Below are 116230 nucleotides of genomic sequence, written 5' to 3' on the forward strand. Positions count from 1 at the left end.
CTCTGGTCAACTGAAGGGAGTGATAGTTGCTCTCCATTTTAAAGCAGATGACAATGAAAAATGCCTACAAATCATTTTCAAACAACTTTTGAGAAATTTGAAATTGCAAATAAGGTGATAATATGGAACTGAATTATCTTTGGTGCACAGAGTAAGATTAGCATAAAATACAATATGAAGCATCTGTAAATAATTAGATTTATTGGAAAATATTTGTGTCATACAATTAGTTGATATTATGTTGAATTGATTACTTTTTACAAGGACATGCCACTGACTGTATTATGTTAAGCTGATGATATCATATGTAGTGCTGTATTCTATCAAACTTAGAATTTATATTTTATACTTTGATAGGTTTAATAAAATCATTTTTTTTTACAAAAAAGAAAATTGTATGAACTTTAATTCATGAAATGATTCCTTGTTTTCTCCTTCCTGCTTCCCCTTCTGTCACTACCACCCCAAAGAGCCCTACATCAAAAATTGTGGCACTGGAATGGAATGGAAAAAATCAGCCTCAGTTGTGCAAGCAGAAATTAGAAGTTGCATAGGATTTGATCCTGGCTAAATACAAATGAAAATACAAAATTTCCTTAAAAGAGTTCCACAATTACTTCCTCTGCAAGCAATTAAATATGCTTTATGTATTCTATTTCCCAAGAAGCCATTTTGACATGGACCAGATGATATGGGCTGGCAGGAGCTACAAAGTCCTAATCCTCAAGAACTGTGGAAACTGTGTTAATTTCACTGGTGCAAGAGGCAGAGGTTGGTGGAGCACTCTTGTCATTGGTGACAGCCCTGCCACCCACAATTTCTTCTGTATTTCTGGCAGGCTTCAACAAAATAATATAACATTTGGGCACAAATATGCACCCTAGCAAACCAAAGCTGGAGGCCAGAATTGCAAATATCTCCACAGCTACTTTGAATTTTCCTCTTGTGCTTAAATAAGCAGGAACAAAAGATATCCAGACAATGAAGAAAACCAGCATTCCAAATGTAACAAACTTGGCCTCATTGAAGTTATTGGGAAGCTTCCGGGCCACAAAAGCCGTGAGAAAGCACTGGATGGCGAGAAACACGTCAAACCCAAACATAATGCACAAGTACATTATTGAACCCTCATTGCATTCATAAATAATTTTCAGGGTTGTGAACTGGGTGTTTTTAAACATACTGGGAGGGTTAAAATAAAGGTAAGCAGTACAGATGCCCACTTCAGCTAGAACAGAGACAACTACCACCACTTTTTGGAAAATTGGCCCAACTGACATCCGGGCTTTCTCAGCCACTTTTGAATTTCTGGCCAAATGAGTCAGAAAGAGCATCACTGTCTTTCCTAAAACACAAGACAGGCAAACAGAAAAAGCCAAGGCCAAGGACACTTGGCGAGATTGGCATGACCAATCTTCTGGCTTCCCCACAAACAGAACAGAAGTCAACAAAGTTGCGACGAGAGAAAACTGGATGAGGAAGCTGAGCTCACGGTCATTAGCTTTCACCAGAGGCGTTTTCCTGAACTTGACGTAGACTCCGGTCACAGACAGAATGACACATGCGCCAAATACAGAGAGGGCAATCAATGTCATTCCTAAAGCTTCTCCATAAGCCAAGAATTCCACTTCCTTATGATCACATTTGCTTCTCTGAATATTGGACCAATAATCTTCGGGACATGCTGTACATTCCCTTGCGTCTGGAGAAGAAACCACAACAATTGTACTTGGAAAATGCTACAGGGTTACTTTTATGCCAAAGCTTTAAAAGGTGAACTCAGTCCTGGATATATAAAATATCTTTCCCCAAGCATTCTCCAATCGAGTTGGACTACTGCCCTGATTACTGCCTAACCATGTAGTGTTCTACAGCTGGCACTTGTCAGAACACATATGGAGGCACCAAATTGAAGAAAGACATTATGAAGAAAATTTAAAAGTACTTTGAATAATTGCATAGCCTATTTCCATCATTACAGATACCTATGCATCAATGATTAAATAGACATTTTTCAGAACACAGCATTTTCAGGCAGACCTGAAGGTCAGTATTACTATTGTTCTAAAAATTAAACACAGTTCAGATTAGGGATAATCATCATGAGTAGCCAGAATCCAGCATAATTTATATCTACAATAACTCTGGATTCCTAATTAAAGATGTTAAAGATTAAAGTTATTAAAAGATTGAACAACCATTTGACTGAAATGATATAAGGCAGTGATGGCTAACCTTTTTGCCATCACATGCCAAAAGTGGGGGGGGGAGCACAGGGGGGTGTCACACACATGCATGCCCACACCCATAATTCTATGCGCCCCACCCCTGGGCATGCGCACAACCCTCCTCCCGCTCCCCCAGCTTTTGGCACATGAGGCAGAGTGGGCCTGGTAGGCCTGTTTTTCACCCTTCTTAGCTCCAGAGGCTTTCTAGGAGCCTGGGGAATGTGAAAACGGCCTTCCCCACCCCCCAGAGGCCCTTCAGAGGCTGGAAACAGCCTGTTTGCTGACTTCTGGGCAAATGGGCCATTTCCAGCCTCTGGAGGGCCTCCAGAGGGCCTCCAGGGGAGTGGGGAAGGCTGTTTTCACCTTTCCCAGGCTCCTAGAAAGGCTCTGGAGCCTGGGGAGAGCAAAAAATGGGCCTTCCATCCCACCGGAAGTTGGCAAATGGGCTATTTCCGGCCTCCAAAAGACCTCTTGGAGGGACTGTTTTCGCCCTCCCCAGGCTCCTAGAAAGGCTCTGGAGCCTGGGAAGAGGGAAAAATGGGCCTTCCCCCACAGGCCCTCTGGAGGTAGGAAACAGCCTGTTTTCCTACTTCTGGTGAGCCCAGAAAGTTGGCCGGCCTGCACATGCATGCCGGAGCTGAGCTTGTGTGCCCACTGATATGGCTCTGCGTTCCACCTGTGGCATGCATGCCGTAGGTTTGCCATCACAGATATAGGGTCTCCTGCTTGAGCAGGGGTTGGACTAGAAGACCTCCAAAGTCCCTTGTGGCTCTATTATTCTGTTATGTTGTAATATCCTAGATTATAGAATTGAAAATATAAGGTCTTCTGCTTGAGCAATAATTCAATAATACATAGTGACAAAGTTCTGGGGTGAGGTTTTGATAACAGTTAACAATACAATTGCAACTTTAATTATTTCCGTAATTAATGTGAGGCATTTTGATGAATTCAGGGGCATATTTTAAAATATCAGGGGCATATTCTAAAGTATTAATTTAAATAGTTTCAAAATTATTTTGTCCTGAGTGCCACAAAATAAATCTGTTTACCTCAAAATGATGCCTCCTACAGGCAACCTTCACATTGTCCAAACACAAGAATATTAGGAAAGGAGTCTCCTTATCAATCTAATTGTTAAATTAATACTTTTTACTTCATGTGTATTCAGTTAATTACAGCATTTCATTTATTCCTATTATGGATTTCCTACATTTTTAGAAAGTGTACGACTTACTAAAAGTAAGTTGTATATTAAAAAAAATAATGTAGTAATTAAATGTGGTCTTAAAATATGCCTGACACATTTCATTCTTGCCAAAATGTTTATTTATTTGCTATTTTCTCACAAAAATCCAATGAGACATTCATCTGATATTTTATCTTGTTTATCAATAAACTTTCTCCATTTATTATCCTACCTACTTTCTTTCCCTATTCTTTTAGGATAGATTTTATGGTATGACTATCTACATCTGATTTAGTTAAAATAGAACGGAATTCAACAGAAAAAGAAACCAGAAAAATAATAGCATTCTAGCAAAATTATGTGTTGAGTAAGGACAATATTGTTGTTTTAGCTGATATGATTCTAGATCAGCAATGGGCCATCTTTGGTAGCCTAGGGCTAGATGGACAATTTTGTTTTGGCTGAGTCATAAAGTATATGATGCATATCATCATGTGGTCAAGAATACACTATAGGAGGGAGTTGGGTGTATGCCTATTTTAGGATTTATATTTAAAAACATTTTAAGATTAGACTATAATAATCCTTAAACATTCAGTTCTGACCTTAATGAGAAGGAAATTTCAACTTTAGTTTTGAAGTCAGACCTGTTTTGAAGGTTGAAGCAGATTGAAACAGGATAGTCCAAAGGTCACAACATTTTTCCTTGAAATGTTTTGCAAATATCTAACACATACTACATTTTCATGTGTTTTCTACTTCAAACTACTATGAAACCAAGTTTCAGTTTTCAGCAATCACAATCAGATCCCCAAGAACATTTTTCCTGTGTCTATGGCTGGATTGCTTCCTATTAATTTAAGTGATAAGTGTTCATACCTGTGTGATTACTGAACTGTCCTTCTGCACACCGTATACAATCGTAACAGCATGAAGGTTTCCCTTGCAAGATCCCCTTTCGGTACCCAGGTTGGCAATTATTATTGCATGCTGAGCGTGGTCGCTGAAAGCATAGAAGAGGCATTATATTTCTTATAAAATAAAGATGTCTTTGAACCTGAAATAAAATCCACTTTTTGGCTAGAGAATTATGGCTCCATCTATATCTCAAGTAGGACCTTAAGAGTCTCTCATCAATACTATGATCTCAGAAGTTGTATAATATGCAAATATGGAAATCTGCAGCCAACGAGGACTTGAAACAACAGTATGTGCAGCATGGAACTAAAAAGTCAATACTGATAAGTCTGTTTTCTAATGGAACAACATGCTAGTAAGAGTGATGACAGGACATCTCTGACAAAATAAGGCGTTGTTATTGTTAATAGTAACAATGGGAGGGAAGAAATGAGGAATCTGATTAGAACTATAGAATTAGGTCTGAAATAACTATTTTCATTATCATCTTTTCGACTTGCTTACTTGGGTAATGGTAACGACTTTTCTATAACTGCATTATTTCTGCCATGATGCTCATAAAACTCTGCCCTTATATCTTTACTAGCTGGATGCCCGTGCTTCGCTATGAAACTATGTGTATAAATTGACACTTAAAGCCTGAAAAGTAATGTAGAATGTGTAACTCCGTAGCATCAGAGTGTGTTAATATAAGGCAACTGGCAGTTGGAACAGAGGGGGAGGGGGAGTAGACTGTCCCAGCCTGCAGGTCTGATGAGTCATGTGCTGGCCACACCCATGTCCTGTTTAGCAAAGAGGCAGCATCAGAGCGTGTTCATATACGGCAACTGGCAGTTGGAACCAAGTTCTTTTCAGGTGGGGAGGGGGGAGTAGAATGTCTAGCTCCTTAGCATCAGATCATGTTAATATAAGGCATCTGGCAGTTGGGACAGAGTTCCTTTCTGGAGGGGAGGGAGAATAGAACATCTAACTGCTTAGCATCAGAGTGTGTGAATATAATACTGTATATGAAATACTAATGATCTGATGGTCATTTCGAAAAATCCTTTCTTAGTGAGCACCTAGAAGCCAAGAGGAACATACATGCCAAATTTCAAGTTTGTAGGCTTTACAGTTCTGGAGATTTTGTGATGAGTGAGTGGTATTTGGCATATATATAGATATATAGGTTATCCCTCTGGGCCAGTGGTGGGTTGCTCCCAGTTCGGCCGGGTTCGGCCAAGCTGGTAGTGGTGACAATGTGATCGTGTGCACAAAGTGAACCGGTAGTAACACTGGTTGGAACCCACCACTGCTCTGGATATTAGTAACACTTTTGCATGGGAACTTAGGCTTTTCTTGAATCCAAGCAGGGTGAGTGACCATCAACTTCAGTTACCCAGTGCATTGATCCAAGTAATGGATCTTTCTTTCAGAAATTAATATTTTTATACAACTTTTGCTTCTGAAGCATCTTTGTATTAAAGAGCGATTACGGTACCTACCCAGTATAAAGTTTGCCCATGGTCGCTATGACATGAGATAACACACATTTGAGATATGTGTTGTCTATGAGTTGGGCAAATATGTGATTTTGACATTCACATGTATGAGTGCAAGATATCAAAATTTCAATTTTAATTATAGATTAAAGTTTCCAAATTTGAATACTCAATAAAAACCACAAACATGAAGCACCAGTACACAGAACAATATCTCAAATGTAGAAGTTTACAGTAGAACATTAAACTACAAATAGATCTGCAAAATTATTCACTTACTGATCGTTCTGGGTTGTTCCAAAATATTGAATCATTAAATATATGAAATTCTTTATTGTCTGCAGTTGTCTGGTTAAAAGTTCCAACTTTCACAAAGTTAATTGCTCCAGTTTCATTCATCTGCCAATTTAGAATGTCATATGGTGTATAGACATCCCCACTGACATCAATATGTACTTTCTCATCAAGAACTGTAAAATTCATCTTTTGTTTCATGTAGTACATTAACTGTGAACCAATAGGAAAAAATTACAACACAATACAATACAATACAATAGAGTCAGTGGTGAAATTCAAAATTTTTCCCTACTGGTTCTGTGGGCATAGCTTGGTGAGCGTTGCTTGGTTGGGGGGGGGGGGTCATGTGACTGGGTGGGCATGGCCAACTCGACATCACTCACCTCACTTCACCTGGCCCCTCCCCTCCCAGCCACTCTTTGTCACAAATGGCAGGAAAATGGGGAGGGGAATTTTCCTGCCTACCATTCTTCCCTCAGTCTGAGCTGAGCTTCAGAAATGGATGACAAGCAGGAAAATCCCCCCTCCCCATTTTCCTGCCTTTCACGCAAACTGCTCCATTCTGACCCTTCAGCGTTGCAATCCTGGGATATGCTAAAGGTTCGGAATGGAGCCTTTTTCACAATACAATACAAACAATACAGATAGCTGTAATACTGCTAGATTTTTTTTAAATGATGGTCCACAAATGTCAACTGGTATTCAACAGTTTATACATTTTGTGCAAATTAAATAGAGTAATTGAATCCAGCCATTGAAAAGGTTAATTTAAAGTACTCAATTTAAAAATGCTAACATAGTATGTAAAAACCTGAATGGTTATTTGACATATAAAGAAACATGTGAACCTTCCTTCCATGGAGATTAGAAGCTCTATTTTATGGGCTACCACTTTATCTCTAATTGTGTCCTCTTTGAAAGATGAGTTTTAACAATTGTTATTTATTTCTTGATTTGTTTGGTTGCTCAGTTTCTCCAGTCACTGTGTAGTCATTCATATTATACCATGGCCCACCGCCTGAGGAAAGAGATTTTCATACTTTTTTTTAAAAGGGCAGTAGGGCCAAGGGTAGGTGAATCTCAAGAGGAATGTTGTTTCAGAAGACACAACAAAAAAGACATGCCTCCTGGGTTGCAAAGATGATAACATTTAACAGATAGGACCCAAAGAATGCCAAATCTATTGAATCATATTGGGTGGGTAGACACACCTTAGGGTTAGATTATCATACAGATATCCAAACCCTTATACTAATACAGTTTGTGTAGCAATGATTTTATATGGCAATACCAAACAGGACCATCATTACATGTTACTGCATTCAAAGACAGACCCATGTAGAACATGTATGTGAGGTTCTGACCAGTTCTGGAGAACCGGTAGCGGAAATTTTGAGTAGTTCGGAGAACCGGTAGTAAAAATTCTGATTGGCCCCGCCCCCATCTATTCTCTGCCTCCCAAGTCCCAGCTGATAGGAAGGAAATGGGGATTTTGCAGTAACCTTCCTCTGCCACATCCACCAAACCATGCCATACCCACCAAGCCACACTCACCGAACCAGTAGTAAAAATTTTTGAAACTCACCACTGGATAAAAGGGTATGTCCCTAGAAGGATACTGTTTTAAGATTACCCTTGAAAAATGTTTTCTTAAAAAAACATCTTAAAACATCTTTAAAAAAAAACAGTGGATAGATTGCTCAATAGTACTTATACAGAGAGATCTGAATCAGTTGAGCAATTGTTTATAGGCACAATTTAGGATGTTAAATCATTAAACAGCTTAAGACCTTACTATCTGAAGACCTCCTTTTCCATTATGAACTGTCCAGTTGCTTTGATCTGCAGAAAAGCCACTTAGAAGATCCTTCCACTGTGATTGAAAGGACTGAAATTTACATCATGTTACAATTTCTAAGAAACTTTTATAAAATGATCTACGGTTGGTATATGACACCAGAAAAATTTCATAGGATACTTCAAATTTATGTTGGGAGCATAGAACACATGAAGGGGCATTTTATCATTCATCATATCAAACATGCTAGAAAGTTCAAATACATACACTAATATTAAGAAATTTAAAAACTGATATTCAACTGAAACTAGAGCTTTTCTTGCTGGATTAAAGGACAAACAACAAGAAAAGATTTATGGATAACTGTTTTTGTATATGGCAAGATTAACATAGCAAGATTATTACACATACAAGAAGACTCTGAAATATCTACAATGAAAAATGGCTGGTGAAGTTGACAGAATTTGCATAGATGGCAAAACTGACTTGTTTAGGTTTTGAAAGGACAGTATCTATATTTGTCAGTGACTGAAACCCTTTATGGACTTTTTGCTGAAGACAGAAAAGTGTACTTGGGATTTTTGCCTTTGATGATTAAAAAGGGTAGATTTTGGAAAGAGGGGAGCTATGATGTAAACATAGAGAGAGAGGATAAAATATGAATGCATTTATGCCGATCAGTTAAGGTGTTTACTGCAGGGGAAGACCCAGGTCACATTCAGCAGAAAGCAACTGTGTTCCTATGAAAAACTCATCTATCCTTTCAGCATAATCTCTCCTGTAAGTCTACATTTTACTATGGGAAAAAAAAAAGTCAATCTTATAGATTCATGAAGTAGTATTTACTAGTGTTTCATCTTTCTGAATAATATTTTAAAAGAAAGCTTTATATATTGCTTGAATAAATATACATCAAGCAGCCAGAAATAATATCAGAAATAGAATATCAGCTGGGCAGAATATAGATGACAAGAGGGAACAACATGAAGAGCTATCCCTCCCCCAGAATAGAATAGGAGCAAAATGTAGTTAGATGCGAAAAAGTCTGGCACTAAGTCCTTGTTTTGTTGTTGTTTCAGGTCCATCTTGGCAGTCTGCAACACAAGAATACTGGCAAGAAGCTGAAATTACTTCTTGTTTCATTATGAAAATGTCCTGGAGCAATTGATCGATAGCCTTGGATACCACTCCAATGGAAATATGTTCAAGGGACAGCTCTGTGTGATTTCAAGCAACTGTTCATCATGATCTTCTAAACAGAGTTTAAAGTAACTCCTTATAGCAATAACCTAAATCAGGGGTCTTCAACCTTGGCAACTTTGAGACTTGTGGACTTCAACTCCCAGAATTCCTCAGCCAGATTAGATATAAATAAAGACAGATGGGTCTTTATTCTGTCTTTTATTTTTCTGGAGTTATTTAAATCAGGGGTCTCCAACCTTGGCAACTTTAAGACTTGTGGACTTCAACTCTCAGAATTCTGGGAGTTGAAGTCCACAAGTCTTAAAGTTGCCAAGGTTGGAGACCCCTGACCTAAATCACTTTTTCTCAACCTTAGCAACTTTATGGACTTAAAGTCCATACATCTTAAAATTCTCAATGTTGAAAAGCATTGATCTAAACAGACTGTAAAGTATGAGGGTGGAGGTTCATTCTCCAAGCTTGTGGGTTGGTTTCTGAATATTTTGTTACCAGGCTAACATCTTCAGCAGAATTTAGGGAATGTCAGTGTCAGTGTTGTACTACTTATAAGGTTTCATGTGGTCAGTAGGTCTTGTGATGGGAGGGTCACATCAGGTGAAGGTCTTGTAATGGTCTTGTGATGGGTCTTGTGATGAGTCAGGTGTAGGTCACATCAGGTGAGGATCTTGTGATGGGTCTTGTGATCACGGCCGGATTTTCCTATAGGCTAACTAGGCTTCAGCCTAGGGCCTCAAGATCAAGAGGGGCCTACATTCAAATTGTTAGCAAAATTAAAATTACACTTTCACTATAGGTGAAAGGGCCTCATAAGTGGAATAGCCTAGGGCCTCTTTTCATCTAAATCCGGCCCTGCTTGTGATGGGGAAGTTACGTCAGGGGAGAGTCATTGGGAGGAGAGGTGCTGGTTGGGGAGATTGTGTGGGTTGGTTGAGAGACAGTACCATTGCTGGTTGGTTGTGTGATTGATTTAAATTCTCAGGATCTTCTGGCCACATGAAGCAAAAGACAAATTCAGAGACATGTTCTAATATGTAGTAAAAAGGAAAGGTGTGTACCCATACGAACCCCAGTTTTTGCTGAAGATTTTAATAACATTTTCTTTTGACTTTCAGCACCTTCTAAGATAGTCAGGAGAGGGCCTTTTTTATTATTATTGTGGTGACTTGGCTCTGAAATTGCTTCAGAGATGTTCAGCTGGTCTCTTACTACCACCTTTTGAGATAATCAATTTTATCTAGGCACGGTATTTCAAGATCTGGAATCATTGCACCTTGTAATGACACATTTTATTTGTTCACAGTGGCATCCACAGCTGCTGCAATGTTTGTCAGAATAACAAAAGCCACATTGTGCTACAAGCTCCATCCTTTTTGAGGGTACATGCAACTTCATGATGTGTAGAAAAGGAATGGAGTTTGCATTAGGACACCAAAATTATGTTTTATTATGGTCTCCCGCCCCCTTTGTTTTCCATCTCCAGAAGAAAACAAACTATTCTTTTTATGACATTGAGTAAAGAACCAGCTGAAAAACAGGAGAATTTTTCTACACAACACGAAAACGTTTACCATTTGTGGGATCTGTAGTTATTATTCCCAAATTTATACATACCTGCCAGGGTTCAAACTCATCTATGGTAGCACATTTCGGCCCAGAAATAAAGGGTCCGGTCTCATTGGTACACATGCGCAATTGGTCGAGGCCATAAGCAACAGCATAAACTGCTTTGTAGACGTTATACGTTATTCTAAGTTCCGAAACATCCAAATATGTATTGTTAAGGTCTTCAAGTTTCTCCTTTCCAGTGCATAATTTAGTTGAGGAAAAATCGACAATGTTCTCGTGACCAGTTACATTTTTCCGGTTGTCTGTATTATATGATATGTTGACACCAGGCCAGGTGCAGTTGAATGCTGACTGCCAAAATTCGATTGTCATATCATTGGAATCCTTATTTGGGTCTACTTCTAGAAGAAATTCCCGGAAGCCTGGAATTTCACCCCTTCGTATCCCAAAGCCAATTGCCCCACCAAGAAGTGGAAAATATTCAGGTTTAGCAATTAAGGCTGAAGTGACCCATGCCTCACTTGCTATCCAAGTTTTGCTAGTGATATTACTAATCATAAGCTCTTCAACTAGTGGATGGAAGTCAATATCAGAAGAGTAAACCACAATGACCGTAGCGTTGGTTTCTTTTACAATGTTAACAACTGCTTTGATCTTCTCCCTGTTATATATTTTAGGAATTGTTTCCGAGAAGGCGATGCAGGTATAGAGGTTCTCAACAGCTTCTTTAAAAGCTTTGACACCATATTTCCCATAATCATCATCGGCAGCAATAGTTCCAATCCATCTCCAACCAAAATGGTGAATTAAATTAGCCATCCCCTGTGACTGTACCTTATCGCTTGGAATGGTGCGGAGATAGGTTGGGAACTGATATTTATCAGACAGAAGTGAGGAAGAGGAAGCATAACCAACCTAAGAAAGGAATAAAGAGAAAGAACAAACAGATCACATAAACTGTCATGTGTGATCTTAAGGACTAGGAGTTCTTGAGCTAGATTCCTAGCACATTTGATTCTATCAACCCATCTGCCATGGAAAGACTTCCTTGCTGGTTTTCTAGAAAGGGCAATTTTTCTAGAAATCCTTATCTTAGGAATTAGTTCAGCATTTCCACTGAAAAGTTTCAGGTGAAAAGTGCAGGAAATTTGACACTTTGCCTGAGTTCCTGGAGAAACAATATAGTCTAAATCAGGGGAGGGCTGCTGGGGGTTCGCAGGGGTTTGGGAGAAACTAGCTAAGATTCTGTGCAGTTTGAAGAACTCCCAAATCTAAGGTGACCAGATTTTAACATTGGTAAAGAGGGACACCATTGACCGGAGGGGGGGAGGGGGGGTTCTAATTTTTTTTTTACTACCGGTTCTGTGGGCGTTGTTTATTTTGTGGGCATGGCTTGGAGGTCATGTGACTGGGTGGCCGTGGCTAGCTGGTCAGGTGGCCATGGCTATGTGTATACTATAGGGACTACTCAGAGGGCTGAAAAAAGGCATTTCTGACAGGTCCTCGCACTTTTGACTGGTCCTCACACTTATGACCATCCTCACATTTATGCCCATGCAGTATTCTTAACAACCATGTCACTCATTTCACAACTGCTTCTCTTCACCATGGTGATAAGATAGGGCAAAAAACATAAAATGTGAGGACAGTCATAAATTCGAGGACTGGTCAAAAGTGCGAGGACCAGTCAAAAATAACTTTTTCAGCCCTCTGAGTAGTCCATGTGCACAAAAGGACTACCCAGAGGGCTGAAAAAAGTGATTTCTGACAAGTCCTCGCACTTTTGACCGGTCTTCGCACTTATGACTGGTCATCATTTATGCCCATTGTAGCATTCTTAACAACCGTGTCACTCATTTCACAACTGCTTCTCTTCACCATGGTGACAAGATTGGGGAAAAAACATAAAATGTGAGGACAGTCGTAAGTTCGAGGACTGGTCAAAAGTGCGAGGACCAATCAAAAATAACTTTTTCAGCCCTCTGAGTAGTCCATGTGCATAAAAGGATACAGCAATAGAGAGGGATGAAGGAAGGGAAGGGAAATTAGAGTAGGAGGGAGGGTAAGAGAGGGAGGAAGAGAGGAGGAGAAGGAGAAAGGAAGAGGAAGTAGGGAGGAGAAGAAGAGGGGGAGGAAGAGAAAGTAAGAAGGAAAGAAAAGAGGGAGGTGGTAGGTTTGAGGAGAAAGATTGCTGTACAATAAAAAAGATGAAAGGGAAGAAAACCAACCCCAAACAAATATAAAGATATTAAGATAAAGAATGAATTGTTAAACTTTAAAGAATAAAAGAGAACAAATATGAATAAATAGCAATAATTAGAAACACACATACAAACATACAATGTATTTTCTTTGAACAGAGTATTTGGCCAGTTCACAAATTTAAACAGTGTTTAGTCATTTCAATTAAATTTACAATTTCTATATTTCCTTTTTGCCATATTTATTCCTCATCTATTTTTGTAAAAAACCAATATTGCCCTTCATCCTCATCTCTAATCTTAATCAAATTCAATTTTTCCCTTCTATTCTATATTATACCCCTTCCCATTGTCATATATTTTTATATCCATCCTCACATTGGTTAATTATGTAATTATGTAATACAGTTGTTAATACAAATTCAACATTTTAATATAAATCAATTAGTTATGTAACTATCTTTTTTGTATAATAATCAATATGAACATGAATATTCCAATTATTTCCATGCAATCCAATTTCTTACAAATTAATTAATTATATTTACCAATAATAATAAACCAAATAATTTCCCCCATATATTCCTCCAAACCACAACTTAACCATTTCTGCTTTCAACACAATATACAATTAATAGTATCTCAATTGTTACAATTCCCTAGTTAAATAGAGCTTTTTTTCTTTTGTGTTTTAAAATCTTGAACCTCCTCTTTTGCCCTAAATTTCCCATTGTTTGCAGTTTTGCACCTACCTTTTTTGGTAATGAAAGAGAAAAAGAAAAAGAAATCTCTCTCTGCTTCATTTTGTCACGTTGCAGCAAAGACCCTGCTTTACTTTCAGTTTCGCTTTTTCAGCATAGCTAGGGGAAAAAAACATCTGCTCCAGCAATTTACCTCTTTGCAGCTAGCTAGCCCTCTGCAAAACAGCTGAGAGCAAATCAGCTGAGAGTCGGGAGGCTGATCAAATCAACTTACGGTAATTAACCTATGCTGAAGCTAAAAGGGGCTGTTTTTTCTATTTTTACAGGCACCAGTCTACTTATTTGTTTTCTTTTAACACTGATCAGCTGCAGGGCGGCCCTTTGAAGCCCCGCGGCAAGAATTTAAACAGTTTTTTTCCCTCTAGCCATCAGCTGGGACTCAGCAATAGATTGGGAGTGGGTGGGGTAAGCAAACAGGGACCAGCAATCCAACAGAGGCAGAGGGTGAGGGTGAGTGAAAATCGTATATTCCCTTCCCGTTCTCCCACTGTTCCCTAGCTTGTCCTGCGTTCTTTCCAAAAATCAACTTTTTTAAAATGCCGCAAAATGCGGGACAAATGCTAAAAATTGAGACTGTCCCGCCAAAAGCGGGACGTCTGGTCACCATACCCAAATCCCACTCCTAGCTGGCCCCACCTACCCTGTTCGCCGCTACCAGGAGTCCCCACATGGCCCGTTTTGGATGCAGGTAAGTGCAGGGTGCGCATGGAGGCTCGGGGAGGGTGAAAAACGGGCCTACTGGAAGTTCAGGAAGATCGGAAATGGGCCCGTTTCTGGCTCCAGAGGGCCTACGGAGCCTGGGGAGGCCATTTTCGCCCTCCCAGGGGCTCAAGGAAAACCTCCGGAGCCTGGGGAGGGCAAAAAACACCCCCCCAAATACCATGGTGCAGGAGGCCGACTAGGCCATGCCCACCATGGCCACATTCACCCAGCAACCAGGCAGAGAACCCCTTGCTAAAATTTTTGAAGCCCACCCCTGGTCTAAATGGACAAAGTGGAGCTGCAAGTCTGCTTCTTAGATTGTTTTCCTATGCTTTGTTAAGAAGGCCAGCAAATATTATATCAGAGAGTGCAGGGGCAGGGTATAGATAAATCAGCATCCATTTAAGTGAGGCATGCATGCACGCCACTCGTGCAAATGGAGCTGTGCACGCTTGCCAGCCATTCATGTGGACCCATCCCCTCTCCTCCTCCCCCCACCCCACCAGTCTGCAAAGCCGGAAACATTGGGGAACTCTGTTTTAAGGGACTGGCAAGATGTCAGTCTGTTTCTCTCCTTAAAATCCCTTCAAATGCAAAAAGCAATCTAACATTTGGTGCCATATTTAGTGGTAGCACAAAAGTAATTCTGCATTTTTAAAAGCTCTTTGTAACAATTTGATGGCAATTTCTGGAGGGCACTCAAGATTCCCATGGCAAAATGCTGCCTGGAGGCCTAAGTTTGAGCACCTACACTCTGGACAATGGACTTTTTCCACCATTCTTGACCTGGCAATGAAATAAACTGTCATGAAATTTGCTGCCTCGCTGAGGATTCCTATTCTATTTCTAATGTCACTCCCATAGAAGAGAATATATGTAACTCAGGGCTGAACTGAGAAACCACTCTCTGAGCTTGGTTGTTTGCTTGCAGATGTCTCGTTACCCAACTAGGGAACATCATCAGTGCTGTTAAGCATGGTGTTTTCTCCCTGTTAAACCTGTCTTTCTTACTAAGGCAAGATGATGGCAACATCATGGAGAACATGAGAGTAAAATATGTTACCAGGACATACTTGCACCATAGTTAGTTATAAGTGGGGGAAAAGTTTTGGTAGCATTCACATATAGATATATGTGAATTATATCAGATATAATAGCAGTGCCTATTAGATCTTAGTCTGATTTTGCCTTATTACTATCTCCTTTGCATTATTATTATTATTATTATTATTATTATTATTATTATTATTATTTAATTTTTAGTGAGATTCACAGCCTTTGAGGCTGGTTAATAGCTCAGCAGCTCGAGTCCTAACCAAGGACCTAGGAACTGTTAAGATATCGTCGGAGGATGTAAGCTGTTCTGAGTAAGGTGGTTTTTGTAGAGTCAAAATAATAATAATAATAATAATAATAATAATAATAATAATAATAATAATAATAATAATATTATTATTATTATTATTATTATTATTATTATTATTATTATTATCTTGTAGAAGATAAAACATCTGAATTAACAAATGCTATTGGTTCTGAACTATTTAGACCAACCTTGGACTAATTATGGGAGAGCATTATGGAACTGAAGTGGGATCCTTGTAGCTGTTCTAATATATAAAATATTCCATTTTCCATGGAAATCTAATCACTTTCAAATTGTTCATAAAGTGAAAATGTCTGGGCTGGTGTTGGAGAAGAATGATTCTAGCTATGATTCCACTGCTTCCCTACCAGACGCATCCTCCTGACAAATGGGATTTATTGTACCTGAGGGAAGTAGTAAAGCCCAAGGATTCTTGAGGAAGCAATGGAAAGAGTTGATCCACCGGCTCCAATAATTGCGGCTAAAGGAGCACCGGTACTGCATCGGAAGACAGGAGTGGTTTCATTTTGACCGGTGAGGAATGCCAAAGAATTCTCCACTGTCTTGGACATTGTAAAGCATGTGTCATAGATTTGATAGCCGAGAGTTATGTTTGGTAGAATATCTTTTCTTTTATTAATATCGTTGATGGCATGTATCATGGCTTTGACCCAACGGTAACCTCGAAAATTAAACCTGCAGAGTAAAAAGAAGTTGAATGCATGCAATCATGTCAGTATGTTAAGACAAAATGACACCTTCCATATTTATCACATGTTATTCAAATAAACAAGTATATTGTTTAAGAAGACTCCTCTTTATAGCTCATACATTGAGTAATTCACAACTTGTAGATACTACGTGGCTACTCTCCTGAGGTCTTTTGAAGATTCCATGGGGTTTGAGAGGGTTAATGAGAGAAATAGATGCCTTAATATTTTGTTCCTCACTCTTGTGTGAAGATACAAGCTCTATATAATTCAGGTAAGAGAGAGCAGAACCCCATAGTTCTATGGAACCCCTCAACTCATCTTGTCATTGCACACCTTATCATGCTAATTGGCACAAAATTGTGAATGTAGTTTCCCACCAGTCTGTTGTGGAAAAAGGCAGAAATAAGCATATATCCCCAAAAAAGCTTAACACAATTCAAAAACTGCCCCCCCCAAGTAGTGGAATTCAAACATTTTTACTACTGGTTCTGTGGGCGTGGCGTGGCTTGGTGGGCATGGCAGGAGAAGGATAGTGCAAAATCCCCATTCCCATCCCACTCCAGGGGAAGGATATTGCAAAATCCCCATTCCCTCCCCATTCTGGGGCCAGCTAGAAGTGGTATTTGCCGGTTCTCCAAACTACTCAAAATTTCCACTACCGGTTCTCCAGAACCTGCTGAATTTCACCCTCGCCACCCCCCCAGCCCCCAAACAATAGGGGGAAAAATCAGTGATCTTGGTTTGCTAGCTTATCTTTACAATTTGTGGAACCCCAGTGATAATCCAAGCTGTCAAACCATTTAGAATTTTGGTCACATCTGAGATTGTTATTGTTGTAATTGTTATTAGTGTATATCAGAGACCCAAAACAGTAATTATATAAAGTTTTATATCACATCATGTTTTATATTTGCATTCTAACATAATTGACCTTACGTCTTGCTGTTCTACTTTTCTCATCAGAAATCTTATGCTGATGTGACAGACCACATCCAAGAATAGAATAGTTTCTTGGATGTAATACCAGAGATTTTTGTCACATAATGGAAATAAAATTGTCCAATGTACCAAAACACGTTTACTGGCTCATAAACAAATAATACAGCCCAAGAATATCCTGCATTCTTCCCTCAAAAGGAAGAAAAACACAAAATATACCTCTCTTTACAAATGTATTTGAGAATAAGGATGCCCAAATTCCTGACTATGTAAATGTGTTTACAATTTTGAAACTTGGGATGTACTTTTAAAAGATGTACATTAGAGCAAGGTATATATAATAAATATAATACATAATAACATAATATTCTTAATATAAAATTATATTTATAATATATATTGTAAATATAAAATAACAGGAGAAGGAAGGAATAATAAATATGTTCACCGCCTTATTTGTAAAAATAATAAAGGTGGGATTTTAAAAATCTAAATAACTAAATTAGTTTATGTATATCTGTGAGCGATTTAGATGATGCATTATTTAGAATCGTAACAAATATAAATTTTCTAGTATTTTTTTAAAAAAACAAATTCAGAAAAACCTGTAACTCTGACATTGCAACACTGAAACAATGCAGATTGTGTCCAGCATGCTCACTTTCAGAATTGTGTTATCTTTGGGAGTGTGTGGGGGGGATGGGGGGGGCGGGGAGAGCAAGAAAATATAAATGGGAATTGATCATGATGATGAAGAAGATAATGAAGATGATCTAGCTATAGTTATTGTGGGCCATGCTCCTCTCTTGGAAGGCACCTGCTATCTGAAGAGCCATCTAGTCCAAGTTCAATTTAAATTACATTAAAAAAAAGAGAGAGAGCAGGGGAAGCTTTAAGCTGCCCATCAACAGGAAAAATAGTAAAAACTGCAGATAAAGAAACAAGCCTTCTGGTTGTCCCAAAGATGCTTTTCCAAGATGCAACTGGACTTTCTGGGTTTTTTTTTGAAGACATTTCGCTTCTCATCCAGTGGTGGGTTTCAAATTTTTTTACTACCGGTTCTGTGGGTGTGGCTTGGTGGGCGTGGCTTGGTGGGCATGGCAGGGGAAGGATACTGCAAAATCTCCATTCCCTCCCCACTCCTGGGGAAGGATATTGTAAAAACTCCATTCCCACCCCACTCCAGAGAAAGGATACTGCAAAATCCCCATTCCCTCCACATTCTGGGGCCAGCCAGAGGTGGTTTTTGCTGGTTCTCCGAACTACTCAAAATTTCCGCTACCGGTTCTCCAGAGCCTGTCAGAACCTGCTGAATAGCACCCCTGTTCTCATCCAAAAATCTTCTCCAGTTGCCTCTTGGAAAAGCACCTTTGGGACAACCATGACCTGGATGACTGAGAATCTCCATAGACATAAGCCTTCTGATCATAATTTTACTTTGTATGAAGAGATGTCTTCAGTTTTATTTAATGTGATTATAATAAATGCTACAATTGTATCTCTGCATATAAATTAGCATGCAAAGATGCTTAAACAGAATGGGTGAGGTTGGGGAAAAAAGTGGCCTTCTTACAAGAAATGTGGCAAGGTTTTTCACCTCTAATGTCATATCAACTGTTAGCATGTGCGTTGTCTTTCTTCCTCTAACCTCCCACAGCATGAAAACTCGGGAAGGTAATTAATCCTACCGAAGATTATGGTTTCTTTCTAATTAAGGAAAACACAAAGGAAATTTAGCTGTGTTGTTGCTCTTTGTGCTCTCATTATGAAGTTTTCAGGTCAGGCTCACAAGGAGTGAGGAATGTTTTTCTACTCTTGACGTGAGAACCCCCAGCATTTCCCACATTAAGTCACATTATCAAAACCACAGTCAACTTTTAAATTTATGTTGGGGTGCATTGCCAGAAATGTCTATGGCTTTGATGGAAGAAAGGGCCAAAAATGGGACAGAAAATAATTATCATCATAAACATCATCACTATTATTTCCCCAATCACCTCCTCGCTATGACTATCATTAGGAGATGTTTCATATGCCTATATTGTACCATGGATATTTAAAATCTCTGCTTGTATGCTACCATTAGTTTAATGGAATTGGTGACATATAAATTAAGCACTAGTACTGTTGCTAATAATGCTATTCTTGTCATCATCATCAGAGCCAGTGAGGTGTAAAGATAAAGGTGTCAGGGTTCCAAGTAACAGCCCATATGAAATCATAACTCCAAGGCAGGGTTCCTCAAAGCATACATTTCCAAAGTTTCCAAATCCAAAGTTCTTCCTCACATTACACACCACCATCACATGCCCCAATCAAGTCTCTCTCCCCATCCTGGTGCCTCCCATCCAAGCCCCTCCAGGTGTTGGTGAGAGTGTCCTTGGTTCCCAGAAGAAAGAATGTTATTTTGGCTACATATTCCCCTCAGCTATTTCTATTCCTCACTCCAGTCAGCTTCGCTGTGGCAACCCTGAAAATGCTCAAAGATGGGTTGAGATAAGATACTTTGAGGCCTAGGAGATCCTGAGCTCCTGGAGCAGGGGAGATATAAACTGGATATATAAATAAACATTGTAAACAAACAAACATTGCTAATAGAATTGCCATCACTGCATCATCCTGCCTAGGGGTGGGTTCTACTTACCGTTACTACTGGTTTGCAACCGGGCCGCATGCGCGCTCTTCTGCGCAAGCGCAGAAGCATTTTGATGACGTCAGGGTCAGTGGCGGAGCCTCCTGCCAGTTTTACTACCAGTTCTATAGAATCGGTGTGAACCGGGGGCAACCCACCACTGATCCTGCCCATTTCTACCACAAAGGGCTAGGAACCAGTGGTTAAGATTTTAGCCTAGAAAACAGGAGACTACGAGTCCTTAGGTATGAAAGCTGGCTGGGTTATTTTATAAAGTAATAAAGGTGTGTGCGCGGGGAGCTAATAAATAAACATCCTGCCTATACTCGTAACTCACAATTCCATAAATTTTGATTAAGAGAAAAAGTAGTAAAAACTGCTCGTGAATGTCGTCCTACTTTTGGAGGCTCAACTACACTTGTAAGGAGAGGCAAATATTCAGAATCTTTACCATGAAATATCTTTGACACATCATATAAATGAATAAATTTAGCTAGAAGCAATAAGTAACCATAAACTTTTGGGAATTAATTTGTCATCTGATAATTTTTTTATATGTTACAATAAGACTGGAAAATGCAGATTGTGACACAATTTGAAACCCAAATGTTTTGAAATGGTTTCTAACTGTATGATAATTAGAATGAATTTGAAGCTTTCAAAATATTAATGATCTGGATAATCTGTTTTAGAACACACATACAGGTAGTCCTCGATTTATGGCCACAATTAGGTCCAGAATTTCCATGGCTAAGCATGGCAGTTGTTAAATGAATCACATGGTCATTAAGCAAATCTAGCTTTCCCTCCTTGATTTTGCTTGTTAGAAGTCAGTTGGGAAGTCACAATTGGCAATCGCTTGGAACGCGACCCTGGAATGCTGTAAATACATGTTGGTTGCCAAGCAACTGAATTTTGATCATGTGACTGGAGATTCTGTGATGGTCATGAGTGCAAGGACTGGTTGTAAGTCTCTTTTTTTCAGTGCTGTTGTAACTTTGAATGGTCACTAAACAAATGGTTGTAAGTTGAGGATTGCCTGCGGTATCTTCTTTCATACACACAATATCAGAAATGAATTGGGACTCATTTTCCTCCCTAGCCTTTTTTTTTGGTTGGGGGGGGGGAAGGAAAAGGATCAGAGGAACTGGGCAAATGATAACATCATACATACTGTAGATCAGAGGTGGTATTCAGCAGGTTCTGACCAGTTCTGGAGAACCGGTAGCGGAAATTATGAGTAGTTCGGAGAACTAGTAAATACCACCTCTGACTGGCCCCACCTCCATCTATTTTCTGCCTCCCGAGTCCCAGCTGATTGGGAGGAAATGGGGATTTTGCAGTAACCTTCCCCTGCCACGCCCAGCAAGCCATGCCACACCCACCAAGCCACGCCCACAGAACTGGTAGTATAAATTTTTGAATCCCACCACTGCTGTAGATGCCCAACTTTCCTGTAGCTTCTTTCCAATATAGGTTGCGCATGTATGTTTATTCTCTCTGAGATGATCAACCCCACTACTAATATCTGCACTGCCTTCTGTATTTTGTTTGAATAAATCAATCTGCTTCCTTCCATGCCGTTCCAAATGTCTAAATGTTTGCTGGCTTAGAAAAGTTGTGATGACTGCAGAGTTAGACTGTGTGGCAATCAGGCCTCGCAATTAGTGCTTTTGCTGATGCCCATCAATTTGGAGAAGTATCCCAACCAAACATTCTCAAGTAGTATAGGTAAAAGCCTATACCGGCTGAGCTCTTGCTTGGAAATTAAAGCACGGGGAAGTCTTAAGTGTCATTTCAAAGTTTCATTCAAACTGTCCAGTTCTGAACAATACACATATTTGTTGCTGTTCACTGACAGACAGAAAAAAAGAAAGAAAGTTATAAACAAGTCTCTGGCAATTATTCACCAATCAGAATATAACATGAATATAGTTCTGTCTTTTAATCTTTTTCATAAGTAAAATATTGCAACCGCAGTTCAAGTTCAATCAAAGAACTCCAAAGTAAATAAAGAGTAAATAAGTAAACAAATAGTAAATCTATTGCCAGTATTATCTCAGTGGAAAGGCTCACACACCCACACAGAGATTTTTTTTTTTTTCCTGGAGAATGTATGTGTCTGCCAATATATTTCAACATGTGATATTCTTTCCAGCCAGATTATTAACACAATTATTTGTGGATTGCCTGCTATCCTGCATTTCTCAGGATAGCACAAACTGAAAAAATTCTGAGCAGGGAGGGGAAAGAGGAAATCACATTTCCATCTTTAATCATAGAAACTTTGGGCAGTGGTGGAAAATGAAATTCAAATTTGGGGATGCTGTTAAAAAAGTAGAGTGAGTTTTTTAAAAATCACCAATACAATCATTTTAGTATTATGTTGTAATGCTTCCATTGATGTTTTCTTAGGACAGGGGTCTGCCAGCTTAAACACTCAAAGAGCCATTTGGACCCATTTCCCACAGAAAAGAAAACACCGGGAGCCACAAAACCTGGGTGGGCGTGGCCAACTCAACATCACTCACTTGACCCCTAGCCACGCCTACCCAGCTGGTCATTAGGGCAGACAACTGGTTGTTAAAAAACACAGGGAACCACAAAACCTTTTTGACATCTCTCCCCCCCTCCCTCCCTCCCTCCCCCCCTCTCTCTGTATCTCTTGTGTCTCTGCCCCGACTGCTTCTCCGTCTCCCGCTGTCACCTTAACCTTCTCAAGCCAGGCAAGGAGAGACTGGGAGGGGAGGGTGAGGGGCGGGGCCAGCCAGTGGTGGGATCACCCAACAAGTAGCCACAGCAGAGGGCCCAAAGAGCCGCATGCGGCTCCGAAGCCGCAGGTTGCTGACACCCATCCTAGGGCATTTTCACCCCACAAATTCCCACAAACACCTCCAGCCTTGCAAAAATTTCCTCACCTCTACTTCAAATAAAATGAACAAATTACCGTGGTACAAGTTACACAAGCCCAGCTCATATTTTCAATGCAGATGGCTGACTTAAGCTAAAAATCCTGAGCTGATATGTAAAATACCATCATTTTTATATGTAAAAGCCACTGTGAACCACTAAGGTGAATAAGCAGCAATTTGGACCTTCTGAAAGGTGGAACATTTCTATGACTGTGGCATTGGAGGGATGGAGATTTATATTTTGTTCAGTTCTAAGCAGGAAGTATTAGGAACAGGTGAATATCTAATGATGGAAATGAGATAACTCTTAATCCAGGACCTGGAAAATAGGGCGAGGTAAGAGATAAAACATCTCCCCGCTCGTTCCTCACAGTAGTGATGCAAATTCCCCATGTCACCCCCTTCCCCAATTTCCAAAAAACTAAAGTAGAGTCCATAAAAAGATAGCCAACACCATAAAACTACACAGGTCAAGAATTGATCCTGAAAAATGTGAAATTCTCATCTGGAGGTAAAAACTAGATGCTGTAATTATATGAAGTCATGTAATTACTGAATTGCATAAATAATTTTGAACAGTAACTTGCAGGCCGGGAGTGTGACTGGTTTTGAGAAAAATCTTAATACGTTGTTTTTTTACCAGTTCTGTTGTGGAATAAACTCCTTGACCACCTGCTCTTTGCCTGGAGAAGAAATTGTGCATAGAGCATGTAAAAGCCATGCTGAACTAAGGATACTCTCAATAGTGAACATTAGGAGTGCAAAATTCAATCTTTAGTTTACCATCATTTTTACAAAAGAGTTTAACAATTTATCAGTATGATGATCTCTAATGCTAAACAAGATATTAATCAAGCAAGAAAAGATAAGTTGAGGAATTGCAATTTGACAAAGAAATGGTTCTTTAACTTCACCCTTGAGAAAGCATCTCCTAGATATTTGGACAGTGCTACTCTTCCGAGATTTTGGAAAACTCTTAAAACCAGTGGTGAAATCCAAATTTTTTTACTACCGGTTCTGTGGGCATGGCTTGGTGGGTGTGGCAGGGGAAGGATACTGCAAAATCTCCATTCCCACCCCACTCTGGGGCCAGCCAGAGGTGGTATTTGCTGGTTCTCCAAACTACTCAAAATTTCCGCTACCGGTTCTCCGAACTGCTCAAAATTTTGGCTACTGGTTCTCCAGAACCTGTCAGAACCTGCTGGTTTTCACCCCTCTTAAAACCAAATTCTGTTTCTAGGCTTATGTGGATGTCACTCATTGGTTAAGCTTCTGTTTTACTTCTCTCTCTCTCTCTCTCTCTCTCTTTTTTTTTTTTTTGTATCATCCGTTGTTCTACTTGTTGTAGTCTGGACAGCCTGTGTTTGTGGGTTTTAATTATTTACTTCTTATGGATTGTGTAAGCCATCCAGAATTTTCTACAGTAGGCACCTATATTGAATAAATGAAATGAGATCTTATTACTATGCCCTAATTTGTAACCTACTTTTGGAAAAAAAGGAAAAAGAAGTGTCCCCAAACAGTCAAAGCTGATCTAGATTATTTACACTGGTTCAAATCCATGTATATTAATGTTGTGGAAACAGACTAATCTTTGTTCCCCTTAATGAATAACATGCTTGGTTCTCTCAATCAAAGTAGACAACATGGAGTCCTCCATTTTTTTTTCCAATTCCTATTTGTCATTGTCATTTCTCAAGGATGTTATAAATATTTTAACAGCTACCCTACTTTCTGTGACTGCAAACACTGCATCTTGAGAAGTTTTCACAGAAAATCAGTGGCCCTAATATTATACTTACATTCCAAGTAAGCCAGGTATAAAGTTGATTTTATTATGTGATGAACATTTTAATTTAGAAATCAGCAAGACAGTACAAGGCAAAGAGAAAAATGTTGACTTTGGAAATGGTAATTCAGTACCAGAGGAGAGAAAGCTAGGGATGAATACCATTGGTCCCAATCAACATAATTTTTGCTTACTCTATCCTGTGATTAGCTAACAGTTCCAGCTGCTAGAAACTCCAAAAGACAATCACAGTTAAGATAAACTACGCCTGGTTCTGGGAAGTTTTTCTTTGGATTCCGGTTTACTTGAATAAGCAAAGGCTAGTAGCCAAGCACTATGAAAGTTGGGCTTACAACGTATGGTCTTCCTCTAGCCATATACGTGTGTTTCTAGTCTCTTCTAGAAGTTCTATTGAACTTCTGTTTTCATCCAAATTCAGGCAACTGTGGTTTGTATCAACTACAACTACACCAGAATTTCCTCTAAAGCAATCAATCAAGGCAATCAGAGATATTGCTTTCAAAAAATATTACATGAAAACAGTGGTATTCAAAACAAGGTTTTAAGAAATCTTTTTCTTAAAAAATGTGTATATATGTTTTTGCTATTCTGCAAATGTTAGAAGAATGCCAAGGGAATTGGAGCTAGCGCTACTTTCTCTAAATTTATATGGCTAATGTGACCCACTAGTAAGTAAAGAAAGCACGTAGTTGAATCACTCAGAGTGAAACCGTTAGCCCTAATTGCTTTTGCAAGTAGAAGATCCCAAAGTTTATTTGTTACCATATTTAGTTAAGAATATTTCATTATTGATGAAAATATTTCAGCTGAATACAGTAGTTGAGAATGCTATTCACTGTAAATGAAAACAAGATTCGCCAGCTAGACCAGCCATGTTCATATGAAGCTGTATATCCTGCTCCTCACAGTAATTAACTAGATACTAAGTAAGAAGTAAGAAAACTTGAAGGCAACTGTATATGTTGGAGTTAGTTTCACCCAACACATCTAATTACATTATCAACTATACTCCATGTCTGCCACCAAAACCTTTCTTCATTATAGCACAGCTGGGTTTCTAGCAATAGGCTCACAATTTTATGGGCATGCATACAGTTTGCAGTGCATTCCACAAAGCAGGCCAATATAAACTGTTGAACGCTCTTCGAAAGTCAATAAATACAATGACTATTTATTTTCCTTATCAAATTCTCTTTTCCATGGATTGTCTGCTGGTGAAAATCTAGTCACAACATCCTAAGTTTGAGTGGAAATAACTCCTAGTTGTCTGTTCCCACTGTTTCCAGAAGCAGAGATTCTCATGAGGACATTTCCAATGATAGCAAGAAAGTTTATGTCTCTGTAACCTTTACCTTTTATCAAAACAGGGATTATAATTGCTTGTGTTTATACAGAAGGGCTCTTCTTTGAGTATTAAATGAGTCATAACAAAGAATTAGTCACTGGGCCTAGTTGAATTTCATCAATTTTGAATTCCTCAACCGTTATTCCAGCTGTTCTACATGCTTTATCATTTTCAGTAACTTAATTACTATTTTTACTTCACCTCAACATTCAAGGTACAATTTTCTGAGTGTGGATGAACAGTGGATCTACTGGTAATCCCCACAGTTCTCCATGATTGCACAGTTACTAGAAGAATTTTCTCAATCTTTGAAGTCACTCATGCAAAGATCGTATAAATATCCAAACAGCATTAAAAAGAGCATTAGTTATTTAGGCATCTGAGACAGGCAAAGAGTACGTGGAGTTTGCTTAGCCTTCTCTACTTTCAACCATGGTATTCAAGTGTGTCTCATGATCTGCTTTTGGCTTATGGCAAACCTCATGGTTGAATTGTCTATATTGAGCTTCACTTATTTGCCTTGATTTATCAAGTCTGTGTACCAGATGGAGCACTAACTCCACCTGCAGGAGAAACTACAGTTGATCTCAAGTCGTGTCCCTCCCCCCCCCGAATATTTGTAGATCAGGGTTGAAATGAGGGGTCCTTGGTGATGATATCACTTAGTTTGGGTAATGAAACATCTGCAAGAAAACAACCAAACTCGGAGAGCACCAAGTCCAGATAAAGCAGGAGGGTTAGTCCCCCTGGTAAGCATTGTAAAATCATAAATGTTTTCATGGAAATGGACAAACCAAACACAGAAGATAAAAACCAGTGTTGAAATCCAAATTTTTTTACTACCGGTTCTGTGGGTGTGGCTTGGTAGGCATGGTGTGACTTGGTGGTCGTGGCTTGGTGGGCATGGTAGGAGAAGGATACTGCAAAATCTTCATTCACTCCCCACTCCTGGGGGAAGGATATTACAAAAACTCCATTCCCATCCCACTCTGGGGCCAGCCAGAGGTGGTATTTGCTGGTTCTCCAAACTACTCAAAATTTCTGCTGCCGGTTCTCCAAACTGTTCAAAATTTCCACTACCAGTTCTCCAGAACCTGTTAGAACCTGCTGGATTTCACCCCTGATAAAAACTAATTTACTATGATTGCAACTAACCCTGTGCTACATATATTCTTCTCTACTGAAATGCAGCCTCTAAATTTTTATTTGAATTAAATATACCATAGGAATCTACTCATAGCGTTGGAATGAATCACTTAAGCCATCAAATCCAATTCTGTAATTGGCATTCTTAATTATAATTTTCTAAGTAAAGTACCCCACTCCCATGGTTGCCTAGTCTTGGTTGAAACAAACAGAACGCATCTAGCAATAGCACTTATATACCTCTTCACAGTGCTTTACAGCACCCTCTAAGCAGTTTACAGAGTCAGTATATTGCCCCCAACAGTCTGGATTCTCATTTTACCAACCTCAGAAAGATGGAAGGCTGAGTCAATCTTGAGCCAGTCAGGATAGAACTGTCGGTAGTCAGCAGAGTTAGTCTGCAATTCTACATCCAATCACTGTGCCACCAGGGCTCTAGTGAAGAAGACCTTCCTCTCTCCCTTGCTAATTAGTTCAGTTATCAATTTTACCTGTTCTCTTAAGGTAGGGATGTCAAACTCAGGTCTTCACGGCAGTGTCACATGATGTATTGGGACTATTTTCCCCTTTGCTAAAACAGGTGTGGGTATGGCCAGTGTGTGACATATCTGGCCCGCAGGCTGGGAGTTTGACAGCCCTGTCTTAAGGTGCAAAGAAAGACTTTAAGGCTTTTTAAGGATCCTACAATGTAATATAATAAGTTTATATAGCCACCCTCTCATATTTGGATGGCTAACAATTAACAACAAAATAAATGCTAAAACATTTTTTTTTAAAAAAAATAGCATAGAATATTTGCCAACGGCATTCATAATGCTCCACATTCAAATCATGAAATGGGCTTACCCACACTATTAGGTTCCCAGAATAGATGACTAACCCAGGTTTTTAATGCCTTATAAAATGCCAGCAGGGTTGAGGCAAGTCTAATTCCAGGAGGGATGGCATTCTGGAAGACAGGTGGGAAGACAGAAAGGCTCTTTTCTTGACTCCTAAGCATGGCATTTTCTCATAGCCAAGATCTGGTGCATGCCTCTCCAGCTGGATTTAACAGTGGATACTCAACAGTGGATAGTCACCACTGGGGGAGATGGTCCCATCAGTAACTTGGCCTCAAGTCACGAAAGGCTTTAAAGGCAACCACCATCAATTTATTAGCTTAATCCTTGTGTTCATGTAATTGTCTATGGGATTACTGTGTTATCAATTATAATATTACATAAAACAATCAAAGATGTCCCTTTAATTCTCTACTGCTTAATTTGGTATTAGAACCCTTGGTATTGGCTACCCTGTTTCCCTGAAAATAAGGCCCAACCGGAAAATAAGTCCTAGCATGATTTTTCAGGATGCTCATAATATAAGCCCCAGTTAAGATTGTCAGCCAGATGGATGCATTTAGTACCATATTTCCCCAAAAACAAGACCTAACCAGAAAATAAGCCCTATTACGTCATTTGGAGCAAAAATTAATATAAGACCCAGTCTTATTTTCAGGGAAACACAGTATTAAGACAAGCATGAAATCAATTTCTTAATTGAAATTAAGAAATTTGTTCAGCTGAATTTAAATATCAGATCTTTATTTATTTATTAAGTTTATATGCTTGCCCATCTCACTATCCAAAGCAACTCTGTTGGCTTAAGCTGTTATATGCAGTTTATATATATTATCAAATACCTTTTCCTAAATTTAGCAAAGTGACACAGTTACATGATAAATGTTTTGAATATACAAATATTATACCAATCAATCAGATTCTGATGATTATAGGGAACAAATTAAGTTTTGTATAGTGTCCAGAAGCAATTAAATATTATTTAAGATTTAAATTATTAAATTATTAACCCTAGGAGAAGACCCTAGATGAAATATTTCAAAGGTCCCACCCAGATGAAGGAGATTAAGGGATGGATGAAAATACGCCCTAGGTTTGTGGGAAAGAATTAATACTGAAAAATATACATACAGTAGCAAGCACACAGATACACACTTTGAAATCAATGTCTATATTGGTTTCACTTACATACTTTAAAACAGGTTGGTAAGTTAATGGTTAAATTTGATACTGGAAGAAGCAAATGCCCATGATCTCACTGTTAAAGATACAGCTCTATTATGAAGATATCACTTTGAATTCTCTTGATAACTTTGGGCTTATTTATTCACCTCAACCATGCACTGGAATGGAAATTAAGTTGATTAGTTACCATTGTTAGATTAATTTGAGAGTTACTATTTAACAGCAAGTTTTTGGTTCTAACATGTGTATCAGTAGGAATTTGATTACTTTTCCAGCACCAAAGGCTGCCAGACATATCTGGATCTTACTGGGCAGAAAATTCAAGTTGATTCTTTATTTTCATGAGAAACTGACACTGTTGAGCAAATGTGACCATGTCATTTCAAAGGACAGAATACCTTATGACACCAGATTTGCAATTACCTTTCTTCACGCACACACACACTCACTCACAGGGGGAGGAGGAGGGAGGGAGGGAGGAGGAGGAGGAGGAGGAGGAGAGAGAGAGAGACAGAGAGAGAGAGAGAGAGAGAGAGAGAGAGAGACAGAGAGACAGAGAGACAGAGAGACAGAGAGACAGAGAGAGAGAGAGACAGAGAGAGACTTTATATCTGATTTTAAACAGTATTCTGAAAGTTTGACAATATTTGGTACCTAGAGGTCATGTTTAATACTTTGGGAGAAACAATGATGCAAAGTGAACCAGGCTCTGTCACATACAGTATGTCTCTGTTTAGGATTTTCTATTTATTCCAAAATACGAAGAAGGTGAAGTTTCCTTTTATAAACGGTGTTAAGCTATTTTAACCTCAAGATATGGAGAAATCACATGTAAACATGTGATTTCAGTAAACATGCCACTGAAATTCAGCAGAGCAGTTGAGGGATAGCCGTCTGGGGCACCTGTGGGGAAGTGGGAAAATTAAAAGAAGATCAAGATGGTATTGAATGGTTGTACCTTTTTGACCTCCTGATTCCTGCATTGCAAACATTCCTGGGAGCCACCAAAGTAGTTCGAGGATTCCAAGCAGACCTGGTGACTCTAGTTACCCATTCCTATCCTATAGGTAAGGGAGTCCATTTTGTTCCATTGGTGGTTCCCATAACCACATCAGCACAAGTCATTCCAGTGATCTCAATCAAACCTGCATTCTTTTTCTATGGCAAATGTTAGTCCACAGTTGTTTCTATGCCATTTGAATATTATCTAGTCTCTCATAAGTCACTTATATAAACTTGGCTCTCATGAAGTATTGGTATATTCAGGTGTATTGGTGGGCTCTGTCAGAAAAGTCTCTTCCAACGATGTTTCTTTTACCTTTTCCCCACGGTAGAGTTTTTTTTTTTTTTTTTTAATTTGATTTATATGCCGCCCTTTTCCGAAGACTCAGGGCGGCTTACAATGTGCTCAGCAATAGCCTTCATCCTTTTGTATATTTATACAAAGTCAGCTTATTGCCCCCACAACTGGGTCCTCATTTCACCTACCTTAGAAAGGATGGAAGGCTGAGTCAACCTTGAGCCTTGGCGAGATTCGAACCCTGCAGTAATTGCAGGCAGCTGGTCTTAATAAGCTTAATAACAGGGTGCTTTAAACCCCTGTACCACCAAGGCTCTTGAAGCATTCCTTCCCTCTTTCAGTCATCCTAAAGTTATATCAGTATGAATTTTGCTGTCCTAACTGTTGGTCCCTAACCTGTTTATAAATTAACTCTGTTTCAAGATACTAAAGTCATTGACTTCCCTCCAAGGTGAAACAAAGATGACAAAGCATAATGCTTTTACAAGTCTTGAGGTTACTTCTGAACATTATTGGTATAAAAAAGAAAATCGCAACTGATGACATTAGGCTCAGAACAAGTAAATACAAGTTAAGGTTGCCTCACTCTTGCTTGGAAATGAGATGAAGAATATCTTGGGGGCATTCAAAGATAGTGTTTGAAGTAGGCCTTGCCAGGTGCCCCATGATACCGAGACCAGGAGTTGGGTTCAGGAGAGAACAAAGAGATTGTTCCAAATCTCTTTGAAGAGTAACAGTAACATTAACAGAGTTGGATAATAGGACCAAAGAAACAAGTATCTACGGTACATCTGAAAACTGGCTCTTTCTCTGTGCTAGGGTGGATGGACTACTGGATGCAGATCCAGTGTCCTCCATGCATGAGGCTCCCCTCTTCCTCCTTCCTTCTCCACCATCATTCCAACCACCATTTAACTGTTAGCAAAAAGAAAGTCAAAATATCAGTGTTCCTACTTGGGAAATTGCAAGAAAAAAGGGGGTATCAAGATGTATGGGATGGATTGAGAAAATAGAAGACCATCAAGAAGTCAGAACATGTGACTAAGAAGCTGGTGAAGGGATGGAGCATCCAAAAATGTATGACTTTCTTGCCTAAGATCTCCTCAACTTCCACAGCAGCCCTGCCTCCCTCACTGCTCTAAAGTATTTGTCTTGGGCTGTGACAACAAACTGCTGTCATTTCTGACTGAGAACACTCCTTGTCTGACATAATTACCTTTCCCAAACAATAGTAAAAGAAGAAGTACCTTACCCCTCACATTTTGGTGAATTTGGAGGTGTACTTGTTGGATCTTCTTCAAGGATGGTCCTGAAGTGTATTGGGAACATGCCTCCTATAACGTGCATGGCTTCCTCAGCATCTACATAGCCACGTAAATCAAATTTCCCCAGGAGTCGGCATTCTTCCTCCGGCTTCTTTGGAGGGTCTGAAGTATCTGCGGTGAGCACATGCTCCAGTATGAAGAGAAATAATCCTATGCACAATAGCCACAATTTTTGGCTGGCCATTTTAACTCCGAGCTGCTGGAAGAAAATAATAGCTGTTTTGAAAAAAAAACCTGAGGCTTTTATGAGGCTCTCTCATGTTTATAACTCGCCAGCCTATAAAGGAACAGGTGAATTCTCCAGAGACAGAGAAGTTGATTCTTCTTTGCTGCACAGCTGTCAAGATGCAGACTTACAGCTGAAGAAAGGAAAAAGCCCATATCTTTTTAAAAGGGAAAGAAAACATGCCTTTTTTTTCCTTTATTTTATTCAAAACTGAATCATTTGTACTATGTTATGTGTTTTCAATATCCTGTAAATATGTGTGTGGATTGTGATTTCTGTTGTTTATATATCAATATTTTTGTTCGGATATTGATCATTAATAATATAGACTATAATAATCATTAATGTATATGATCCTTTTGAGGTATCACCCCAAAATATTACTTGGTAAGGTCAAGAATCCTTATAGGCTTTACTCCTATATTTACTTATAGGAGAATCAGATATAGACTAACCTAGCGTCTTAGTTTCATCTGTCATGAAGAAAATTCTCTCCCCTTTATTCAAAATGCTTAAGCTGCCTTCAACCAAAGTTACATTCAGCAATCCGTATTTTGGTAACTGTCTTTTAGTGCCATATTTTGCTTTAAGTATGGATAAGGCCATTGATAAGTTTGTCTATGACAATTTATTATTAAGTTATAACTCACCTTTCATTCAGGAGTTTAAAGCTGTGTACACAGTGCTTCCCTTTCTTTTTTTTCTCTCACCTTGGGAATTAGGGGATGGACTGAAGCACAGTACCAGGTCCAAGTAACCCAGTTAACTTCTGAAGCTGGTGGGTGGACCAAAAGATGGGTTCTTCCTGTATGGGCAGTCGTGCCATCCTTTATAGCAGGGGTGTCCAACCTTGACAAATTTAAGTCTTGTGGATTAATTTCCAGAATTCCCCAGCCAGCCTTGCTTTAGAGGATTTCATTTTGCTTCACTTTCTGGAGTAATGTCGAACATCACGAGAATATTCAGAATTCCAAGAAATTTGAACAATGTTAGAGAATGACCACGATGATGATTAGGAGACAGGCAACTAAGCCTGAAGAAGGGAAATTGAAGGAATTGGGTATGTTTAGCCTTGAGAAAAGATGACTGCAGAGGATTCAGCAGCCTTCTTCCAAAATCTAAAAAGATGCAGAAGATCAAGAGTAGGTCCCCTCTTGTTCTAGATGCAGGACATGGAATCCAGTAATAAATTTAAGTTACAGGAAGACAGATTTCATTAATACAGTAGGAACAAAAGAACAGTTCAATAGTGGAACGAATTATTTAGAGGCCTGTTGGTTCAGCCTCTCCCCCACTTCACTACAGCGACGATTTATTATCCAAAAGTAACAATTAAATTTTAACAAAATTGAGGCTACCTTCTTATTGTCTAGGATACTTTACTATGGATTCTTCCACTGAGCAAAATCTTGGGCTGCTGGCCTAAATGTTCCTTCCAACTCTATCATCCTATCATAATAAATGGGACATGATTGAGATTTCTAAAAGATATAATCATATGGAGAAATTACATACAGAAATATGTTTTTCCCTTCTCATGATTGTAGAAGTGATGTTGACTGACTGGAAGAAAATGCTTCTTCCCACAATGTGTAGTCAATATGTGAAATTTGCTGTGTAACGGGATGCAGGAATTTTCACATTTTTTAACCCATCCACAAACTAAAATTTGGCTTCTATGAAATTTAAGACAAAGGTTTCCCCGGTCCAGTTGTATCCAATTCTAGGACATGGTGCTGATCTCTGTTTCTTGGCCAAGGGAGCCAGCATTGTCTGAAGACATTTCCATGGTCATACGACCAGCATGGTTATACATCAAAGGCACACAGAGTACTGTTACCTTCCCACCAAAATGGTACCTCTTTATCTACTCACATTTACATGCTTTTGAATTGCTAGGCTGGCAGGGGCATGTAATGGCTGTTCACCCTATTGTGCAGCACTCAGATCTTGAACCCTGGCTGTCAGCTCTCCAACTGACAAGCTCAGCATTTTTAACTACTGAGCCATCGCACACTAAATGTGACAAATTTCACATGATGACCGTCCATTGTGGGAAGAAATGCAGTCAACATGTGAAATTTGCTGTGGCAAGAAATGCAGGAATTTTCACATTTTTGAATCCATCCACAAACTTAAATTTGGTTTTTATGAAATGTACAGTTCTTTAATTTTTTGCAAAGCCTTTCTCCAACTAAAAGAATCATACAAAGAAATAGCAAAGAAAAGTCTACACAAAAATACTGGTGAAAGCAACATATCAAGTACCTGGGATATTTCTTCCAAAAAAAATATACTTGTGAAAAACTGTGTCCATTAAGCACATGGTATCCAAAATGCATAGGAGAAATGAGCAAAAAGGGGGATTTCAGTGCCATTTGTTTCTTCAACAGATCTCAAGAGAGAAACAAAGCACAGAAATGAAAAATAGAAAGATTTGTTTACATCAACATAGCCACAGTTGAAATGGTTTTAAATTATTTAAAATTTCAGAGTATTTCATACATTAATAGGGAGTAGACCAATGTTGCTATAAATCAAGATGACTTTATTTCAGTGAGAAGCCATTATTTCCAAACATATTGTTTTGACATTTTGGTTTGAGAAAGACACAGCAAGAAATTATTCAGCAGATGTGCTTGTTCTGGATGGTATGCATGAGGATAGCCCATGAGGATCTTATTAGCCTGCGATTCTTCTGGAACTGACATTGATGTTGGCAGCCATATAACTATTGGGATATTCTTTTATCAGTTGGGTTAATAAAGTAAGTAGGTTCCTTAGTAGGAAATCTATTCCATCAAGTCCATTAACATGTTAGGTAAAGGTAAAGGTTCCCCTCGCACATATGTGCTAGTCGTTCCCAACTCTAGGGGGTGGTGCTCATCTCTGTTTCAAAGCCAAAGACCCAGCACTGTCCAAAGACGTCTCCGTGGTCACGTGGCTGGCATGACTAAACGCCAAAGGCGCACAGAACACTATTACCTTCCCACCAAAGGTGGTCCCTATTTTTCTACTTATATTTTTTACCTGCTTTCGAACTGCAGAAGCTGGGACAAATAATGGGAGCTTCCCCCCACCCCTTATGCGGCACTAGGGATTCGAACCGCTGAACTGCCGACCTTTCAACCGACAAGCTCAGCATCTTAGCCACTGAGCCACTGCCTCCCTCTCCATTAACACGTTAGTAGTTTACTCGTCCATTTTTCATTTTTTAAATTTCTTGTTTCCCGTGACATTTTTATGACTTTTTAAGTCATAAAAGCCACTGAGGAAAGTGGAATATATTTCCTTAAATAAATAAATAATAAATGGCAGCAAAATGTCACTGAAGGGGATATGAATAGAATTGGAGGGCATGACTCTGCCATGGGGTGTCTGCTTCTTTTAATAAAACAAGCAGGTTAAGCATCTGGGAAGCATAGAGACCTGTTTTGTGGTTATTGTTACTTTTAAGTGATAAGCAAAAAATTATGCTACCAACATGTGACGATATTAATATATCCTTCCTGGAGAGATAGAAATGGTCTTCTTGCTCTATTTTTGGATTCCCAAGGGAATTTCAGTTGGCTACTTCAACTATCCACTCAGTCTTGCAGCAAAAAAACCCTCTATTTATTCCTCTCCCCATTTGTAAAATAAGGCCTCCTTCAAACTGATTTTGATGCCTTGTGTCTTCATGTAGATTTTGGGGCTACCCCACAGAGCCTGGCTAGGGAATTTTGGGAGTTTAAGTTCACCTACCAGTACCTTAAAGAATGCTAAGGTTGAGGAATACTATTCTAGATTTCTCTTTTAACTTTGCCATCTCACATACTATCCTGGATTTTCTAAGTGGCATTCTACCATAGCATGGATAACCACAGAGTATGGTAAAAAAAAATAATCAAACTGACTTTGATATGATAGTTTGATTAAAGATTTACTTGGTTTTTACACAATGCATGAATTGCAGAGATATGATATATGATATGATACGATGTCACAGTTACCATCTTTACCACACATTACAAATTCGTCTGCATATAATTATTAACTAGCTCTGGCCCGGCCTTATTTCCCATCTCCACAACAGGAAGATATAGCCACTTGTCTTTCATTTGGCTACTGCAGAAGAAACTGGATCCATATGTTAGTGAACATTCTTATGGCCTTAATTGTGACAATGCATAAAAAGGCAACGTTTTTCACCCACATCCAGGTGATTTTATGGACGCATATTGTTGGTCTGGCAATGTTAGAGGAATAAATGGCTGTATCTTCTCTCAGAATTTTCAACTTGACCATTGTAGAGTCATTTGGTCATTGCTGCTACCAGATGCACAATTGATGGCAGCTTATTTATCAGCTGTCTGGTCAACTAAGTGAAGTTTTCCCTCTATATTCCAATGGCCAGTTGTATATTTTAATAATAATAGCCTTTATTGCTATTGTACATCAAGTATACAATGAAATTGGTTTAGCCTCTACTGGTGCAAACCATAACAGAAAATACAAGACAACATGAATAGTACCATTAATCAATGGTTATGTGTTTGTGAGAGGAAAAAAAAACTTAGGTTAACCTACCTGGCTGGGTTGTTGTGAGGTAGAAATGGGGTTGCACTTCCGTGATTCATCGAGCATCCTTCGGGTAAATGTTTGTTTAAAAAATGATGCAAACATCGTATGACTTGCCACTACTTGTCTTTACCTTTTAGCAACATGAAACACCTGAACCCAGAGAGTTACAAAAGCCAGAGCGAAGCATCAGGGGATTCAGCTGGCAAAGACAGAAACCTGGGCTTATTTCTTAGCATAGTTTTGATTCTATCTGAAAGGAATGTTCTTTGGAATTACTACCTGCTTTACTTGTTTTAAAGAAATGTTTTTCAACCTTGGCAACTCTTAAGATGTGTAGACTTCAACTCCCAGAATTCCCAAAGCAACGCACCATCTGGGGAATTCTGGAATTTGAAGTCCACACATCTTAAAAGTTGCCAAGGTTGAAAAACATTATTTCAAAGGAATGGGATAAGAGGATACAACCAGTGTTGGGATTCAGCCAGTTTACACCACTACGGGAGAACCGGTTGTTAACTTTCTGAGCAGTTTGACAAATTGGTTGTTGGAAGAAATCATTAGGGCAGAGAACCAGTTATTAAATTACTTGAATCCCATCACTGGATACAACCCTTTCCCCCAGATAGGTACCCTTCAGATTTGCTTAAAATTGCAGCTTCTAGAATTCCTAGTTACATGCTATGAATTCTGGGGACTGTAGTGCTTGCACATCTGGAGGACATGAGAGAAAGGAAGCAGCAGAAATCTAGCTCATATGGATGCTATGGACTTGTAAGCAACCTGAACCAATTCACCAAGAAATCAATATAAACAACAGATTGCTTCATAATGTAATATTGCATTCTGTCAGAAACCCAAAGCAGGCTAGCTAAATAAGATTGGTGGGACTAAGATAATGATTGCTTCTGAAACAGGATCTGCTCACATTGTGTTCAGCCTTCTGACCACTACACCCTCTCTAGTCACTAAGTTGAATTACTAAATGGCACTGCATTGTGCAACATTTGAAGAGTTTCATGATTTTGGACTATGCTGTTTTATTGAATTCAGTGGCACCTGTTGCAAGATAATTATGAACCTTCATTCTTGAAAATCCTTTTAGGATGGCAGAAAAAAGCTAGACTAGGTATATGCATTGTGCTAGGTCCTGATCATAGTTATTTTTAAGTTATTGCATAAACAATTGGCTGGGTCACCCAATCTGATGTTCCTGGAATATGTAATAATATTTAATTTCACATATTAAGAATGGAGGGCAGGGATTGATGGCTCTTCTGCCATCAGCTTTGCTAATGTGATCCCATTTTTCAATTTGAATGTGTAGCAATGAAAAATTAAATTTTCAGGTAAAAAAACCATAAAGATAAGGATGGGAATAGGAGCAGGAAGCTGCTAAAAGGGGAGATACCCATGAAATACTTCACTAACATCCCCAAATAAAGCAAAAAACGAGAGCAACCATTTTCTTTTCTTTATTTCCCCTGAAGACTTTTTGTGCCATTCTTGCATGTCAGTAAGCTGAGTCCAGCCAATTAAATTTGACTTATAGACCACAAGCCACTTTATAAGAAGTGAACCCAGTGATTAAGGCACTTTGAGACTTAATGAAGCTATAGGCTTGATAACAGTATACCATCAGAGCTTCAGATTGCTTTTGTGCCTGTTTAATGCCAAAGCCTAAACTTAAATCTCAATACTTTTTTAAACCCTTAGACCTTTTTAAATGCAGGTGGAGAGGAAGCAGCTACAGATTCCAGGTAATCTGGAAACCTGGCTTTTGTTTACTGTCATTTAATTTGATTTTCATGGGGCTTTAATAGTTAAACTGAGACTTTTTAAATTACCATCTTACCTGAGATTTCAGTGTATGACTATTGCAACGTTTGGACATCTCTATCATACATATATCATTCCTTTTAATACAGATCTCTTGTAAGGAATGCCAAAAGGCTTGCAGCTAAGATATAGCAGCTAAAATGAAATTATCAGTAGTGACGTATTTATATGAATCCCCACTTTTATAAAAGAGCAAGTATGTTTATAAAGATCTAAGAAAACAATAATTGAGGATATTTAGTTAGTACAGAATGCCCAACTTCAGGACAAAATAAAAAATGGGATGGGGGAGAGATGGGATTAAGGATAAAATATACTGCTTTCAAGATTTCCAGGTTTTCTGGGATGTTATTTCTTCCTAAGCAGTGAAGGTCTACTGCAGTTTGTTGAAACTCTTCCTTGAACATTTATCATTTACCTGTTCACAAAATTATATTTCTTCATATTGTGGTTTGCTGGTCTTAATATATTTTACTTCCATAACTATAAAACACAAGCTTTGTGTTTTCTATGATACCAATTGTAATTTGCTCAATAAACTATGGCTAAAACAAACCATAATTTAGTATGGTTTGCAAAACAGATCATTGCTTTGGTGAGTTGTAGAACCAGTTGCACAAAATGTGGTTTTCTGAAAAAGAGATATCAGCACAGATTTCTCTTTGCATTTATTATTTTGATAGCTGTGATAGCTGCAAACAAGCACAAAACATCTAATAAGATTAGTATTCATTTTTTATTCTACATTTGGAACACTGGGGGGCAGTAAGGCATGGTGGTAAAGCATAAATGTATTGTTCAGAATTCATATCACAATTATGTGCAGCAACTGGTGTTACATAGCCACAGTCAAAGCAGCTTAAAATGATGCACTGCTTAAGGTCTTTGAAAAGATCACCAGAGAAAGTAAAACCAATATGTGAGATTTTTGTTCTTCCCCAATCATATTTGAACAGAGCAACTTAGACTGATATTATGTCTGGCAGTTCAGTCTATACCTGCATTCATGTTTTGAATAAATGTTATTACATTCTTTAGTAAATAAAACCGAGATAAAAGAGATAAAATAATCCAAGCAAACATTTTTTTTATATTTTACAATGTTCATGTTCTGAATATTTTAATGTATGTAAAATATAGCCAGGAACTGATCTTATTTACATTTTTTTCAAAAAGTACATTAGAACTGCAGAAAAACAATTACTCCCAACCTGCCTTCCATTGAGGACCTGTATACTGCACGAGTCAAAAAGAGGGCTGTGAAAATATTTACAGACCTCTTATGTCATCCTGGGCATAAACTGTTTCAACTCCTACCCTCAAAACAACGCTATAGAGCACTGCATACCAGAACAACTAGACACAAGAACAATTTTTTCCCAAACACCATCACTCTGCTAAACAAATAATTCCCTCAACACTGTCAAACTAGTTACTAAGTCTGCATTACTATTAATCTTCTCATTGTTCCTATCACTCATCTCCTCCCACTTATGACTGTAACCTTGTTGCTAGTATCCTTAAGATTTATATCGACTGTTTCCCTATGACTATCATTAAGTGTTGTACCTTATTATTCTTGACGAATGTATCTTTTCTTTCATGTACTCCGAGAGCGTACGCACCAAGACAAATTCCTTGTGTGTCCAATCACACTTGGCCAATAAAGAATTCTATTCTATTCTATTTGCAAACTTTTATACAGTGATGAAAAAAAATCATTTTGAATATTTTGAAATGACTTAATTGGTGACCATATTTCATTCCGATTCAAAAGGCTTGGTTTTAACCTACTCCCACCCATCCCTGGAGCATGCTAAATTCTATGAATGATGTAAGAATTTCTTTATAGGGGGTTATATTCAAAGAATAAGCCATTCCTTGTCTCTCATGACTTATGTTGGAAATGCTGCAGTCTAGGAAGAACAGTATCATATTTTTTTTCTCTCCACATTATAATTGACATCTACTATATGATAAAATATCTTTCCACCTGCAGATATATTTCTTTGTCTATAGAGTTGAGTGAATAGATCCTCTTGTGAATTCATAAGAGATTGCAAATTAACATAGGAATGAAGAATGAATTTTCACAATGGCAGTGTCAAAAGAATAAAGATTTACCCTCAAGAATAATTTATTCAGAAGTGTTTTAAAAATGAGATGAATAATGAAGTGACATCTAATATATCAACTACTTAGCCATTGCCAAAGAGGAAAGAGATATCTATACCATTTGCGGTTGCTATTGTTCACTATATTTGGTGGACAGTAACAAAGTCACTGTAGATCAGGGGTATCAAACTCAAGGCCTGGGGGCTGGATCCGGCCCGCGGAGTGCTTAGATCTGGCCCACAGGGCCGCCCTGGAAACAGCAAAGGACCAGCCCACAGTACCTCTGTCAGTGAAAATAGGCTCCTGAGTTCCGTTTTTGGCTGCGACGGCCTCCTGCAACCCTCTGCCAGGGAAAACAGATACTACTGTAGTATTTATGATTTGTTTTATTTTGGTTTCCTAGTTTGGACTACCTCAAAGGATTGACAATAATTTTGTAAAACTGAAAGCACTTCCTATCCCCTGCCTTTACTTTCCAGAGAACTATGGAGGGTTCCTTCTGAGAGTTTTTTCCATCCCCATCCCTTGTTTTGACTGTTGTATAGATTGCAACTCTTCCTCCTGTCCCTCAGAGTTATTCTCACAGCCCATTATACGTAGAAACACAATTATTTCCCAAGGTATTTGTAAGTTGTTAATTCCTCAGTTTGTTTTTGTACTATATCCATGTGGTGGTGGGTTTTTTTTGTTTTGTTTTGGTAGATTCAATAAATAAAATGAGATAAACTACTCCTTAGTAATAATTCCATGGCAAATCTGCTCAAGCAATATGGATGACTACTTGTATTTCCAGCCCAACTATAACAGTGAACCAGCCTGTCAGCGTTCTGAGTAACACACCCATTGAAAGCAGAACTCCAAGGCAGGTAGATTCCTCAAAGAACATGTTTATTGGATACATCATATTGGCACAGCTGGTGAAAACCAACTCTAAAAGTTCCAGCAGTTTTCACCTAATTAAAAGAGTAAAATTCCCCCCTCCCAGATGTCACCAGTCACATAGTCCAATGAATACAGCTGGCAGGCTCCTCTCATCCTTCACCAGCCACCTATTACGATGACCTTGGTTCCCACAGGAAAACTTTTTATTTTGACTGTTAGCTATCTACTTCCCCTCTCTTCCCCCCCCCCTCTCCTCAGGCTTCATGGCAACTATGAGGCAGCAAAAGATCACTTCAGCCAGATTCACTTCAGAGTTGACACAGTCCTTATTAAATCACATCACACCACACATTGACATGATATTTGTGCTTCGCTTAAGATATTCCAGCATTTCAATATTCAAAGAAGTTCCTCTTCATCCCCTTTGACTATACTGATCTGACCAGCAGGACCAACATCTCCCCATTTTGCGTCGCCTTCTCAAATGAGAATGAGGCATGAAAGAAACAGTTACGTTTTGAGAAGACTGCACACAGACACCCACAGGTTGAATAAGACAGCCTTGGAAGCTAGACTGATGTTTCCACCCATTAGTACCTTATTCAGATGAGCCCTCCTTTTCAAATAGGTTGAAACCACAACTTTCAAAACTTCTACCAGTGTCCAAAATCTGATTTAGAACGAAAGAACACAAGGAAAAAAGAATGCATCATAAAGAATGGTGACAGAAAATAAATCACAGAAGTATCCAAATGGGTTCACTTTTATTTGAGGATAAAAATTAAGGCTGACAGTACTTTTATCATTTACAGATTTTTTTTTTAACTGAGTGTTTTAGGAATAATTCCCTACACAATTGCCTTTGAAAACAGTTGACATGTCTTACTGAAGACCAGAGGGCAAACAAATCTAGCAAGGGCATCGGCATTCATAAGCTACATGTTACACATTTCCTCCTGGACCACAAGCCTGTTTTCTGCAGCTGGTTTTGATTACGGGAATCAATACTATGAAATACATTCAAGAATTGGAAGCCTGGCCATTTAAGTGTACTCCACATTCCGTTGCCAGCATAAACTGAATCTCAGTATGGGTTTAAGACAAAGGAATAATTTTCTGTATTATACTAGTCATGCACAAAGAGTCCCTTTTCTGTACAACACTGATGTCTTCATTTAAACAATTTACTTTTGCACCTTTATATCTGTTTATTTTTGTCTCTAGTATAATATTCCTTATAAATGTTTCCAAACTCCATTTTATTCATGTATCCAGCTTAAAAATAAATCCGCTGTTATCTTAACAGAACAAAACTTAATAAATTTACTAATCTAAAACCCATAGAATTTGACAATGTGTGCATATCTATAGTAAATGAATACGAAAACAAAAACATTTTAACTCCAACTGCAAACTTCATTATTTAAGTTAAAACTCTGACTCATCTGACTGTAACTAAACTACTTTTTCCCAGGCTATACCTTAATTATGGTAAATCTGAAATTTAAACCAGCTTAAAACAAACATTGAAAACAGCCAAAATGTTGCTGCCCAAGCCCCAAATATAAAGACACACAAATAGATCTGGACTTGAATAACTCCTTCAACTTGAATAACTAGGAAGCATTCCCTCAATCTTTTCTGAATTTCTATTCCCCACCCAAGACAGGGAATGAAATTGTTACTACTCAAAAGATGCTACAGATATGACATTTATTCAGAACATTTCCTAGAGAATAATTTGGATACAGATCATGGATTGTAGGTAGATTGGACATTATGAACGCTACTGCTACTCTTTGTACTGTCACTATAAGATCTCCATGAGAACAAACTTGAAGAAATAGTAAATAATTATGTGGCACACTAAACTAGCTGGTACAGCAGGGGAAGCCTGCAATTTAATCCAATGGAATAAATCAATAGGTCATTCTGAGTGCGTGGCCAACATCATTCTTTCAATACTACTTTCTTCTTCTGCATTGTTTTAGGCAAAATCTCATAGTTTGTATTGATTTGCAATGCACTGGAAGGTATCCAGGATGAGTCACAAAAGCTATGGCACGACGTGTAGAAGAGTCAACTCATAGTAACTTGGTATTTCCTCCGTTCTAGTTTCCCAAACAAAATACTAAAGAAAGAGTTTTATTTTGATTCAGGCTCAATACACTGGATGTAAACTATAGTCACCTTTTTAAGTTAGTGGTAACCTATTCATCGAATGGTGTTAATAAAACAACTCATTCATTCTCAAATTTACCAAGATGGTTCTAAATATAAATCATATAGAAATCAAGCTAATATTTAAACACAGCTTGGTAAAAGTTTTTGAAATGCAGCATTCCCCTGCTTTTATTAGGAAGTCTCATATAAAACAGAAAGCCAAAAGATTTGACTAAAGTAAAAGTACAAAAAAGAAAACAAGAGCATAATCCAGCAATTTTGATGGCTGCTGTGACAATTGTCACTTTGCTTTCCCCCAAGCAGTGAGTTTTCAATTTTTATAGATAATTCATGTTTCTCTTGTAGCCGATTAGCTGATTTAATGTATATTAAATATTGATAGTAACTACATAGTGTGGGAAGACATATGATTTAACATCCTTAAAAAGTTATTTGATTTGAAAATATTAAAAAGTGGGGAATGGGGATGGTGGGATGGGGTAGAATATAATTCTTATTTGGATATATTTCTTGAATACATCAACACTTATTGCCATGACCTTAAAATGCCAAATGATATGGAATAGGTACTACAATTTACAGAAAATAAATATACGTTAATCTACAATTCAACAATACTCACTACTCCATTTGGCAAAATATTTATTTATAATAAATCTGTTTCAAAAGCAGTTGGTCACTTTTTTTCATTTTACATTATTAATAGCTCTAACAATGGGGTCGGTGAATGTAAATAAATTGTCTCTTTTTACACAGTATACAAAAAAAAAGAGACATTGAAATGACATTTAACAGTAAATACACAAAAAACAGGAAGAGGCTGTAAGACAAAAAAGGCAAAGCAATATGATTCTGTCTGCACGTAGGCAATGCTGCCGTAAATTATTTACCCGTACATGTCCTCAGCCCCATTGAGCTGACTTCCCCCACCCTCATCAGCGCTCTTAATTTGCAGATTATGTTCCAGGAGAGAAAACAGTAATCACATAAGATGTAGCAGCCGCTCCAGTCACTCTTTTCACAGTACTGCATGTCAACACTGGGAATGGTTTCTGATATAATTTAAAACTGCATACAGTACTTTCAAAGGGGAGGGAAGTAATTACTCCCATTCAGTCGTTCCTGGGGGTTTCGAAGTCAAGTCATACATCACCCGGGAGATGCCAGGAATCTTCTTAATCTCGGTCACCATCTTCAACACAACCTATGTTTAAACAGCCAGCAAGAAAGAGACGTCAATGTACATAAATGACAGCATGTCCCCAATTGGAAGAAGGGATATGAAAGAGAAGAGGGAAACCAAATAGGATGGCCGATTAGTATGGAATCAATTAATTCAAATGTTCTGCCTCATCTTCCAGAACAGAATGGAAGGAGCCAAGCTGTCCATGTTTTTCCTTTTATTATGTATTGATCTGCAAAAGGGGAAATGATTTGCAGAGGAAAAACGGGCATCTAACTTTGGTCTTTCCTTCCTGTGAGATTTGTGTTTCATTCTTTGCAGATGGTAGCCGTGGCTAAAAGGGCCTTTGCACACCTTTGAGTTGTACATCAGTTGCATCCATTCCAGGACCAGGAGGCTCTGCTGACTGTAATTCATGCTCCATAACCTTCCATTTGGAATTATGCAATGGGGCTGCCTTTGAAGAGCCTTTGGAAGCTTCAGCTGGTATAGAATGCAGCTGCATGGGCTGTAAAAGGTCCTACTCAGCACAGATAACAACACTGCTTCAGGGCTGCACTTGTTACTAGAGTTTTTCTAGTAGCAATTCAAGGTCCTGGTTGACGCCTTTAAAATCCTTCATGGCTTGGGACCAAGCTACCTGAGGGACAGTCTTCTATCACTTGTCCCTACCCTTCTAATTTGGTCCAGTAGGATGAGCACATTCTGGGTCATATCAGCCAAGGAATGCCAGCTAGAGAAGATTAGAAGACATGTTTTCTCTGCCATTGGCCCTGACCTCTGGAACATTCACCCTCCAGAGATTAGGATGACCCAGATCCTGATGGCTTTTTGGAAGGCCTTGAAGACCTGGGTACATGCCTAGGCCTGGGGACTTTAATGTGTGAAGGTCCCATTTTCTGGTTATGGTGACACTGACGCATTATAATATATCTTGGCTGCTATTTGTATTTAATTTCTTTTTGTATTGTGTTTTAACTTATTTGTTTTATGATTGTTTCCTATCCAGAGCCACTAGTTTGAGATGTATGACTAAATACCCTTTGGAACAGGATATCCCCAGGGATACGAATGATCCCAGATCTCCATACTTTCCGTCGTGCACTGAAGACGTTTCTGTTTCACCAAGCTGGGCTGGCATAAATTTTCAAATTGTCTAAATTCTAAATTCTATGCTGAGGATCTTAACTGATGAGCCAAATTGGTTTAATTATTTTAAATTGTTTTTATTTCACATTATATGTATGTTATTCTGACTGTTCACCGCCCTGAGTCCTTCGGGAGAAGGGCGGTATAAAAATTAATTAATTAATTAATTAATTAATTAAATAAATAAATAAATAAATAAATCGAATGAATGAATGAATGAATGAATAAGTAAGTAAGTAAGTAAGTAAGTAAGTAAGTATTGGTATACATTTAAAAACAAATGACTAAACTACTTTCTATTCTAACAAAGAAATCAAAGGAAACTTTAATTTTCTAAATGGCATTTACCTCTTCTGGTATCTCATTGCCAGGAGTCGCTGCAATGCCAGTCATGAAATCACTTGTAATGAAAGTTCGAATAACCACTGATCTTTGACAGGATGGCTGTTTCTGCAGGGGATCTCGATCAAAATGTAATGGTGTTAAGATGATTGGCATCTGGCTGATTTTTCCAGAATAACCTTGAATAAAGGAACAAAAATCAAGAAAGTATGTATTGGCTAGAAGGCAGCACTTAGAAAATCCCAGATTTGTAGGCTAGCACTGGGAAATGACATACAATGAAATGCCTAGAAGTTAATGGCAAAAATTCTTCCTGTGAACACTCGTATTTATCTGTCTAGGAAGTTGCCAAGAGTTGGGTTTGATTGAAGCAAATATTGTATTTATATTGGCTTATAGAAAAAACATACTATTATGCGGAGATAATGGGGTCAACATGGAAAGGAAACTTAAGAAAGGACTAATGGAATAACTACTTTTTTTCTTTGCACAGAGATCATACAAAACAAATATCAACTTCTTTAATTTCATCTGTTTCAATACTCACAGCACTTTACAACAATAAAGGAGTTAGACTCTCTATTCTACTAAGTTTTCATAAAATATTTGCTGGCACAGATGTTGCAAATGCAAAGCATTACACAAAAGAAAGCTATCACACTAACCAGATTCCCTGAGAATATTATGAGCCTCAAAATCAGCCTGCCGCAATGTGCTGAGAACTCCCGTCGTCAAGAAAGTGGGAGTAACATCGGTGGGAGGTTCTTTGACTGGTGGCCCAAACACATAGACAACCCTAAGGAGAGGGAGAGAAAATCTATTAGACGAAGCGCTCTCTGTGTTTGCTGGAGGTAGGCAACCTTTTGGGGTGGGAGGTACCTTTAGATATTTCTCAGTATGTGTGAGATATAATCTCAAAATGCTATGGGAAATCTGCCTGTTCACAGATTTGTGAATCTTTGTGTGCCAAGGTTATTATTTTTTTTAAAGTCAAAGATTTCCCTTGTCCAGTCGTGTCTAGGGTGCTGCTCATCTTCATTTCCTAGCCAAGGGAGAGCCAGCGTTGTCCGAAGATGCTTCTGTGGTCATGTGGCCGGCATGATTATATGCCAAGGCACAGAAAATGCTATTACTTTCTCACCAAAATGGTGTTTATTTATCTACTTGCACTTGCATGCTTTGGAGATTGGAAGAAGCTGGGGCAAGAAAGGGATCACACCCAGTCATGTGGTGCTTGGATCTCAAACTGCTGATCTTCAGGTCAACAAGCCTAGCTTCTAAGCTAAGTCTTCTGGGACAAAGACACCTGCAAATAAATCTGATGGCCAGAAGTTGGTGATTTACTCTAAAGTATGCCAGACAGACAGACAGACAGACAGACAGACTGACAGACTGACTGACTGACTGACTGTGGGTGCTTGAACACATTTTAAATTAAAATACTTTTTACAAGTCACAGGGAACAGGGAACCTGCTAAGCAATGTGCTAAATAAAGTATCTAGGGAAATGGTGATGCCTGATGATATTATGTTGTCTAGCCCTATATTAATCAATAATGCACAGAATTGGCTAAATATATGTTTCTTTAAACAATTATCTAAAAGTTATGATATTTTTGATTAAGATTACATGTAGTTCCAAACCATTAATCATGCAAAGCTTATCTGCAGCTCCAGTAAATCAAAGAGATATGTTTTCAATAAAAGCCCATGTATTTTTGTATCTCATTTTGAAAATACAGACTTGCTTTTAGAAAGGAAATAATTTATGCTTCTTTCTTGTCTCTCTTTAAAGCTTCTGCTAAAAAAACAGCCATGCCTCCAATTCATAGGATTAGTCTTGCTTAGTTTTTTGCATACCAGAAGTGTTACATTTATAATGTTAAATACAAAAATAACACTCTTCGATTACTAACAATTACATGACCTGTACCTATAAAACATAAAATTACAATAATTCAATAAAGCACTAACAAGGCTGCATAATTCCCTTGTCAAATTAGCACAAAAAAGGTCTATGGATTGAGTCATAGAGTTATGTTATAAATCAGGAGCTAGGCTTTCAACTCTTCCTTTTATCAGTATTTTAAAAGGCATATAGGAAAAGTAAAGTATTTTTCTAGTGTTTTCCTCTGCTTCTTACACATAAATTTTTCCCCAGTGACACATAGTGAATTACTAACCAATAGCTAAATTACAAAGTAGTAAAGATCTATGTATTGATGGGCATATTACCGATTTATGTTGTGACACATCCGTGGTATGAGTCTGGCTAGGAACATAAGGGATTCCCAAGGTGCAGCACCTTTACTGGAGATTCCACATACATAGCTATAAGAACGACCATCGCCCTATGAAGCAACAACACAAGAACACAACATTTAAGAATTTGAAACTGTGTGTACTGGAATCAATAACTCACATCAAAGAAGTGCTTGGATAATGCTATAGATACGCTCACATAAGCCTATCCCTAGATAAGCTGTCTCTTGAATTTTTATCCAAAATACCATGAAAAATGCACTACCTACAATCAAGCCAGCCCTCAAAATCTTCATATTTTTTTTAATGTTCACACATTGTTGTGCACATTTCTTATAGTAGTTTGATTAAAACTTCAAGAGTTGGCTTATCTGGAGATGGGTCTATACGTGACTATATATAGGATACATAGGTCCTTTAAAAAAGTATTACCTTACATACTCGTGGATAAGCCCATCCCCAGATAAATCAAGCCCAATTTTGGGGGTGTATTTTGGTACCTTAAAATCTCAGCTTATCTGCGAGTAGATATGGTAGTTACCTGTTGGATATGCAGCTCAGCCACTTTTTACAGCCAAGTTCACACTCTTGAAATGTGAAGGCAAACACTTGAACAATGGTACATCATTTCTTGATTTTCAGTAGAAAATTATTTAATTGATTTCAAGTGTGAAGCCTCTAATAGAATTAATGCACCTACAAAACACATTTTAAAAGCCCTCAAACCTGGAAAAAAGAGGAAAAAGCAGGTCAAAAATTCTAATTACCCCTTCTTAGGCAACATCTTAGTGCCACAGCCTTATTGGGCATGGTTGTTGACAACTAAAGAAATAACTGTAAGATGTTGTCCTAAGCTGCAAAAATATTCCTTGCTTCTAGAGACAGATGCATTACTTTCAGCTGCAGTAAGAAAAGCAATGTATTACACTAGATGGGAGAATTTCTGTAATTCAATCATGTTGGCTAGAAAGTCTGAAGTTAGAAGTTCTCACACATATGGAAGGCAGTAGGCTGGAAAAGTCTGGGCTCCTCGAATCTTAATTCTTAAGAAGGTTTGTGTATTGCACAATGGGTACTGATAGAAATGAAAACTGGAATTTTCCACTATCCTGTCCCAGAAGCCCTTCTGGTCATCAAATTGAAATATTCAGTGCTGAAGGATATAACTTACAGAGATGCCCAAATCATAATCCACATTTTACAAAGACAATTTTTTAAAAAGACAGAATGCTCTAAATAGACCATAAGATTACAGTGGTGATCGTTCTCTTGCATAATCTCCAGGGAGATAAACAATACATTTCAAAATTAATATTACAAATGGCAAGACTCTACAAAAATATAACTTCACGAACATAGCCTGGAGGATTGACGAAAGTTGAAATTCAAAATGTTTTAAAAAAATAAAAATTAAAAAAATAAGACTTTAGCACAACATAGAAATAAAAAATAAAAAAAAAGGCCTAGTACAAATCCCTGGTTAAATGTTTCAATTTATTTCTGCATACCAAATTATGAAGCAAAAGTTCCTTTTTATATATTTAATGAAATGAATGGTGCTTATCTCACAAGTCATTCTGAAAAGCACATAAAACTTAAAACAAAAATCACAATGGGAAACCTATGGTATCCAAGGTTAAAACAGTAAGCCCCAATCACTATATATACACACACACACACAAAAAGACTCATAACCAGGAGCAGACCTCACCTAACCTCCTGGTCTGAAAACCTGGAGAAGAAGCCAATTGCTCAGAGCCTTACACAAGATCAATAGGGTTGAGGCTATCCAGATTTCCAGGAAGGGGAGTTTCATAGGGTTGCAATTATTTGATCTTTCATTTCAAACTGAGGCTATGGAGATCAATGATATTTCCGTGCCTTGGTCCACAGATACAGAACTTGGCGGAATTCTGTCAAGTTCCGTATCTCTCTCTCAAAACAGGAAAAAAAAACGTTTCTATCTGCAGCTGAGAGAAGAATTGATCTATATGACTCTGCACATGACATCTATTTCTTCTACCAATGCCTGATATGAGTGGATGGCTGGCAGACAACATTTATAACAGCTTGATAATCCTACTGTATGTCATACATCCACTATTCCAGTGGTGGGTTGCCCCCGGTTCAGACTGGTTCACAAGAACTGGTAGTAAAACCAGTGGGAGGCCCCGCCCACCACCCCGGATGTCATCATCGGCGATCTGCGCATGCTCAGAAGCTTCTGCACATGTGCAGAAGCAAGATGTGCGCAATCTCGTTGCGAACCGGTAGTAAAGGTAAGTAGGACCGACCCCTGCACTATTCCCAGATTTTACAAAGCAACCTTTTAGATACTTTGTACTTTTTTTCTTGACTATGCTTAATGGCTTCTCTTTCATTTTATGGTTACTCTACAACTTTTTTCTTCTTCCTGATGAGATTTGATTTAGAACTGAATTTTAAAAAACCCTTGCAACGTATGTTGTTTTCCCTATTTTATATATATTTTTGCCACAGACCCAGCTTCACCAACCTGGACTCCCACTGTTTTGATTGGCAGCAAAAAGGCGTTTAATGAATGCAGACTTGTGATCTCCATCAATTTCTCCTGGTCTTCTTCAGGTGTACATGCTTTGACCCTCTGTAGCAGAGTGTGAGGCTAGACAACAAAGCAGTTAATTCTAAGTATTATAAAAGGTTAGTTGGCTATGCATCTCTAGCAAACACAACAGTTGAATTTAAAAGTTATGAAGGATCATAGTATAAAGGAGGATAAGGGATTAATTTTAATATTCTTAAAAAAAGAATCTCTCTGGGAGCTACTTTGAAAATAGGAACAAATGCTAACATGTAACAGGTAGAAGCTTTTTCAGGCCTTTGATGTGCAAAGAAATAGCTATGATTTAATTTGAAACAATTAGATATAGTTACCATGAGTTCCTACGTATATAGCATATTTGTCAAGTAATTGATTTCTAATGAGGTCTCTGGACCCTGCTCCATGAAATTCTTAAGACTTTTAAAAGTTGCATCAGAATCCTTCAAAGGATTAATGTATTGTAAGCCACCCAGAGTCATTTCATTACAAGCTGGGCAGCAAATAAATTTAATAAATAAATAAATATAGCAATATGCCTTTCTGCCAGTGGGGAAAGTTGAAATTCAGATTGCTATGCTAGTTTAGCATATCATTGATATAGACATATTAAAAATGTAATTCAACATCAACAATTAGAAAGATGTGACAGTATACTTATGGATTCTAGGAATCATATGCAGTTATGGGTGTTCTTTTTGTGTATTTTTTTTTACTTAAGTAGTGATGACTAAATAGAAAAAGTAATATCCAATGTAACGCAACTAGATAAAAAAACTATAAGAAAGGAAAAAAAAACATGGGGCAAAAAGTGAGAAAATATCAGAAGGGATAGAAGAAAATGGCCTGAAAAATATTTCAATCAGTCCTTAAATTATTTGAGATGTTACTTCTACGATTTAATCGAATTCTAGCACAAACATAAGCACAATGAAAAAAAAATAAAAAGAAAAAAATAATTTATATCTAATATTATTTTGTTATTTTGGATTAGTAACTAGTATTACCTTTTTAACACTTGCAGAAAAGTCTGCTATGATTTTCAAAATGTTATTAGTTTCAGGGAAATCTTTGCAAACGTATGGTTCTTCAGCACATATTACTCTAATGGCAAGGCCAGGACCTAAAAGGCAAAAATGGAATACTCTAACATCAGCTGTACCAATGTGAAGATGTTTCAGAAATATAATGTGACAGCAACTAAGAGTATGGTAACCATCATTCTCAGAAACAATTCAGCAAAGAGTTTCCAAATCTATGAACATGCCTATCATGTCTGAAACGCAGACAGAAATACTGTTAAGAACGCCCACTAAAATGAGACAGTAGGAGGGCTGTATACCCAGCTTTCTTTCAAATACTACTTCTCCCTTACTCTCCTATCTTGCAGTATTCTGGTCCTGTTGTTTTGTCTCATCCCGTCACCCCCCATTTGCCTCCATGTAGTTCTGCTTACCTTTCTTTTTACACTTAAAAGTTAACTGTGGAATTAGGAGAGGAAAAGAGAAAGAGAGACCTATAAAAAAAACCTAAATAAATTGTAAAATGCAGTGGATGCTTGAGAAAAAATAGATTTTTATATATAGAGAGAAATGGGTTTCAATTCCCATTTGAACCTACATGGCACTTTGGAACTTCTTAGAATCAAAGGTTCTATTATTCTAAGTGTTTATAAATGTAATTAATTTTATACCTGGGAATGGATGTCTTGAAACTAGTTCTTCAGGCAAACCAAGCTCTCTCCCAAGCACTCTTACTTCATCTTTATGGAAATCTTTCAGTGGTTCTATTACTTTTCCCTGTAAGGGAAAACAGCATGATTTACATTAGAAAACTCATTTTTAAATAGCATGTACTTAATAAAAAATTGCAATGTATTACTATTACGATTATCATTTCAATCTTACGCCTACAATCCCAATGAAATATCAGCAGAAGCAAAAATAGTGAAGTGATTCAAAGAATTCTATTGTTGTAACACCAATATGCATATACCTATATGCATTTAATGTATTGAGTCACACTCAATAGAATTAGCACAATATATTTATTTTAAGCAGAAAATAAATTTTAATCTAATTGTAAGATTGAATCTAAAATTGCTTGTGTTTTCATTAAAACAGTAGGATGCCTCATTTTCTGTGGACTGTATAGTATACAAATATTTTGGATTGCAATTTAGTTCCTCCTACCCTGTTTCCCCCAAAATAAGACATCCCCTGATAATAAGCCCAATTGGACTTTTGAGTGAGTGGCAATAAGGCCAAGCGCTTATTTCAGGGTTCACAAAAATATAAGACAGGGTCTTATTTTCAGGAAAACACGGTATGTGAAAGTACTATTAAATGGCAAAAACAATTATTTAACTAGCAAAACCTTAAACCCTCAATACTACTAGATGTGCAATTAGAAAAAAAAATTGACCAGAGTTTACCAAACTATTTCTCCCAAAAAGTGAAAAGTCAGATGTAGTGTTTTATTTACCTCTTCCCGTAACTTTCTGATGAGTTCTGTGTCATTGTGGTGGGTCTTGATGACTTCTGCTTTGCCACTAGCAATAACTGAAGCACTTTCAATGAGATCAGGCCTCAATGTTCCTTGGGCAAGGAAGACCTCTTCTGGTTTCAGATTCAGTTCTCCAATAACTTCATTAGCAATCTAGACATGGAGTTGAGAGAAAGATCTTAGATGATACTTTACAAGTAAGCTATAAACTGCATATTTTCAGGAATGGCAACTATGCCAATATAGTTTTCCTTTAGTTAGGATAGTTGAGACCAGGAATTCCATTACTGAGCAACAGAGTCATGAGATGTGACATCTCATGACCATGCTTAGAATGGTCCTGTCCCAACTGCTGTCATTGGGCAAATCCCACACAAAGTGTCTAGAATCACATGATTGCCAGCTTCTCCATTGACTTTGTCTGTTGGAAACCTGCTGTGAAGTTTACAAATGATGGTCATGTGACTGCAGGATGCTGCAACATTGTGACTGCAAGCCGGTATTATAATCATAATCATGGGCCAATAGGGATGCTGCAATGGCCACAATTTATTTAAGAGCCTTGGTAGTACAGGGGTTTAAGGCACCCTGTTATTAAGCTTATTAAGACCAGCTGCCTGCAATTACTGCAGGGTTCGAATCTCGCCAAGGCTCAAGGTTGACTCAGCCTTCCATCCTTTCTAAGGTAGGTGAAATGAGGACCCAGTTTGTGGGGGCAATAAGCTGACTTTGTATAAATATACAAAAGGATGAAGGCTATTGCTGAGCACATTGTAAGCCGCCCTGAGTCTTCGGAGAAGGGCGGCATATAAATCAAATTAAAAAAAAAAAAATTATGAGCATCCGTGGTAAATACTCCTTGTTCAAACACTGTTGTTAATTTAAGCAGTTGCTCAATGAATGGACATTGAGGGAAGACTACCTGTCTAGTAAGTGATAGCCATATTAGTGCCAGGCAGTGTTTTAGATACATAGGCAAAAAGTGGTGTTGGAAATCTTGGGGGTACACACATAGGACCTGTCAGTAAATCCAAACATGAAATGTGCCTTTTCCAGCCTAACAAGTTGATGCATGGAGCTATGCGAACAACTTACACACTCTAAAGTCTAAAGCATTGCACAGTTTAATTCATATGCAGTTTTGTCACTTACTGTTAGTCCTTTGTGGTAAGCAAGCTCAGGAAACAGGAGCCACTAGAGATTTGGAAATGTTCCTTAACACAGTTAATGTAATACAACAGAAACTTGAAAGCTTCTCAAAGCCCCTTTTTACTTAAATTTACATCTAACACAATCAAGGTGGAGTTGTTTTGAGTTTTTTTCCTACACTTTCCACTTTCCTATGATTAAAATCTTTTTTCTAACTAATGGCGTGGCATTCCCCTTTCCCTTCTCTGTGCAAACTGACATTCCATCGTACTTAGCAACAAACCAAATTCTAATTACAACAACAATTTGCTCTTTAATAGTCCACCGTCTGCATAAGAAATGTTACCAAAGTTAGGAACTCCACAGCATTGGGAGAAAACAATGAAACTGACTGGGAATATGGTTATTATGTTCATTTTTTTAATCCATAATGTTTTATTGCATCATTTCTTTGTGAATACTTTTTTGTACACTTGCATATAATAGATTTTAGCTTAGTACTTTGTTCATTATGTTCCTATTACACTTCTATCACATTTTTATTATACAAAACTGTTTAATATTTTAAACTGGGCTGGAAATAACTGCATCATAACAATTTGTTCTGGCTGCAAGAGAAACCTTAATACTTTCACAGCAAGTTATGAAACATGAATTGTAGACAATTTCAAAGAAGCCCAAAGCAAAAATGATTAGCATGGCACAACTGAATTATAATATGGTTATTTTCAGCATACATGAAATAAAATGAATGATAGGTGACCCCTACTGGACAAAACTGTGGCTTTCCTTAAAAATCATTTTGTTTCACTATTATTAAAAGCTTATTGCTAAAAGAGTGCACAAGCCTGCAGGGAAAAAAGGGGTTTGGATTATTTGAATATGCCTGAATTATGGCAGGATAAATCCTACTACTGTTAGGGCAGACAGTAATCATCAAAATGGTGAGAAAGGCCAGATAAACTATAGCATGGTTTTTACCATGACATTTGTATTTGCTTTACCCTATGATTTATGTATAAACAACATAGGATATGCAAATGAGTATTATGAATTAGTAATTTGATCCTTTCAATTATTCCATCACAGCAAGGCTATTTAGTAATTTGGGTCAGTTTCCAAAAATATTTGTGACAGATATGCTAGCTGATACAAGTACTATATATATCCCTAAAAGCAAATTCATGTAAACCATTACATAGTTGCCACAAAAACTGAAGAAATGATTTGCTTCAGATATCTAAAAATCAGAGACAGACGTTACCAATGGATCTATACACGAAGTACCTTCACAAAAGTGTCACCAATTATCTTGCGTTTCTCCTCAGGACTTGTAGTCATATTCAGTGTTTTACTGATCCTTTTTCGAGGAGTTCTGTCTTCTTCAGAAATGGGTAAAGTTGTTGTACCATTGTAGAACCAATGAGCTGCATTTACCACTATATAACATACAGGATGATGTTGTTGTTAGTAACATTGCTAAAATATTTTGAAAACAAATATTCTAACATTTTTCCCATTTCATGTATTCAGCACTGGAACATTAATTCGATCTCTCTCTCTCTCTCTCTCTCTCTCTCTCTCTCTCACACACACACACACACACACACACACACACCAAGCTGTATTAAATTACAACCTTGTAGCCAGGATAAAACCTTTTTTATTTACTCAGCCAGATATTTCAACTAATGTAACAGAAAACTAAACCAAACCCTTTCTTCCATCGCAATGTAATAAATCACCTAGTTTCCTTAAGACAGCACCAAGATATTTCAATTTCTTAATGCATAACGTAAGAACATAAACAGTATCCTGCTTGTATGGATCTGTGGCCCATCCACACCAGTGTCTGTTCTCACAGTGTCCAACCAATTGCACAAGGGAGCCTATTAGCCTCTCAACAGAAGGCCTTCAAAGGAAGTCACTGCCACCAAGGCCAGGGGTGGGCAACTATGGCCCTTTTATGACTTGTGGACTTCAACTCCCAGAATTCCTGAGCCAGCCATGTTAGAATTCTGGGAATTGAAGTCCACAAGTCATAAAAGGGCCATAGTTGCCCACCTCTGACTAAGGCTAATAGCCACTGATCCCCATGAGCTCCATGAATTAGCCCAATCCTTTTTTGAAGCCAGCCAAGCTTGAACCACATCTTATGGTAGCGAATTCCAAAGTTTCATTATGTGTGGTGCAAAAGAACAAAGGTAACCAAAGATTTTTACTAAATTAACTCAGACACCTGCCTTGAGTACAGTCATGGTAGGCAGGGAGACAACCAAGGATATCAGTAGTTGGCAGCTGAGAGGTTCTTGTTGGTACAACTTTTGCTGGAGGCCTACCCCTGTCACTCAAAAGGTCCTACTCTGGAACCACTGAAGAAAGTATTAAGCCAATGATTCCATCGAAAAGGCTGGCAGATGAGTGATGAGAACAGGGAAAGATTAAAAAATTGGAGCTCCAACTTTTGAAGTATTAAAAAAGTGTCATAATAAGGAAAAATAAGCTGTAGTTTTTCCATATAGTTTCCAAGGTACAATACAAGTTCCTTCAGGAAAGCAGTAAAGATCCTTTTCCTTAGCCAGGAGTTTTTAACCTTCAATTATTGAGTGTGATTTTAACCACTAAAATTTAATAACGTTTATGTTTTATTCTTTATTACTGGCTGCCTTGAGTGCTGACTGGATAGAAGGTAACATTCTTATGAGTAGAATAAGAAAGGCAATATAAAAATGCTGAGATATCTGCCAAACGATTCCGTGATAACTTGCATGATGATGATAAGATTATCTAGCCAATATATAAAATGTTTACAAATATATTTTCCAAGAAAAGTCTAAAATTCTGAAGGATTCTTATTTTCCAAAACCAAAAAAATATTTTAAAAATGAGGTGATCTACCATCACTTAAATTTTAAAAAGGCAGACGTTAAATATTCTTAAACTCAACAGAAATACTGGAAAGAGAGGAATACCTTTGACTTGAATTCCTAATTTTTTTAGTGCCTCCTCCACTGATTGACTTTCTCTCTTGCGCATGAATCCATTATCTATGTGCACTGCTATCACCTGGTCTTGATTTAAAGCACGGTTCAGTAAAGCTGTGCACACTGTAGAATCTACGCCTCCACTCAGTAAAACCTGAATGGGTTAAATGGAAACAGAAATAATTAAATCCGCTTTCCCCAACTAGTAACTTTTAGAAATATTAAACTACGGGTCCCAGAATTCCTAACCACTGTCTATGTAAGCTGAAATCTAACATATACAAGGGAACACAGAGTGAAAAGGCTGCAATAAATACATTTAATGGACAGAATAGTATGATCAAGCATAGCATTATCTTTGTTTTTTCAGTTTTCACTATGTCTATTACAGGGTCGGACATTTGTAGCATCTAGCTTCATTTCTGTAATTTAACCCTAGACAGGACTTCTCTATTAAAGGGTTGAAATGTTGATATCTCCCCAACCTCCAATTTTGCACTGTATCATTGCCACATTTTTTGTTTTGTGGCTGAAAAAAATTCCTCTTTCCCATTTCATTCCATACAATGAAATCATTGTTCAGCAAACAAAAAAGTCTTTAAAAAAATACAAAAATATGAAAACTGAATCTGATAATCGGATACTATCTGTAACAGGAATGGCTATGGATTAAACTTCAAACCTTACCAGGACTTTTGATGATCCTACTTTCTCCTTAATGTCACGAATGCATTCCATTTCTCTGTTCTGAACTGTGAAGGTACCGCTGCATCCGGCAATGTCGAAAAGGAAGTTTTTCAGCATCAGTTTTCCATTCACCGTAAGACTAACTTCAGGATGGAACTGCGCTCCATACAGTTTTTTTGATTCATTTGCTATAGCTTGGGTGTTATTAAAAACAAAAGACGTAATAGTTTTAGCTCTAAGAAAAAGCAAGCATACATTTTTTAAAAAAAAACTTAGTAAGATAAAAATAGGTCTACACGAAAAAGATGTCAAAATATTATTAAAGTAAGAATCTACTATATCTCTTTTTCCCAACCCGATACCCTCCTGACATAGTGAGACATATTTTTTGTAAAAAATGTTAATATTGTATCTTAATATCTTATCAAGAGGTTGAACCATTTTCTTGGAAATGAACTACAAATGAAATCTATATACACTACAAATTAAAGTTACAACTTTAGGACTTTTAAAGTTTTAAAATCACAATTTATTGCACTATATGCAAATCACTGAAAATATATTTTACAAACCAAAATCCTATTCAAGCCAGCACTGAAATATAATCAAAATCTACTGAAAATTGATAACGTGGAAAATATGGTACCTGCTACAACATTTCCAGATTGAGCAACAACTTTGAATCCATCTGCTACTTTATCTACACTGTCTCCATGGGTAAGGAGCACAACTTCTTCCTTCTGAAGTCCCCTAAAGTGAAACATGATCACAAAATAAAGAATCTAATATCTTTAAAAGGCATCAACATAAAACAATCAAGAGGAAACATTAGACATCAACAAAATTTCCAGAACATTAATATTTTCCAGGTTTGAAACTGACCATTAGTTCTGTGGAATTCATAAGATATCCAATTTAATTTCAGCTTCATAATTCATTACCAAAAGTTTTTCTTACCTGAATAATGAACAAGTGTTATCTAACGTAACACTGAAGACACCATCTTCTCTGACATCCTTTTTGTGTACTGTACCACCAAATACCTTATTCATCATCTGCCAAAAACAGAAAAGCAAGTTACTAGTCTGGTAATAAATTACAACATTCAGCTACTGGCTACCCTTTCCCTTTGCTTAGCTCTTTTTTTTTTTAAACCAAGAATCAGAAAACTTATTCAGGATATCAGAACTGCTTATTGCTTATCAATGCAAGTAATTTGTACATTTACAGTAATTACTATGAAGTTAGTAATTCACCAGTTATCAATGGGCCACAGACTGGAACTGGTACAAAGCCTGGGGGTTGGGGATCCCTGCTTTACAGTAATAGAGAAGCTACTTGGTCCTCCTCTAAGCTTAAATATGCCTAATTCTTAAATGCTGCAGAATAATAAAAGGCATGAGAAAGAAAACCTAACTCAGGCATCATCTACCATTGTTATGCTCTGCTGTCACCTTCCTACAGATATGTAACTTGCAAGTAAATTCTAAACAGTACAAGAGCTATTTAAATAATAAATATTTGCTCCCGGAATTGACTTCATAAATCAACTTGATGCTAATTCTGTAAGAACCAGGAATATATCCAATCATTTTTAAGCTTATAACCTTAAGCACTATATTACATCTCTTTCAATTCAGATTGCAGGTAGAAATTCACAATTACTCATCTTCAGTAAGAATATTTTGCCTGTATCTATAAGTAGATATTTAGTTCCTACATAAAGCATGCTTTCTGTATGAACTAACAATCATGTAATTCACCTGGGATTTACTATTTCCTTGCTTCTTTGTGAGACTTTAAGATTGCTTATGAATCTATATAGCTGAAAATGGGTTTCCGACCCATAATAAAAATGATGCAGATACTCTCCGCACTGGGCTCATTGCATTGTGATGCCACATTTCAAGAGCCAATCTTTTTAGTTGTGTCTATTATAAAGCAACAGCAATAAAAGATATTACCATTGCATTTTTTAATATTACAGTGTTCAAAGAGATGTAAAAAACTCTATTATTATTCCTTCAATAGTAGAAGATTATCTGTCCTACTTGGGCTACCTATAGGCTAGTATTTTTATCTTGGCTTGCAGACTCCACAAACAGATTTCTTCTTGCGCATTTAGACATGACAATGGCAGTCAGCAATTTAAAAGCTTGCTTTATTATTATTTCGCACTACAGTGTGTTTGATCTTGCATGAAACCTTGCTATTTGAGGGAGTTCTATTTTGACATGGCATTTATTACACTTGACTGTTTCTGTATTGTTACAACACATTTTAAGCAGTGGTATTTCATTTTGCTGAGATGAATAGAATCAGCAGGCAGCCTACCAGAAGTTTGCTCAGACTCAGTCCTGGGATTGGTAGGATTTGGGGGAGTTTTGCACCACTGCAGAGCAGTTTTCATTTCCCAGAACAAACATGCTTAGGTATTTATGAACGCCACCTTCTGTTTTCCTCAAATCTAGTCAAGATTGTTCAGGGCTAATAATGCATAAATTAATGTTTCCATGTCAGGTTCTCTTGGCCTCTTTTTGGTCTCACTGAAACAATATTTTTCTTTTCACTTAACTTTCTCTCACTATGGCTACTTTGCAGATCAGAATATTTATTTTCACACATTTGCTGTTTCTTTTTAATTTAGATTTATTGAGAATTTTATACAAAATAAAAAACAAATCAAAAGAAAAAAGGTACAGGAAAAGAAAAACCAAAGTTATGAAAAATGGCTTGTAACTTTTAACATATTGGCAAACAAATTATCTCCCTTCCCTCTTATCTCTTCCAGAAACCCCTTCAACCCCATATTAAATTCTCAACTTTTCCAATCATTAAATCCATATCATTTATTTTATTTCTTTTTCTTCTTCTTTTAATAAAAAGTCTACAAAAGATTTTCAGTTTTCAAAAAAGCACTTGTTGTTTTCTGTCTGACCAAACAGGTCAGTTTTAACATTTCCATCAATTCTGACAGTTTTACAATTCAATCCTCCATTGCGAGAATTTCAATACTCTTGCACTCTGTTCCATTCATCCATTCACATAAATATCTCCAGTTCCAATCCTAAAGTAAGTTCAACATGTGTTCTAACTTATACACAAACTTTACTTTTTCTCTTCATTGACGAATATTGAACTTCAGCTTTCTTAACAGTTTGTCTCAGTGTTTAATACGTTGTAGCCCTACTGTTCTACCTAGACTGTCACTTTTTTCCAATGTTTCTAAAATCTATTTTCACTTTCTAAAATCCTTATTCACACCCTCATTCTATGCCTATTACAATATTTCTGATTATCACTTTGCTCTCTCCACTTATACGTTATCTCTATTTTCAAATTTTCTAAGGTACTTTTTAACTCTGTTTACCATATTTTTTGCTCCATAAGACACACTTTTTTCCCTCCCGAAAATGGGTGGAAATGTCTGTGCGTCTGATGGAGCGATTATGGGCGACAGGCAGCAGTGGCGAACGGCGGCAGCGATCCCCGCTGCCTGGAACAGATAATCGGCAGTATTCCGATCCAACCGCCAATCAGCTGCTCGGAGGCAAAGGCTCCAGCGTTCCCCAGCAGAGGCAGCGGACATGGAGGAGGCAGGCTGTTTTCTGCAAGGATGCTAGCCAGATGAATATCGGATTGATGCTGGGAGACAGATATTTTTTTTTCTTGTTTTCCTCCTCTAAACCTAGGTGCGTCTTATTGTCAGGAGTGTCTTATGGAGCAAAAAATACAGTATATATTTTTCTGCTTTTCCCTTTGCTCAATTCCTTTGTTATCTCATATTAAATCTAAGTGCTTCTGATCTGCACATTCTTTTAGAGTCTTGATCCGTGTCTTCACTGTTTTATTTCTAGAGGAAATTCTTTATTTACAACCACTCATTTAAAGTTTAAAGTTACATGAGAATGCTGAAAAAAGTATCCTTGCACTTACGAGCATTAGTGTCCCTGAAGACACCTGATTGCTCTTGGCAACCAAATATATTTACAACTATTGCTGCATCCTGGGGTCACTTGATCACGATTTGCAACCTTTCCAGCCAGGATCTGACAAGAAAAGTCAATTGGGGAGGGGGAGCCAGATTTGCCTAATAACTGTATGATTTGTTTAATGACCATGGCAAAAATGATAATAAAATTGGGCATGACTCATTTAATTGCACTGCTTAGCGACAGAAGCTGCGGTCCCAACTGTGGTTGTATATCAAGGACTGACTATATTCTTCTTGTCTCGCTAATGATCACATAGTATTTTTAAAACTCAGTTTCTATTGTTTTCTTGTGCTATGTCTTCTCTACTCATCTTCCCATACGCAGAACACTCTTAGCAAATAACCACTTTGAGTTCAACTAATAAATTATCAAAAACACTTCTTTTATCCCATATACTTCATGGCTGGTAATGTCTTAGATTGGGCAGGTTAACTTCTCATAAAACAATACTATCTCCTTTATTTGTTTTTATTTTAGTTGACCCCAACTACTACAACTGTTTAACTGATCCCAGCCAGTACAAATTTTCTTTCCAGACCACTCCCGTTTTTGAACCTATGCCAATGGATCACTTGTTTCATTTGCAGGATCTTGTCAGTTTTAAATTCTTCTATATATAATACTAGAGAAGAAGGATTACTCTGAGAAAACATCTCTCTGCGGTGGAGGGAGTTGCAAGAACATTTGGATATGCAAACTGTACCATCATCATAATTGCTAATTAATGTGTTGAAATGCTACAAATAATATCAAGGCTACAATGACATACCATTCATTTATTATAAAGGCCAAACCATAGCAATCCTATTTTCAAAAATGATGCCTGTTTTATTATTCTCCATAGTGATGGCCTCAAAAAGCTCATGAATCAGTTCCCAGCAGGCTTCTGCACATGAAGAACAACAGATTGGCCTGCAAAACTTCCATGCACAGATTGCATTAGGGATTGTGCTATTAGTGACAAGCAGAGAACAAGACACGTACTTTTTAAAAAGCTCATTTTAGTCTACTTCTAAATAATATTCTCATATATTGCATGAGTACAAATTAGAATAGTTATTTGGCATTAGGCAAACCAACACCAAAACCCCCATAGAATCATAAATATTTGTAGAAATGTTAAGTAGCACCTGCATGCCATAGCAGATTCCAAGGACTGGTTTGCCTATTGTAAAAATTGCTGGGTCAAACCAGGGAGCATCTTCTGCATAAACAGAATTTGGTCCTCCAGAGATGATGATGGCTCTATAAAGGAAAGAGACAATTTATAAAAACAAAGATGTTGAAATTAAATATTTTAATAAACATATATCATTCTAAATCTGCACAAAACTTTGATAAAGGCAATGCTGCATGTATATAAGATATCTTACATCTATTAAAACTGCAAACTATTATAAATCAAATTAAATTCTTTTTAAAAAATCAAAAGAAGTAAACAAGAAGCATCACACGAAACCTAAAATGTGGCATATTTAATTTGGGAATTTTTCCTTTAAGCTTGTTCAGCATTCAGCAAAATCTAAGTTTCTAGAGCGGAGTTGTTGTTTTTCAGTCATACAAGAAAAATTCATTCTCACTGATACTCATTAAACCTATACAGAACTGTCAATAATATGAAACATCTCAACTTCCCTGAAAATACAAAAGGCAAACAATATGTGTATTAAAAACCATTAACTTCTCCATTAAAACAAATATAATGGAATATCATTATCTCTATTGTTATGGTTCTGCTAAAGCCCATTACTTCCCAACAACTTCTCCTAAGAAAACCCTACAAGACAATTAGCTAACAAAAAGTATTTTGAGAGAATCAACAGTACATTATGGTGCGCTTGAACTGTGCAAAGGCCTTCTCTGTGGCTGCCTTCGGACCAGTAGAATCTCTTGTAAATAATTTCTGAAAGTCAATCCTAAATTACCTTCACAACTACTGAAAATCTAATGAGCATACAATGGATTTCGAAAAAATATTCAATAATATACAAAGAAATAAAGCAACCATAGTAGTGAAAACCAAATCATAAAACACTTTCCATTAGCTTAATAAACCTTTTAAAATTTAAAGTACTTCCAGAGATTCCTATTTAGACTTAGTGCCCTGTCAGAAACAAGGAGAAAGATAATTCCAATTTTACAGTATATTCCACTGTTGGAACAAATTTTGCAATTGTGAATGAATTTTCAGTAGGGAATTTTCACTTGTAGAACAATGGATATAAGAGCATTTCCTGGCATTATTTTCTTTTGGATCCCGGTGAAGTTTAGTTTAGGATAGGCTAATAGCAATACAGTTTAATAAATAATGATTTGGGAAACCTCAATTTCTTTCAACTGATGTTTACTTTTTCCTCATTTACTATTCTGATAAATCTATGCTTTGTCATTGTTGACAGCATTCCATGAATTGGCAAGCGTCCAGCAATGATTCTGAAAACTCTTCACATTATGTTCTCCAATCTATCAACACACCCGCCATATCAGAAAGCTTTGGACCCTTTAAACAAAGTAGCAGATTTATTTTCAAGCTACACAGTTTAAAGAAGAGAGACGTTATTGGGATGACTTTATATATTCATGCTCTTAAGCACAAGCTGTGTTCAGTGCCCTGCATTATTATGATGTATACTTTAATATAGTCATTGACCATAGTTTATATTTAAGTTAGAGTCAGTGGCTACAAGTAGAGTACAAGTCAGTGGTTACAAGAGTAACGGTGGTGCAGTGGTTAGAGTGCAGTACTGCAGGCTAGTTTGGCTGCCTGCAATTTGGCAGTTCAAATCTCACCAGGCTCAAGGTTGACTCAGCCTTCTATCCTTCCGAGGTGGATAAAATGAGGACCCAGATTGTTGGGGGCAATTTGCTGACTCTGTAAACTGTTTAGAGAGGGCTGTAAAGCACTGTAAAGCAGTATATAAGTGCTATTGCTACAAGTAATCCTTGCTTAGTGACTTTCTAAGTTACGACGGATTCCCCCAAAAGATACTTAGAACCCAGTTTCTGAGTTCCAATGGCAGCATGCACACACCACACCACACATACACATAAACACACAGAGTGGTCAGAAGATCGCATTTCAGATGCTTGGCAACTGGCTCACTTTTATGGCTGTTGTATGATCACGATTTATGACATTTTTTGCCAGTTTCTGGCATTTTCCAGCCAAAAACCACCTATGGGAATGAATTGACTCATTTTAGGACTGGAGTTTTTCTTTCTGATTGCAGTGTTTGCTTTATGACTATAGTATTCACTTTACAAGCACAGTGTTTGCTTTATGATTGCTGGGGAAAAGGTCATAAAACCAGATTGGTCACATGGGTGCCTTGACTTATGACTATCATGACTTAAGATGGAAATTCCAGGCTCTATTAGATTCATAAATTGAGATCTATCTGTATACTAATGTTACTTTTCCATCAAACATGAACAAATCATGATTATATCCAGTGACTAATGGAACTGAAAAGAAACATAAATATTTCCTTAGGAGAACAAGCATACATCTACACAGAAAGTATCATTTTCCTTTTATATAATACTGCTTCCAAATCAAAGAAACAAAACATACCCACGTATATTTGACAACACTGAAATCTTTTATCAGCTAAAAACAAATTTGAAGCAATGTAGGGAAATCAATAGCCCTCCTCAGGTATTTTATAAAATTGACACACGCTACCTCCATTTGAGGGCAGGGAAATAGTTGTTCCTCGTATTGACCTTCCTGAATTCAATAAAACTGGGCTAGAACAACTTTTGTATCCTTGCAGGCTCTTCAAATAGTTGAGGACCATCAAAAATCAATTACCTTAAGAGCCTCTGTAGACAGAGCCCTCCATTATAACTAGTCAGTCTGTCTATGTAAAGGGTGATATAAGAAATCAGGGCTGGCCTACTCATCCTTGTTTTCTTTGAATCTGGATAATTTGTTCCATTTTATGTAACCCTGAAGGTTTATGTTGTCATGGCAAACCTATTTCTGGCCATGCTAAAGCAACACTTACTGGCCAATGTTTGCTCCTGCTAAGACTACAGGAAGCTGCATGTGGAGAAACAGAACTGTTCCTGTCACCCCAATTGGAAACTTCATGAACCATTTGACACTTTACTGAAGGGCAAAATACTGTATGTGTGCCCCACCATTCAAAGGGAAGAGTCTTCCTGTTCAATATAAGTTTACTTAACAGTACCATGAACAAGACTTAAGAGAAAATTATAACATTTGTTCTTTTCCCATTTCATTTATAGCTCTCTGCTACAAGACAGTGAACAGGCTTAAAGTCCAGCTTTTATCTTGTAATATAATTTGTGCCCCATTGGGCAATTTTCTTACCTAAACAGAGAAACAGAATGACCAAGAGTGGGCAAAAAAGTAGTGGGAGTAGGAATGAGTACTCCCCATTGGGTATATTTGTGAGAATCTGGCAGAAACCAATCAACCAACCCAAACAACCTACCTTCCTTTCTCCCTCTCCTCTCCCTTTCCCCTTCCCTTCCCTTCCGTGAGATTGGCTGAAAACTGTCATTGAAAATGAAGACCATGTGACTGTAGCAACAGCCAGTACACTGAAGCAGCTGCAACTTGCCAAAATTTCATTCCCTCAGGAGTCACTGGACCTGGAGCTTGGATACGTTGTGTAAGTTAGGCCATATGAGATATCTTGGTTCAAAAATTGTTGCCTTATGACATATAGTTTCATCCAATTAAAGGATGAAAAGAGTTTAAAAGATCACAAGAATTTTAGTATTATATAGGTATGCAAACTTTATCAGTAAATGTATTAATTTGTGTGGTCTTTGATGTTCAGGTACTAAAGAAGTTAGATGCATTGGTTGCCTTGGTAAAATGTTAATTAATAATAGGGAAAAGGATGGAGAAATATTTAAGATGTACAAATGCTTGGATACATTTAGTGGGTAGTATGTGGTCCGTGGTAAGGAATGAATGTTGAAAGAAGTAAAAACAGCTCCAGTAAGAGAGCGTTTTGTTCATTTTGTTAAGGAAACTGAGAGGAAAAGTAATTTGAATGCAACAGAAATGGATGCTTAAGAGGTGTATTAATGTAATAATAAGAGACAGATTCATAAAATCATAGAATTGTAGAGCTTAAAGGATCATCGAGAACAGAGCTGTACAACATGCAGCCCATCAAGCAGTCTCATCCTGCAGGTATTTGTTGAAAACTCAAATTACTGCCTCAAAATGTCACTGCCACCAGGAAGGATATGTTGTCTAGTTTTTGTTGCCATCTCTGCCCTGAAAGACACGCCACAGGGCACCTGCAATGATTCCAAGTCTCAACTGGAGAGATTGGTAGCTGCATCACTGCTGCCATGCCTCTAGCCACCAAGCAACTGATTGGCTCACCAGTTATTCTTTTGTGATCCACAATTATTTTTAATGCAGCAAATGTCTTTTCCCGTCTAAGAGCTGCGCTGGCTTAATCTAGATCAATGCTGTGCATTGTGCAAGATAATTATACCAACCATAATAGGTGGCTATCTAGCCTCTTCCTTAAATCCTCCACAGATGAAGAACCCACAGTCTCCATAAGTAGATTATCTACTGCTGTATAGATCAGGAAATTCTGCTTATACTTAGATGAAATCTAGATAGCTGCCACTTATTATTTCTATTCTTAGCTTCTCAGGTCATGGGGGGAAAATCTTCCCTATATATAACAGAGAATTCAGGAACAAATAGATGCTCTGTGAATGCTGATTTAACACAATGGTGAGTGGTCAGGGTGTACATATTTTGAGAAGGTTTGGCAATACAAAGAATGAATAAGCATTTAATTGCAAGGGAGAAGAAAAAGACTGAAAAAGCTGTATTTGGATGGTGTTCAAGAGATCTTAAAAAGAGAAACTCAAAAACGTTTGACTTTTTCCATATGTTGGAAACAAGGATAGTTTGTAAGGATAGAAAGTATGAACTATAGTAAAAGATATTGGTGCAATTTAGTTTTAGTTCTCTTTATTTTCATCTTTTATCACTTCCATTGGTTTATTATTTCTTATTCCTTTTCCATACTCCACATAATGTTGCTTATCAAGCAGGGAATGGTAAGATGGGTATGTTTCTATGTATTCATAACATTAAAACAAAATGTTATAAAATATTTCATTTGATAGAATTCAACTGATTTTAGCATGTTGATGATACTCAGCTTCATCAGTCAGCTCCACACTATCTCTGCTTCTCATGTAAATGTTTTCAGTTTACTACTTAATAGAATGTACACAAAGTGTTGGAACTGAAAAGAACCAAAAATCCTATCACTAGTTGGCCCCAATTATCTCTTGAATTCGGCAACTTTTAAAAGGCCACAGGACCAAGTGTCTTGTAGGCAAATTATGGGGCTATTCATTTTGGAGTGACATTTTAGTAGTTAACTATTAATTTTCTTGTTCTTTTAGGCTGGTATTTCAATGTCCTCTTTTTCATCTTTTTTTAAAGGAGTAATCATCCAGATTACTCAAGTGTCACTGCCAATTTCCATTGACAACAGAATGCTGAAGTAGACAAGCTTTTAGTTTGATCCATCACAGTTCATATAGCCTGGGATACATACCACATATATTTTCTCAAATATGAGAATCAGGAGTTCACTGCCTGAATTAATAGAGCAACATGTGATTCCATGAAATCTTGGGTGCCAAGATTTCATCCAAAAATCCCTTCTAAAATCTGCCACTAATTTCAGTGTGATGCAATAGGAAATAGATAAATGTATGGGACTAATTAATGTAATTTACATTTTTCATTTAAATGGAATTAGACCAGAGCTAGGCATTTTATGGCCCTCAGGCCACATTCTTTGGCTGACCCTGTCCTGCCCATTTTAGTTCAACTGGAAGTTATAAAATGAAATGTAATAAACGCTGTGGGAGGCAGAAGCAGAATCCAAGTGTACTCCTTTATTTGGCTGAGGAGAGAAAGAACTTTTCTGCGAATGTAACAGAATGATGGCTGGGCTGAGGCAAGGTGAGGCTCTGTGCTTCCTCCTCCCTTAATTTATGGGCGCTACTGGCAGAATTAAGTTTAATCTATTGGTTTGGCCTTCCACAGCAGTTCCAGTGTGTCTTAGGGAAAATTAATCATTGACCCCACAATTAGATAGTCTTCTGTTTGATAGGGATCTGAGTATTTATATTTTCTAATCTTACTCACTTCGGTAGAGTCTAAGATTTCTGCATACAAATTAAAAGCTGAAAAGTAGTCTTCTTCAGATTATTTGGCCTTTTACAGTTGAAGGATACAAGCTGTAACTTTCTGATCTCATAGATGAAACAAAACTGTTAATGGAGCATACATACAACTAATATAAGGATCAATCTTACCGGAATCCTTGTTCTTTAATTGCAAAAGCAGGCGTTTCCAAAGGAAAAATCTCTGACTGGACAAACAGTTCTCTGACCCGGCGATCTATGACTTTTCCATACTGAGCTCCAGCATCGAGTATCACAACAGCTCCTTCATAGCGGCATACCCCATCCTTGAGATCTTCTCCAGCATTCTCCAACTATGAACAGGATTTATAAGTGTCTTATTGGAACAAGCAGATAAGCATAAAGTATGTCTTTTCAAAATAGCAATAGCTGCTAAGTTAAACTATTAGTTATTACAAGTTTACTTGTAGCCTATTGGTATGAGAACATATATTAAATACTAAATTAAAAGAAAGCTAACATGCATAGTAGGACTGGTTGGCACTACATTAAACAATAAAGCGTGATTGGGTTCACTACTCAACAAGCATATCATATTACAGTTTAATGTGAAATTATGAACTAAATCATAAAAAATTTGACCATAACATTTTCCACAAAGGTTTCATACATCATGCTAAGATTTTATTAACCATATTTCATTCAATCAAGTAGTGTTCTTTTTGAGTGAACCTATAGCTAAACTGGATTAAAGCCCATGTTTATACATCACACCAAACCATGTTTTAATCATGATTTGTTCATTAAACCATAGCATTCTTTGTTTGGAATAAACATATGATTTAACATGATGCGTAAATCCTTACCTATGGCTATATATTATATTAAATCATGTTTTAATTATAATTTTTAAATAAGCCATTGTGTTCTGGTTTAAAATAAGTCATAAGCCATGATTTTTTTAAGATGAAATGGCTAGGTTCATGGATCAAAGGCTTAGTAAATAACCTAAGGACAACTCACAAATTATCACCAGCAGCAAAACACAAGTATTGCTAACAAAAGTTTTGATTTTGTGCATAACAGAAAGCAGACGACTTGAGCTGGCTGTAACTGTGTTTATACTGTGTCATGGAAAGCTAATGTAAGAGAAAGAAATGCCCAGAAGTTGGTTTGTATTGTGTTCACATCCCTGTACAATAAATATACAGTTAAGTAACAAATGTATATTTCCATAATTCCTATATAAAGGATAAAATGCCATTATGTTTCAAGAACTTTGTTTGAAAATTCTTCTCTGTCTTTCTACGAAATCTAAAATAGAATATAAATGCTGGTATATCTTCTCAATGTATTCTTTTTGGATGTGATTATTTATTTATTTATTTATTGAATTTATATTGCCGCCTGTTTGCCCATGGCAACTCAAGGCGGTTTACAGAATATAAAACCACATTTAAAACAATAAAAAGTAACAAAAAGAATCAAATAAATTAATATAGTACAATATAACAAAATCACACACAACCCATCTCGGTGACAGGTGCCATTTAATGGGCTTCAATTCCACTCTGGGTTCCTTAGGCCCACTGGCAGAACCAGGTCTTCAGCGCCTTTCAGAAGAGTATTAGAATGGGGGCCATTCTAATCTCTGGGGGAATGACGTTCCAGAGAGAGGGAGCCACCACAGAGAAGGCCCTTCTTCTGGGTCCCACCAGGTATAATTCCCTCGGGGATGGGACCCGCAACATTCCCTGCCTCCCCACTCTGATGGGTCAGATAGATGTGACCGAAAATAAACAGCAATGAAGGGCAATGAAGGGCTTTAAAGCTTGAATTGCACCCAGATTTAATAAAACATATTTTATTTATTCTTCAATAATAACTGCAATTTTTTAAAAAGGTACTTCCAGAATTTCTAAAACATGCAATTTAATTAATTTCTCCCCCTAGACAATAGGTAAACTTCAACTAAATGTTTGCTCTTAGGGTTTCTGTAAGTAAGTCAATGTTGATGAGAATGACAGAGGGAGAGGAAGAAATAATGCAAGCAGACCATGCCCTGAACTATGGACTATGCAGACTTTCCCCAACCTGGATGAATAAATATTTCAATCATTTATCAGAATTTTGGCAACTGAAGTCTCCAAATTATGCAATGGCATTCTTGAACACAAACGTATCACATTAACCGCTCTATCCACTCCCAACCCTACAGAGTTCATGAAGTGTGCCTAGAAACAAATTTGTAGAATTCTGACTGAAAGGTTATTAGAAATTAAGTTGTATACAAGTTATTAAGCTTTAAAGAATAGAATTGACAATTGGTTATTGGATATGGTAGGTGTGCAGTATGATGGAAGGAAAGCATGGGTAAGAAAAATATAATATTTCTTGAACACTTTAGTATTGAGCAAAGAATAAGACAAGGATATGTGATGCACATTAGGAATATAATGAATTTATGGATAAATACATAAGGGACAAATATTAGAGGGATTTTGTTTGTGGATATGAAAATGCATACAAAATTATATTATTGGCCAAGAAGCTGAATTATTTCAATTACTGTTAAAATAAGAAATATGGATCTGAAAATAAATATATTGAAGACCAAGTTACGTTTGGCAAGATCTGTAGATTATACATAAATGGTAAAATGAATGTAAATAAATTCATTTTAATCTATTTAAATTAATCTATTTTGGCAGAATGTTTATTAAACATGGAAAAATAGATTTTAAAAAAATCAAAATTTACCAATACTGATAAAGAGTGGATAGTGTATCATTTGATGCAAGGAATGAACTTTTGTCAAAGGAAGGGAAACAGCTGCTTGAAAAAGCATGCTTCTACCAACTTTGTTATATGAGGGTGACTGTTAATTATTTGAGAATGGGCACTTAAGAAAAGATAAGATCAAGAATGAATGGGCACCGAATGAACGTGAACAGAATAAAAAGTGAATGAACAGGATGAAACAAATACCTTTAGGTAGCTTGATCACATGCCAAAAACAAATAAAGATCAAATCACAAAGCTGTCATTTCCACCAAATCACAAAGCTGTCTTTATTCCAAACTTATTTTTACTTATTTTTCTCTATATACATGTTTAACAAAGGTGCGTGCATGTAGAACAGACTTCATATTCGAAATCTGTCACCAATTTTAAATAGTATTCTACTAGAATATTAATATCAGATTAATCACATATTGATGTCTGATTGTTGTAATAGGGCTATGATTACCGTATTCATTAAATGTTAAGGCAATCTTAAATGTAAGGATATACTAGGCTGCAACTAAGACAAAAAATAACAGAAAGAATTAGATATAGCAAAAGTCCCAAAATACAGGTTATTACTTCCATTCAGTATACACATCATTACATATTGAAGTTAAAAAAAACTGTTTTATTGTATGCCACCAAAGTCTCATTTGTGACTATGTACATTTATCAAATAAATAAATACATGTCTACAGGCATAGGAGGTTTGTACTAGATAAGCGCAAAATCAGATTTTTAGGAAAACAGTGAAGGGGTTATTTTATTTCCCTACTTTTAATCATGGAACAAGTGATTCATAAGTACTGAGCTGAATCTCCAACCAGAGACGTAATGTTAAAGATTAGGTAGAGCAGTGCTGGCATACAGCAGATGCTTCAGATTTCCAGGAGGTACTTTAAAAAACAACAAATAGGAATTACAAGTATTATGAAACAGAATTAGACATAAAGGCAAGAGTTTATTCTGAGAATCAGAACAGTCTGAAATCCCCCCCCCCCATAAATCTGTTCCTAACTTTCCTAAGGTCCAAACTTTCCTAGGGCAGCAATATAATTTAGAGTGGTAGTATAGTCTCATATTGCTTACTTTTCTATCCTATTACTTGCTTTTCTATTCAAACCAATCATTCAGTTGCTTCTAATTCATTATGGCTCAATAGAAAAGAATTTGCTAGGAAGTGCCTCCTTGAGTTCTTATAACCTAATAGCCATGATTGTAACTAGATGTTTTATTTTTTTGAATCCTTTCTGCCTTTGATTATTCTAAGATTTCCTGTTTCCACACTATCCAAAATATCCAAGTTTTAGCTTCATTACTATTATTTTTAGTGAGCAACCTAGCTTGATCTCCTCAAGCATTGAATGATTTATGGTTCCATTCACTCAATGAATTCTCAACCATGTTCTCCAGCAGCAAAATTCCAAAGCATTAATTTTTCTTTTGTTAATCTTTCGATTGTCTGTATTTTTGTTGCAATTATTAAATAGATTAGGAGTTAGAAATCTTACCAATTTTTTGAAACCTACAAATAAATATCCTTGGAGACATGCTGCATAACAAACTTTCTTCTCTTTCCCTTGCCCTTTAACAGGCATGATTCATCTCAAAATGGTACACTGGAGACAGGACAATTAAAGGGACACCTTTTTCTTATGTGCTTTGGAAGGAAGGTTCAGAAATCTTCTTACATGAGAGAGGACCATTGTTTTCTGGGTTTCCAAAACTGGCATGTTAGAAAAAGAGCTAAAAACATTTCTGAAAATTACAAAGGAGTTGTGTGAAATTTGTTTTAATATTTTCAGATATTGATAGGGCTAACAGGTGTCGTCTTCTTCTCTCTCTCTCTTTTTTTTTTGATATTGCCTAGGTCAGCGGTTCTCAACCTGGGGGTCGAATGGCCATTTCACAGGGGTCGCCAAAGCCCTCTCTCGCGTGCCCCACGCCTTCACTTACCCTCACTATCTGCTCTGTTGGATCGCCGGCCGTTTGCTTACCCCGCCCACCCCCAATCTATTGCTGCCTCCTGAGTCCCAGCTGATGGCTAGAGGAAAAAAAAACTGTTTAAATTCTTGCCGCGGGGCTTCAAAGGACCGCCCTATAGCCAGTGGTGGGATTCTGCCGGAACCGTTTGTTAAATTGCTGGCTTGCCCCACCCCTCCGCACCACTATTTATTGCCAATAAATAGTGGTGGGCGAGGGATGGGCGAGCCAGCAATTTAACAAATGGTTCGGTGTTTTTTTGTAATTTTATTGGCCCGCGGAGCTTCAGCATAGGCTAATTAGCCCTTGATTAGATCGGCTCCCGACTCTCAGATGATTTGTCTTAGCTGTTTTGCTCAGGGCTCTGCTGCTTCCTTGCAAAGAGTCCTGGAGCAGATTTTTTTTCCCCTAGCTATACTGAAAAATGAAACTGAAACTGCTTTGCTGTTGCTGCAAGGTTGGAAAATTAGGCAGGCAGATTTCTTTTCTTTTTCCTCACCAAAAAAGGTAGGTGCAAACAATGGGAAATTTAGGGAAAAAGAGGAGAGTTCAAGATTTTAAAACACAAAAGAAAAAAAGCTCTATTTAACTAGGGAACTGTAACAATTGAGATAGTATTAATTGTATATTTCTGAAAGCAGAAATGGTTAAGTTGTGGTTTGGAGGAATATATGGGGGAAATTATTTGGTTTATTATTATTGGTAAATATAATTAATTGGATTGCATGGAAATAATTGGAATATTCATGTTCATATTAATATACAAAAAAGGTAGTTATATAACTAACTGATTTATATTAAAATGTTGAATTTATATTAAACAACTGTAATATTACACAATTAACCAATGTGAGGATGGATATAAAAATATATGACAATGGGAAGGGGTATAATATAGAATAGAGGGAAAAATTGAATTTGATTAAGATTAGAGATGAGGATGAAGGGTAATATTGGTTTTTTACAAAAATAGATGAGGAATAAATATGGCAAAAAGGAAATATAGAAATTGTAAATTTAATTGAAATGACTAAACACTGTTTAAATTTGTGAACCGGCCAAGTACTCTGTTCAAAGAAAATACATTGTATGTTTGTATGTGTGTTTCTAATTATTGTTATTTATTCATATTTGTTCTCTTTTATTCTTTAAAGTTTAACAATTCATTCTTTATCTTAATATCTTTATATTTGTTTGGGGTTGGCTTTCTTCCCTTTCATCTTTTTTATTGTACAGCAATCTTTCTCCTCAAACCTACCACCTCTCTCTTTTCTTTCCTTCTTACTTTCTCTTCCTCCCCCTCTTCTTCTCCTCCCTACTTCCTCTTCCTTTCTCCTTCTCCTCCTCTCTTCCTCCCTCTCTTACCCTCCCTCCTACTCTAATTTCCCTTCCCTTCCTTCATCCCTCTCTATTGCTGTATCCTTTTATGCATATGGACTACTCAGAGGGCTGAAAAAGTTATTTCTGACTGGTCCTCGCACTTTTGACCAGTCCTCGGACTTACGACTGTCCTCACATTTTACGTTTTTGCCCTATCTTGTCACCATGGTGAAGAGAAGCAGTTGTGAAATGAGTGACACGGTTGTTAAGAATGCTGCACGGGCATAAATGTGAAGATGGTCATAAGTGTGAGGACCAGTCAAAAGTGCAAGGATCTGTCAGAAATGACTTTTTTCATCCCTCTGAGTAGTCCCTATACACATAGCTATGGCCACCCGGTCACATGACCTCCAAGCCACGCCCACAAAATAAGCCACGCCCACAGACCCCCCTGGTGGGGGGTCACCACATAAGGAACTGTATTAATGGGTCGCGGCATTAGAAAAGTTGAGAACCACTGGCCTAGGTGAACTGGATGCCCTGTCTGCATGGCATAGACTGTCAGGAAAGCTCCAAAATACCATTCATCTACAGTGCAGCCAGGGTAACCAAGAGTGAACATGCCATAGTTGTCATTGGAAATAATAGTTTTCATTCTATGTCAGGGGTGTTAAACACAAGGTCCGCAGGCCGGATTTGGCCCGCGATGTGGTCAGATCTGTATCATAGGGCCGTCCTGGAAAATATAAGGGGCCAGCCAGCGTCACTTCAGCCCAGTGTATCCGTGTCACTTTGGCCCAGTCTACCCAATACGAAGAGGAAACATGCCAGTAGTTTGGGGAGTGGTGTCAAGCTGGCCACGTTCATCCAGTCACCCACACCACCCAGTGAGTGGTGTCAAGATGGCCACACCCACCCAGTCAGCCCCCCAAGGTCAACCACAGCCCTGATGCAGGCCCTCAATAAAATTGAGTTTGACACCCCTGTTCTATGTGAATAATGTTGACTAATTAAGTTGTCTAATATAGGATAATATATACCCTGCCAACAAAAGTGTGTGTAGTCAAGGCTATGGTTTTCCCAATTGCAATGTATGGCTGTGAAAGTTGGACCATAAGACAGGCTGAGCGCCAAAGAATTGAGGCCTTTGAATTATGGTTCTGGAGAAGACTCCTGCGAGTCCCTTGGAGTGCAAGGCGATCAAACCAGTCAGTCCTAGAGGAGATTAATCCTGACTGCTCTTTAGAAGGCCAGATCCTGAAGATGAAACTCAAATACTTTGGCTACCTAATGAGAAGGAAGGACTCACTGGAGAAGAACCTAATGCTGGGAACAATTGAGGGCAAAAGAAGAATGGGACGACAGAGAATGAGGTGGCTGGATGGAGTCACTGAAGCAGTAGGCGTGAGCTTAAATGGACTCCAGAGGATGGTAGAGGACAGGAAGACCTGGAGGAACGTTGTCCATGAGGTCATGATGGGTCGGACACGACTTCACAACTAACAATAACAAATATAGGAAAACATGAAAAATAAAGTTCAACACTACAGTAGTTTTGTTTTGTTTTGTTTTTTGTTTGTTTTTTTTGCATTGAAAGTGACTATGAAAGCTTTGGTTTCTGGACAAGATGGATATCAGGTTCTTATTAGAAATGTTTTGAGGATGAACTTTTACAACCTTTACAAAACACAATGAATTCTATCCGACAGGAAGGAAAGATGCCAGAGAGCTGGAAAGCAGCCAATATACCATTAATACCTAAAGAAGAACAAGATTTTACTTTTAACAAGAAACTGTGGATCCATATCATTATTTAATAATGACAAGATGTTTACAATGATTCTAGCTAATAGACTGAAAATAATTTTGCAAGAATTTATTCATGAGGATCAATGTGGCTTTTTACCTAAAAGACAGTTAAAAGACATCAGAAACGTGTTGGACATTTTGGAATAATTGAAGGAACATAATGAAAAACAAGCTTGATTGATTTTCTTAGATGTCGGGAAAGCCTTTGACAATTTGATCTGGGATTTCTTTTTCAAAGTTTTGGAAGATATGAATTTTAACAAGAAGTTCATAAAATTGATAAGATCAATTTATACTTCACAGAAAGCACAAATAATTGGTCATGGAAATCTATCAAAACTCTACCCGTGAGTTATAAAAAAAGAACAAGACATGGATGCCCATTATCTCCTCTCTTCTTTATTTTGGTTCTTGAAATACTGAATAGAGATCGATAAGAGGATTGAAGAAATAAAGATTAAAAAAGGAATATACAAGTTAAGGGCTTTTGCAGATAACTTGGTGTTGGTTCTAGAAGATCCTTTAAAAGGAATTGAAGTATTAATTAACAAATTAAAAGAACTTGACGTATTAGCAGGTTTCAGGATTAATAAACAGAAGGCAAAGATGTTAAAAATATGAAACTAGAAGATCAAACAGAATTGATGAATAAAATGGGTCTTAAGATTGAGAAGAAGATAAAATATCTAAGTATCACTATGACAAATATGAATGCTGTGTTATTTTTTTAAAAAACTGTTAATACGTGGAGTGAAAAAAGACATGTTAAGGTAGGAGAAATTACAACTGTTGTTACTGAGGAGAATTTGTGATAATAATTAATATCTTGTCTGGAATGATGATTTTGTTTCAGACAATACCTGTTGTTACAAGGGACACACCATTTAAACAGTGGTAGAAGGACATATTAGTCTGATTATTCAACATTTCAGTTCATAGACTGTATTATGTCAGAAGGTAATTCTGTTTTTATAATAGAATGTGACACAAAAATGTATCCTCTGCTGCTTAGCCTTATGCAAGAACTAACTCACTACATTTATTCAATCAAGCAACAATGATGTTTAAAATCCTGACTTAATACCAAAACATTCATGAATACACTTTTAACACTGAATTATTGGGAAAGAAAATCCTTTCTATCCAGCAACCCAGTACCATCCTGCATATCCCTTGGTAGTGGGGACCCTTCAAAGCATTTGTGAGGCATATTAAAGGGCAAAGAACAGTTCAACTGGATATCTTATGTAAGTCTTCCTTCATAATTGATTTTCTTCACCACCACTTAATCTTATCAACAGTGAATACCCAGTTTTGAAAATGGTGAGCAGAACCTTTCATAGCAAACTAAATCAAAGATAAGAGATTATCAAGTGTAATAAAGAAGACAAAGATTGAAACAGAAAATTATTAAGAATCCCATAAATTCTCAACCATCTCTTCCTCAGGGCAAGTATGAAGCTGATCAACTCAGCCCAGAGTTATTGGTTTCAGACAGCAGGGCTTATATCTGTAATCTTACAACTGCTTTTCTAAAAGAATAAGTGGCATTAGGAGATCAAATCATATCTTTATGTTAATCTATATCTTTACACTGGAGCTTAATTTAGCCTTTTCATTTCCCTGTAACATTAAGAAGCCTTTAGATATGCACGTACTCTATTATTGTGAGGGCCAATACAGATCTTTTTAAATGGAAATAAAGTTATAGGTGCTAAAGTTATCAGTGGCAGGTTGGTGAAGATCAGAGCCAACTTCAGAACTGTTTCACAGGAAACGAGAAAGCCACCACCTTCATGTCCAATTTATAAAAAATTGATGAGCTTCTGATTGTCCACGTGACAAACAGGATGCAAGGCAAGACAGATCTTTTAATTCAGGAGGCTCTTAAAATGTTTGTGGTACTTGTTTGCAAACTCTACTTGTGTGCATAACTTGGCTAATTTATTCATTGGCTAACAATATAAAACAGTAAATTATAAATAACATAAATAGCAGCAGGAATCCAACCTTTTATTTCACTGATAAATTGGTGGGTCTAATTGGTGGGTTTTGAGATCTATATCAGTGTAGAAGGAGGAAGGACACTTTTGATTCCGTTATTAGTCATTTTAGCTATATTAGCTATGTAAGTTGCCTTGATTTGGCTTCTAGGCATTTCAGAATTATTTTAGAAACTGAATTCTGAAGTTTATGACAGCCAGAGTGAAATGAAATCCTTCCACGTGTGTGTGTGTAGTTTTTGTTAAAGCATTTTTTCAAACAATACCAATTTTGAGGAAAAAAAAGGCAAAATCCTTCCACTTCTGCAACCATATTGAAAGCAGAAACTTGTGATATAGACTGATGGAATGATCTTGGAATGTGCCGTATTTCTTGGAGTATAAGATACACTTCCCCTCCTAAAAGTGGGTGAAACGTTTGGTGCGTCTTATAGACTGAATACGGGCCTGTTTTTGGCCTCCCAAACCCTCCATTTTTGCCCTCCCTGGCTCCCAGAAGCACTATGTAGTGATCCGCACGTCCTGTTTTTGCCAAAAATGGACCCGTTTTTGGCCTCCCGAACCTTCCACACATCCAGAAGCACTCTGCAGGCAAAAAAATGGGCACATTTTTGGCAAAAACGGAATACGTCGAGGGTTTGGGAGGCCAAAAATGGGCCTGTTTTTGGCCTGCAAAGTACTTCTGGGGACCTGGGAGGGCGAAAACAGGACATGCGGAGGTCAAAAATTATTTTTTTTCTTGTTTTCCTCGTCTAAATCTAGGTGCATCTTATAGTCCAGTGCATATTATAGTCTGAAAAATACGATATTTATATGTTATTTTATCATTAGATGCCTTAACCACTATTTGAACAGAAAAGCAAGCTAGAGATCCTCTGTAAAATAATATGTTTTTTAAAATAGAGGTACTTACATGAAGCTGCTAACAAGAATTTTACTTATTCCAAGAAGAAATTGTTGATTGTTCAATCTCACCCATAGAAATGTTATTCAAGCATGGTTAGTCATATGCCTTCATCCTAAATGCATCCATAGAAAACTATAATAGAATTATGTAATGAACAATCTCAGATGCATACAAAATTAGATAAAAGAAGAAATTATTAAGAAGCTAGGAACATGTTGGCATTTTGAATCAAAGAACTTGATTCATTAAAGAAAATTATGGTAGTCAAAAAAAGAAATGAAATTACAAGAAGTCCTTTTTATCCACTTTCAAGCTATCAGGTTGTGTGGCTTAATTTAAATCACAAGTGCCTGCACTGAAAGAAATCATTTCATTCACGATAAATATGATGTTTTCCATGGCTGATTAACCAAATAAACTAATTACATGAAAGAATGTTTAAGTTATATATAATGTACTTTGTTAACAGGTTTAAAGAACTATGTAGGAAATTTTTACAGACAATAAATAAATAGTGTTTTTATGGAGTATAAATCAATCAATCAATCAAAAGGGTTATATGGCATTGTCTTATGCAAGTCTAAATTCTTTGCTTTGGTGCTAAAATTCTCAAAACATAGGTCTGGTTTAGCAGATGCTATTGACACAGCTGCACTAAGAAAGAACAGATGTGAGCCAGGCATTCAAAGCAAGTAGTGGGAAAGATAGCAAACAAACCAACCAACACATACTGGAGCTGAAAGTGCTTGACTTTGCAATGTTTCCATTGCCGATTTATCATCCTACGCTATTTACTGAAAAGTAGATATTTCAAGTGAATTTAAATGTCATTTCAGCAGCAGTAGGGACAATGTCTCTGAGTGTAAAAGTCATGAAGTAGAGTGCCCCAGTAGATATGGAACTTTTCTTTTAAATGTCAGCCAGAGAACTGTCATCCTCCTACTACAATATGCTCAGAAATACTGTGGAACTCCAAATGGATGAGCTAGGCAAGCATATCCCTGGCATTAACAGAAGCCTGTTCCATATGCCTTAAGAAACTATATGATCACTCAGTTCAGTCCAGTGTTGTTATCCCCTATGCTCTCTCCCTTGAAAACTTTAAGAATATATACCAGGGATATCCATAAAGGGCAAGTGATGACATGACAGATACTGTGGCTTATACCAGACACCTATGATACACATATTATGGGAGTCTTTTTGCTTCTGACCTAATGTAATGTGTGATTCTAGTCTTTGGCTATAAGAGAAGAAAAAAGTTGGTATTTCGGAGAAAATTAAACCATTACCAGAGCAAGTCAAAAAGTCTTGGATAATCAGACCACTGAATATGGTTTTAAGAGTTTAGTTTTGGAATAAATCACAAGTAAGTAGAGTCCACAAAGTAAGCCATAAACCTTGATTTACCAATGACAATATTTGAATTCAGACAAATCACATTTTGGCTTAACATTTTCAATGACTCCCTCACTAAAAGCTATGAATGAGTGAAGATGAAAAACCATCTTATATTCTTACTAAGTTAAGTAAATCAGGTGGGCTTAGAGAAATAGTTTCTTCTTCTTTTTTTATTGTGAAATCTTTAGAAAATACCAGCATGAGACTGGGACTCTTAATAAGCATAAGAATCTTAATATCAGTGTCATGGATAGCAGTCCTCCAAGGTCCCTTCCAACTCTGTTGCTCTGTTCTGTTCAGTTGGGGGCGCTCCAACATTCAGTGCTGTGGAGTCGGAGTCGGAGTCGGAGTCGAGGAGTCGGAGTCGGAGGAAATTTTGGGTACCTGGAGTCGGAGTCGGAGTCGGCAAACAATGCACCGACTCCGACTCCGACTCCTACTAAATTTAGATTGGAATTTTAAAAAAAGCAAGTTTAAATGTCCCAATTCACAAAAAGTTATAATTAATGACTTCTCTACTGTAAGAATAAAGACCAATGCATGCAGTGCCTCACGTAACCGCAAAATGAACACGTTAAGTGACCGTGAAGAAGCATGCTTTTCATGTGCTTCACTATAAGGCACGCAACGCACAATTAGGAGTGGCAATACTTATACTTTCCATAGTGTTGTGTTCTGCTGTTACAGGGAACGCAGCGCCCATGGGTAACCTAGCCTCTCACTGATAAGGGATTAAGTAAATATGTTTTTTGCAGGACTAGAGACACTTGCATAAGTGAAGGGAATGGAGGGTCAATAGTTCAAGACTGAAGCTGTAAACCATTGGAAAAACTGCTGTCATTCAGCTAAGGCTATAAAAACTTGTAACTCTGATTGTTAGCTTAAACTTTAAACATGACTAAACACTGTTTAAATTTATGAACCGGCCAAATACTCTGTTCAAAGAAAATACATTGTATGTTTGTATGTGTGTTTCTAATTATTGTTATTTATTCATATTTGTTCTCTTTTATTCTTTAAAGTTTAACAATTCATTCTTTATCTTAATATCTTTATATTTGTTTGGGGTTGGCTTTCTTCCCTTTCATCTTTTTTATTGTACAGCAATCTTTCTCCTCAAACCTACCACCTCTCTCTTTTCTTTCCTTCTTACTTTCTCTTCCTCACCCTCTTCTTCTCCTCCCTACTTCCTCTTCCTTTCTCCTTCTCCTCCTCTCTTCCTCCCTCTCTTACCCTCACTCCTACTCTAATTTCCCTTCCCTTCCTTCATCCCTCTCTATTGCTGTATCCTTTTATGTATATGGACTACTCAGAGGGCTGAAAAAGTTATTTCTGACTGGTCCTCTCCCTTTTGACCAGTCCTCGAACTTACGACTGTCCTCACATTTTACGTTTTTGCCCTATCTTGTCACCATGGTGAAGAGAAGCAGTTGTGAAATGAGTGACATGGTTGTTAAAAATGCTGCACGGGCATAAATGTGAGGATGGTCATAAGTGTGAGGACCAGTCAAAAGTGCGAGGACCTGTCAGAAATGACTTTTTTCAGCCCTCTATACACATAGCCATGGCCACCCGGTCACATGACCAGCTAGCCACACCCACCCAGTCACATAACCTCCAAGCCATGCCCACAAAATAAGCCACGCCCACAGAACCGGTAGTAAAAAAATTTAGAACCCACCCCTGGTTGGGGGTCACCACAACATGAGGAACTGTATTAAAGGGTCGCGGCATTAGGAAGGTTGAGAACCACTGGCTTAGAAGAACTTGGTGGAACAGCTTCTTGGATTCAACTGTAAGTGTTTATATTGTATAGGACAAATCATGTCTAGGTTTAGTGCTGGGATATATAGCTTATTTGTTTGTATAAAGCCATGTACGTACAACTTACAAGACTGTGTATGTTGATATTAAAAATCTAATTATATGCCAGTTAGTATAACATATTTTATATTTTAGGGAAAGAGGCATCCTAAACAATGGCAAAAAGACTGCTAACAACAAACACAACAAAGTCTACTGTTTATGAGCACTTTGCATTATCAAGTGATGGAAAACATTACGTGTGCCAATGTATTAGAAAAGATGATGATGGTGAAAAACAATGTGATGCAAAAATTAGCAGTTTCAGTGGGCCTGATAAAAATGCACCTACAAGAGCATCAAATTTGAAAAGACACTTACAGCGTTTTCATCCCAAAGTGTTAGAAGCCGTGAATGAGAAAGATAGCAATGAAAACATTGCATCTACTTCTGTGACAAAAAACGTTCAGAAATCTACTGGAGAACAATCACAAATAAGAAAATTCTTTATATCTGACAAAGTTACCATAAGGATGACACCAGAAAAATTCAAACACCACATTATTGAAATGGTAGTAAAGAATAGTGTACCACTATCCTTCTTTTCACAGACAGCCTTTTTAGGCCTAAATGGAGAAATGGCAAAAAAACTTGGTGTTTCTCTGGAAAGAGAAAGTATAAGGAAACTTATAATTGAGGAGGCCAAATGTAAAAAGGAAGAACTACAGAAAGTTATGAAAGGACGTTTTGTCTTCCTTAAAATGGATGCATGCACACGTCACAGAGTCAATTATTTCGCTATTAATGTTAGATTTGTGGATGAAAATAACAAAACAATAACACGGACCCTCGGAGTAAAGGACACTCAGGCACATCACACCAGTGATTACCTTCAGAAGTTAGTGGAGGGTGTTCTAGAAGATTTTGAAATTAAAAAGGAACAGATTTTATGTGTTGTGACAGATAACGCTTCTAACATGTTGAGCACAATTGAGAAGATGAAGGCAGATGAAGAAGGTATCAAACAGATATTAGACTTAGAGGAAGACAGCTCTGCAAGTATTAGAGAAAGTTTAGAAACTGAAGAGAATGCTGACATTTTTTTAGACAACTTTGTTGAAGAAGCATTGAAGCTTGCTACTATTCATCATATGCGATGTGCTGTTCATACACTGCAACTTGCCATAAGAGATGGATTAAAAGATCGCCATGCAGCTACATTAATTGGCAAATTACGGCAAGTAACTGTTGCAGCCAGGGCCCCAAAAACAGATGCAATTTTGAAAAGACGTGCAGGAAAAGGAGCCATTTTGGATCAAACAACTCGCTGGGGAAGCACTTATTTAATGGTGAAGCGTTTGCTTGAACTTAAAGACTTCACAGAAGAAATGGACAATGAAAATCTTGCATTAACTGCAAGCCAGTGGACACAAACAAAAGAGCTGGAGAACCTTCTTTCTCACCCCTTCACTGTCACCAAGAGGTTGCAATGTGATGATCTAACCCCGGGTAAATTCCTCTTGGAATGGAAGAGCCTGTTATATCGCCTGAACAAAAATGGAGGGTTAATAGCTGAGGGCATTGCATCTTCAATGATGAAAAGAGAGAGTCTTTTGCTGGAAAATGAAATCTTGTTAGCGGCTATTTATGTCAACCCAATGAGCCGACTTTTATTGAACAGTAAACAGATTGCTACTGGGAAAAAGGCCCTCTATGATGTAGCAGTTCGCATGAAGGGATTACGACCTGAAATACCTCCACAGGAGGATGGAGTTCTTTTAAGCAATAGTGGTAACTCAGAATCATCTTCTTCAAACGAAGAATTAGACTTTGATTCCTTCTTAGACAAAATGGAAGTTGCTAAAGGAAAGCGACGTCGCATAAGCGTTACAGAACCAGTAAATGTCCAAATAAAAAAATTCCAACAGGAGTTTTATAAAGCACTAAAAGAAGTTGAAAAGTATGATCGCTCATCAAAACTTACTGTTGAAGAAGCCATCCTTGTTTATCCAGAGATCGTTAGTGATGTGGCCAGAATAGTTACTGCAATGCCACCCACCCAAGTCAGTGTCGAAAGATTATTTTCAGCCCTAAAAATAATAAAGTCTGACTTAAGAGCCTCTATGAAAGAGGATCTGGCAGAGGCAATTCTCTTCCTTAGAACTCTACATTGAATTGATTTGCATTTGCTAAGCCTATAACTACATTTCAAGATTAATATAAACCATTTCTAGGTTTTACAGATTTTGTTTTTGGTTCATATAGATAAGCTTTGTTTTTGTTCTAAAACAACCAAATAATGTGGTTTGTATTTTTGAACTGGTAAAGTTCCTGTTCCTGATGTTTATGCCTGCTGCTACTATCCAGCAACTTGATTAATTAAATTAATAAAAAAAAATTAATAAAACTTTGTTGTTTTCATTGTGTTTGTCTTTTGCTTAAACTGTTCAATACAGTAGACTGTTGGCTTCCCAGCCAGTAGTCCTGTGGTAATGACATGTATGTTGCCTTTCTTTCCTTCAAGGAATGTATAAAATACATTCGCATATTAATACAGAGGAGTCGGAGTCGGGGAGTCGGAGTCGGAGTCGGAGTCGGAAGTACAAAAAACTGAGGAGTCGGAGTCGGAGTCGGAGTCGGAACATTTATCTCCCGACTCCACAGCTCTGCCAACATTGGAGGCTTTTAAAAAGATACTGGACAACCATTTATCTGAAATGATAGAGAGTCTCCTGCTTGAGCAGGGAGGTTGGACTAGAAGAGCCCCAAGATCCCTTCCACCTTTGTTATTCTGTTCTGTTCTGTTCCCACTATCACACCAGATGTATGCATATTGCAAATGCATTTAAAATATCTTAGAATGTATTCATATTTTCAGAAAGTTGGAGAAAGGAAGTCTGCATTCCTATATAGAGTTAAATTCTCAACCCATCTGATTTCAATGCTCCTGTCACTACTGTATCAGAATGGCCCACTGTAATGAACTTTATATGGGACTGCCTTTGAAAACTGCTGAGAAACAGCAATTGGTGCAGAATGTAACAGTTCACATGCTGACAAGTAATAGTCACTACAAGCATATAATAGCAATTTTATGGGTGCTGGTTTTAAAGCCTTACATGGCCTAACTTGAAAATATCTTCAGACTGCCTCTTCCAGATAGAACCAATACACTCAATCAGATGGGGAAGATCGGGGTTGCCTCAACTTACAGGTTGAGATGAAACAGTTGAGGGTCTAAAGGCAGCCTTTTTCCATGGTGGTCCCCACCTTATAATAGAGCTTTATTTTCAGTAGTTGGGAGGTACCCATTCTTAAATCTCTATTTATTAAATTCATATAATGATTATTTCCTCCAGGAAGGGCTTGAAGATGTTCTGCTGGGCATTTGAAGTATAATAATATTAACTATAATTGTGGGCCAGAAGCATGGTTTTTATCCTGTAATATATTAAACTGCTGTTCTGATATTTTTGGTACATTATTATTGTTTGTTTAAGCCACAGAGAGTTTAACTGAAATTTATGGAATAAATGTAGTAAATAAATAATGCATTTACTCAGGACTATCTAACTTTCCTAAAGATCAGGCTACAAGTAAGCTAATGTGTACTTAGACTAAAAAATAACTGTGTGGTCTGGAAAAACTTTCTGCAAAAAGCAGGAAAGACACTACTCCCGCCCACTCTGTAAAGCATAGAGCCAGACCTAATCTCAAGATGTATACCAAAAGTGAATAACTTAAAGATGTAATTTAATGCATTTAAGATGCACATTTAAGATCAGAGAAGCTAAACTATTACTAAGCTTTCCTTTTCTTTTTGCAAAATGACCATCCAAGAATAAAGTGAAATTCTGTGGTGAATATAGAACTCTGTAATACTGGCAAGGTGCTTAAATAAATAAATAAGGCGCTTAAAAGGAATAGTTAACACCAAGTAAGACAAGTGTCTTCTCCCTACAGTGGCTCTCAATACCAATGTTGTGGTTTGAGAATTATTCTTGTCATCATCTGAAATTCTTACATCAAGTCTGTTTTCCATAAAGAGCCAAGAAAATACATATAAAACATTTATGCTGTCAACTCCATAAGAGATTTTTAAAGAGACATTGATTTTAACACTAGCAGAATGACTCCTCTTTTTGACAGCCATATTCCCAGTTACAATTTAAAATCATATAAACTAGTCTGTATGTAGCAAAAGAACATGTATAATGCTGGGTTTAGAGGGAAACATCTAATTCTAGTTGCAAATATTATTTGTATCACGAGCCAGAAAAATATATTTAACTTCAAAAATACACTCCAAAGAACACAGGAGCCTCAGAATTCATTCTAAATAAGATGCACTAAAAAAAGATGTATCTTGCTATTTTATTCACCATCATTCATTCTGGTACTCTAACGCTTTTGTGACTAAATCAAATCTCATTAACACAAGAGTTTTGAATCAAGCTAACTAACAATAGATAACTTTGTTGTCATTTTTTACTGTGAGCACACTGGCCCACATTAAAAATAAAACTTTTATTTTTATTGTTATTTTCCCAATTATTTTCTCATAAAAAGTTCTTCTGAGGAGGTTCTGAATCTGTGCAAAACAAACCTGCATTTGGCTGGCAGAGTTTACTTCTTTTTGACTTTGATCTAATGGTTGCTCAGACATAACAGATTTTGAAAACTCTGGAAATGGCAGTGTTTGGGGAGATAAAGAGATTTGTGATATACTGTAACTTAAAATCCAACTGTGAAAAAAGTTTTTCTTTTCATTGACCTGAACAAACACGTTTTAAGTTTATCTTATTTCATTAAACTACAGCAACTACAACTGCGGCACCAAAGATACCCAATACCAAAACATTTTCTTTTTTCAAGGTGAGAAACTTGAAAACACTGAACTAAGAAAACTACGCTTCAAAGACCAAGTATACGTTTAAACTGAATATGTGTGCTTTGGGGAAGAGTCCAGGGCGATCCCTTTGATTACCTCAATAAACAAAAGTTTAAGAAGCCTGAGGAAAACTGACATGCTTTCCTGCATTTGCCAAAACCCGAGAACTTCATACCAGGATTCTTTGGAAAAGAAGAACTTACTGGTTTAGTTTGTAGATACGAGGAGGAACTAATTTATAACTTCAACTGACGGGGGAGAAAATAAGGCTTTAAAAAGGCAGGCAGGCAGGCAGGCAGGCAAGCGGGCGAGGAAACCCGTAACAAACAGTCGGCGATTGAAGTAAGTAGCAACGACTCGAAAGTGAGACTTATCTCTCCATTTCCTTACTCTCCCCGCCACCCACCCACCCAGCCACCCTCGCCTTTTCTCTTTCTCTTTCTCTCCAGCCAGGCGCAAAAAGGGGAGAGAAGGGCCACGAGGCTGCCAGGCGTGTCTGGAGCAGCCTCAAGCCACGCGGGACCGCGGGGAGTGGGGGAGGCAGCGGGAATGTATATGCTCGAAGGGGAAAGAACCACCACCGAGCGGCAGACTTCCAGGCCGGGCGCTCTCCTCTTTCTCCCCGGTGCCCGGAGTTTGGGGAGGTGGGGTGGAGAGAGCCAAGTGCCAGTCACCCTTCTTCGTGCCTCTCCTTCCTCATCCCTCCGCCCTCTTTCCCATGTGCCCGGCATGAAGCCTCCTCCCGCCGAGGAGGAAGGAGAGGAGGGGGAGGGAAAAGAGAAGGGCCAAAAGGAAATGCCGCCGCTGGGAATGGGGATTGGAGGGGGGGGACGCGCGAAACGAAAGCCTGCTGCTGTTGCAGACGAAGCCCGGGGAGGGAGGGGTAATAGGGGGAGGCAAGTCTGCCCTTGCCACCGGCTCCCGCCTCTTCTCCCACGCACAAAGCTCCCGGAGGAAGGTGGCAGGCCAGGGAAGGCACCGCGCGCTTCGCTGCGAGGCTGGCTTCCCCCCACACCGCCCGCCCGCCTTCTCCCCTCTCATCTTGCCGTCCCTTCCGCCGGCGCGGCACTGACCTTGGCTTCTCCATTGCACAGAGCCATAGAGCCGGCCGGAGACAAACACCCAGACTGGGGTGGGAGTTGGGGGGGTGGGGGAAACGAGAAGGACGAGCGAGCTCTCCGCGCCTCTTCCTCCGCCTGAGCCGAACCCAGCAGGGCGAGAGTCGAAGCTGCCGCGGACGAGCCGCTAACGCCGCTCCTGGTTCTGGTCTCCGCCGCCGAGATGAGCTAATCCCGCCGCCCGCCCCGAGAAGACGCGCCTCCCGCGAGGAGGAGCCCGGTCCCCGCGACCCGCCTTCTTCGGGGCCGACCGGGCGTGCGAGAGAGAGACAGAGACAGAGAGAATGAGTACGGCTGGCGGCCGCGCGCGGAGCCCGCCTACTGACGACCGACCGAGGCGCCACAGAGGAGGGGGGAAATGAATACATAATACGCTGCTTCCTGGAAGTCTTTTTCAGCGGGAAAGGCGAAAGGAGGAGCAGCAGCAGCAGAATAAACATTTTGTTTTGTTCTTTCAAGGGGGATCCTGGAAGGAGCAGCCGCGGGGTGAAGAAGCGACGACACCCAGCGCTCTCCTTAACTCCCTATCCCGTTTCCAAAAGGCTCCTAAAACGGGCCTGAAAAATAACGAGTATCCGTGATTGGAACTGTCAAAGAGAGACTGGGACATGCAACAAGAAGCCTTGCATCTTTCCAGTGGCTGCAATATTCTGCGCTCAGTTGAATAACGGGGTACTTTTTTTTTTCTGAGTAACCATGAGGAGAAGCCGGAAAGAGGAATGCCTGCGAAAATTTAATTCCCCGACCTCTCAGGTCTCTCTTTTTGTCAGGGTCAGATGTTTTCCCTCTCGATTCAATTATTTTGTTCTCTTAAGGTAAAACTTTCCCTAAGTATAGTGGAAGCTGGTCATAGCATAGAAACTAATGCAAAAGAAACAGTTCTGAATTTAAACTCCTAACTTTCTTCTGATTTAGGAAAATTATCTCAAAAATTATTACTACCTTTTTTACCCTTCAGATAAGCAGTAGAATAGAGCAAAAGTAGGTCTTAGCTACGGTATTGGTCAATACCACCTTACCGGTTAATTGATCAGAAAACTGATCAAATCTTTTCTGAAATTTATGACTAAGCCATGGAACTTTGCAGGCCAGATCTGATTTCTAGCACTTGCTATTTTAAAAGCAGGAAGCAGAACTGGTATGTAAATTATTAAATATATAGAAAACCGTATTTAATCATAAAAGTATTTAAAATTTTTCACCTCAAAATTTCCATCCCTTTCATGTAATACCATCAGATACATTTATTTAATAAAATAAATAAAATTTATTTGCTACCCGTCTCGCTGCAAGGTTCACTTCACTGTGACCTGCTCCCAAACACCAAAAAATAAATAAAATAGGTTGCCTGCATCAAAACAAAATAGAAAGGCCGTGCCCCACTGCTGAACCCAAGGGTCTTTACCTATTCTTCAGTTGCCAGCATAATTTATTTGTCCCCCATTATTCTTTCAGTTTTTCCAGTCTTTTGACTTCCCTTCAGTAGAAGAGAAGATGTTATGGGTTTTATTAACTGTAGATAAATGCTGTCAGCTAAAGAGGGAATAGTCTGATTGATACCAAAATGACTTAAATTTTGGTCACTCAAGCTGGGGATGAGATGACATAGCAGAAGATGCTGATAGAATATGGGCATATTTATCTTCAAATAGATGTAAGTGGTGGCATATCCTAAGGTAACCTTTCCCATACCTGTGCCCTCCAAGGGGGCAGTGGTCAAGCAGAGGCAAATGTCAACAATAATATTATACTTCAAGCTCCACTCCTTATATAGAAGCGTTGTGACATCACACATACTTACAAAAAGAGCAAAACTTGTGGTACAGTGGCATTACTCTGCTTTTACCATTTGGACAAAAGTTTTGGATCCTATAGATGCCTCTACATAAATTTCAAAAACTAATCTCTAGTCAATCTGATAAACAGAACTTCAAGTTATTTGAAGTCAACATTATTATCATCATCAATGGGAAACATGAAAATTGGGACCTCACCCAATGAATTCAATATTCAATATCCCAGACTGCATTTCACCTTGATTAAACAACATTCTCTTATCTTATAAAAATACATTACCCTAGATGTTATCCATTTAAATAAGAAAAAAGAAACCATATTTTTGGTACTAGTGTAAGGGCAATCTGGTCGTCTCTCTGATGATGTGCCTTAGAATCAACAGTTTGATTGCCTTTCAAAGGTAAAGTGGCAAAGATCTAATGTGGCATAATGGATTGTACCACTTCAGAATCGAGGGTGGGTGGGTAGGAAAGACGCTGGTTGAAAGGTTCTAGAATCTATTCTGAGGAAGAAAAACAACAAAAATAATTATTCATAAGTCTAAAAGCAGTATTGTATAGGAAAGAATGATGAATGACCTTCACAGAAATGCTAAATTTTTATTAGTAGAGATGGATATGGCACCAAACTAATAATTTATTTATTTATTTATTTATTTTATTTTATTTTGTCGCATTTCTATGCCACCCAACTCCCAAGGGACTCTGGGTGGCTTACAACAGAGAATTCAGGATTCGTTTCACATGGTTTACCAGCCTGAAATGAGTTTAGCTAGTTTACGGTATCAGTACAGTATATAGAAGATAGTATAATTCCATGTCATTGCTGTTTTTTTTTTTTTAGATTGGTGGATCCTCAGATATTCTTAAGGGGGTGCTAGCAAAGTTTCCTTAACACTTCATGGAGTGCCACTAACAGTTCTCTTGATTACCCTGTGCTTCACATCAATAGCAATAGCAATAGCACTTATATACCGCTTTACAATGCTTTACAGCCCGCTCTAGGTGATTTAGAGTCAGCATATTGCCCCCAACAATTTGGATCCTCATTTTACCCACCTCGAAAGGATAGAAGGCTGAGTCAACCTTGAGCCTGGTGAGATTTGAACTGCCAAATTGCAATGTTCATCAAAAGTAAGATGGGTATTTATACACTACTCCTGATGTCTGTCTGCAGATTTAACGGACAACTTCCTACTGCCCCAATATGGTCCCAGTCTGCCAGCCAAATATGAAAAGTGGTTTTCAAACTACTGTAGATATCATTTTGGTAGGTAAATAGGAGAATGTGTTCTCTAGTAGGGAACAATCTGCACATGCAACAGGTCGGTCTATGGCAAGGTTCAACGTAGTGTGCAAATACAGCCAAATGGTATTTGCATCATTATCGCTTCTTTCACAATTCTCTGCATGTTCAGTATGAGAGTTGATTTTTGTGTCTATTGATCCCCATTTTCAACTTCCACGTTTTGCTTTAGCAACAATAAATTTTATATGTTCACCAATATGGGAATATCTGAACCTGAGATGAAGATCTAACAAGATTTCCAATAATCAATATGCCTGTATAAGTGTAGTAGCATGTGCCTGAAGCCTATTCCTTCCTTTAGTTGAATGCAAAAAAGAAAGAGAAAGAAAGAAAGATTAAAAAATTACTTGATATGAAGGATGAAGCCAGAATAAGCTTAGAAGTCAAAAACCAGACAATCGAATATTTTTCCCATTTTCTGAATACATGTTTGTTAAAGTGATGATAAACTTATTATGATGTGGCAGGACCATGAGGTGGTTCATTTAAGTAAAACATAGTTCACTGGTTCCATGTGCCATGCAAATGCAATCACGGAGAGCATCAGGTTGGAAGCACACTCCCCCCCCCACCACCAGCAACTGTCCTTAGAAAAAGCCGTTTTTCCTATTTGGGAATCAGATTGAAAGTAATATTGGAATTTAAGAATTGGCAGTCCCAAAAGACATTCACAACTACCGGTACCTCTCCTCTTCCTTGTCACAATAGACCATGACTGAAGATCAATTATAGGTAATTGTGTGTCTTCTGCAATATTCACTTTAAGATAGGAATATATATGTATAGTTGTATTTTCAGCTGATGTAAACCTATTCAAAAGTACATTCAATAGCTTTGACTTCAGCAGGTTTGATGTTTAACAACTTTGATTCAGTTTTGATTAACTTGGCAGGTTAACAAGGGGTGAAGTTCAAGGTTGTGTGATTGTTTCTATGAGTAATTCTACTTTTCAAAATTCACTGAGCTTAGTAAAAGAAAAACAGATTTTTCCAGCTGCAGTCACCCAAGTTACAATTTGATAGAATAGAATAGAATAGAATAGAATAGAATAGAATAGAATAGAATAGAATAGAATAGAATAGAATAGAATAGAATTCTTTATTGGCCAAGTGTGATTGGACACACAAAGAATTTGTCTTGGTGCATACGTCTCGGTGTACATAAAAGAAAAGATACATTCGTCAAGAATCATAAGGTACAACACTTAATGATAGTCATAGGGAAACAGTCAATATAAATCTTAAGGATACCAGCAACAAGGTTACAGTCATACAGTCATAAGTGGGAGGAGATGGGTGATAGGAACGATGAGAAGATTAATAGTAATGCAGACTTAGTAATTAGTTTGACAGTGTTGAGGGAATTATTTGTTTAGCAGAGTGATGGCATTTGGGAGTCTAGTTGTTCTGGTGTGCAGTGCCCTATAGTGTCGTTTTGAGGATAGGAGTTGAAACAGTTTATGTCCAGGATGCGAGGGGTCTGTAAATATTTTCACAACCCTCTTTTTGACTCGTGCAGGTTCTCAATGGAAGGACATCATATACCTGTCTAGGACATTAGAGAGTCTTTGCCAGTAAGAAGGTAGGACTTGGCTGATATGTTACATTAAGGTATAATGCATATACTTGTGTTTATTCCATAGGCTGTGTCAATTTATTCACAGTGATATGCACACCAGTTTCAGAGGTGGGCTGCTGCTGGTTTGCACCGGTTCGGGCATACCAATAGTTAAGATTATGCGCAGTTCAGCGAACCCGCAAATGTCACCACTGGCTGGCCCCTCCCCTCTCCACCTCACCCCTCCCACTCACTCCTTATCTTGCCTTGCCTGTCTTGGCCAGTGGCTAGTCATGCCTGTGGCCCAGCTGCTCTCTGGCTCCTTCGCTCACTTGCTCAGACCACACAGTCCCCGTGGCCCAACTGATCTCCACTCCTCGCCTGCTTGCCTGCCTTCACCACGGCCTACCACGCCGGCCACACGACCCAGCTGATCTCCGCACTTTGCCTGCTCTTCTCATCGCAGTTGCCCATGAAGGTAAGGTGCTTGGCCGTAGGGCCCCCTTGGGGTGCACATGGCAAGATTCAGCCACCTTTGGGGCCTGTCTCTCGCCATCCTTTCACCCACGTCGCCTGCTTACCCTCCGCCTCGGCTCAGGGACACGCACCAGTTCCTGCCTCTAGCTTTCTGCAGGGCCTCCGCCTGTATGTCACCTGCTCACCCTCTCTGCCTCAGGTCAGGTGCTGCATTTGGGCTGCGATGGGGAGATGCACTGCTTCTGGGAGACCGCCACGCTAGGGCCAAGACCGCTGCTCCTCTGTGGTGTGCTCATGCAGCCCCAGGACATCCACCCACCCAGAGCGCCGCTGCCAGATGCTGGCCCCATTGGGGATCTGAAGGGCAGGCAGAGGTGCGTGAAAACTCTGGAGCTCACTTTTGGGATGGATCAGTTTGTCCAAGCCAGACTTTGCTTCCCAGGAAGGGCTCTTTTTCACACAGGATCACCCAGCAGCGAGGAGGGAGAAGGGGGTGGCTGCTAGCAGAGAGAAGAATGCTTCTGGGACAAGGGGAGCCTGGAAAAAAAAGGCAACTTGCAAGAGCAGAGGCAGGACAGCAAAGCAAGTGAGTGAGTGAACATTTGGCCTGCCGGGTGGCCTCTTTATTCCCTCTCACTCCCAAGGCAGCTGGGTAGCACCCATCTCCTCATGTGAGAAGCGACCGAAGGACCTTCTCACCAGGAGCGCTGCCCTCGTTCAGATTCCCCACCTCCCTCTAGCAGCCCTTGGCCGAATGCGGCTGCCCCACCAACTGACACCAGCTTCAGCGACACCACCACCTGCACCCAAAATCTTTCATCTTGAAATGTTTCTTGAAAGTCACCCTAAAGAGATGAGCAAAGTAGGCTCCTTATCCTACGTTCTTATTAGGGGTGGTCCTCGATTTATGGCCACAACAGCCAAAATTTCCATTGCTAAGCAAGATTTAAGTGAGTTTTGCTGTGTTTTGTGATTTTCCTTGCCACCTTTAAGTGAAATTCAGTAGTAGTAAATAAATAGAAATTGTGTCTTGTTGAGGCAGGGAGGCGGGACTAGGCGTGGTGAGTGATGTCAAGTTGGCCATGCCCACCCAGTCACATGACCAACCAACCACTCATGCCCACCTAGCCAGTCATTAAGATAGAGAACTGGTTGTTAAAAAATTTGCAGCCCACCACTGACCAGTTTGTATGGGTGCTTAAGTATGGATATTACAGAATTACAATTCCCAGAAGCTCCAACCAGAGTACTCAATGTTAAGGAACTATGTTCAGGCATATCTGAAGGGCTTCATATTGTACTAATGGCTAGTGTATTGTGGGAATTCAGCTGCTTGGAGTTTCTTCAGTAACCATAGCTAAATTAACTAGTTCTGAGTTATCTGAGCCATTTTAAGACAAGTTACAAGAGGAAAGAAGAGGTTTGACAACCTTCATGATTAATTACAGCATGAGGTTGAAAAGGAAAGTTCTTCAAAGGAGATAATTTTTAACAAGGTAACATTCACATTTTTCAAAAATGGACAGGTCTTGTTTCTTTTCTTTGAATTGGAGTCTTGTCAAATCTTTCCTGCATGCAGAAACATAGAGCTGGGAAGGCCAGCTATGCAGCACAGTAGTCTTTAATGTGCCCCATAGTTGTGTTTTTTTGTGCTACCAGATAGGAAAAAAAGGCAGGGGGAGAAAAGAGAGAACTTGGAAGTTAACAAAAGAAAAATGAGATGAGAACAATAAAATGACAACTGCTTTATAGTTTTTTAATTGTAGTTTTTAATTTCAAAATCTTATTTCAAATTTATCTGAACCCTTAATACCTTTCTAATTTCCTAAAACTTTGAACTTTGACTATATAAACATAGTAACTAATTCCTAGCTTGTTAAAAAAGACTCTTGTTACCAGGCACGTATTACCACATGTGGTGGACATGTGCAAAAGCAAAGACATTTTGGACAAAAATACATACATGGTTAGAAAAAATGTTAAAGCTGCATATAGATTATAAAACAGAAATATTTTTGTTAGATATAGTACCAGAAAAGTATGATAAGGGGAATTTGCATTTAATACTACATATTTTAACAGCAGCAAGAATTGCATTTGCACAGTATTGGAAAAATGAGGAAACACTGAGAGAAGAAGATGTAATTAAAAAATTATTAGACTGTGTAGAAATGGATAGACTGACATTAAAGATAAAAGAAAAAGAAGATACAGAGTATTTTTGAACATGGGACTTGTTTTATAAATGGTTGGATAATAGAGGTAGAAATTAGGAGCTGGAAAAGTATTATTATGTAAACAAATTGACCCAGACAATACACTGTTCACAAAGCACTTATGTTAAATGAAATTGTATAAATAAACTGTTAAAAAAAGACTTAATTTTTTCTGGTTGCTTGTTTCTAAAGTATCTTGAGTCAAGCTTTTCTATGAGAGTGTTTTGTTCAAGAAAGAGGATTATTGCAAAGGACCAAAGGACAATTACTTGATACTTGTAAGTCAGCAATTTTATATTTGAGTTAAGAATTATTGGAGGAGTGCCATCCTCCGGCTGGAGAGACTGTGTAATCTGTCAAAGATTCCAAGAATATCTCCTGAGAAGGTCAACACAGGCTCAGATATCAATCCTTTATCTTTTATGATAAATACAGATGCCAGTATTTCATTCAGTTTATCTGCAGTCTCAGGACCTTTGTTGAATATTCTTGAATATCCACTCTTGATGGCCCAATTTCTACCTTGCCTGTTTTTTTTCATTAAATATATTAAAGGAAGCAACTGTTTTCCTTTATTTTTTTTGCAATAGTCTCTTCAAATACTTTTTCCGCATTCCACATTATCATAGTTACTTTTCTTTGTGCCCCATTTTGTTCTCTTTGTTAGAATTGGCATACAGTTCCTTCCATTTCTCTTTAACTTTTACAGTTTCTGAACACTGCTAGAAAAATATGCTGGTTTCTTTCCAGACTTGGTTAACATTATTTTTACTCCATGGAATGCCATCCATCATCAATCCCAAGAATCAAGCTGGCAAAATTTTCATTGTATAACACCCTGTCAATAGTGACTAAAATACGTTGTTTTAACATAGAACGGCTCAAAATTGAGAATTTTAAGCACTACAATATTAAAACTACACACAGATTTAACTGATAATCCTTAATAATCAGCCAGATGGAAACTAATTTATGAATAATGACTTCTTGAGTATGCACTTTAATTCTGTGGCAATTTTCTTTGCAGGAAAGTTCGTTGTCTCATTGGCTTTTGTCTTTCGATAAAACATCAGTAATCTGGAAACTTCAGAAGTTCTACTTTGGTAGCTTGGATGGATACTCCATAGGCATCTTTTCCAAACTACAACAATGCTAAAGGATGAACAGTGCAATGTGACATGACAACTTAAATTTTAACCTTCAGTAGTAGCATTGTAAGTTGTGGAATTTTTTGCTGGTCCCCTTATGCTCCACATTCCTTATCGATGTCCACGTCTTTGAGCAGTAATAGAAACACTCCCTGCATCATTTCACAAATATTCTTAACTGACTGTTTCTATATCCCATCTATGTCTTATGTGAATCCAGTCTTTTTTGACATTGCTGTGGAGGTTTTTGCTCATGGGAAATTGATAAACATTATGTCTCTGTTATATCCAAATACCCCTGGTGACAAATATTGATTTTATGTTACATAAATTGCTATTGTGCGCTTTAAAAAGGATGACTTCAGAGTATTGAGTAAAATAAACAATCACATAAGAATGCCTCGTTTAAAAAAAAATCTATGCCTCCTTGAGATCATAGATTTTTTTAAGGTTATTCAAAATTTATATAGAACATCCAATAACAAAAAATACTTGAAACTAAAATATCAAAAGGAAACTGTGTATGTAATTGCCTTCTAACATGGAGAAAATCAATCAGGATCTAATTATACTTGCAATCTCACTACAGTGATCATGACTGGATAATATTTTACCATGCTGGAGGTGGCTGTTGAATTGATGAGACTCCCACCTTCCCTCCCCTTGCTCTCTGCTCTCCATCTGTCCATCTTTTTATCGTATTGATGTATTCTCATTTTTCATTGTTTATTTTATTGTTCTTTTATTTTACTTCTCTTCTGTTTACACTCCTTTCATTTTCTTCCTTTTTGATATTGTAAGCTCCCTCCCTAGAGAAGCCCCATGTCGAGATAGGCGGCAAATAAATTTAACAAATGAATAACAAATTTATCAAGAAGTATCATATTAATTCAGAATAGACAGTGGACAGCTCAACAGAACTTGTGATGTTGATTCAGTGACATCTTTCCTAGGTTGTCAGGATATAGTTAAACTCATTTTACGTACCATATGTATGTGTGCATTTGACTTCTGGTGACTGCTTGACCTAGTCTGGGGAATTTTCTTGGCAAGATTTTCAGAAGTGCTTTTCCATAACCCGTTTTAAGATATTAAAATGTCTTGTCCTCAAATGCATGGATCCAAGAGAAGGTGTATTATATGACATCTGAGGAAGAAATTCTAGCACATAACTCTTCCCTTTTGTAGCATAAAATAACTATATATTAAATAACTAGTATTTGACTGTCTAGTTATGATACAGAAAGCCAGCTACTTCATATAGGAACATCACTCAGCCTAATTACAGCACTGACCCCCAATTTCTTATACTCGTATATTGTTTCATTTTATATATGTAAATATTTTATCTTTAAAATATAAGCACCCTGGTATATAGCATTTCTTTTATATATACCTTAGAATGGCAATTATATGTTTGACAAAACAGAGTTTTTTGAGTATATCTTTTAAATTGTCACTGTTATGATATGATTGTAATAATCTGTTCAGTATCTCCCTTCTCGTGTACCCATATGCTTTTATATATATCTAACAATGTATTATTTATATTTAGAAGACGATCTCTTTGTTAGTGCTTGTGATCAAGGATTATTTAAAATATTCTTATAACTCACTGTTTTCAAACTTGGCTTAAGATGTGTGAAAGTCAACTAACAGAATTGCCCAGCAGCATGAAAAACAACAAAATTGATATCATTTCCCATATGTGAAAGAAATGTTTTTAGAAAACTACAATTCTGTCTTCCAAATTAGGATTTTAATTCTCTCTGAGTCTCACTGAACTCAGCAAGACTTACCCCCAGTTACGTAGATAGGTATAAATTTGTTCTGACAAGTATTTAGCAATTTGCACTGGAGAATTCACTAGTCACAAAATTAATGTTTGATCCTTTTCTTTCATATTAATGTATTCTGGAAACAAAAGCCATGCAAGTTAGCAAATGCAGCACTATTTACTGAGAACCCAATTTCCATACCTAACATGAAATATGGAAATTGTGTTCAGTGGCTTATTTCCTAGCTTAATTAATCACTATATTGTTTCACTTCAGAAATTACATTTAATTTATATCAGAGCGGCCTTCTCTGAGAGTAATATTTTTGGATAGTTTAACTTAGAAGGAAGTCCTAATCCAAACACCTGATATGACTCTTATTTAGATTTAAATTAAATGATTAAACTGTTATCTGAGCTTTATCTTTCTTTACATAATAAACAGACTAGCTTCATATAAACTGCTAAGTCAGAGTGTGTTGTATTGTATTAACCCAGAAGATATGTATAACAAAGATAAGCCTCTTACATTCAAACATAAATTCTATTTATTCTGATAGTGCTTAACTCCTGGAAAAATGCAAAATATATTGTATTTCCCTCCAAATAAGGCATGGCATATTTACCAGTAGTTAACAATCATGCTGTACTCAATTAACTTGGATTCTCTAAACTAGTTTCAAGCAACTCTAGCAACTTTAATATATGTAGATTTCAACTCCCAGAATTCCCCAGGTGACATACTAGTTGGTGAAATCTGGGAGTTGAAGTCCACATTCTTAAAGTTGTGTTCCTATAAGATACTACACTGAAGCATGATAGTCTACTTGGTGGTTTAACATATTGCCCAAGTACAAACTGTCTCTCTGCAATTCTAAGCAGATTATGAAAAAAGTGGGAATCAAAACTATAAAAGCCACCTCAAAACAAATGGTGAATACAGTCTAGCTGATTAAATGCAACAGTGGAATGACTTTATTATGATTCTGGAGAAAGACACAAGAGCTTATGCGCACCTGAGAATAAGCCCTAGTGGAATGACTCAATGAGACTTGCTTCTATAACATATATTTAAAAAGCTGTGAGATAGTATTCCATATCCAGTGCACTCAGGAACTGCCTGAAATCCCCATCCTCCACAGAAAAGGGCTACTGCTTGATGAGGGGTATTTCAATTCAGCACCTCCTGAGGATAGTAAATTTGCTATGACTGCTTTAACAAAACAAAATTAAGCTAGCAGGTTGCAATATCACCCCAGAAATAAGCAATATACTAATAAATTACTTCTTCGTTTGTTAAGATTATAGGAGTATAAGTCATCACGATTCAAACATTACTGATCACTGAAGTGTGGTTTGCTCCAGAATGTACTCACTGCTGTAATAAATGTGTTGTCTTTAAAGCTCCGTAAGACTTTAATCTTTGTTGGGTTCGAACAGTTCCGTTCAGTGTGAAAAACATCAAAACAGACATTCAAGGGTTCAGAGGGTTGATTTCAGAGCTTTGCCTTTGAGTGAAGTGGCTATATTCAAATGACCTATTTATCCTCAATTATTTTGCCCAATGTTAATTTAAGAGTTTTCTGAATTCACGCCACAAACTTGACGAAAAAAATTAACCACCCAGTCTGGGTTTGCAACATAATTTGGACCATTTCTTGAACATTTTTTCTCAGGATCCCTTTCTGCTTTTAAAAATTAAGGAGGACCCCAAAAGAGCTTTTGTTGTATTGGCTATAATTAGTGATATTTACTACCCCAGTAGTTTGATAGGATTTTAATATTGTATTATTTTCCACCAAGGCTGCCAGACATCAGAAGACAGAAGAATAACCATAGCACAAGATACGCGAGCACTCCACAAAGCCAAAGTGGCAAATGCTGCAACAATGGTGCCCACACATGTCTGCCCAACATGTGGCAGAACATTTTGTGCCTGTGTAGGCCTTACCTGCCTCCTGCAGACACATCGTGGACAGCCCACAACCTGTTAGATGTCAAGGTCCTCTTTGAACACGATGGACAAACATCATGATCACCATTTTTCAACATAGGCTGGCACATAATTCTGATTTGGAGGACCCCTGAGGGAAATCCCAAGGTCCTAGACCACACTAAGAAACACTGCTCTAGACTAGCTAAATGAGTTAGCTAGTCAGGCCCACTTGTGTGGCATGCATGACAACTAAATTGCCAACCTGGCACCTCAGAGAGATAAATCTACAGAATAACAGAGTTGGAACGGACCTTGGAGATCTTCTAGTCCAACACTCTGTTTAAGCAAGAAACCCTATATATCATTTCAGGCAAATGTCTGTCCAATCTCTTCTTCAGTACCTCTATAGTGTTGGAGCACCCACAACTTTTGGAGCAAAGCTGTTCCACTGATTAATTGCTCTGTTAGGAAAGTACTCCTTAATTCTAGGTTGGTTGTCTCCTTGATTAGTTTCCATCCGTTGCTTCCTGCTTTGCCTTCAAATGCTTCACAGAATAGGTTCACACACACCCCTCTTCTTTGCGGCAGGTAGGCACAAAAGATATGTTAGGTGTCTAGCATAGCTTTAGGCCACCCCGTCCTTCCTGTTCCCATTGCCAACATGCAACAGGATGGGCCAGTGTTTCTCAACCTCAGCAGCTTTACAAGTCCCAGAATTCCCCAGCCAACATGAAGACCATTCATTTTGAAAAGCTGCTGAGGCTGAGGAACAACACTGGGGTAGAAGAGACTGCCCTAATACCTCTTCCCTGTGTCGAGGGACGTCTCTCCTCCTCCTCACAATTCATGGCTCGTAACTTCAACGGGAACCGGAAGCGTAACTGCAATTTCATTGAAACGCGTCGCTCTGCTCTAACCGGCAGGAGCCGCTGCCATTTATTATTTCTCGCTTTCCTCTCTCGGACCTTTCTCTGATAGGGCAGTTCTTTCGTGACGAAATCGCCCCTTTCGGCCAATGGAGTAAGACCACGGCGGTGCGGAGCTTTTGTTGCTTTGGCGGCCTCTTCTGCGTTGGCTTGTGTTTCCAGGTAGGACCCTTTTATGGGTCGGACTCAGTCAGGCTGGTTAAAAGGATTATTGGCCAATGAGTTGGAAATCGGTGGAGGCGAAGGAAGTTTTGTGGCGGGGACCGCGGACCGACGGAGTCCCCGTAGCCCGGCCGGCATTCCCGCAGGTCACCGAAAGGAGGCTCCGATGCCGAAGAGGGAGAGACGCATCTCACTTGTCCTCCTCTTCTCGTCGTGGTGAGGGAACCTGCCCGCTCGGCCGGCGGAAGTAAAGGGAGGCCGCCGCAGGGAATCTGCCGGGGGAGGGGAGGTTGACCTGGGAGCCTCTCGCCATCTGCGCTAGGAAAAAGGCTCTTCGGTGGGGAAGACCACCGGCCGGTCCCTTCGGCTTCTGAAGCAAAGCAGCGCTGGATTACGTGTGTGACATGTCTCCAGTCATCTCCTCTAAGGATAATAGCCGGCATCGCCGGCCAGGCAACTACCAGAACGCCCTGGATGGGATGCAGAGTAAGTCTGCTCCTCTAGATTTCTATGAAGATGGCCCTGTGGACGCAGTCGGAAAAGATGACAGGGAGCCGCTGCTTCAGGAGCCACATATCCAGCCTACGGAGCCTCCCCAGGACTATAGAGCAGAGTTTGGCAATATCTTGCTCCTTCTCTTCCTGTATGTGCTGCAAGGGATTCCTTTGGGGCTTGCTGGCAGCATCCCCCTCATCTTGCAAAGCAAGAATGTCAGCTACAAGGACCAGGCTTTCTTTAGTTTTGTCTTCTGGCCTTTCAGTCTGAAGTTGCTTTGGGCTCCCTTGGTGGACGCTGTGTACTTCAGGAACTTTGGTCGCCGAAAGTCTTGGCTTGTGCCTACTCAGTACATTATAGGTCTTTTTATGATGTATTTGTCTATGCGGGTGGATTCTCTGCTTGGGGAGGCCGATGGCCAAAGCCCAGATGTGGTGGCCCTTACTGTGACCTTCTTCCTCTTTGAGTTCCTAGCAGCCACTCAGGACGTAGCTGTAGATGGCTGGGCATTGACTATGTTATCACGAGAAAATGTGGGCTACGCATCCACTTGTAATTCCGTGGGTCAGACAGCTGGCTACTTCTTGGGAAATGTCTTGTTCCTGGCTCTTGAATCACCTTCCTTCTGCAACAAGTATTTACGCTTTCAGCCACAAGCCAAAGGAATTGTTACACTTTCAGGTAAATGTTGGATACAGAATCTTATGGCTTTTAAGGCATTTGTGTCCATTTCAAATTAGAAAATTTCACATATAAATATGGTGATAGGTTCATTTCTGAGCCTATTTATTGTATAATTTATATTGTTGCCCATCTCATGACAATATATATGAGAATTGTCTATTTTGCACAAGATCTTTTTATAGAATGACTTGAAGAACAATGTAATTCTTAGTTTTCAGTGTTTCCATATCTATCCAGTTTTAAAAATACAAAGTGTGACATCTAACACATGCTTCTGTATTAGCATATTTACTAAGAATGTTATTTTATTAAAAAATCTGGCATGTGGCACTTCATGCCAGATGGCATTTCTTTATTTGAATAACTAGAGTATTCTGATTGGTTATATCATAGCTGAAATGTTTTCACTCATTTATGAAGCCACATCAAGCTAGTTTATCCTTGTCCAAACTTACCAATTATATCAGTGAAAAAGGCAAAACTTCCCATACATATGGCCTAGAAAAAGAAACCAAATAGCATATGTTACATTTATCCTACAGATAAAAGTCCACAAATTTTAGAGCTTTCTTAGAACTATTCTTCAGGGGAGAAGCATTATTTTCTTAAAACTAGTTGGTTCCAGTTTTTCCTGACCAATGTAATTTGTATAATGGATAAGTAGGAGGTTTTTATCCAATCAGAATATATTATTTCTCCAAATTGACATTCTAGAAAACGGAAGGATGTCTTTTCATCTTTTTGAAGATGATAGCTGGATTGAGAAGCAAGTTTTGTTCCTTCATCCATGACACTAGTGTGCATAGAATTGTTCACAGTTCTGATTAACTGATCTAACCCCCTGCCCCATACAGCTCAGTATACAAGGTAGACTAGAATACTTGAGCCTGTGCTTTAGATTTTTTGAATGGGATATTAGAAATCCAAGCATGTAGTTTAGCATAAAAGTTTACTACTAATTAATTTTATTAAATATTTATTAATAATAATTTTTATTGATAAATGAGCATCCAGCAAGAAAGAAAAAAAAGTTTGGCTGAAGAAATCGGGGGAGGCATTTTTATGGTTTGTTGTTCATCAGAGCAATATAAAACTGGAGAGAATTGTTCTCATCACTTGCAGCTGATATGCCATATTTATTTTCCTTTCTGAAGATGATAAAGACTGTACATCTTAGAAGTGTGGGTTGATTGGCCTCCGGGAAATGAAAGTAAAAAAGGCAAAGGCAAAACTTGCTCATTTACCAGGCATGATAGGGAATTTTTGAATTGCACAGAGGAACAAACTGTGGCAGGACAAGGGCCAAAAGAAACTTTCCAGAAAATAGAGGAATGTCAAGTGGCAGGGAAAGCGGTAGATGAATGTGGCACAAAAGCCCATGTCTCTTGGGTACAGCTTTTATGCTTGTATGGTTGTTAGAACACTTTCCAGGGTTTCCCTGTGGGTTTCTGGACTCTTGGGGGAATGGCAGCTGTTATAAGCCCTGAAGACCGAGGAAGAAGACACTTCAGATTGTACAAATGAAAGGATTCCTGCCTTTGTCCTAGATTTAAAGTAAGCAATGGGAGGTGGATATTGGAAACTTCCTGCTGAGAGAGATTGAAGTAGCAATCTGTCAACTGGATACTCTTTGAAGACAATGTGTCTTTCTAGGGACACATTTGGAATGTGAAGGAAAGATGTTGAAGACTCTGATACATCCAGTAAGAAATATTTCTTTCTGTCATTCATGTGGAAACAAATGAAACAGCCAGATGCAGCACTGAAAACATGTAAGGTAGTATGAATGTTGGGTAGGAGGATGAAGAAGTTGAGGCACAGGTGATGTTTTCTTTCTCCTTTCCATTGGTGGACATGGTCTAATGAGAGAGAGAAAAGACTACTGGAAGTAAACAATATACTATCCAGATGATGTCAGTGGAAATGGTTTAGACTCTTAAACAATGGGAAACTTTGCCAAGTTGAGGGACTCCTGGCAAGAGAAAATTAAAAGTGAAGATGTTTGGAAGGTGTCTTAAAAGTCTGATAATGAGGAACCATATGTAGAATGTGTAACCATCCAATAAGCATGTAAATCAGAAGGTCAAGTTACATTTCTATACAGAATATGGGAAACAAGAAGAACTAGAAATGTTATTGCTGGAATGAATATTGCTGGAAAATAATGTAGTATTAATTAAATTGAACTTGTGGTATTCAAAGATTTAGTAGTATAAATTGTGTCAAAGGAAAAAGCTGGACTAATATATGTGTATGTGTGTATGACATCATCTGAAGGAAGTGGACATGTGTATTGAGATCCAGATAATTGAGCATGGAAAAATTGAAAAAAGGAGTTGGCTTTTTTACAGTGTATGAATAAATGAATGAGTGAAATCTGATGCTGATCAATAGGGAAGAACTGATTGGAAAAGTAAAAACAATAGAATTTTGGGAGTATGTAACCATGCCATTTTCCTTTAATATTATGGTAAGAAAATTTGCACCACAGTCATACACCTTAGAGTTCAAGATAGCCAATTTTAGTAAGATTAGAGAAGTAGCGGTTCCCATAGTCAGAAATGTTCATGTCCAAGAAGCACATGTGGGGTGTGTACAACTTGAAAATAAGATACTGGAAGTATAATAGAGCACTCAGTTTCAAAAGGGGAGGGGGAAATAGGGGCAGCTTAGGAAACTTGTGGATAGCATAGGTGGCTTTTGAGTTAAGATGTATAAGGAAGGGAGGATGGGTGAATCGCCAAGGAGTGTATCAAAAGGGAACTATATCTATGCAAAGAAAATTAAGAAAGCATAAAGTACAAAATGAGATTTAGGTTTGCAAGGAAATCAAAAGGAACAAAATAGGCTTATTTGGGTCTGTCATAAGTAAAAGAAGAAAGGGGGTCCACTGTTAGAATGAGTAATAGGAAGTAAGAGGTAATAATGGAGCCGCCCCTTTCTTACAATTAATTTTTTAAAATAAGAAGAAATATGGTTAAAAGCTGGCTACTAGGAATGCTTCAGTTCTCCATGACCAGAATGATGATATCCAAATCCTCAAATATTTATAGATGTCATCCCAGAGTCCTTTCGTGGTTAGTGGGTATAATGAAGAAGGGTAAGGGTTGTTTTTGTCTTTAGAAGAAAGGATCCAGCTAATTGCTGTGTGAGTTTATGAGAAATCAGGGTGAAGTATTTCATTTATGTGAGAAGAGGCAATACAGTCTGAATGGGAAAGATTTGGGAAAAAAGCATTTCAGATATATTTACTTTATAATTAGCCTACTACAGTCAACGGTGGGAATTTTTAACAGTTTTTAAGATTCTGTATTTATCCCAGATTAGCATTAATGATACCGTCCTGAAATCCATGTTCTTGCTTCTTTAGTTTTTCCAGCTGTTTTTTACAACTCTGGAATGATGCTGATACTGGGCAAAATTGAAACAGATTGCTAAGCAGTCTGTGAGCATTTAGAAAATAATGCATTGCTTTACAGGAGTCAGCATGGGTCAGTCATTAATAAATCATTGCCAAGCTAACCCAGTCCTTTTGATAGAGGGATCAGTGATTTGACCATGGAAATGCAATAAATTAGGATTAGGTTAGAATTTTTCCAATTAGCCATTTTAATTAAATGATCTGTCACAATACAGTGTTTAGTAGTACACAACATGTTTGATAGCTGGACAAAATGTAGTGATATATAAAACTTTTATTGTTATAGAAATAATTATATAAATACAGAATTACATAAACCTGTATGGGCACTTCTGCCAAACCACCGTACTAGATTTGCATATTTTCTTAACCCTTTCAAATCTGTCTACTTTTGATATACCTGCATCAATTTGTATACTTCCTCATTGTAGTAACTGTACTGTACAACCGGTGTACGTATTATGCTTAACAAACAAACCCATTGTAACCTCAACAGAGTGAAATTTAAATCTCTTACTTTGTAAGGAAAGAAAATAATATCAAATGTCAAGGAAAATCCAAACAAAGATAGTGATGTTATACAGGTAGATCTAGTTACTCATGGGAGTTACATTTCAACATTCAGCTGCAGATAATGAAACTGCTGAAATTGGAATGTTAGATATAAGAGCCTCAGAAAATGATTGAAAAATCAACAAAAAATCACCATGCAAATAAAAAGCAAGAATAAGGATAATGTATTTTGACCACTTCAGATTTTTTGCTCTCATATATTATTTTATTTTGGCTATAAAATAAGGCAGGGATGAACAAAAAGGAACGAATAACTAGCATTTCTGCATATTTTAAATACTCTATTTAAAAATAATAATGATTGTAGAATAAAATGAAGAATAAAAGAATAGTGTTCCTTCATTCTACTGGTGAAATGAGCAGCACCATCTCCAAATAAGGATCAAATAATGGCACATTATCTTTTTCCTCCTCAAAATTATGGGAAGTGTTATATTGCATTGTGAAGATGACCAGTCACAAAGTAGCTATAGCTGTATTTGCAAAGAAGGAGATAATTATGCTTCATAGAGCTCAGTGTGTACAAGATTCTTGATCCGCTCAATTTCATCTCCTGTTGTAGATGATTAGGTGACTGCTCAAGCATTCTTACATTCAGTTCTATCTGTGGGATATCATTATTGCAAAAGGGGTTCTAATCTCAGTGCTGTTCATGATGCTTCAGAAGTTATTGACTGATGGAGAATGCTAAGTTTTCAGTGGGACCCAGCATTGTCCTGAAAGTGCAAGAAGTGTAGAATAATCTTAGTCAAAAAGATTGTATTGACAAGATCTAACCTGGTTTCTTAACTGATTTCTTAACCAGCACATTCAATTGACTCTCATCTAAGTGAATTATACCCTTGAATAAAAAAGTTTGTTAAGTGCAGGGAACTTCTGTAAGACACGTCCATATTTGGGCGATACATTATTTTATATAGTTCAAGTTTAGTCATAGTATCTGTAAAATTTGGTATTTATTCTGTGCATAAAATATAGTGGCTTGCCCCTGGTTTTTTAGATATGTTCTACTATAATTTCATAAGACTAAAAGAGTTTGCAGAAAAGGCTGGCATAGAAGGTCATTAATGAAAAATTTGGATTATGAATATCGTTTCAGATTTCCTCTTTTTCTGGGGTGCTGTTTTTTTAATAACTACTACATTGGTTGCGCTTTTGAAAAAGGAAAACAAGACAATAGCACCATCAAAAGAAGAGACAAAAGGAATCATGGATACATACAAGCTGCTTTTCTCAATAATCAAAATGCCAGCTGTCCTTACATTTTGTGCTCTGATCTTAACAGCAAAAGTAAGTAAATAATTTGTACAGTAGTTTCCAGCTGGGAATTTGAGTCATTTTTGCAAAAGGTTATTTATCTATAGACTTATGCGTCAGTCTTATTAAATCATTATGAGTCAGATGACCACTAGACAATATGAACGCTATACAGGGAGTCTTTGACTTATGATGGCATTTGGAACTGGAATTTCTGTCACAAAGTGATGCCATGACATCACTTGGCGATGGCAATTCCTGCAGTTCTGGATCCCGTCATTAACTGAAACTTGTGATCATTAGGTGAGGCAACTTCCTGCTAGCTTCCCACAAACAAAACCGGTGGGGAAGTTGACAGGACGTTGTAAGTCCTAGACTGGCAGGCAGGTAAGTGGCTTCTGCTGGATGGGGGAAGGAGCGCAAGGAAGGCAGAGTGAAGTTTAGGGAGGGTATGTAAGAGTGTGAGAGATTGCATGAGAGATATGACAAAGGATGGGGCGTATTCACACAATTTGGAAAGGATGTGTGAGAGATGCATTGAGGGAATTCATAAAGTGCAGTGAGGGTCAGGAAGTGTAAGGGAATGTGTGAGAGGTATGGTTGGGGGGTTGGGGGTGGTGCATGAAGGTCAGGGATGGTGCGCAAAGTATGGGTGAGGGAGATTTGCCCCAGCAATTTACAACCTTCCCTGACAGTTTCTCCATTAACTTTCTGCAGAAGCCAGCAGGGAAGGTTGCAAATGGTGATCATAGGATCATGGGGTGTTGCAACCACTTGTAAGTGCAAACCGGATGCTAAATGCCCAGATCACAATGACTCGACAAGGGTGATGCTAGGACTACTATTCGTTCAGTGCCATTGTTATTCCAGTCACTGACAGGTGACTCATAGGTCAAGTACGGTAACCCTAACATTGTGCCAGGTTACATCTTACACCTTACAAAGGTGTAAGCTCTAACAGGAATGTTCTAGTACAGGAGTCATGATTGCTGCGGGGAAGCATTTTTTATAATCTCAAGTGGTACTTATTTTTTATTTTAAAAGAAACAAGCTTTGTAATTATTAGTTTGCATAGCAAGGAATACCTGCTTGATTTTTCTATGTTGCTGAATAGTTTTTAAAGCATATTTTAAGAATATCTATAGATACTGATGGGAAAACAAAGTGATTTAAAAATCATTTCTGAGTACATGTTTTGTTGCATAATGGTAAACAGGATGTATAAGATTTTTTTGAGCCAAATCAATAGTTTTATAAATTTTACATTATTGATTTGAACCAGGGTGCAAGTTTCATTTAAATCAACAGTGGTTTGCCTCCCTATCAGGCTGGTGAAAAAAGCAAGACCCAAGTTATAAAATTAGTTATCAAGACAAATTTGAGAAAAGCTTAAAATTAATAATCTTAGAGAAAATTAACAAGATTTTATGTTGCAGGTTGGTTTCTCAGCAGCAGATGCTGTAACAGGTCTCAAACTGGTAGAAGAAGGTGTGCCTAAGGAACATTTAGCTCTGCTTGCTGTTCCAATGGTTCCATTGCAAATCATACTGCCCCTGATCATCAGCAAATACACAGCAGGTCCAAAGCCCTTGAATACGTTTTATAAAGCCATGCCATTCAGGTAAAATGTTTAGATTGATAAATATCGCACTACCTCTTTACATGGAATTATATTTTTATATTTATTAAAAGTTAGATATACACCTCAAGAACAGTAGCAGCAGGTCTGAGGCTTATGTTAATTCTTTAAGGAAATATCATTTCCGTCCAACCTTTTACTGACCAAGAAATAACATTGTGTTCACACATAGTAGCAAATCTCAACTGTACGTAATTCTGTCTTCCCTAGGAATAAGGATTGTGCGTAACTCAATTGGTTCTATGCTGGCTGGGGAATAGTAGTTGAAGTTCACACATCTTAAAATTGCAAAGTGAGAAACCCTGAACTAACCAAATAAGAATGGGTCTCACCTTGTTTTTTTTTTTATTTTGTACAGAATGAGAATCCCTCCACTTCCTCTCTAAACCAAATCAGACTTAGACAAGCCATATCTTTTAACTTTATCTTGCTGTTTCCTTAACAAGCTTTAGAGCATACATAACACTACACAAAGTATAAATGAAGCTGTCAAAGCAAGATATGTAAGGATGTTTCCTATTAAAACATGTATCAGTTTTATGTTATTTGTAGAAGTGAAATTTTATTTAAGAAATGTTTTACTTGATATCAGCCAAGTGCATCTGTGTCTTCATGTTTCTCAATTCACATACGTTAAATAGCATACCAGAAGCTGACCCTTTTGTTAGTGAATTAAAGTTACCTCCCACTCATAACTTTGATCTAAAACTTGTGAAAATCAGAGAGTCATATGGCTTCTGTATATCACAGAAAGAGTTTTGTTATTAATTAAAAATATTCTCATCTTTTTGTTGTAGGCTTCTGTTTGGATTAGAATTTGCTCTCCTGTTTTGGTGGACTCCCAGAGTAAAGTATGAAGGAGGATTTCCAATCTATTTCTACATTATATTATTGCTGAGTTATGCCTTACATCAGGTAAGGTTGCATACATGGGTGGAGTTATTAGTTCAGTTTGTATGATTGCTTAAAAATCCTGGATCTTTAATGAATGGATTATTGAAAGCAGTAGCATCTCTGTTTAGGCTCACATGGAAAACTAAAAAACACTGGGTTGCTTTAATAAATAACAGTTGTAGTCTTGTTTAATAAATACTGCAGTTGTGGAGATTCAAAACATTTTTCAGAATAACTTTTGAGATGTATATAGCTTATACATACACATATACATGCATGCAGATGTATATCTATGTATGCGTTTACAGTATACAGTATGTATACACGTGTAGACACTAATTTCATTTTGATTGACTAATTGGGTGGAGATGTGTGCATTAATTGTTGAAGAGTTATGTGATTCATAGCAATTTTTTGTAATATAATCATTTCATTATGCAAGGAACAATCCTGGGGGAACTTATTAACAACCAGAATCTTGCAAGGTTCTTTTAACTCAGTGGGATAGGAATGAGATGCATTGGAATCTGTTATATGTGCTCTCAGAAGCAAAAAAAAAAGGTTCTTATCCCAGTTCTAGAAGATAGAGCAGGATATTAATGTTTTGAATAAAAATCATGTCACGCCTTGGTGCTTATTGTCTTCCAGGTTACTGTATACAGCATGTATGTTGCTATAATGGCTTTCAATGCCAAAGTTAGTGACCCACTCATTGGAGGAACATACATGACACTGCTCAACACGGTATCCAATCTGGGAGGAAACTGGCCAGCCACAGTAGCTTTGTGGCTTGTGGACCCACTTACAGTGAAGCAATGTGTTGGAATTCAAGGTCACAACTGTGGGACTTCAGCTGCTGCAGAAGTAAGTTTGGTGCAAAACAGATTCCCCATCTTAACAGTAACATGGTGATACTAGATTTCCAGACTGATTTTATAAATTTAAATTGGATTATGAGCCCCTTTAAAAACTTTTTAATAAATTGTTAGTTAGAATTTGCACCCTGCTTACTAGTGAGGTACTTCTCCTTTGTCTTACTAGATCCCATGTTTCATTGGCCCACCTAGGGTGTTTTTGCTCTGCTAATAATTCAATTGCAGCACAATGATTAAAACTATTTTCTTGAACAGTCTCTTCTACTTTGGCCGCAATCCACATTTAAAAAAAATTCTCCTCAACTGTGAACATAATAGCTGCATTTGGATAATCACAAATTGACCTGTACTCGGGATTACATGCAACCCTTGTGAACACTATGTAATTTAAACCATGCATTGCATCAGAATGGTACTGACAAACAAATTGGACACCTTGCATTGATTGTAATTTCCTGTTTACTCCAAACTAGAAAGTTGTGATTAAATATTCCAGAAGAAGCTAACATATTAAGCCAAATTGGGCTGATATCGAAACTTTTTCAGAAGCCATGAATATTATTTTTACAGGTTAGAAAAAAATATCCTGAAAAAAGTCTGTTTGTGTGGTTGCTAAAAGTGAACACGTAAAAGTGTTTGATAATGTGCCACTTAAAAGTGGCACATTATCAAAAACAATATAAAAGTATCATTTATAGGTGACTTCAGTGTGCCTGGCTGAATCATACATACATACATACATACATACATACAATTTTTATAGTTGCCCATCTCAGTCAATAACTCTAGGCAGCTTATGAGTCAATAAATATATTACAGTTAAAACACTAAAAACATTTACAAAAATGTTGTAAAACAATAATATACGTAGAGAGCAAAATAATAAAACCAAATACAGGTAATCCTCGACTTACAACAGTTCAATTAGTGACCATTCAGACTTACAACTGTTGTAGCGTCCCTTTGGTCACGTGATCAAAATTCAGATGCTTGGCAACTGATTCAATTTATGATGATTACAACGCCCTGGAACCTCGGAAAGGCTGCTTTTCACAGCCTGTAAAGCACTTCTGGCCATTATAAAATGTCACACTCCCTTCAATCACATGACTGCATTTCAGGCACTTAGAAACGAGCACTTATGACCAGTTGAAGTCACTATTGTCATGTGACTGATTATTTTCTGACGGTTTTTGCAAAAAACCCCCCACATTTGGGAGAATGGATTCATTTAACTGCATGACTGCTTAATGACGGCATGATTCGGACTTACAACTGCATGATTTGCTTAGTGACTGCTATAAAAAACTGTAAAAAGAGTCCAGTCATGTATGTATCTAGTCTTATGATCGAAAAGAATTAGGACCAAAATTCAAGCCTCAATAGTGATTGTAAATTGAACACTATCTGTAATTAGCGAATTTTATTGAACTGATTTGTAATTATAGTATTGTTTTGTTTTTGTGTTTTGTACCATACCATGAGGAAAGCTTATGATGAAGGTGACCATTTTAGGCCATCAAGACAAAACACCTGTTTAAAAAAAAAAATCCAAATTAAAACATCCCTAACTGTTCTCACTTGCTCCACCTTCAGATTCAAAGGTGAATCTCCACCTTTGTAGTGTTCCTCTTTCTTCCCCATGTAATTGGTAATATATATATATATATATATTTTCTTACAAAGTTTTTTGAAATTAGGTCAAAGATTGTGGGTGGTCAACAAATATTCTCAGCAGCGTAGTCCATTTTTAAATATTTAATGTACTTTTTAAATGATGCACATTAAAGTAATGGAAGTTACACATTCAGAAAAATGTTTAAATGCGTTACAAATGTCAAAAGCAATTTGCCTGATATACTTACCACTTGTTCCCTATCCCACCCCCCTTCCTCTCTTCTGATTTTCTGTATTACAGCTTTGCTCAAAAGAAGGTGGATCTTGTGCTATTACTCTGGATGGTTATTATGTGGAATCCATAACATGTGTAGTATTGGGATTTGCTTGGTGGTTGTTTCTTGGGCCCAGACTGAAAAGGCTTCAGGATGAGCAACCGGTGTCATGGAAATGCAGAAGAATCAGTTAATGAAAATGAAATATCACAAAAGACTGGCTAAAATTGCTATAGCTTTGTCATATAACAAGAATACAAGAGAATAAGTATCCACATCTAAAACTGGTCAATTTATACATGCCAAATGACTTTACAAAAGCTAAAGTCAAGTTAAGTACTGTATGGATCAATTATAAAGTTTGCCCTTCTTATTCAAAATTACCCTTAAAATTATTTTTTTTTAAATTATTTTATAAAAATCTTTAAAATCTGTTACTATTCTGCTAAATTACAGTTGTTGCCTTCCTTTTATGCCCTTAAAGTTACCTTTGAAGAAAAATAAATCTGTCTTTAAAGGAACTTACAATAATTTTGATTTATAATAAACATTGAATCTACATGGTTAAAATGCTTTAGAAAGAAAAAAAAAGTTTTATATATATGTTTTATATTGCTTACCGTAATTCTAAATAGGTCAAAACAATGAGGATAACAGATTCTATCTTTTTTTTTTTGCCTTGCTCCCATGAAATTTAGTTTTATAAAAAAAATAATATATTTATAATAGTGATAATATGCTTTTTTCTTTTAAAGTTCAGATATGGTACACTACTAATAGTTTACAGCATAAATAGCCCCAAGCCACAAAGGCATATTAATTGGTTCTGAAGTTTTTCAAAATACTAGAATCGGTTATAAAATTGATGACAACAGTTTGCACATGAAAAGTCAAACTTTATGAAGAATGGAACATACTTTTTTTTTTTTTTTGGCGTATGGAACCCAAATAGGACTAAGCAGAATATTTAGTGCCTTCTGGAAACAAGTTATGTAAGATGGCGATCAAATATCTGTACTGTTAAATTTTAGAACATAAGTGTCATTCTCATAAAATATACCCATTTCTGCTGATGTCGGGAATCTAAGTAATTGTTTCAATGAACATTAGAGGACATTTTTTAGACTCTAATGATGTACAATATAATGTATATCATATGGAAATGGGCTCTGTATAGCATTTGATGTATTGTATACATCTTTCATATGAACATTTATTCAAAAATAAAATGGTGTCATACTTTTGACACTAGGGTGAAATATTGAAACACTCATATCAGGGATATACTGTCTCAGTTTTATTGGTTATTTCAATAAGTCAGTACTTTCTGAAATTGACATTTTTGATTCCATGTGAATCTTTATGATTTACACTGTTTTGTTTGAAGCTCTTTTCAGAGTGTGAATAAATTTTAAACCTCTTAATATTTATGTTAGAAAATATCTTTTTTAAAACACACACAGATGTGTGTTCCAATGAAATGAATAGGAAATACTTCC

General features: G+C 37.7%; 3 protein-coding genes across 4 annotated transcripts; 1 reads left to right on the forward strand and 2 right to left on the reverse strand.

The window, feature by feature from the left end:
* Positions 1–716: 716 nt before the first annotated feature.
* On the reverse strand, positions 717–32040 carry LOC139318477 (vomeronasal type-2 receptor 1-like). The gene is made up of 6 exons (XM_070945940.1): positions 31784–32040; positions 16115–16406; positions 10726–11595; positions 6096–6323; positions 4297–4420; positions 717–1702 (listed from the first exon to the last, which is right to left on the reverse strand). The coding sequence occupies exons 1-6, from the start codon at positions 32038–32040 to the stop codon at positions 717–719; spliced, it is 2757 nt and encodes a 918-aa protein (XP_070802041.1).
* Positions 32041–42225: 10185 nt separating this feature from the next.
* Positions 42226–89959, reverse strand: GMPS (guanine monophosphate synthase). Of its 2 annotated transcripts, XM_070945257.1 has the most exons (16): positions 89653–89953; positions 69847–70028; positions 63627–63741; positions 59459–59556; positions 59148–59251; positions 58502–58695; positions 57803–57968; positions 56118–56269; positions 53661–53834; positions 52870–52975; positions 52184–52299; positions 51114–51239; positions 48572–48687; positions 47002–47132; positions 46343–46515; positions 42226–44866 (listed from the first exon to the last, which is right to left on the reverse strand). In XM_070945257.1, exons 1-16 carry the CDS (start codon positions 89677–89679, stop codon positions 44765–44767), a joined length of 2082 nt encoding a protein of 693 aa, XP_070801358.1. In that variant the 5' UTR covers positions 89680–89953; the 3' UTR covers positions 42226–44764. The 2 variants fall into 2 exon arrangements, with proteins under 2 accessions (XP_070801358.1, XP_070801359.1); XM_070945258.1 differs by lacking the exons at positions 42226–44866; positions 46343–46515; positions 47002–47132; positions 48572–48687 and adding an exon at positions 49153–49324 and having other exon boundaries at positions 89653–89959.
* Positions 89960–103164: 13205 nt separating this feature from the next.
* On the forward strand, positions 103165–115024 carry SLC33A1 (solute carrier family 33 member 1). The gene is made up of 6 exons (XM_070945626.1): positions 103165–104177; positions 109274–109464; positions 110868–111052; positions 111868–111985; positions 112613–112828; positions 114758–115024. The coding sequence occupies exons 1-6, from the start codon at positions 103406–103408 to the stop codon at positions 114923–114925; spliced, it is 1650 nt and encodes a 549-aa protein (XP_070801727.1). The 5' UTR covers positions 103165–103405; the 3' UTR covers positions 114926–115024.
* Positions 115025–116230: the final 1206 nt, after the last annotated feature.

Source organism: Pituophis catenifer, unplaced genomic scaffold (assembly GCF_029215685.1).
Source record: "Pituophis catenifer annectens isolate HBS135680 unplaced genomic scaffold, rPitCat1.0.hap2 SCAF_6, whole genome shotgun sequence".
NCBI lineage: Eukaryota > Metazoa > Chordata > Lepidosauria > Squamata > Colubridae > Pituophis > Pituophis catenifer.

Coding starts and splice junctions, on each gene's coding strand:
- GMPS (XM_070945257.1), bottom strand. CDS start 89,679: ATGGCTCTGTGCAATGGAGAAGCCAAG. Junction 58,696..59,147: donor ATCTGGAAATGTTGTAGCAG/GTACCATATTTT, acceptor ATAACACCCAAG/CTATAGCAAATGAATCAAAA. Junction 47,133..48,571: donor ATGTGTCACAACATAAATCG/GTAATATGCCCA, acceptor CCCTCTCCTTAG/GGTTGTCTATGTGTTTGGGC.
- LOC139318477 (XM_070945940.1), bottom strand. CDS start 32,040: ATGGCCAGCCAAAAATTGTGGCTATTGTGCATAGGATTATTTCTCTTC. Junction 16,407..31,783: donor AATTCACCAAAATGTGAGGG/GTAAGGTACTTC, acceptor TTTACTCTGCAG/GTTTAATTTTCGAGGTTACC. Junction 6,324..10,725: donor ATGAGTTTGAACCCTGGCAG/GTATGTATAAAT, acceptor ATTGGTTCACAG/TTAATGTACTACATGAAACA.
- SLC33A1 (XM_070945626.1), top strand. CDS start 103,406: ATGTCTCCAGTCATCTCCTCTAAGGATAATAGCCGGCATCGCCGGCCA. Junction 111,053..111,867: donor TATAAAGCCATGCCATTCAG/GTAAAATGTTTA, acceptor TTTTTGTTGTAG/GCTTCTGTTTGGATTAGAAT. Junction 112,829..114,757: donor GGACTTCAGCTGCTGCAGAA/GTAAGTTTGGTG, acceptor TCTGTATTACAG/CTTTGCTCAAAAGAAGGTGG.